We start from the raw sequence: 133,877 nt of genomic DNA, 5'->3' as shown, positions 1-133,877 counted from the left end.
CACACATGGCTTCAAACAATGGCAGATCCTCTGACCTCAGCAAATGAGAGTAACTGGATTAAATAAAGCTCTCTGAACACTTTGGAAATACATTTATTTTTACTGACAGTTTCAAGGCACATCAGTGGGGTGACATATAGATAAGGCCTCCATAAGAAAAAAATTGTATTTAAAATAGATGAGAAAAAATATAGCCTATAATACAACATTTGGTACTATAGCTATTCATGTCTGCTTCAGAACAATACTGAGAAGGGGGTCTGAAAGCCTCTTGACGTTTATCAAGATCTAATATACCAAGATTATGGGTTCATGGTTTGTGGCAGGACAGATCCGAGAGCCCTTGCTAACAAAATTATATGCTCTAGATAAGAGATGCTTTGAGTTTGGTCATCAATTAAAGGACGGTTTAAGGTGCAGTATGGTCCCAGGAAGTCTTGGGTCCTGAAGGTGATCAAAACTCTTTAAACAGAGTAAAACTTGCCAACATACTGTTTCTGAAGAATTCTTTCATCACCTTTAACTCAGCTCCATGCCACCTCACAAAATTAGGATATTCTTGCACAGGGAGAATCCTGGGAGGCCAGAAGCAGCAAGCAGTAGGTATACTACCAGAGCATACTGAGCTACGTGGTAGTTATTCTCCAAGCTCTCAACATGGTCATTTTAATTAAACTAATCAAATTCTTGTAGTAGATCTGAACCTTCTCCTAAAATTAGATCATTCTCAGTCCTTGGTGGTCAGACAGTTGTGAATTGTTCATCCTGTCTAAAAATATCTGTCTGTTCTATCAAGTGATGCCCAATGACTGAATAATGGTTTCTCTAATATAAGTAAAGGTTGTGGCTTAGTTGTGAGGAGCTGATCTAGTTGCTTTTGGACAGTGTTAGTTTCTTGGCTACAAAGGAAGATTATCTAGAGATAATCAAAACTGAAGCATTCTAATTTTTACTCAAGGTTTCATCTGTTCTAAGGATACTTGGTTCCTGGTTTGAATCCTATCGCAGATAGAAAAAAGCTGTTAAGGCTTCCCATATAATATTCATTACTGTCTCAAATTTTACATAAAACATTGGTGAATATATCCTGGAAGGTACTTTTGAAACTTTAGGTCTGCCAACAATAAGCAGGGAATCTCTGCCCAGAGATTCCTACATCCATCTCAAAGTAAGTAAAGACCACATGATAGTGCGTGTTCAGATACAGAAGTAACTCCTATTGGACGTGCCAAACTGCTAACTAATGATTTTGCCAGAATATAAATTCTACAACGAATTGACAACAGTCAAGCTGGAGAGGTTATGCACTTTATTAACCTCTCTACCCAAAAAGTGCTGAGATGTCATAAACAGCTCAGACAAAAACTTCAGTCTCATCCAGTGGAGTATGGACAGTCCAGACACTGCATTTGATCACATGTACAAATACCAAGAAGAATATATAACAGTGATTCGGGTCGGTTACTGGGGAAGAGGAAGCTTCTTGTGCACTAAGGCTGGAATTACCTTGAAGAGCAATGGTATAATTCTGCACAGATTGTCCCACCCGAACTCTTTTTAACCTGGCATGCTCAGCATAATCAAGCCATGTCTCTAATTAGACTACTCAGATACGTAAAGTTAATCATGTGCACATATGCAGGATTTGCCCTTTCATTCTGATGTCTCTCTAGAAAGGGACAGAGTTTTTTTGTTTGTTTTTTATTTGTACAGTTCTGGGAAACCCAATGGCATTTAACACACAACAGTCGCCTTTAAATTTAAAGGTTTCAGACGAAAGCTCATGCTCAAATAAATTGGTTAGTCTCTAAGGTGCCACAAGTACTCCTTTTTTTTTTTAAATTTAAAGTGCAGTCACTTTAATCATTTCATCAACTAGTTGCAAAAACAGTTATCCATAGAAACGTGATTGACTAAAATAAAAGAATTTAGATGATCTGATTAAAAAAATCATTGATTTAAAACTTCTATGAAAATAATGTGTATACCTACTTAATTATACAGAGATAATAAAGATGAGGTATTCAAAAAACGGACAGAGAGAGAATATGAAACTGTCTGATTTAACTTTCAGATAGAGAGAGATGTAATGATTTCACAAGAAAGCAATACATTTGCTTTGCTATTCATTACCATTCACTTTTCTGTTACTTTCTTTCAATAATCTTTAAAAAAATAAACCAGAAAAATTATTTAGACACACTTCACACAAACAGAGAGCGGACATGCTGACGCTTCTGAAAAGCAGCAGTTGGGACACAAACTAAATAATTGTTTATGTATCCAGAACATTTTATAATTCCAGTTTAATCTCGCTGTGATATTTTGCTCAAAATAAATTTTTTAATTGCTTTGCCTTTGCATTGAACCCCAGATGGAGCATGCAAAAAGTTATTTGTGCCCATGCAAGCCTTTGAAAATTGCATCATAAAAAAAGGAGTAATCCCTTATAAGCATAGGTTGAATACAGTTTGCAGGCTCTCTTTTAATTGCAATCACATTTTTTTAAACAGATGGAATCACAGAAACAGTATCTCCATCAATAGGGAGATTTTGATAGCATGAGTGACCACTGCCAAATCTACTCTGAGTAAGGTCTCCTGCACCCAAAAAGGAGTCATATCAAAAGGGAAAGGGCACAGTTTATGTAGACCTCAGGATTATCCTGTTGTTTCTCAGATTATCTTTTGCAATTAACAGATAGGAAAGGCCTTAACCAGCTTCCTCAGGAAGGCTAGATAAGTTTTCTAAGAGCTATTCAGATTTTTTTAAAGAGTGCTGGGGGGGAAGAACAGCTTCTAGACAAATAACTCAGATCCTTTGTATTAAGCTTACAGGTACATACTGTCTCATCCCCTACTAGGTCTCCCATAGAGAAAAGACATATTACTAAATTCAGAGGTTGACTCATCCATTGCCATTAAAAAACTTGCCTGTTTTACCTTAGTTGACCATTAAACGTTATCTTAGGTCTACAGTATTTGTGCTTTTCTGTACTTATAGAAAGAAATATATTGAATGCTGTAAATATTGATGTAAAATTTGTTACTTAAGAAGTTATAAATCAATTGGCAAATTTTTATGGGGGAAATATGGCATATTAGGCTATGAGATTAATTTGATGAAAGCCTTCAGCACTGACACAATTATTATTATAAAAAAAATAGGAAATTCTTGTTTTTTGCATTCAAGTTGTTTTCATCATGCCAACTAACTCCTTTTGCTTTAATGGAAATTATGGGAAGGGTTTAAAAATTATCTAAATTAGTTCTGAATACCACTTTTGTTATGACTGTGAAAATTAAGATGTTTTATTTATTTTCTTTAACCATCTAATATGTATCATGTTGTTGATGCATTTGAAGTATCAGAAAGAAGTTGGGCTTTATGAACTATGATAAAACATTTGAAAATCTTCTGAAATACCTTAGAGCAGAAGTACTCAAACTGTGGTCCGTGAACCACCAGTGGTCCACAAGCTCCATTCAGGTAGTCCGTGGATAGTTCCCTCTAAGGTGCGCACCTGGGCGGCCACACATGAGACAGTGAAGGGCAACCCACCTAATTAGTGGAGCCGCACAGGCATGGCTCTACCAATTAGATGCCTGGACCCTGGAGAAGACACACATGTAAGGTGAGGGGGTGGCCTTGTGGGGAATAGGGAGTAGGTGGGAGGGGGCAGTGGGGTCAGAAGAGAGAGTGGGGGGAATTTGGGATGTGCACAGCTGTGGAGGCCAGAGAAAGAGGCGACCTTTCCCAGCTCCAGGGCTGCGGCTGTTGGGAAGAGACCCCCTCCTTCCCAGCTCCAGCTCGGGGGTTGCCACGGCAGGGGAGAGAGGGCACATCCATCCCATTAGAAAGTAAGACTACTGATATTAAAATATGAGGTGTGCTTTTATTTGTAGAACAAAAAAAGTTAATTATTATTGAGGTGGTTTTTTTATATAGTGCTTTTATCCAAAGTGCTTTACAATAGTTAGCTAACAGTACAAACAACATTTGGAAAGATCACTATGTGGTCCATCGAGACCCTCAGCAATTTTCAATTGGTCCACGAAAAAAAACAGTTTAAGAACCACTGCCTTAGAGAAGACAATGACAGATGCTGATCTAGTAATATTCTATAAAGGTTACTGTCAATTTAAATACTGAAAGCATAAAATGATTTTTATCTTGATGTATTAACGTTAAATACATATTTCAAGACCCACTAGGATTTATATTTCATATAAAGTAAGGCGGGATTGTATAACCAACAGATGCTGAAAAAGAAACCAGATTTCCGGGGAAAAAACAGAGTAACATGCAACAGACAGGTAAAGAGGGATCAAAGAAATGGAATGGGGTTACAAAGGATATAGTAAAATATTTAAAGTTGCTCAATTTGAGTCATTAAACAAAATGAATATTTTCCTTAAGTCTGTTTTAATGCAAGCTTACACCACATAACAAAGGGCCCAATCCTGCAAAGTGCCGAGTATCCTTAACTCCCATTCATTTAAATGGGATTTAAGAGCTCTCAGTATCTTACAGGGTCAGAACCCACAATAACAGTATTTATGCTAATAAAAAACAAACAACAAAACAAGTGGTGAACCCATCTCTTTATGACTACCATAAGCTACAAAGAACTTAAGTTTCAAAATGATACCCTTCAGCTTTCTGGGACTTTCTTCTCTAGCCTTAAGGATAAGAACAGCCATATAGGGTCTCACCAATGGTCCATCTAGCCCCATATCCTATCTCTGACAGCAGACAGTACCAGAACTTCAGGGGGAGTGTATAAAACAGGGCAATTCTTTAGAGATCCACCCTGTCTTCCCCTTCTGGCTACTGGCAATCAGCAGTTTAGGCTGCCCCGAGTATGAGATTACATCCCTGACCATCTTGGCTAACAGCCCTTGATAGACTTATCCTCCATGAATTTAATCTAGTTCTTTTTCGAAACCAGTTATACCTTTGGCCTTCACAACATCCCATGGCAATGTGTTCCACATGTTAATATTGTGTTGTATGCAAGAAGTACTTGCTCTTGTTTGCATTAAACCTGCTGCCTATTAATTTCATTGGGTGACCCCTGATTTTTGTATTGTGGGAAAGGGTAAACACCACTTCTCCATTCACTTTCTCCATAACATTAATGATTTTATATAGAAATCTATCATATCTTCCTTAACTGAGTGTTTTCTAAGACAAATAGTCCTCATCTTTTTAGTCTGTCCTTGTATGGTAATTGTTCCATACCCTTGCTCATCTTTGTTGCCCTTCTATGAACTTTTTCCAGTTCCACTATATTTTTTTGAGGTAGAGCAACCCGAACTGGACACACTATTCAAGGTCTGGGCATACAATGGATTTATATAGTGGCATTATATTTTCTGGCCCCTTCTTAATAATGCCTAACATTCTTTAGCCTTGTTGACAGCTACTATGCATTGAGTGGAAGTTTTCAGAGAACTATCCATGACAACTCCAAGATCTCTTTCTTAAGCAATAACAGGTAATTTAGAACCCATCATTATAGCGGGGTGGGGGGGGGTGTTGAATTTCATCTGCCATTTTGTCGCCCTTTCACCCAGTTTTGTGAGAGCCCCCTCTAACTGTTTGAAGTCAGCTCTGTATTTAACTATCTTAAATAATTTTGTATCATCCACTTCACTGTTCACTCTCTTTCCCAGATCATTAATGAATATGTTGACCAGCACAGCTCCCAGTGCAGCTCCTTTGGGGATGGGGACCCCACTGTTTACGTCTCTCCATTGTGAAAATGGACAGCTGATAGCTTCCTCAAACAACTGAGTCCTATCTACTGTGTACTAAAACCAAACTGTAGTTTTAGTTGTAGTTCCAGACTAACAACTAAACAAGTTTGCTGCAACACTAAACCAAAGCCTTTTTTGTTTTGCTAGTTTTTTACTACATGACAGATTAGTCATATTTTTCCTTCATTACATATGTTACTATACACATGCCAAAAAATTTCAGAGCTCTGATAAATGTTTAAAAAGGAAGGCCTCAGTTGTCAAATATCCAAATTATTAGGAAGGTTAGATTTAAGAAGTTTTAAGAGAGAAGTCTAGCAAAGAAGACAGGTGAACTACCTTTTAAATTACAAAAGCATTGGAGACATACAGTGTAAAGACCTTTTACCGAGCACAATTACCAATCAGCAAATAAAGCAGGTGCTGTATGATTATGACCAAAAGACAATAGAAGGCTTATATTTAAAAAAAAATAATCTTCACTTTATAACCCCTAGGGATGGGATCCAATGAAGACTTTCCAGATGGAATTACACAAAATCTTGGATGTGAGACTCAAACAGAGATATCACGATGCTAATAGCTGGCTTCCTTTATAAGGGACATCTGTTGAAAAGTTGTTTACATTCCTACCAAAATGCAAAAGGCTATAACTCTTACCCCAGACAATGTTAGCTTCACTGGAGGATTAAAGTCACTTCCTGGTGCTATTATTTAATATTAGCCTGTTTGCTTAAATTCAGAGATCTACTGTAGATTTTTGTTTCTCTGCAATAACTAACAATTTATTAGGTAGTGATGTCATTTTATTTACTTCAGTTTTGAAATACTGAACACTTTCAGTCTGGAAAAACAATGAGCCAAGTTCTTCACTGACACTTACATAAATCACTGAGATTACACAGGATATAAATCTGCACAATAATCTGGTCCAATTACTTCAAAGTAAAATCATAAAATGTTACTGGAAATATAAATATTTTTCACTCTTAACAACCGCAGTAGCAATAGTTGAATTAACCAATCATTTGGACAAAACATTATTTTGCTGATTTGGCAGCACTATTTTAAACATTAACAAACAAACATGTGGATGTTGGGCATAAAGAGCACCCTGAAATTACCATTCACAGTCACAAGATGGAGTCTGATATGACTGTATGTCTTTCCGTAGAATTTACCATGGGCCCAATCCTGCTTCTATTCAAGAAAATGGGGGTGAGGGGAGTTGGGGGAAATAACTGACGTGAATGCAAGCAGAATCAGTCCTGTATTTGTATTTGACAGTAGTACTGAACCGGCTGCTCAATCAATAGATTTGTTTGGAAGAAAATGATTTTAAAATTGTACTTCTAACTTTTCTAAGACAAAGCTAAATGAAGAACACCAGTATTTCATGTTTGTAAGGTATTTCTGCAGATGTAGGATATGCTGCATACAAGTTGTGCTTAAGCTTTTCACCCTGCAGGCCAAACACAATATTAAAATAAGTCCCTGGGCAACAGTTAAAACTTTGGGGCAGATTCTCTGCCATGTTCTAGTCCTTTTCCGTGATCAGACAACACAAAGAAAGCAGAACCTACTCACAAAGCCCCTGCTGGGGATCATCCAAGAGAAGGGGAACCTCCAATGGATTTAAAGCTGGAGCACTGACTCCTATGCATCCCACCTTGCAGTCCATAGTATAAGGGATGAAGAGGGGTATATGATTAGACCATGCTTTAACCTGTGCTGCAGAAGAAAATCAAGGAGCCAATGCATGTTGTGGGTTCTCATCTGCGCTGCTGCTGGCGGCGGCACTGCCTTCAGAGCTGGGTGCCCAGCCAGCAGCTGCTGCTCTCTGCTCTGCCTTGAGAACTGAGCGGTGGCTGCTGGCCAGGCGCCCGGGGGAAGGGGGCGCGTAAACTACTAGACACAAAGAAGGGTGGCGCAATCAAATACGTTTGAGAACTACTGCCCTACAGCACCTGCTTTCAGCAGGCTGCAGCACAACAAGTGCACCTGCCTCAGTTTCCTCCAACTCCCCAGTAACTCTATGCCAGGTCCTCCAGTCCCCTGGTCTCCAGCAGCTCTCACCTGATTCTCACACAGGCAATTCTGCTTCATCAGGTCTCTCTCTCTCTGACTCCCTGATCCTTTATAGCCCCAAGTGGTGCCCTACCCTCTTAATTGGCCGAAGTGGGAACACTGGTTCTGGCACAAGGAAACTGGATCTATGTCATTTACTGGGGCCAGAAACCCTGTGACGTATCTATTTTAGTCACTCATCCTTTTATTGGCCATCACCATTGATGAGAGATCTGTTTTACTATCTGATGCTTGTTGTGTTGTAACAATGTTGTACCAGTCATAAATGTAACTTAGTTGATGTTCCTATTTAGCATGGCTCAGTGTAAAATTAATTTTAATTTTGTTTTTTGTTTTTTAATTTTCATTTCATTTGTGCCAAAACACTGAGTTTGATCTCACATTGGTGCAACTCAGAAATGATTCCACTGAAGTCAGTGGAGTTAGTTATGCTGGGTTAAAATTTAGTTGTTCAAAACCACATTTTTTATAATGTCACACTTAAGCACCGACTCCCAGCAGCGTACAGCTGGGACTTCATCACTGAAAACAAACACAAAATAAAGTAAGTAGAATTACCATAAGGAAGAATTCGCCCTATTCTATTAAATAGGTGGGGAAGAGTGAAGGTGGAGGTAGACACAAAGAAGCAGTCAGCATGGGATTGAAGAGAGGCGGGTTAGGGGGAGAGAAGCGCTGGAATAAAAACTGCCCCCTGCCCCCACAATGCCAAGCACCTATTTCAGTAGCACTTTGTTGACCTCCAGCCACTTTAATGCACTTTGGTTTCACATTGAAATTATTCAGTATTCTGTTTCTTTCAAAAGCGTTTTAAGAGCATTAGCTGTGCCTTTTATGTAACTAAATGGACAGCTGGACTTCTTGGGTAATCAGAAGAGGGACAGGCGGTCCAAATGCTACAGGTAAACAAGAGAAAAATGACTAGGAAAAAACAAATATTAAATGTATTCAAAATAGGAAAAGAAATGTATTTATAAACTATTCCCTGCTTCTGTATTTTCTATCTTTCTACTATAATTTTTAGAAAAAGGCCATACTGCCTCACCTAGTTCTACTACAGCCTTATTTTCCTTTTACTCCCACCAAAAATAGTTTTCTACAAAGGTTATTTCTCTTAAAACAACATTTAACAGGTTCATGCCTCACAAGGCACTAGAGGCATCACAAGGCTACCAATGTGCACCTTCTTGTAGCTTCTTCCCAGAGGTGAACTCTGTCCAAGAAGACTTTTGTAAGGGGACAGTTGCCTCCTTACTAACATTCAGTGTGGGTGTTTTGGTTGGCTAGCTCCCAGTACTAAAAGGGGAATGATCTATGGGAAATCAGGACCCTGAAACAGATAGTCCCCAGGAACAGTGGGGAGAGGCCAATGCTCCAGGTCAGCCTGAATGAGAGGGCAGGCAGGCTAATCAAGGAGTCAGGAGGCCAGGGAGGTCCCGTCCTCCCTGTGAGCTGGAATTACCTGGGTCAGACAGAGTGGGGCCAACCTAAGGAAAAAGCAGGGGCCCAAGCTGAGCTGGGGAGCAGAGCTGAACCAGATCCAGAGGGGCCAGAAAAGCAGCCCAGAGAGAGCAGACCCTGTCCTGGGAGCAGAGCTGCAGCCCCAAAGCCAGAGGCACAGCCCAGAGAGAGCAGACTTGCCCTGCGAGGAAAGCTACAGCAACCAGAGCCAGAGGGGCCAGAAAAGCAGCCCACAAAGCAGGTCAGTGCTGGGAGCAGAGTCACAGAAGCAGCCCACAGAGCAGACCTGTCCTGGGAGCAGAGCTGTAGCAACCAGAGGCAGAAGGGCCAAAGAAACAGCCCATGGAGCCGGAGGCAGAGCAGCAACAGCAGCAGTCATGAGACAGAGTGGTGGAGCTGGGGTTGGAGCAGTCCTGAGCTGGGTGCGGTGAGCAGCTAGGGAGAGCGAGGGGGACCCTGGGCAGCGGGCCCAGCACAGGGAGACGCCTCAGCCAAGAGGCTCTGCAGGCCAGGTTTGGATCGTAACCCCGACAGGGCGGGGGCGACACTGGGAAGAAGGGTCCTACCACTTAGAGTGTGAGAGCGTGTGGCCACCACCAGAGCAAGCGTCCAACCCACAGCATCTCTACAGCACAGCCAGGGCCTGAGAAGGCGGCCTGGGACTTACAAGGAACAGACTGTGAACTGCCTTGACATTCCAGAGACGCTGTTTGTGATGTTCCCTGCAACAGAGCGGGATGATGTGTTTCCTTTAACTTTCCCATTTTTCCTTATTCTTTTTAAAATTAATTGTTGATTAAATAACTTGCATTTGCTTTAAATTGTATGTAATGGTCAGTGGGTCAGAGAAGTGGCCAGTGCAGAGAGAATACCCCGGAGTGGGGACAGCCTAGCCCCTGTCCTAGGTGACCACAGCAGGGTTGGGGGTCAAGCCCCCCAGGAATCCTGGGCCCAGCCTTGTTGGGGTTACGAGGACTCTGCCAGACAGGAGAGTGGAAGGGGAGTCCTTAAGGGCAGGGAGGCCACTGGGTAAAGGAAGTGGGAGCGAGGACTCAGATCCTTTCGCTAGCCCACTTCACCGGGGTAATGCAGAAGCCAGGAAAGTTCCCCACAATAGTGGGACTATTCCCCCGTTTACACTGTCATAAAACAATCAAAATAGGGAGAATGACCCACATTCTGTGTCCCCCAGCATCCTAGCATGAAAGGCAAGGAATTTCTCATGTGACATTTGGTTGGATAGAGAATATTTTTAAAGGCCAAAGACTATGGCATCTCTGTGTGGCTGTGTTCAAGACTTCTGTTACGAATAAAAAGAGGGGGTCCACAGCGTGGAACATTAGAAAAACAAAAATCCCAACCCATCCTCCCCCCTTTTTTTTCTAAAGTTATGCACATGCTTAAATGTACACAAGATCAGTACCTAATTTTAGACATGCTGCAGTGAATTAGAGCAATAAACAAGGGAGAAGAGAGTAAGAGCAAGAAGCTACTCAGAGTTCATGTACATCCTGAAGGTTCCATTAACTTTTTTTTAATTTATAAATATTTATAAATATTTAGAGGATTGGGGGGCAGAGATTCCAAATTTACATTTCAGGCTATCACAATTGTTTTTGAAAAAATCTGACACTATACATTTAAAAATACATGCAATTAAATTGACAAGTGTTTTTACGCTTAGCACCACTTAGTAACAAAATCTCTTTCCCCCCCCCCCGCCCCCCCGCCCCTTTCCTACACAAATTAGAATTTGTAGAGGAAACTTTACTACTGGCACAGCACCTTGATTACAAAAGGCAATTACTAATTCTGAAGTACATTAAAAAGACATGACCTGATTAGGGCATGATGATTAAAATACAGATATAGATTAAGATTAGGATGCACCGATATGACCTACAAAATAAAATTAAAGCCACCTTTGGGAAAAACCAACAAGTTACAAAAGGTCTTATTCTTTGCATGGCTCTAGTTAAACAGGAATGCATTTTACTTTTATTCTATAACATTTAGTTTGGACCCTGCAAACATTTACATACATATTTAACTTTGCACACGAGTAGTCCCACTGAACTCAATGAGACTACTATGTGTACTTAAGCATGTGTGTGTTTACAGAACTAAGGCCCAAGTCACAGCTACCAAGCTGAACTCTAAAGACTATTTCACTTCCCCCATCCTAATTTCAAGACTTCTTTAACAGAGCCGTAAAAAGGGCTTACTGGGCATTCTCAGATATCGAGAAATGCACTATTGTTGGATTCTGGCTTCCTCTCTTATGAAGAACAGTTCCTTTCCATAATTTGAGACTCTGGAGCCCCGCCACAAAGAGCAGCTCTTCTAATATGTGACAGGGAACACCATCCTGGCATACAGAAGCTTTCTCACAGTTTGAAACATGAAAGCCCCTGTTGCAACCATAGCAGTAAAGTCTTGAAAACGTCAAAGAATGGTTTTCATTTTATTTTCGCCTTGATCCCAGGATATTGTAGTTCTTTCTCTTGAATTTTTATAAAATAACTTGTTCGCTCACCAGGCTCAGGTAAGAAATAGCTATCTGAATTGCCAAAAGTTTCCCACTTCACTCATAGTTTCCATTTTTCCTTTGGCCTTTGGGTAGGAAGCTTCGCTACTAAAACACTTTCCTAAATTCACCCTTGTGAACTCTTCCCTCTGTTTCACTTTGCACCAATTAAAAAAAAAAATCCTTTCAGTTTTACATAAGATGGGTCAGGTTCATGTTTTCAAGTTTCATCAGAGCCTTATTTTGTTTAACAGTAGCTTGACTATAACATAACGTTTTGCTGAAGTTCTGTTTCATCCCATTAACTTTGAAATGTTGTGCAACCATGACTACCACCCCTCCCTCTATGTGTTAAGATTACCTTCTGCCCCACCCCCAATCCAATCTTTTCCACCAGCAGTTCCCCCGCTAACTCCCCCACTCTCTCCATCCAATCTCTATTCCCTCTGCTGCCCCCCAAAACCACCAGCCTCCCCTATCCAGCCACCTGTACTACTGGGCTCCTCTTTTCCCACCCCTCAACCCAGCTTCCTTCCTCTGCTCTAACCTCAGGCTTCCCCACCTGATGGGCTGGTTCTGCGGCTTCTCCTCGGCTGCACAAACCCCAGTACAGAGGTAGGAACTGAGGTGGTCAGGTGGGGAGGGGGAGTAGGTGTGACGGACTGAGCACAAGGCTGCTGCTAAAGGGGGAGGAGTCAGGCTCAGTGAAGAGCTCCCTGCCCCCCTGTGAGGGGCCTCTGAAGTGGTGAATAAGCCTCCCAGGGACAGGGAAATAACCCCAAGTCCTGCCCCCCAAGGAGACAGAAATGAGCCTGGATTCGCTGTTCCAGCAAATCCTCCTCACGGAGCAGCAAGCGGAGGAGAAGCGGCGCCTCATGCACCAAGGTCAGCCACACAGCCGCCATCTCATGCCTGGTGCAGCAATGATGGCCTGTGGTCACATGACTCCCTGGCTCCCATAGAGCCCTGAAGGGCAGTGTGGTGGTTCCCCCATCTCGTGGTGGGGGTGGGGGTTTCAAGCAAGGCCAGTAAATCTTGGCTGAGCCTTTCCCCTGGAGTATATAGACTCCTAGATTATAAGGCCAGAAGGGACCTTCAGAGTCTCTAGTCTCACCTGTATAATACAGGCCAGAGTTACCCAGTCACTCCTGTATTGAGCCCAATAACTCGAGTTCCTGCCTCTCTCACCACCTCCTGTTTCAATAGTTATAGTGAACTCCATAGGGACTCAGGACAGCCCTGTGATAGACACATGTGGGCTTGCTTTGAAAGAGCCTACCTCCCTTCTCCTGTGTTTGAATACAGCAGGGTCAGGCTTGTATCATCCTCACGCACAGCCTTGCCAACATATAATTTTTTATCACGAGAGTCATGATATTTGTTGTTATTCCTAAAGCCCCAATTCCTGGAATCATGTTATTACAAGCAAATCTCAGTGCTCGCTCGTTTTTTTTTTTTTTTTGTTTGTTTTTTAAAGAGTACATTTCTACCCTCCTGATGATGGAGGAAAGATTAAAAACAAACCCAAAGGCTCAAAACCAGAAGGCGAATAAAAAGGACCTGCTATTTCTTTTAATCTCATGATTTTTAAGCTGACCTCATAATATTGCGGGGGGCTAAATCATGATTTTGTAAATGCTTGGGTCTGGCAATACTGCAGTCTAGACCTGTAGTTTGAACTCTACAAAATCTGCTTTCAGGAAATGTAATTGCTTGGAGTGCAGTGGGAACTTTAGGAAGTTTGTCCAAGATTCACATAAAACCACCAGCAGATTTAGAAATAGAACCCCTGTATCTTGTCTCCCTGCCTGTTGTTTTAATCAGTAGGTTATGGTGTAGCAGAGTATCAACAAGGTACTTTACTATACAGTAAAACAGGTAACCCTTAATTTAAATCAAATTTCCAAAGATAGCTATCTGAATTATCTATGCAAATGTCATGTTTGTCCATCCTAAAGTAGTAATTAGGCACTCGTTTGTTCGCAACTGAATGTCGATTTCCGCTTCTAGTAACTGATGACAGTGACAGTAGCTATTATAGGAAAACCGATGTGTTTAGAAGTCTAGCAATTATATGTCTCTACTGAAGTCATCTTTCTACACCACTCTATCTTGCAAGCAACAAATTGTTAAAAGAATCTCACTTTCACAAATTGATTTCATGTGTTTAAAGTTTCATTTTGTATTGCAGTTAAATTAGACATAAACAGAAGTCATGAAAAAATTAAGCAAACAACAGAAGAACTGAATGAAGCAAAAATAAAATTAGAAACTAAGGTAGAGTAGTAATACTTATAGTATGTTAATTATTGTTATTGGTAAATGAGCTGTAATTTTAATAAATTGTTCATGAACACTTTGAAGCACTACACTTCACGTAGTGTTAATATTATCATAGTGTTTGCTTTATGTATGTATTTGTAGGCATTTCTATAGTGCTCATCGCCATAGTATCTGAACACGTCACAAGAGCATCGGCCTGCCATTTTGATCCTAGTCCTATAAGACTCACCATTCAGACTGACCCCTGAGATTGCATGGAGCCCCAGGGGCCTCAGTAGGATTCCAGACGGGCTCAGGGGTCTAATCTGGTTCCTTTTACAAGCTTGGGGTCTTGATGTAGAAGGTAGAACACTCCTTCCTTCTCCTTTATTACCACTCTAAGATACATGGAGTTCGTTCACATACGCGCTTCACTGTCCACTTCCATTCAATGACGGCCGTATCTAGTGTGCACTGAAGTAAATTAAGAGAGTCCCAGAATTGACTTTAGTGAGCTTTGGATCAGGCCTTAAGAGTTTCCACCTCATCCACACATCAGCAATTCTATTTGTGTTACTCACCGTCTAGCATGTACAAAGAGTGCACTTATAGTTTGGCTAGTGCCATTGTAGACAGAACCACCTTTCTAGCCAGACCAGTTAGTATTCTACCACTCACTCTTTTACATTTTCTAATCCCTTTTTCCATATAGTAGATGTGGAGCCTTGTTTTGAGACATGTACTCCCTCTTTATACTCTCAGTTTTGTCAGTACTAATAATTGTGGGTGAAATTGATGTTCGACACCCACTTGTTTGTGCCTGTAAATGAGGTCTAAATGATGTCACCTGTGCTCTTAAATATCTGCACCTACAAAATTGTAGGTGCATAGTAAGGAGGCAGACAGAGGCTCCTTTTAGAGTCAGGCCTATGCTATCTCTAGTATTCTACCTATAAAATAACAGAAATACGTTAGAGATAAATCTTGCAATCTTCTGGATTGTGCTTTGTGCCCCTTTTGACTTTTACTACCAGACTCCTAATTTTACCAACACTTATTATACTACTAATTCATTTGGTGCGGTGAATTAATGGTTTGGTGGTAATACCTATCTCTTCAAAAATTTAGGCTGTTGTGTGGTTTGCCAGTGCATTTGTTCTACATATGCACTTCAATGCTACTGTGACAGGTGCTATAGAAACCCCTAAAATAGATTAAGGTATGTTAGAGGAGGGAAAAGAATCCACAGAATTGTTTAGAAATATTTAGTAGTTACAAATTTAGACCTTGATTCTGCAAACAGTTACACATATGCATGTCAACAGCCGCATTGACTTCAATGGGACTAATGTGCATAACGGTTTCAAAGATCAGAACCCAATATGGATCTACAATAGGAAGTGGTCTTTAATCAATATAAGGTTGGAATGTGTGATATTTGCTAGGTAACCAACCCCCTGTAGTCCTGCTTATAAAATTAATTTATGAGAATCACAATTTTATTTGTAAAAAGAAAAGGAGTACTTGTGGCACCTTAGAGACTAACAAATTTATTTGAGCATAAACTTTCGTGAGCTACAGCTCACTTCATCGGATGCATTCACTAATTTGTTACTGATTAATTCTGGTTTATAATTGTGGTTTGTATGGTAGGTATCAGAGGACTCAAAAGTAAAACAATTGCTGTACATGACTACTGGAGAAAGGTGAAGATGCAATCCTAATTGATTCCATTGTCTTTTATACATCAAAAATTAATTATATTCTTACCAATGTGTATAATAGTAGATTTTATTTGCTTGTTTAGTTTGAAATTAATTCATTTATCAAAAGGAAATGATGCAGGCAATAAAGGAAATGCCAAAATGCATTATTTCAATCAAATAATATTTCAATATAAAGATTATACATTGACTAGTGAGATTATTTACATTGTCAATTATTTTTCAATACCTAAAATTTAGTTTATTCTACAAATTCTCAATGTATCTACTGCAATTAATATAATCAAACTACTACTAAGAAATAATATAATACTGAAGTCCTCCTTCAAATAACTGTATGTCATTTCTTCCCTCTCCGCCGGCCGCATCCCAACCCAAGCCTAAATAAGTAGATGAGCCTTAGAGTTCAAAAATGTTTTGACATCTATTTCACAGAGACTGCTTGTGGTCAAGGGAATGCTCATAGGAAATATTAATTTTTTTCTGTTCTGTAAAACCAGGTAGCATGTAATTAGAACTTGATTTATAGCATTTTGCCTTTCATGGCTCAATGATTTCTTTAAAAAAATTTACTGCAAAGTAATAGATTATGAAGGCACTTTGGGGTTGGAGAAACTACAATATGCCTGGTTATATTCAGTAATATAAACACAGAAGCACAATATTAGTAACTTGCTTTGAATCAGTACGTAACAATAAATTATCCCAAAGCTCTTGATATTGGAGGAACAAGCTCCCTGACACCTTCACTAAAATATGGTTGGTATGTGAGGAGAAAATCTGGCCCATTGTTTTCTTTTCTAAATTCTCCTAATTTTGCCCGAGCTACATTACTGTTGACACTACCACCATTCTCTCTGTGATTCAGGCATATCATCTTGACTGTACCCTTTCTCAACCTGTTTATGTAGACAGTTTCTAAATCTTGTTACTTCTTCTTCCATAATATCTCTAATATTTGGCCTTTTCTTGCCATCCACACCACTGAAACTATCATATAGACTCTCACCGTATTTCCTCTTGACTACTGCAATCCCATACTCTGTGGGCTTCCTGACAGCCACTTTGCTCCCTTGTCAACCCCTCTCTTTGAGTCCCTTCATTGGCTCCCACTCACCATCACATCAGATACAAGCTTCTGGTGCTTGCCTTTAATATCCTTCAATAACTTAGTTGCTCCCTACTTATCTGCTCCTGTATCTTATTATATTCTGTCCCCCTATGCTTGCTTAGTTTTAAATTTCCAACCATGGTTGTGCTGCAAAATCTGGAAGAATTCTCCTTGAGTGGTATGCACAAATTAGTTGAGCAGCCTACTTCATCAGTTGAAGTACTGTTTAAAAAAATTAAATCCAAAAATACAAATGTGTGCAGAAGGAAGGTTTTTAGTTTATTTGGGGTTTTATAGTAGAACTGTCTTCAGCCCAAAGCTTGGTCCCTTCATTACTCTCCTCTGCCTGATAGTTCTCACAGTCAAACTGGGAAAATTTATGAGACCATTAATCCCTACTTCATCGTCAATAGTAGAAGAGGCACAGGGTAATAGCTAGCATAAATAGCTCTCTATGGCTAACCACAGACATTCAGAGAAGAGCACAATAACTTTGGGGTTTTGTCCCTTTGAAGTTAATCTATGCCTGACTTAATGATATCTGGTTAGATGGAGAAAAACTCACCCCTATGTTAAGCTATTTAAAAGATTGTATGCTCTGTTGAGTCTCTCTCCATTCCAAATGAAAAATTTTCTGGCTAAAAATGAGAGTTAAGGACTCCATTCTCTATATTGGGAACAGCACTGAGTTTAGCCTCTAAAGAGGAGAGACTGCTGTGAAGAATTGTGTTTAGATTGCAAGCTAAAGAGAAAAGGAGACCCATTAAGCTTCCATGGTCCAGCAGCTATGCAGACTTTTTTTTCTGGATAGGGCTCTTTATGTGCAAGTCCTATCCATCATGTGTACTTATTTTTATCACCAATAATCTTTTCTTCTCTTTGAAGGTTCAACAGCTGTCTGAAAAGCTCTTCTACTTACAACTTTTGAAGAAACGTGAAGACATCTTAGAGAAAAAGAAAGTTGAACTTATGAATCAAAGGAGTATTTTTCTCAAAATCTTTGTATGTTTCCAGTTATACTATTTAGGGGAGTTCAGTTTTACAAAATACTGTATGACTACAGTCAGATTTATATTTTGAAAAAAACTGGACACTAATTAAGTATGAAAATCTGAATGATTAAAATTTGTTTTGGTTCTAACAAATTAGAACACAAAAATTCAGACTCTCACTCCAAACTTTAATCCATGATTTTAGATAATCTACCTCCTGGATTACCTTTAAAAACTTTTCAGTTGTCTTTACAATTTAGTAGTATTACTGCAGTGTCTAGCATATTCCCCTTCTGACATATAGGACAGAATAGGAATACTGTAAATATTATAGTAATGCTACTTAGCTATAAAGGCAAAATTGCTATCCTCTGATGGAACGTGAATTTGATATCAGCTGTATCCAGTTAGATTTGATACATGGGTTATCTCTTCTTGTTTACAAGGGAATTCACTTTTTATTTAAATTAGTATTCAGATAAGAGCTTTGAATGGAATTTAATCTTGTAATTGACTATATGAATGTATTTTTCTATGAGTTAAAGTTTTCCTTGAAAAAGCAAATACTTTAAATTTGGGACCTACTTCTAAAAGGCACTGAGAAACTCCATATTCCAGACTCCCTAACAGAGTCAGCTCTCTTAGGCTATATTTTGGGATCTTAAATAGTGCAGTGGCCTTGTCCTGGACTTCTGCAAAGGGATGAATTTCACCCTTAATGAGCAATTTAAAGAACCAAAAATAATGGCCATTTTGTGCCATTGATTTTAAGCAGAACTCTCCATTGATTTCAACACATGCTTAAAAATTGATAGCATAATGTGGCCTCTAACACTAATGATACAGCACTATTATTATAGAACACACTCCTTTCATTTTGTCACAAGAGCAAAACAGTAAGATTAATGCAACAGAAGTAATGATGGAGAGCTAGACCATTTCCCTGTTTTTCCAGGTTACAAAATAGAATACATACTGATTTTACATAGTTATAAGGGGACAAAACTGTATTTCACCTCGATTATTTTAACAAGGATTCTATTTTTCTCTATGTATTTTTTTCCCACCTTTTTAGTCAGATACAAAGAGGAAAATGATTGAAGAAGAGGAGAATTTTATTAAGGAAATCACAGATTTTAACAATGAGTATGGACTAACATGTAACAGAGAGCTTTTGATTAGGAAAAAAGTCAAGACTGAAATATGTGACCTAGAAACTAAGGCAAATATTTTGAAAAACGGTATGTCTTATGTTAAACTATTTTATCTTGGATTGCTAGAGAATACAAATGACTAAAACATAACTGAGTAAAGCAATAGTTTTAAACCTATTGCCTTCCTAGCTGGATACTTCTCTTCGGGCTAGATTGTAAGACATGATCTGCCCTGAATAAGGGACAGTGTGTTGGTGTGGCTATATTGCCCAGTACACTCTCTCCCACTCATTTGTGCTATGCAGGGAAGTACAAGCTCTGCGATACCTGCATCTACTCCTGCACAGCTATCCAGGAGGTCATAGCCAACAGAGAAGTATAGGGGGGTGCACGTTGCATTACCATGTTAAATGGACCACATAAATCCTCAGTGATTATTGACCACCTAGCTCTGAATCCTACAAGCCCTCCTAAATTCGATGGGAGTTACATGCACAGGTGCCTCATGAGATTGGTCCTTTATAGTTATTGTCTCAAACAGGATCCTATGACCCTTTGAGCTCAAATACAGAATATAAGATCATAGCAGGTAGTCTAACCACGGCATTTCCTGTTCCTCTTCCTTGCTGACTGGGCAATCATTCTTTGTGCTAGCCACAGACCACACGAGTAACAAAGGCAATGGCTACTTGGACCGTTTCAGTTCCTATTTCTCCAGGTGAACCCAACTCACCCATCTGGCGATAAAGTCCAGAGTTCCAGCAACATGAATAGCCAACAGGGGTAAAAAATTTCTCTGCAGACAGTTTGACTTGACAGACTTAATTCATCATGCACCTGTTCCTTGTATTCCCTCTTTGTAGATACATATAATTCTAATAGAGTTGTCCATATGTAATTTCTTGTACACCAGGTTTTATAAGTCTAATTGTATTTTTAGCCTAATGTCCTTTTAGAATATCCAAAGACGGTTACAAGTAATTAAAGAGTATTTAAGATTATACCATCAAGATTAAAACTGTAATACATTTTAACTTAAAATATATTTCTTCTTAGAAATGGAGTCAATGGAACATGAAAATGTTCAGTTAAATGCACTCCAGCTGCAGAAGAATGAATTAAAGCAGGATTTATTTACTCTCCAGAGCAAACTCAAAGGTATTTAATGTGTTTGATAATCACTTATTATGATAATCATTTGTGATTTGACAAACATATTTGACAAATAGTTCCCCTCAGATATTTTTTCAGAAGTATGATTGTCCCAATGACTATTCATTGTCTTAATGAAAGATATGAACTGTTACTTAGAATGACAATGGATAGTCACGGGGACAGGGAAAGAGAGTTAGAATGGATGTATAGCTTGGTATTTAGGGACTCGCCTGTGGGGAGGGACACCCAAGTCCCTTCTCCAGTGATAATTTTTTAAAAGTAGAACACAGCTTCAAGAGAAGAGATTGAAAAAAAACGCATACTAGAATATCCATAGCCCAGTGATAGTAGTGCACTACTCTTCTGAAATGTGGGAGACCCCAACTAAAATCTCTTCTCCACATCAGGCAGTGGGAAGAATTGAACCTAGGTCTCCCACATCCCAGGTGAGTGCCCTTTTCACTGCGGTAAAACACATACATTTATAAAAATTTTCAAACTTAGATTCACCAAACAATTTTTTTAAATGTCGTTTTTGGTTTGACCGAAAACTTTTTCTTGAAAACCAAAAAAAGCCATTGTTCATCTAGCTTTAATGATAAGCTGTTTATCCTGCTAAACTTTTCAGATATAATACTGCATTGATTTAGAATGAGGACATGAGATATATATATGTGTGTGTAACTTGATTTATGAAAGAACCAACAAAAGGTGACAAAGTAAAAGTTTTTATCCGTGTGCCGGTGGTGCATATCTGAAATAAAATAAAGCAGGAGCATCGGATAACTCAGGATAATCTGGAGTCTGAACCTGCTCTCACGGAAGTCAAAACAGTAGGTGTTACCATTGTCTTCTGTGGAAGCAGGATAGGGGCCATAAAAGACAAATTTGAGGCTTATAAATTTGAACCAGTGGTGTCACTCTCTTCCAGACTATTTTTATCATTTATGGATAGATTGATAGTAATTTAGTTATCTACCCTTGCCCTCATTTCCTTTCGCTTTTTGTCTTCGTTATTCCTTTCTCCAACCTCACCTTCCTTTTCACCTCTTCTCTCTTTATAATACTGAAACAATCTTTCTCCAAAGTACTTTGGTGTTTGAAATACAGCTCTGATCCATGTATACTGTAACACCTCTTGATAGCCTGTCATCTAGATTATTATATACTAGGATCTAGTAATAAAATGGGTTTATTTGTGTGACATTTCAAATAGAGCAGAGTTCAGTGGATCCAACTTTTGTCCCATTTTGTTTAACACTGCAGTCCATTCACCATCATAATTATTTACTGTACTACGGTAGTGCCTAGGAGAGCTAGTCATAGACTAAACGAAAAGGAGTACTAGTTGCACCTTAGAGACTAACCAATTTATTTGAGCATAAACTTTTGTGAGCTACAGCTCACTTCATCGGATGCATTCAGTGGATGAAGTGAGCTGTAGCTCACGAAAGCTTATGCTCAAATAAATTGGTTAGTCTCTAAGGTGCCACTAGTACTCCTTTTCTTTTTGCAAATACAGACTAACACGGCTGCTACTCTGAAACCAGTCATAGACTAGGAGGCCACTGTGGTAAATGCTGTGCAAACTCAGAACAAAGAGATGATGTCTGTCCCAAAGAACTTACCACATAAGAGTATTTGTATTCTGCCATGGGGAGGTGTGATTGAAGCATATACAGACAGATATGAAATCAAAGCTAGCTTGAGTAACAGCAGCAGCACTGGTGTCTGCACAAGCTACTCCTGCCTTCCAGAACCCTGCATACATCCTCGAGCAGTCACCGACCGTGCGGCTGCAACTTCATTACTACTGTTGCTCAAGCTATCATTGATGAGTTTTAAGGAGGGTTTTGGAGGAAGATAATGATGTAGATTTCCCCCTCCCAACTGCGAGGAACTGCATGTAATAAGGAATGAAGGGCTTGTTTAAAAATTGTACAAGTTGGTGATGGCATCATGGGGCGACTGGAGGTGGGAGTCAACATCTCAATACCGACTGAGAGATAACTAGGGTGGAGATGGGCTATGAAGGGCCTTGAAAGTTAAGACAGGCACCTTATGTTTCATGTAATAGAGAAGGGGGAGCCAGAGGAGGGATGCAAAGACAGGAGTGATAGGGTCAAAGTGACGGGACAGAAAAATGATCTTGGCAGCAGCATTTGGAATGGAGACGAGCAGGGCAAGACTACATTTGTCGAGGCCAGAGAAAAATCTGAAAGAATCACCAAGATTTAGTCAGCCTGGACGTGAGGACCTACAAAGAGGGCCAAGTCAAAGATGATGCCCGTGACATAGGTCTGAGTGACAGGCAGGATGGCAATGTTGTCCACAATGATTGAGAAAAGAGGTATTGGGAAGGCTCGGAGGAATGGGCAGGAGATAAGAAGCTGAGTTTTAGACATGTTGATCTTAAGCTGATGACTACACATCGGTGAGCAGATGTCAGAGAGACAGGCCAAGATTTTAGATTGGACAAAGGGAGATGGGCCTGGAGCCAAAAGATAGATCTGTGAGTCATCAACATAGAGATGGTTGAATTTGTGTTTACAGATGAGATTACTGTGTAGGTGTAGGTGAAATAAGGTGTAGACAGAGAAGAGAAAAAGTGACCAAGGACAGAGCCCTGTGACACCCCCACTGAAAGTTGAAGGGGTGAGGAAGAGGATCCTCTGAAGGACCAGTTAGAGAGTAGGAGGAAAATCAGGAGAGAAAAAAGTCATGGAAAGAAAAGGAGGACAAGATTTCAAGAAAAAAAAAACAAACAGCTGACTATGTTAAAGGCAGCTGACATGTCAAGGAGGATGAGGATGAAGTACCGGTTCTGAGATTTGGCTAAAATAGTATAATAAAGCCAATCTTTTATTTTTATTAAATCTACAAAGCTTTCGGTATAAAATAGAAATAACCAGAATGTATGTGTATTGTTTACATAATGCATATGTAATAGTAGTTGAACTAGGGAAGAAATGCCATAAATGGTTCTTTCTGAGTTAAAATTTTAATGTACAGATATTATAAGCATCCTGCAGATTTTGCAATTGCTTGAAAGATTACAATTGTATGGTAACTACAACTGTAAAATATTTTAATTTCATGTACTGTGATCTAATATTTTCACCTTCATAGCAGTTTCCACAATAATTAGAATGTGTGAACTTATAAAATGCAGGCTATATGTGAATACAGATGATTAATATATATTAGTAAGGACATTGTTATTTTATTTTTAGATACTAAAGAACAACTACAGGAAGCTGAAGACATTACAAAATGTTTAGAAGCAGAAAAAGTCAAAGTTAGTGAAAAGCCTCAGACTGACATTGAATGTTTAAGGTAATGACCATCAGTTGTGTAGTTTAGTTTTCAAACTTAAACTTTGCCTTTACGATTTTGGATCATTCCTGTAGCATCATGGTAGCTACACTGGGCCTAATTTTAACTTTTTCTGTATACTATTCCCTTTGAAGTCTGAAAAAATAATTAGTGTGTGTTACAGAACAAATCCTGTTGCCCTTACTTATGACATCCAGTTAAGTCAAAGACTTTGCTCCTCGTTGTCTGGCTATACCAAAAAGAAGGACAGGAGACACTTGATATGGATTTAATCAGGCCACAACTTTATTATTAGATGTCTGGGACTACCCAGCAGATAAAAGTGTACAGTGCAGGCAACCACCTATTTATTCCGTAATTACCCAGGGGGCTTCCACCAGCTCCCCCTCTTTTTCCAGCCAGGTCCCTCAAGCACATCTTTTGCCAGAACCTTACCATAAACGCCCCCTCATAGACAGGTTAAGGTGGGCTATAAGAAAGGGGGGTTGGCTCCCTGCTGTTCCAACCATAGGAGCCCCAAACTCCCTGTCCCGTTCCATTCCTTTAACCAGCACTTCCTTTTTAAGTCCTTTACCAGGCCATTTATCTGGTCACTGGATGCCTTCCCTATCGAGTACCTGCACTGAACATCTGCCCCACACTTACAAAATAAGTTGTGACATATAGCCTACCACCTTTTCTGCTCACCATAATAGGCCTTCCCTGACACCCACTGTGGGGAAGGCGAAAACCCCCCCACTCCACTGAAGCCAATATGGTGGTGAGGGAAAAATTCCTTCCCAGCCCCGGTAAAAAGCAGCGACTAGCACAATGCCCACAGCAGGTTCAAACTCCACCTGACCATCTCACGTCAAGGGGAGGGAGGGTGGGTGCTGCCTTACCTGCTGTCATAAATATAAAGGGAAGGGTAAACCCCTTTGAAATCCCTCCTGGCCAGGGGAAAGCTCCTCTCACCTGTAAAGGGTTAAGAAGCTAAAGGTAACCTCGCTGGCACCTGACCAAAATGACCAATGAGGAGACAAGATACTTTCAAAAGCTGGGAGGAGGGAGAGAAACAAAGGGTCTGTGTCTGTCTGTATGCTGCTTTTGCCAGGGACAGAACAGGAATGGAGTCTTAGAACTTTTAGTAAGTAATCTAGCTAGGTATGTGCTAGATTATGATTTCTTTAAATGGCTGAGAAAAGAATTGTGCTGAATAGAATAACTATTTCTGTCTGTGTATCTTTTTTGTAACTTAAGATTTTGCCTAGAGGGGTTCTCTATGTTTTTGAATCTAATCACCCTGTAAGATATCTACCATCCTGATTTTACAGGGGGGATTTCTTTATCTCTATTTACTTCTATTTTCTATTAAAAGTCTTCTTGTAAAAAACTGAATGCTTTTTCATTGTTCTCAGATCCAAGGGTTTGGGTCTGTGGTCACCTATGCAAATTGGTGAGGCTTTTTATCCAACATTTCCCAGGAAAGGGGGGGTGCAAGTGTTGGGAGGATTGTTCATTGTTCTTAAGATCCAAGGGTCTGGGTCTGTAGTCACCTAGGCAAATTGGTGAGGCTTTTTACCAAACCTTGTCCAGGAAGTGGGGTGCAGGGTTTTGGGAAGTATTTTGGGGGGAAGGACGCGTCCAAACAGCTCTTCCCCAGTAACCAGTATTAGTTTGGTGGTGGTAGCGGCCATTCCAAGGACCACGGGTGGAATACTTTGTACCTTGGAGAAGTTTTGACCTAAGCTGGTAAAGATAAGCTTAGGAGGTTTTTCATGCAGGTCCCCACATCTGTACCCTGGAGTTCAGAGTGGGGGAGGAACCTTGACACCTGCTGTGCTGTTTCAGCCTACAGAATGGAATGGTGATCCTTGTTCCTCTGCACCAGTTGTGCAGTGGTCTGAGGACACTGGAGTCACAAAAATTTAAATTTGATCTACTTTCCCCGATCACTGCCACCCTCCCCAAGTGCGATTGTCTTCGAATGAAGCGACTGTGGAGTCACGCCTCTGGTGCATAAAAGGTGCATCAGCATCCCCGTATGGCTGGTTCTCTCATGGACTAAGTAAAATGGAGGACCATGTACTCATTTTCTGCTCTATGTGAGTACTTGATCTTCCATCTTACTCACTTTCTGGAAAAAAAAAAAAAAGGGACTTCCCGGTTCTGGAAATTGACATCTACCTTAGTTTGCCTAAATGTGACATTTACCCTTTTATGCAAATGTAAATTTTGCAATATCTTTCAAGGAGAAACCATGACTTTTCAATACAAAAATATTGAAGACATGTTAATATAATGTTTTCTGAGCTTGATGAAATTGTCCTTGGGCGTAAGAACCCTTTAACAAAGCAAAGAAAGGACTTCTTTGTAGCAGAGCTCATCTGAAGTTTTCTTTTCCCCATAGAAATTTATGATGAAAATGAAGTAACATTTGTCATCATCAAAATCTTCCATGGAAATTTGACTTTTCAGCTGAAAACTGAAAGATTGCAGCTATACTCTTTCAATTAAAAAAGTTTCCAGGAAAATTTTGCTTGTCAAAATCCCAATTTTCTGTTGAAAAACAGTTTTCATAGAAAATCAACCACCAACCCTATTTCCTAACCCTTTCAACCCTTGAGAATTAATTAATTTGGAAAGCTACATACAGGGGCAAAAGACTTTTGTACAACATGTACACACAAGACAGAATGTAAATAGTAATAGTATCTGCTGGTCCATAAGGGAATGTGTTAGACTTCATTCTTTTACATTATTAATTCCATGGTGATGCATTAGCTTTTCTGATGTATGGGGTTGTCATCTTCCTTCTAAATAATACACTTCTCAGAGTAATTTAGTGCTGTAACATCACTTAATATTCAACCTAGCATAATTAGTTTTCTTGGAAAATCTGTCTGTGTTGAAAGTCAGGAACCACCAAGAATTAGGATTATGGACTCACTGAAAGACATTGTGCAAATCATTTAACCTGTGCCTCAGTTTCCCCATTTGTAAATAAGGGTAATAAGCAAATGAGGGGTCTTCTGAGGTTCAATCAATGTTTGTAAAGTGTTTGTAAGAACTTTGGATGGAAGGCACTATAGAAGATAAAATATATTAAATAGTCATGAATACTAATCAATGAAGCATCCTAAAGAAATCAAATCAACAAGAAATATGATAAGATTTGCTAATTAATTGATCATAGATTTTTATTTTATGTTGCAATAAGTTTATATTAATTAGCTACTGGCTGCATAGTGTTTAGAAGATATATAAAGTACTACGACTACTAAAGTAGTAACCGTTTGCTTTTCTATGACTTAGGAAATCCTTTAAAAAACCTACTACAGTCACATAAAATCTGTTTTAGCATTTCACACTTAAACGCCGCTCTGCGCAAAGTGAGTCCAAAGTTGTTTAAGATAGTTTGGCTTACATCTTCATCTTGGCTCTTTAGCATGTAGTTGCAACAACTTGGACTCATACACGTTTACCAGTGTGTTTCTTACAACCCTGACATATTACAACTTAATTGGGCCAACTGAGCTAAGATAGAAAGGGAATCAAAGATGGTTTAATTTACATTCTATTAATATAAATATGGAGCCATAAGAGAGCAGTGTTGAAAGAAAAGCAACTAACAGGAGGGTGTTAAAGAGTAAATTACTTTAGCTTACGCTATTTTGGATTCCCCACTCACCTCTACATTTGGGCCTCTAAGAGGAAATACGGAAGGAGAAAAAAGAGTGGATGTTATAGCTCAAGTTATGAATTATTGGCTAAGTTGCTAATTATTAAGCTACCTTGATTACTTGCTTTCGATTCTATAGTTGCATGTTAAGAATGACTCTTTCTGGCTCTTCCTTCAAAATAAATAAGCTATTTTAGATTAACAACTCTCAACACTGAATGAAGGAAGCTTAATTTCAATACACCTGACACAAAGCTGACTCAGCAAGAAAATAAATGCACTTCCACATTAGTTGATGGGCTGACTAAAACCTGACATTTTGTTGTCATTGTTCAGTTTAGAAGAAAAATACTAATTAAAAACTTCTTGTCTTGGAAAAAATTTACTACAAAGGATTAGAAAAAGATTAACAAACTAAATGACTATTATATTTCTTAGTTCATTATTGAAATTTAACTTGTATATTCCTTCAAATGTTGATTTAGACAAAATCTGTTAAGTGTCATTCTGACACAGCTGTACTCTTTACAGGAGGTACACTATTTTTTTCCCCAAACACAGGCAGTCAAAAATTTCTGACCATTGATTCTGTATCATTTTCAAATGAAATATTTTATAAAGAGGTCATTGTCTTGATAAAGCCAATCCTACAAATTCTAGGCAGGCATGCCCTTGCACCTGCATGGAACCCTACTGAAGTCAAAAGCCCCAAAAGTGTGTTTTCAGGCATGTGAGTTCAGCCACGTGAGCTTAACATGACTGAAAAGCTCTGTTAAGATACTAATATTTCTGAAGCAGTGTTATTTGGCTTCAAACTTGCTAGTCCACATCTTAGAGATTTTCAGTAATGTTAAGCTAATGTGATTTAACTAACATGATTGGGAAAAAAAACCAAAAAAAAACCAAAACTTTTTTGGCCTTCAAGATAGGGCTTGAAAACAGGGTGCTGCCTATGCAGAATCCATTGTAGGAATGGAGTCTTTGTTTCTAAATAGTATTTAGAAACAATATTTAGTATACAAAGGATGATATTTTGACAAGAATCATGGGTAACATACATAGATTTGCCTACAAAATGAAAGAATCAAAACATTTTTGTTTACCTTTTACAGACAGTGAAACCACACTACTCTGTAAATGGTAAAAATACAGATGTTTTTAGTGCCTCATTAGAAAAGGGAAGAAAAGGAGACACAGACGGCATCAATAAACCTGATATATGTAGCTCCCAGACTGTCCTTTAAGTCTGTTATTGTATCACATACTTAGGCCCAGCTCAAAAATCAATATTAAAAGTAGCTGGCAAAGGAAGAATCTTCATTACAATTAAGTATATATCTTAAAGTATATTACATTTCAGCTGAAAAGTATAGCAAGGTAATTCAAATTACAGTGACTCATCTTGGAGCTCAGCAAAATGCTCTGTACCATGTTGATGGTTTAATAAAATCTCTCCAAAATCCCTCCAATTATCACACACGGTCAGGAAAAAAACCCACTCATTGGTGATTCAAACAGCTGATGGAGCTGCTGTAGATGAGCAGATGCTCCACAACATGCCCGAGATATAGGAACCAGCCACACGCAATTTAAATAAAAAGCACTGATGTGGTTATAGCAAAATAGTAGCTTCCAACACTTACAAGTTTTCCCAAAAAAGGCTGGAATTTCTCATGCTCAAAGATAAATTTTGGGAAAATTTGTTAAATTTTTGTTAAAATTTCTTTTGGCTTTTTCTGAGATATTAGGAACACTGAAACAAAATAGTGTTCTCCAAATGCAGTATTTTCATGGATCCTCACCCATGGGTATGTGCCTCAAAGGAATGCCTCTGACTCAGAATTCAAAAATCATCAATACACATTGGGGGCAAGAGGCACTCAACTTCCTGTTGATTAGATACAACTAGCAGAATTGCCAACAATAGTCTTTTCATTTTGCACGACCGATGGTAGCGGGTCTGTTGCCAGATGCTGCTGCTGCTACAGTCTGTTTACAGTTTATCTCCAATAAATAATATTTTTTCTGAGCCTTCAGAAACTGAAGCATGTATCATGTATGCGTTAAATTAGTTCCATCGTACACCTCAATCACCTCACCTGCACTCTGCCCATCAGTTAACCTCCACAGGAACTACTATGAACATTCAAAACCCTTCAGCAGCTTCTGGTGGACAAACAATTTACAGGCTTCAAGAAATGCCTTGAGTGTTGCTGGAAGATCTAGCTCACTGACTGGCAACACTCTTGGCCTAACATGCCTCAGAGTAAGAATTAACTGAAATTTTCCTGCTGAAAAACAATGTTTTATCAAAAATTAAGTTTTCTGTGGCAAAATATCTTTTGATTAAATATTTCATTTTTTCTATGTGAAATTTCAAAATGAAATTAAACAATTGTTTTTTCTTGAATTGAATTTTAGATTTGTTTAATTTTTTTCAAAATCTAATAATTTTCAGTATTTTCAATGATTGCTTTTCCCATTTTCTCTCCCTTTTTTGCTACTGGAGGCAACAGAATGAACAAGTTTAGGGTTTTGGTTTGCTTTGTTTTTCTTCCACAATTTTTTAAAAATGTATTCTTTTTCCATTCTAAACTTTCCAAAATGTCCTCCACTTTGGAAAATTACATGCAGCAAAAGGAAAAATGAAACATTTACTTTGCTATTTAGTAACTTTTTCAAAGTGGATGAAGTTTTGAAGAGTCCCAGAGTGGAAAAAGGAAAGTGAATGAGTGTGAGAAGACAAATCTGGACACTATTCCTAGTACTGCACTCAGTGGCAAAAAGAAGAAAAGGAGAAAAGAAAAGAAAAGAAAATTCAGACATTTTGAAAATTACAAAAAAAATTACAAAAAAATGCTGGTAAAGTGAAAAATTGTTCCATTTGAAAACTTTGCAATCAGAAACAACTTCAAAATTTGAAATGTTGGTAACTGGCTTTCCAGTGAGCCATGCCTCAGCTGGCTTCAAAGATCTTCTCCAGAATGTCATCCCAAATTGTTACCATTCTAGGGTGAATGCTTCACATGCCTGTCAGCTTCCCTGGAGTCTCTCAATGACTCTGATGCAAAATTGGCCTGATGGCCTTTAAGTAGACATCTTCATGACAAAAAGTCTAAAGTGACTGAAAATTGCTACAAACAATTTCAAAATGATTTTCATTCCAAGGGTTTTAAAAGAAAAACTTTAATTTTCTGGAAAAAAAAATTACCAAAAAATTTCAAAATGATTTTAAGTTTTTGGTTTTCATTTTAATTTTATTTATCCTCTTTCATTTTTATTTCCCGCCCCCATGTACACACTTTCTCCCCCTTTTCCCATTTTTCCACTGAAAAAAGGGAAAAGCAAAACAAAAGAGGGAAAAGCTAACAAAAATTGTTTTTATAAAAAAGACTGAAAATGTCAAAACAAGAATATTTTTATTTAAAAAACGATATATAACACTCCAATAACTTCCTGGTGTCACTCACAGATCATTACAACTAGTATGTTGCATGCCTCATAGAGTGACCACTATTCTGCTGGATATATCATCAGGTAAAAAAACAAGAGCATGCCTTTGCTCCTACCCCAAAATTACTTACAACTCATGCACAGAAGTCTCTCTCTTTCTCTCCGAAGTGCCTTCTCTGCTTCAAAGCAGCCTCAAAAAAATCAACAGTCTCAGTGAATTGGATGCATATTCAAGGCAACAGTTAGAGTAAAACTGAGCTTTTTCAAAGGGGAGTTGCCTTTAAATCATGAGATACCCATTTTAATCACCCATTCTAGGTATCTGCTACCTATAGTTTGCATTTAACTCTCAGATGCCAAATACTCTGCTCCTCTTGTTTCTCAAACATGAAATCCTAACTCAGAGTTAAGTAGAGAGGGGCCTCTAACTGGTACTAATACATTCTTGAGTTCAGGGTTTGCCTCTGTTATATTCTATTTAATTATTTACCATGGTTATTATTATTTAACTTGTTTTACACTTTTACTTTAGAACTGCGTGTTGCCACACATCAAACAGGCTAAAAGGATTTTTAATTAAAAGGTGATTCTGAGAAGGCTGGGGCAGTTTCTAATTGAAACCAGTCCATTATATAAGAGAATTTAGAGGATAAATTATGTCTTTGAAGCTTGAAATTCCATACTATTTAAGAAGCCTGGAAACAGAAACAAAATGCACAGTCAGTTTACATTATTTAATAGTTTGGGGCTTTGTTTACTTACCTAATTAGAAAAGAACTAGTACTGCTTCTTATGCTTCATATTACAGGAAAAGAAACCTCATTACTGAAACCATGAAGAAGCAAATGATGCCTTCTTTCACATAATTCATACAAGAAATATGTCCACTAGAGCTGAACAAATGCTTCATATTAATAGTGGATTGCCTAAGGCCTGATTCTGGTGGTTTTGAGAAAATATTTGCAATTAAATTTTATGTTAAATTTTATAAGCAGGAAATATCAATCTCTGGAGTAATATGTGATGCAAAATGGGTTTCTTTAATGAAAATCTGCTCATTGATTTCCGAACACTTTTTTATGGCACTGCCCAGTAAGGCTATTATAGTTAGAATTGTGTCATGGTTTCCATTATGAACCCCAATTTCTGGGGTTTATAATTCAGATATAAAATTTGCTATAGGGTAAATGTTGACATCTAAAGTCTGCTTGGGAGCAATTTTCTTTATGCAAGTAGAAACATAGGAAATTTGGATTGAAACAACCATTGGTTCATCTATGATTTCCTCTGCCTTTCAGCAGGTATAACCATAAATGCTATCAGTCCCCAGATACTTATCCATTTCAGCTTTGAAGTCTGAGGTTTGTAGCTTTAACCACTCCCTTGCCAGTCTCTTCCTTAAAAAGAGACCCCAATAGGAGTTATGAAGGATTATTTAGGTATTGGGAAGAAATGTGCCCCTCAGACAGGCAGCAACTTAACTGAAATTAAACATTTGTTAAATATTGTGTTAGTATGTGACAAACTCTTTCACCTAGCCCAGAGTTTAACCAATGGTATATTAAATTACATTAATAATCTTGATGTATTTATACTGTAATTCTTAAATCTGTGATTGTTTCTATTTGTGCAGTGCCTTAAATACATTGCCTGGGAGCTTTATAAATACTATGAGCCAAATCCTTGGTCGGTGTAATCTGTTATAGCTCCATTAAAGTCAACTACTCAACAAGCCTTGGAGAGGAAAAGCCCATCCCGCAAACTTCTCCTTAATTCATGTCCATGAGTTGGACTATTATCCTTCAATGAGAAAAGTTATGTTGTTTATGGTCAAATTCACCAACATGCCAAGGGCCAGCACAAAGCCAACATGTCATTTAAGACCCAGTTAAGACACTCAAATTACCTGGGATGTAAGTGGTGCTTAGGCCTTCTGCAGGCTCTGTGAACAGCGGTGAATTTCACCCTTGTCTGACCACTGAATATTTATCTTTCAAACACTATTTCCCTCATGTAATATTTCTTAAAATTTGTCATAGGGTATTCCAGTCATACCTAAATTACATTTTGTAACCATTCTCCAGACATTTTCTAAGAATTTAATATATTTTTAAAGATAACTGGATGGATACTGCTCACATATTCTGTCCTAATTAGTACTTTATATACAATGGAACCAGCACTTAGATTCTCAAGTGACAGGCACGTAACCTATCTAATCTGAGGTAAGGTATTTCTCTCTCTTTTGATTTACATCTTGAGTAGCCTTGCTGAAGTCAGTGTGGCTAGTCACTTAGGGTATCTCTACACTGCAACTGGGTGCGAGCCTCCAAACTCGGGTAGACAGCCTCGACCTAGCAGTGTAAACATTGTAGCTTGGGCTCTGAAGCCTAGGGGGACAGGTAAACATGAGAGCCCAACCTGCAGTGTCCACACTGCTATTTTTATTTGCTAGCTCAAGCCCCACTAGTATTAATTTGTCTTCCTGGTGATGGGAGGCTCACTCCTGGCAGTAGTGTATAGACATACTCTTAGGGCCTGATCCAACTCCCATTTACTCCAGTGGGCATTAGATTGGATCCTCAATAAGGTACCAATCAATGTGAGGAAAAGCCTGCAGAATCAGGTGCTCAGTGAGACTGAGTTGGTGATCGCTTTTTGATGATTTTCAGCATAAAATAAAACAACTGAATTGTTTTGTGTAGAGCTTACACAAATTCAGGTGAGTAAAGAAGGACATACTTGAAGGGGGATAATAGAATTTTATATAAATGTTGGCTTATTTGGAAAGTAAGTGGTTAACCTAATAATTCTCTGAATACTCATCCACATTATTGGAGCAAGAATCTTGTGGCCCAACTTTATATTTTATTTTCTTTGTTTTTAAAGAACTGTTGTCATTATGCTGGGGGAGGGGGAAAATGTCCTATTATGCCTTGTTCTGGTGAGAAGTACGCCTTACTTCTAAAAGTGACTGAGAATTATGTCAGGATAATATATTTCCATAGATTTGCACATCTAATTTGACAGTGAAAAGATTGGTATGAAGGTCCTTCTGATCTGATTACTAAAATGAGAAAGCTAAATCTACTTCCAGGTTAAGCATTATTTTGAATATTTCCATTGTCTCTGTATTCTTTCTGGTAAAACTTCATCATTTATTCACTAACTCAGGCGTCTCCACAGCATTGATTGTGTAGCCTATAACCTAACAGACATCTCCTGTTTTGTGAGTATAATATTCCTGGCACATACTGTAATTATTTAGTTTCTAAATAAGAAAGAAGGAAGACTTGAAAGCAGAATCAATTGATTAATGTAAAATTAACCTCTCCGTTTGAATGAGAATGACTTACCACTGCCCCCCAAACTCTGAGAAATGTAAATGTCTCCACCTGACTATTTAAAAGTTTTAGAAAAACTTTTAAAATAAAATGCATAAGTAATTATTTAATTAGTGCTTGACAGTTTTAAAGCACTTCACAGATAGCAATTAGTTAATTCTCATAATAGCTCCGAGAGGCAGATAAGCAAATATGAGTGAAATTATTGCTTGAGTCTCAGTTATTTTACCCTCAGTACTGGTGCCACAAAGCGAGTTGGGACTCCTCACATGAATCACAGCCATGGTATCATTTGTAGCTCAAGACCTGCACCCAGACTATCAGACACATCAATTTCACCTGACTCCAGAAGACAAGAATAGCAGTGTTCACTTCGAAAGCAATCAGTGCCTGCCTATTCCCATGTTAAACAAACTATGCTTTTGTTTTTATTAAACAAATTAGGCTTTTAATATCAAGCTAACAGAGGAAAATACAAAAAGTAATAAATTAGGAGCAAAGACAATGAAGTTACTCTCAGTGGTTTGAGCATTGGCCTGCTAAACCCAGGGTTGTGAGTTCAATCCTTGAGGAGGCCATTTGGGATCTGGGGCAAAAATTGGGGATTGGTCCTGCTTTGAGCAGGGGGTTGGACTAGATGACCTCCTGAGGTCCCTTCCAACCCTAATATGATTTTCTATGATTCTATGAGGAATAGCCTCAGTTAAATGGGCCAGAGTTGTAGACAAATCTTTAGGGGGGAGGGATAGCTCAGTGGTTTGAGAATTGGCCTGCTAAACCCCGGGGTTGTGAGTTCAATCCTTGAGGGGGCCATTGAGGGATCTGGGGCAAAAATTGGGGATTGGGGGTCCTGCTTTGAGCAGGGGGTTGGACTAGATGACCTCCTGAGGTCCCTTCCAACCCGGATATTCTATGAAATCAGTGTAACCAAGATCAGAATCTGAGGCTTAGACCTTTAAATGTACCACTTCTCCCTTCTAAAGGAGCTGTGAGCTATACATTAAATTTTATTACAGTGCAGTACATATTACCTCTTAGAGCAGTGCCTCCCAAACTCTGAACCTTGGCTCTCAAAAGGAGCCTTGAAGGATTCACGGGGAAGCCATAAGTATTTTTGGGAAAAAAAAAATAGTAGATATGCGCATTTTATTTTCTAATTAAGAGACTATTAAACTGAGTTTAAAAATTTCCTGTACCTTATCTATGGTTCTGTAGCGTATGCTGCTGCTCCCACTGAGGCTGGGAGCTTCTGTGCCCTCTGCTCCTTCAGGAGGCCTTCAGCAGAGAGACTTCCTCCTGGGGGAAGTGTTCAGCAGGAAGTCTCTGCTGAAGGCCTCTTGCTGGAGTGGTAGGCAAAGAGACTTCCAGTGCCTGCAGCAGCACCAGCACTACCAGATGGTGAAAGAGGGCTGAGGAAGAACCCAGCCAACTCCCAAGAGGAGGAGAAGGGTGGTAGTGGTCGGGGACTTCCTCCTAAGCGGGACAGAGTCATCCATCTGCCATCCAGACCGGGAATCCTGAGAAGCGTGCTGCTTGCCTGAAGCTAGAATTCAGGATGTGACTGAAAGTCTGCCAAGACTCATCAAGCACCGGGACCTCTACCCCTTCCTGCTTATGCAGATGGGCACCAACAATACTGCCAAGAATGACCTGGAGCAGATCAGTACAGACTATGTGGGCTCTGGGAAGAAGGATCAATGAATTTGGAGTGCAAGTTGTGTTCTCGTTCCTCCTCCATATTGAAAGAAAAGGCCCAGGCAAGGATCAACGAATCGTGGAAGTCAATGCTTGGCTACGCAGGTGGTGTTGGCAAGAGGGCTTTAGCTTCTTTGACAACAAGCTGATGTTCCAGGAAAGAGGATTACCGTGCTGGGATGGGCTCCATCTATCAAATACTGGGAAAAGCATCTTTGGATATTGTCTGGTTAACCTGATGAGAGCTTTAAACTAGGTCCTATCAGGGATGGTGACAAAAATCTGTCCGATGAGGATCTAGGCTCAAGTAACAAAGAAAAGGGGAAGGGGCTAATTTCTGGAGAAGAGACTAGAAATCACAACTGCGTTAAAAAGGCAAAAAGAAAAGCAACAGGGCAGTCTGCAAAATATCTTCGATGCCTATATACAAATACAAGGAGTATGGGGAACATGGTATATGAAGAAGATTATGACTTAATGGGCATTACAGACACTGTGGGGACAACTCCCATGATTAGAGTACCAGCACTGAGGGAGATAGCTTGTTCCTAAAGGATAGGTTTGGGAATAAAAGGAGTAGAGTGTTGAGCTGTACATCAAGAATGTATACACTTGCTCCAAGCCTCAAGGGGAAGTGAGAGACAGACCTACAAAGAGTCTCTGGGTGAAGATAACAAGGGAAAAGAACAGTAGCAATGTTATGGTGGGGGTCTATTATAGACCACAAAGTCAGGTGAATGAGTCATTCTACAAGCAGGTAACAAGATTAACTAACACGCATGAGTTAATATTAATGGGGGATTTTAACGTCCCTCAGATCTGCTGGAAGACTATTACAGCAAAACATTATATGTCCTGCAAATTCTTACCATGTGTAGAGGACAGTTTTCCGATTCAGAAAGTTGAGGAAACAACTAGGGGGTCAACCATTTTGGATCCGGTTTTGACAAACAGGAATGAATTAGTAGCGAATATGAAGGTGGTTGGGAACTTGGGAGGTACTGATCATGATCTGATAGAATTCAAGATCCTATGGAAAGGAGGACATGAGAACAGCAAAACAAAGACACTGGACTTCAGAAAGGCAGATTTCAACTGACTCAGAGAAATAGTAGGCAAGGTCCCATGGAAAGGCCAATTAGGAAGACAAGGAGTCAAAGGGGGCTGTCTCAACATCAAGCTATTCTGATGCAGAGGAAGGATAAAAAGAGCCACCGGCTGCACAAGGAGCTTTTCAGTTATCTAAAAATCAAAAGTGATACATACAGGAAATAGAAGGAGGGGCACGTCACCAAGGAAGTATACATGGGAATAGCGTGAGCACATAAGGACAAAATCAGGAAAGCCAAGGCAAAGAATGAGTCACAGCTGGCAAGAAATTCTAGAGACAACAACAAGAAGGGGCTCTCAAAATATACCAGGCAAAAAAGAAAGACCAAGGACAGTGTGGGTCCACTGCTTAGTGCGGAAGGTGAGCTGGTAATGGAAGATGATAGGAGGCATAGCTGCTCCGTGCCTACTTTGCTTCAGTCTTCTCACAAAAAATAACATATGACTGGATGACAAGTGAAGTTACTATAGACAAAGGGGAAGGGATGCAGATTGAGATAAGTAAAGAGATCTTCTGACCAATCTGAATTAATTCAAATCAGCGGGGCAGGATGCTATTCACCTGAGGGTACTGAAGGAATTAGCTGAAGAAATCTCAGAGCCACTGGCAATAATCTTTACAAACTCATGGATGACAGCAAAGGTCCTGGAAGAGTGAAGAAGGGCTAATGTAATGCCCCATCTTTAGAAAGGGGATAAAAGAGGAGCTGGGGAACTACAGACCAGGCAGTCTGACTTCAATACCTGGGAAGCTACTAGAGCAATCTATAAAACATTCAATTTGTGAATACGTGGAAGATGAAGCAGCAGCCAGCATGGATCAGCCAGGAATAAATCAGGCGAAACCAGGCTGATTTCCTTCTTTGACAGGCTAACTGATTTGGTGGGTGGGGAAAATGCAGTGGACATAATAGACCTGGACTTCAGCAAGGCTTTTTACAGAGTCCCACATGACATTCTGATAAGTAAGCTGGAGAAATGCAGGCTCGGTGGAACTACCATTAAATGAATACATAATTGGTTAAACAACCTCAAACAAAGAGTAACTATTACTGGAATTATGTCAGATTGGAGGAAGGTCTCAAGTGGGGTTCCACAGGGATCTGTTCTGGGTCCAGTGTTGTTTAACATCTTTATTAGTGACCTGGATGTAGGTAGAAAGAGCATACTTATCAAGTTTGCAGATGACACAAAACTAGAGGGGGTTGCCAATACTTTGAAGAATAGAGTTAAAATTCAGAGGGATCTTGATAAACTGGGCTATAGACAACAAAATGAAATTCAACAAAGACAAATGTAAAGTGCTACACATAGGGAAGAAAAAAACAAAATGGTGGAAAACTGGCTTGGTAGCAGCACTGCTGAGAAGGATCTGGGAGTTGTGGTGGATCACAACCTCACATGAGTCAGTAGTGTGATGCTGTTGCAAAAAAAGCAAATGTAAGTTTAGGTTGCATTAACAGAGGCATAGCATGCAAGTCACAGGAGGTGACAGTATCACTCTACTCGCTACTGGTTAGGCCTCAGCTCTGGTCACCAATATATGCAGAAAGGATGTAGAGAAACTGGAAAGAATCCAGAGGTGAGCAACAAAGATGATCAAAGAGAAGGAATGCAAGCCATATGAGCAAAGGCTGAAGGAACTGGGTATGTTTAGTTTGGAAAAGAAGAGACGTGGTGGGATAAGATAGTGGTCTTCAGATACTTGAAAAATTGCCATAAAATAGATTGAGAAAAGTTGTCGTGTTTTGCCATAGAGGGCAGGCCAAGAGGCAGTGGGTTCAATCTACAGCATAGCAAATTTAGATTAAATCTCAGGAAAAACTTCCTAACTGTAAGAACAGTAGGACAAAGGAACAGACTCCCTCACGAAGTTGTGGAAGCTTATTCACTGGAGATTTTCAAAGGAGGCTGGATAGCCATCTGTCTTGGTTGGTTTAGACACAACAAATCCTGCATTTTGGGAGGGGGTTAGACTAGATGACCTTTGCGGTCCTTTCTAACCCTATGGTTCTATAATTGAAGCGCATCTTATCTTTATAATGGAATGATTTTTATCGAGTATGAAGCCTACATGTAGCAAATGTTTGGCTGAAGATGATGATTACTTTAATAAATTTAAACTGAAAAAGGAAGAAAAGTAGATAATATGATGACAGTTACAGTATGTTTGGATTTTTGTGTCTTGATATTACTGTGGAAAGTCCACAGCCACAATGTGTAATTTGTTTTCAAGTGTTAATAAATGAAAATCTGAGGTCAGAGAAAATACAGAGACATTTAGAAAATAAATACCTGGAATTTGTACACAAGAGCCACAATTTTTTCTTTTGGAAACAAGAAGAATGAAAGTGTTTAAAAAAAAATTGTGCCTAAAGAAGCAATCATTCCTCAAAAAGCCTTAGAAGTATCTTACGTTGTAGCCAAGTGAATTGCAAAATGCAAAACAAGCACACACTGTTGGCAAGAGCCTTTTCCTTCCAGCAGCCACAGATGTGTAGAATTATGACTGGGGAACAAACAGCCATGGCATTGAAAACCATTCCGATGTCAAATAATTCTACCCCTTGGCACACTGATGATCGCACAGAAAACGGCCAAGACCAGTTGTAAGTACAAGTTAAGAATCCACAGACATAGCCAACATAGTTCAGCTTTTGCGTTATATGAAATTTGTCACAGCAGGTACAATAGTTGAACTTTCATTTTGCAAAAAAGCCCAACTCAAACAACAAGTGAGAAAATATGCAAGATCAGTGATAAATTCATAGTGGATGACGATCTTAAATCAGGCTGTGTGCGGAGGAGGCTGTGTGGGGAGGGGGCTGCAGCCATGACTGGAAAGAACAGGGATTTTGCAGCATGATTAAAGAAAGTGACACCAGCATCAATTTGGACATTCTGTATGATTCATCACCAAGCTTTGGCATTGAAGAATTTGCAGACTGAAGTATGTAAGGCTCTCAATATGGTTATTAAAATTGTTAATTTTATAAAATCCTGGGCAGTGATCACCAGGGATCCTAGACATCCGTCTGCCATGGAAAAACATAGAATTTGCATTTTTTGCAGAGAATCTTTAGTTTTTACATTTTGTGAAAAAATAAAAACATATACAGTAGTACCTCATTTAGCGGAGCCGCCATTATCCGGCTCTCCATATTAAACACCCTGGGGCTGATGGCGGGAGCCCTGCTATCCCGGGGCTCAGCTGTCAGCCCCAGCTTGGTTAATACGGAGAGCCAGATAATGGAGGCTCAGACAAACAGAGTTCTACTGTATCAATAACATTGTGTTCAACTGATACCTATATATATTGTGGCTAGGGAAACTGAAATTTAATATTTAATTTTAATCACAGAAAAAAACGTGGATTTTTATGTTTCTTATGGAGATTTTTTTTAAAAAATCACAGAAAACTAGAGTGTTTGGTGATCACACACTCTTTTAGTATGTTTTGTGAACAGATGGGCACTGACCACATTCAAGTTTTGTTTCATAGCAAAGTCAGGTGGTTTTGAATTGTGTGATGAAATCAGAATTTTCCTCCTTGGGGAAAACAGACCTTGCAGATTACATATGTAATTGGACTTTTTTATTACATTGGGTTAGCCAGTGGACATATTAGCAAATTGAATGCACTGAACCTAACACTTCAAGGTAGGCATGCAAATATACTAAATACGAAAGAGAAAATCTGGGGATTAATGAAGAAAGTTTGTCTTTGAAGATGCCACATTAAAAAGGGAGTTAGCGAGAGGTTTCCAATATTATCAGACTTTTAAAAAGAACAAAGTGAAAGTAATCGAAATGGAATTAACGACCCAATATTAACTCATTTGTCTGGACTGTATTCCCACTTTGATGAATATTTTCCTGAAGTTGAACACGACTCTCCAGATCGATTGCATTTGAAAGCCATTCTTGGTAACAGCTGACTCACTTCTAACCTTAGATATCTCAGCTCAAGAAAATCACTTAGAATTGTCAAGTGTTAAAAACTGTCGTCAAATTTTCAAATCTGACAAATCAGGAATTCTGGATTTCTGTTAGGGGAGAGTACAAAGAACTCAGTGATAAAGCTATGAAAGTGCTGCTTCCATTTGGTTTAAGTTATTTCTGTGTGTCTGCGTTTTCAGCAATTGTTTCCAGGAAAACTAAACACAGAAATCATTTAAACTTGGAAAACAACTAATACCTGGCACTATCAGAGATTCAACCAAGCATTGCGCAACTATGCAGTTCAGAACAGCCTGTTTTTTCCACTAAAATGTTAGGCTCTGTCCAAAGACACCAAGAAAAAAAACTTCCATAGTTTCAAATTATAGGTTTAAAAACCCAGATTAGATTAGATTATATAATTAAACAAACTGTGTATAGTTAAAGCCACAAACACCATCCAAACTCTAGAGTCCATATGAAGTGAGCTGTAGCTCACGAAAGCTCATGCTAAAATAAATTGGTTAGTCTCTAAGGTGCCACAAGTACTCCTTTTCTTTTTGCATCTTGATTCTATTATCCTGCGTCAGGAAAAAAAAAAAAAGAAAAACAAAAGGCACTTGATATAGGGAGCCACCAAATTTTAAAATATCTGTAAGGGAACTGCAGTACTAAAAAGTTTGTGGACCACAGCTGTAGACCATCTTTAAAACTCTCTTTTATATCTTCCTTTTCTGTCAGAACACATGTATGTATGCAGTTCGTTTCCAAAGAAATGCTTCTGTAAGCTTCTGTAACCCTTCTCTAAACAGAGAGACCTCACACATCATATACAGCTCAAATTTATCCCTTTCTGCAGTTTGCCTTTTTTGGTACCTTAATGGGGAAAAAATGAAACAAACTTCAGTCTCTGTTATTAAATCCATCCATTCTAACTCTGTGTCCCAAATAAGCTAATTCTATCAAATCAAGGTTACACTTTTTCTTTCACGGTTAGCAAAGCCATTTTTATGAGAAGCATCACTGCCGCATGTGGAAGAGATGCTCTGCCCATGTTAGGCTGGCTAAAGAAACATCATCTATATATACATACTAGGCTAATTCACCAATATCCTCTAACACCCAATATATGAAACACTTAAAGGTTATCAGTTTCTCTCTTTCAACATCAGCAGTGCGCAAGGCTACTGCTGTAAGGGACTAGCTGGCATATTTCACTAGCACCAGGATATACCTCTTGCCTTTTTGTCCGCCTATATAGTAGACTCAAAATATCCATCATGACCCTTTGATATTGTTCTTCTGTTATAGGAAGTGGACTTAACCAAACTTTCCAGTTCTCTTCTGTTTCTCTACCTGCTAGCACCCATAACAGGGCTTACAGTATAATTTTACGCTTCATGTACATCAGGCCACTAAAAGTTTGGGATTAGCTTATCTCTTGGTCCATTAAGTGTCTAACTAAGTAAATATAATGGGTGATGCACAGTAGTTTGGACTGGTACCTTTGACAGGACTAATTGCCTGCTTGTTTCCTAAACTTTAATATTCCCCATGGGAACCCACCCCCTTTAGAGAGGATTATTCACTTGTGAATAGCTCTCTTTGCTTCTGTGAGAGCTGCACAGACTCTAGTTATCTGATGAACAGTACATCTGTTGTTCTGGTCGTGGCCTCTTAGGCCACTCTGGAGACAGTATTAGGTAAGTCAAATCCCTCTCAATGGCTCCATCCAGTCTACAGGAATATTTGGAGCGGACATTTCCTCTGTCTCAGGATCAGCCACAATTCAGAACTTTGTTGACAAGAATCTGCTTTATTAACTGCTTCTGTGCCAGAGGTTAACTCAGTCACAGGTTCTGTGTTTGTAGGGGCTGCCTTTTGAGCTTGATGCTGAGTGACAATTAGACAGTTTTGTCCTTGTGACTGTCAATGTTCCTTCCCCACTCTGAACGCTAGGGTACAGATATGGGGACCTGCATGAAAAACCTCCTAAGCTTATCTTTACCATCTTAGGTCAAAACTTCCCCAAGGTACAAAATATTCCACCCTTTGTCCTTGGATTGGCCGCTACCACCACCAAACAAATACTGGTTACTGGGGAAGAGCTGTTCAGAAACATCTTTTCCCCCAAAATACTTCCCAAAACCTTGCACCCCACTTCCTGGACCAGGTTTGGTAAAAAGCCTCACCAATTTGCCTAGGTGATTACAGACCCAGACCCTTGGATCTTAAGAACAATGAACAATCCTCCCAACACTTGCACCCCCCCTTTCCTGGGAAATATTGGATAAAAAGCCTCACCAATTTGCATAGGTGACTACAGACCCAAACCCTTGGATCTGAGAACAATGAAAAAGCATTCAGTTTTCTTACAAGAAGACTTTTAATAGAAATAGAAGTAAAGAAATCACCTCTGTAAAATCAGGATGGTAGATACCTTACAGGGTAATTAGATTCAAAATATAGAGAATCCCTCTAGGCAAAACCTTAAGTTACAAAAAAGGATACACAGACAGAAATAGTTATTCTATTCAGCACAATTCTTTTCTCAGCCATTTAAAGAAATCATAATTAACACATACCTAGCTAGATTACTTACTAAAAGTTCTAAGACTCCATTCCTGGTCTATCCCCGGCAGAAACAGCATATAGAAGCCACACAGACCCCTTTGTTTCTCTCCCTCCTCCCAGCTTTTGAAAGTATCTTGTCTCCTCATTGGTCATTTTGGTCAGGTGCCAGCGAGGTTACCTTTAGCTTCTTAACCCTTTACAGGTGAGAGGAGCTTTCCCCTGGCCAGGAGGGATTTCAAAGGGGTTTACCCTTCCCTTTATAATTATGACAGTGACCAATTTCATTCTCCATAACATCCCTCCTGGAAACTCAATGTGAAGACCTAGGGCCCTTCAGTTTAAGAAAGTTTTAACACAGGGGTTCCCAGACTCTGAACCGTTGTTGGCTTGCAGAGCACTTTCTGGTGGTCCACACAGTGAGGTGGCTGGTCACAAGGTGCTGGCACCTCCTTATTTCCAGCTGCTAATGCATATCACAATCTAGCTACAAACACTTTTAAAAATTAAAGATACTTTTAATACTACTATTTTTCCAGGTAAGCAATTGCCGCAGTGGCCATAGGACTATCATGTGACATAGAATGGAAGGAGAAATGGGGCACAGCACAGTGAACAGGAGGGGAGGTATAATCAGAGAATCACTCTATTGAAATTGAGCCACACTGTGGAGGAGTTTGAGAACCCCTGACATATGTTATTGATATTGCAAAGGAGAGGACAGCATGGAACAAACATAACACAGAGGAGAGACAGCAGTGATAACTATGGAGGCAACAGAAGTGGGAACCTGTGGAGGGCCTGGATCAATGATTCAAATCCATGTATTAAAAGAAAGGCAAATTTTGAATTATGAGGTTATAATCCTCTCAGAGTTTATGATATCACCACACCCAGTAATAGACTTATAGCCCTATAATTCACATTTGTCTGTTACAGCACTTATTCTGGATATATTTTCTTCAAACCCAGAGATTGTCATTTTCTAAAGTTCTTCTCGTCACTACCACAACTGCCAGTGATGAATAATCTCCAGGAGTTATGCAGTGTTGAACATGCAGGTCTATCATAACTGCAAATCTAGCTCTTGATCACGCAATCAGATCTGTTGCAGGGAGGATAGGGTCTGCGAACGCTGAGCAGATTGCAGGCTTGGACCAAATTTGAATGAAACAGTAATACAATTGACTAGCCTTGGATATGACTTTTTTTTTTTAATTGAAACAGAATAAAAAAAGAACTGGAAATTTACAAAGAAGATGACTTGGAAAATGTTTGTGAAGCTCTTCAAACAGAAATTGAATTTCTGCAGATGGTATGCTATTTTTATTGAGCGCTCCTAATTTCCATTAATTTTAGGCCCACCATTTGCAAACTGCCAAGAGCCCCATTTTTCACTGAAAAGGGAAAGTCAGAAAAAAATTACCTGTTAAGACTGAGAAATTTTCAGCAAAAGATGCAGGGATTTAGTTGTAGGGCCACCATTAATATTAGCCTCTTGAATGCTGAACAGACCATGGAGGATGAGCTACATTGATCCTAGAGAGCAACCTTTATTTAAATAGACATGTTGCAATTGGGCCACAGAGGAGGACAACTCTCATGTACTTACTGAATGTTGTAAACTCATAGGGTTCTTTATGGAAACTGACTAGAGAAGACTGCATATTTTCTTCTAAATATCAACCTTTTCTTCAATTTTCATAACTGTTAGTTTGTGTTACATTAGCTTTATTTATTCAGCACTTGTGAATTTATGAATTTTACTACTCTTAATATTAGTTTTTTAAAAGTAGGGGACAAACACATTGCAGGTAAATACTTTAAGGGTCTCATTTTCAGGAGTGAAGGGGTTTTGGTTGATGTATTTTGGAGTCTGGTCTAGCTACTGTTTGATGATACAACTGCCACTAGGGGGAAAAAATGTGGCATCAGTGACAGGATATGGTTTATTTGGATGTATGTACATTGGTTTTAATGAACAGTAAAAATGTTTGTGCCAGAGTAGTTTATTGCATAACGCTTTATTTGGAAGGATGGTAACCTTGAACCTCATTCATTAACTTTATCATGAGCAAGTAAAACAAAGTTTTGTAAAATGCAAACTTCTACTTTTTTGATTTCTCAGAGGTCTAAAACAGATCTAAAATGTACACTCTCAAGCAAGGCCGGGAATAATAATGCTGGCAGATGCTCATATACTATGATGACAGGGGTCACATAAATACACAGAGTGAGATTAAACTCTCAAAATGAGATGCCTAACGGAAATGCTCAACTTTAAATATAGCAATGTAGCTATACTAATCTTAAAGCTGATTGAGGTGGTTTGGGAACGTTACATACTTCACTATGTATAGGATGTTGTATATGATGTGTAAACAAAATAAATTTCATTTGGTATCCTGGTACATTACATATGATACAAAGAAATTCAGTCTTCTTAAAATTCAAGGGCTAGATTTTGGCATTAGGCCACTGTGGGTATGTCTTCACTGAAGTTAAACATCCGTGGCTGTCCCGCATCAGCTGGCTACAGAGCTGTTTAATTACAGTGTATATGTTAGGCTTGGGTTGGAGCCTGGACTCTGGGACCCCATTAGGGGACATCCTTCTGGGACCCCATAGCCCAAGCCAGTTGACATAGGACAGCCACAGGTGTTTAATTGCTATGTAGACATACCCATGTGTTGGGGACAAGGGAGCAGGAGCTGTGCAAAGACAATAGTTCGCAAAAAGAAAAGGAGTACTTGTGGCACTTTAGAGACTAACCAATTTATTTGAGCATAAGCTTTTGTGAGCTACAGCTCACTTCATCGGATGCATCGAATGCTCAAATAAATTGTTTAGTCTCTAAGGTGCCACAAGTACTCCTTTTCTTTTTGCGAACACAGACTAACATGGCTGATACTCTGAAAATAGTTCCCAAAGGTATTGTACCCAAGACAGGCATGTTGTTTTTGACTCCTGTGAAAGAGTACACACAGCAACAATATCTAGTATACCTCTTTAAAGAGAGTGGTGAATACTCCTGGCCACATACTAGCCCAAGTCAGCTGACATATGGTGGAGGTTGTGACCATGTCCTTGCCCTTTTAAGTTATTTATAAAGAATAGTCTCACAATTAGAATTTGTTTCATATATTTCAAATTAACATGCATGTATCTTTCTTTTTTGCAGAAATTATCACAAAAGTCTTCAGGCAAATAAATAATTTACAGAAGATTGATTTAAATGTCACAGAAACCAGTCTTTGCAGTACTTTAGCTACACACATTTTAGTAAGCCTTTGTTGTTACGCTATCACCCTTCATATTTCTTGTTGGGAAAACAAAGATTCTCCTTTTGCTGTTTATTAATGTGGGCATTTGGTTACTTCAAAAATAATATTTTTCCTGTTTTGGCAGTGATCCCATTCTCATATTCAACAGGCATCCCTGCCTAGGCTGTTCCTTTACCATCTCTGAATATGGCACACAAGCCAGTACAGATACAGTAGAGTCCATAACTAACTCCATTCTGAGTGTACCATTTTCCCTGTGTATCCACTTTCATCATATTCCTCCTCTTACTAGGAAAGGTAATAGCCTGGGTCTCCTCTAAGACAGACACTTATGCTGCCAGCAGGAGAAATTTACATGCCATATGGTTATTTATACCTTAAAAGCTCAATTGTGCAAGCTTCATAAAGCAGGCCATAACCCAGAAGTACAAAGATGAAAGTACAAAATAACTTCTATAGAGTGGCAGCAATCACAAAGCCACTCTGCTAGTAGGTACATGTTTTCTAATCCACCCCCCCCCCATCACTATCTTAATTCTCATCAGTTAACATTACAGACTAAATCCTATTTTCATATATAAGTATAAGTAACTGTGCTGTTTGATGAGGATTTCCTTGGGGTTTAAGTTTAAGGAATCCTCCCCTACCCAATGCTGTATGATCCATGATTGCCACTTTAGCCTCAGGGCTGCAGGTCCATTGCCCAGGGTACTCCACAGATGTGGAGGAAGCCAGGGGAGTGATGGGGAGGGTGGATCTATTTGTCCACAGTGAAATACTGTATCCAAGCTCCACAACCCATATTTTCTTACAGTTTTTGGAAATTGACCCCCCCCCTTGTGTCTGAGATGGAGGGAAAGAGTTTGATAGCAGTTTTGTCCGTGTATGGATTGCAGAATTGGTCCCAAAACATATTCTAAAACCACTTAGTCATATAAAATAGGAATTATTACCATTACCAATAACTATTGCTGTTAAAGTTCATGATGACAGTTGACTTCATAATTAATATTAAAGTGTTTTTTCATGGGAATCCTTTTAGGCCTTGATTCAGCACAACACTTAAGTATAAGCTTAACTTTAAGCATATCAGTAGTCACAGTGACTTCAATAAAACTAGTTGCCTATTTAAAGTTACGCGAGTGCTCCAGTCCTTTGCTGAACTGAGTCAAATTAAGAGGTGTTGTATAAGGAGACATAAGTTATGTCAGAGAACCTCAAGGTGGCTAAAATGGTGTAATTTACATGGTATGGGACTGGAAGAAAGTGAAAATTACATAAATCTGGGCCTTCTCTGTACTGGGATTAGGATTTTCCTGCCTTGTTTATTCAGATAATGTCATTGTCATTGATTGTACTAGCCATGAGAATCAACTGACTAGGATTTGACTCCTAATCTGGTGAAAACCTGTTATTAATATTCAATCTCAGTATGCATGTGTTTAAATTGTTCATTTACAAGTGTTCCTTGTGTCTTTTTTCCGATGGTATTATTTACGGGTAGCTATTCAGCCCAAACATGTAAAGTATACATGTAATAGATGTTAAATAAAAAAAGTATTTGAATAGCGTATGAATAAAATTCAAATGAGTGATATGAGCAGTATTATCCAATTAAAAATATTTGCAAAAGTTGGATTTTTTGTCTACATGAACCTGAGGAGAACATGGTGAGGCCTTTAGTGCCAATGCTAACTAAAGAAAAGCTGGGGTGAGGATTTCCTAGTTTGACAGCAAGGTCTAACATGATAAATAATTTTGCTGTTAGTTCAGCTAAAGACAATTAGAGATACAGACAACTATTTTACAGCCTTTACTCAGGCAAAACACTTCAGGGTGTTTTCCCTTAGAAATGACTGTAGGATTACGCATTTAAAAGACATTTAGTATCCCCATTTCCCCCAGATGACAACGGAATAAACAAAAAAAATCACAGCCAAAAGAGAGAGTCAACAACAGAGGCTCCTAATCTTGTGTCCATTGAAGTAGATGGTGATACAGTAGTATAATTGACTACACTGAGTGCAGGATCAGGTAGGTCTAATCTAGGGGTTCTCAAACTGGGGGTCAGGACCCCTCAGGGTGGGTACGAGGTTATTATATGGGGAGGTCGCAAGCTGTCAGCCTCCACCCCAAACTCTGCTTTGCATCCAGTTATACATAATGGTGTTAAATATATTTAAAAGTGTTTTTAATTTATAAGGAGGGGGGTCATACTCACAGGCTTGCTATGTGAAAAGGGTCACCAGTACAAAAGTTAGAGAGCCACTGGTCTAATCATTCATGGCAAGTGTGAAGAGGTACACTCACCACGGGTAGCACCTCCTATCTCTACATTTGGAGATCAGCTTTTACCAACTCTGGCCTCCCCCTTCTGTCGGTTACTCATGCTGTGACTCCCCCCACAACTCGGAACGCTCCCTCTTCCTGACTCGGCCCTCTGGCCAGGCCACTGTGGATATGTCTACACAGTAATTACAAATCCGCAGCTGGCCCTGTAGACCTTTGGGCTTGGGCTGGAGCCTAGACTCTAGGACCCTGTGAGATGGTAGGGCCCCAGAGCTAGGGCTACAGCCTGAGCCCAAACATCTACTGTGCAATTAAACAACCCCACAGCCCAACCCCCATGAGCCTGAGTCAGCTGGCACAGGCCAGCTGCAGGTGTCTAATTGTAATGTAGACATACACTTAATAGTCCTCCCCTTCCACTGTAACAAAGTCCCTGTGGGCCAGCTGGTGTTTCCAACAATCCTGTGCCACTTCCCAATGGCTGGTAAGGGAACCCAGCCCATTCTCTACACTGGGTTCTAGCCTAGGGACCCTATAACATGCAGTTAAGTTCTGCTCAGTCCCACTCCTTGCTGCTGCTCCCCTGGGCTTCTTCCTACGCAGCACTCTCAGGCTTTCTTTCCCCCACAATTCTTCTAGGATTGACCCTTCTTCCAAGTCTCATTCTCCCTTTTGGATTTTCTGCTCACAGAAAGTGACTACAGACACTCTCCCTACAGCCTCCTGCTCTAAATTTCCTGGCTTTATAGGAAGGAGCCTGCTCCTACCTAGCTGGGCTTCATGTTCACTTAAGCCTGGTTCTCCCTCCAGGTGCAGCCTCTCAAGCCCACATTAACCCTTTCAGGGCCTGTGTGGGGTGCACACTCCCATCACAGCATGTTTGGCAATGATATAAATAGCAGTAGTTCTACTTTTTCTGATCAGCATGCTCTAGCATATTCTCAGTTAAAATACAAATGACAGCTGGTCAGCTAACCAAATTCCTATAAATCTCATCACATTAGCTGGGGATTTGTCAACCTCTTATTGATGGGATATTATACATTGTATTTTTGTTTGTTTTTTTCTAAATTGCTAATTTTCCGTTTTTATTTTAGATGTAAGGCCAAGGCAAATAGCCTTCTCTGTGGCAATATGTGCAATATACCATACACAGAAAAGCAATTAAGTTTAACACCATCTTCTGCTATCAAAAGATAACTGGTTACCGGGCCAGAAATAAAAATTCTAAGGCCCAAACAGTCAAAAGTAGCCACTTGGCACCCCAGTTTTGGAGTTGCTAACTTGAGATGCCTTGGGTCTGATTCTCAGAGACGCTGAACCACACATTTGCATCCATTGATTTCAGCTGGAATTATGGGTCTTTCTTTTACACATGATGTCATAAATATAAAGGGGAGGTAAACCCCTTTAAAATCCCTCCTGGCCAGAGGAAAAATCCTCTCACCTGTAAAGGGTTAAGAAGCTAAAGGTAACCTTGCTGGCACCTGACCAAAATGACCAATGAGGAGACAAGATACTTTCAAAAGCTGGGAGGAGGGAGAAAAACAAAGGGTCTGTGTTTGTATGATGCTTTGTTGGGGACAGAACAGGAATAGAGTCTTAAAACTTAGTAAGTAATCTAGCTAGGTATGTGTTAGATTATGATTCCTTTAAATGGCTGAGAAAATAGCTGTGCTGAATAGAATGAATATTCCTGTCTGTGTATCTCTTTTGTAATTTAAGGTTTTGCCTAGAGGGATTCTCTATGTTTTGAATCTAATTACCCTGTAAGGTATCTACCATTCTGATTTTACAGAGGTGATTCCTTTACTTCTATTAAAAGTCTTCTTGTAAGAAAACTGAATGCTTTTTCATTGCCCTAAGATCCAAGGGTTTGGGTCTGTGGTCACCTATGCAAATTGGTGAGGATTTTTACCAAACCTTGTCCAGGAAGTGGGGTGCAAGGATTGGGAGGATTTTGGGGGGAAAGATGTGTCCAAACTCTGTTTTTTCAGGAACCCAGATAAAGTTTGGTGGTGGCAGTGGAAATCCAAGGGCAAAGGGTAAAATTAATTTGTACCTTGGGGAAGTTTTAACCTAAGCTGGTAAAAGTAAGCTTAGGAGGTTTTCATGTAGGTCCTCACATCTGTACCCTAGAGTTCAGAGTAGGGGAGGAACCTTGACACATGAGCTAGCAATACTATTTTCATCGATTGTCAAAAACACTAAAATTATACTTACGTTCTTGTTAAAGGTACTAAATGCATCACATTTCATTCATTTTCATTTTTTTAAAATATCAAACAGGTTCAGAGGAATATTTACAACCCCCAACCACTTGTGATTTTTCATCCACTCCTGTAAATTGATTACCAGTTACCAGCAGTCTCTACTGTTGCTATAATCTCACCTACAGGGCAAACCTGTCGGTCACTCATGCTTCAAAAGTAGGCTGAGTTGTTCAAACTTTATTTAAAAACCTGATGTGGGAGCTACTTCATTTCTTCCAATTCATCGTTTTAAGTGTTTAAAGTCCTAAGCAACTTATTTGGAAAAGGGTGTCATGATAGTGCTCTATGTCTTTATGTATGTAAAAAATTCTAGAAGTTGATATTTAAGAATTTAGTTACTGGGTTTTGCAGAATCAATAAAACTTCTTGATGTTGGGCACTGCAAATGGGTTTCACTATGCAGCTCTTTACATCAGCTCTTAACAGAGGGCAAGAGGGCTGCAGGCTTTGCTTGCCTTTACAGTTCAAAAATGCTGTAATTTACTTAAATATTAGTGTAAAAAAAGAGAACAGGGTAGATAAAAGCACACTAATAAACTGTAGTGTGCTTCAGCAGTGCCCACACGAACAGTCAGTGGGTAGCAGAGTGGTACAGGATAGATTTACACCCCAATTTGCTGAAAACTAAATGTTTGTGTAAACAGGCCCAAAACTTCCAAGCAGGATGGAATGTATAAAGATATTTCAGACAAATCAAACTAAATACAGTAAACAGACACACTGAAAGTGAGGCTTGTTCTTGTTTGAGATCAGGATTTTACAGTCATTAAATTCTTCTTTCTATGGTTCATAAATTCTTGTTAGTATAGAGTAGAAAATTTGGGCAGTCCTGGTTATCATTCACAATAGGAGGTTTTGTAAAAGGAAAACTTTAGTGCCATCTGCTGGTCTGTACCCTACAAAACAACTTAAACAGGATATCAAACAGGTTTAATTTTTTATTACACTTTTTCATTTAATATAAAATGTTTTCTTTCTTGTACAATCATTTTTATTTCATTACTTTTAATCAGATACTTCATATTAAAACTTGTACATCTTTAATTTCCCTTTCTAAATCTTACAGGCACTGATATTAGATGTATTTCCGGGAATAACGTGAAACAGCATATAGTAGGTGTGTTCTAGCAACACTCTGTCCCTATGAAGAATGGGCATTCTTATTTTATAAGAAAATTATCAGAGCCTATATGAAGATCAAGTTTCATATCAACAACATTCCAAAATATCAGGTTTCAGAGTAACAGCCATGTTAGTCTGTATTCGCAAAAAGAAAAGGAGTACTTGTGGCACCTTAGAGACTAACCAATTTATTTGAGCATGAGCTTTCATGAGCTACAGCTCACTTCATCGGATGCATACCGTGGAAACTGCAGCAGACTTTATATATACACAGAGAATATGAAACAATACCTCCTCCCACCCCACTGTCCTGCTGGTAATAGCTTATCTAAAGTAATCATCAGGTTAGGCCATTTCCAGCACAAATCCAGGTTTTCTCACCCTCCACCCCCCCACACAAATTCACTCTCCTGCTGGTGATAGCCCATCCAAAGTGACAACTCTACACAATGTGCATGATAATCAAGTTAGGCCATTTCCTGCACAAATCCAGGTTCTCTCACTCCCTCACCCCCCTCCAAAAACCCACCCCCATACACACACAAACTCACTCTCCTGCTGGTAATAGCTCATCCAAACTGACCACTCTCCAAGTTTAAATCCAAGTTAAACCAGAACATCTGGGGGGGGGGGGTAGGAAAAAACAAGAGGAAATAGGCTACCTTGCATAATGACTTAGCCACTCCCAATCTCTATTTAAGCCTAAATTAATAGTATCCAATTTGCAAATGAATTCCAATTCAGCAGTTTCTCGCTGGAGTCTGGATTTGAAGTTTTTTTGTTTTAAGATAGCGACCTTCATGTCTGTGATTGCGTGACCAGAGAGATTGAAGTGTTCTCCGACTGGTTTATGAATGTTATAATTCTTGACATCTGATTTGTGTCCATTTATTCTTTTACGTAGAGACTGTCCAGTTTGACCAATGTACATGGCAGAGGGGCATTGCTGGCACATGATGGCATATATCACATTGGTGGATGTGCAGGTGAACGATATCACACTGCATTCATGAGTTTGCACTGTACAATGAAACAAAGCCAAGGGACATGTTGAATAGGGTATGGGCAGCCTAATGACATCTCTTGAGCTAATGGTTCCATTCCAGAGACCAGACAGGGCAATGAAGGGGCCTCATCAGGTTAAAAAAAAAAAGAAAAAGGAAAAAAAAAATCACCCTCCATATCTTCCCCCAAAACTAAACAAAGAGAGCCTCCTTCACCTAAATTGCAGTGGGTCCCGAGTAACTGCAGATGATCATCTGCATGCACACTCTGTAATTTTTTAAGCCAGTTCAGACTTTCCCATTCCCAGTTGAATACAGAGGAATGGGCATGATTCCAGTCTTTAATCCATAATAAGATCAGTGGCAGTGAATGAAGACTAGTCATGGCTAGAAATGTGAGGAATTCAGTTATAAGAACTTTCCTCCTCACTTCAAGTGGTTTTGAAGCTCTCTGGTGGAAAGAGTTAAGTTTCTTTTTTGTGACCTGCAGAAGGCTGGGTTTCCTCCTGAAAAATCTTACTGAGAAGCCTGGCCTTCATGGGCTTGTGATGCTCAGAAAGACAGACTGAGCTCTTCTGATTCATCAGCACAGTTTGATTTTTCCATTAGTGAAAAAAGCCTGTCTTTATGCACAGGAAGGAGTATTTCAAATAAATCTTTAAAAATCAGATCACAGTCATGAACACTTTAAAATTTTGCCCTTGTCAAAAAAAAAAGTATATTTTTCTTGAAATATTCATTTTCCTGTTAAGATTCTTCCCTTGATCAAGCCAATATGAGACCATTTTGACTCTGTATGTGATGAGAGAGATTACACAAACTATTTGCAATTTTTTTCCATTTACTGCTACATGACATTCACATGTTGAAAATATTCATTAATGGCCTGATCCTGCATTTCTTTCTTAGGCACAACTCTCATAGACTGTAATGAGGGTACTGAGTGAGTTAGAGCTGCAGGATCTGTCCTTCACTATGTCTGTACTGTATATAGAGTAATGTCTTTCTGAAATGAAACTGACAATACAATAAATATCAGCTAAGCCATAACTTTTTGCTGTCCATCTGCAGACTGCTACATTCATGTACTTGAAATCCACCATACTGCCATCACCATTTAATCAGTTAGGGCACATGTCACATATTTCAAGATAAACTGCAGCACAATGCTGTTTCTGTAATCTCCAGTTTAAAGGACAAATTCCTCACAACATGAAGATGTTAAGTGCACCTCAGCTCTAGTACTCCACAGTCACTTCACCTAATAGGAGGCTGTATTTGAAATGTGTATAGTGATGCGTTGCTCAGAACCCCTGATGGAAAATTCCAGGAATTGGATACTGACGTTTGTTGATAATAAGAGTTCCCTGTATCATAGCAGGTAACTGTACAGTTTGTCTGCTAACTCTCTGCAAGCTCAGTGAAATACATGGAATTACACAGTTTACACATCAGTAATGGACTTGGCCCTACATACCCCTCTGTTCCAAACCAGGAATATTTACAGGTTTTACTATCTTAGAGTTCTTCTCAGGTAGCATTCGCAAAGAGAGTTCATCTTTCTCCTACTTCCCCTGTTAAAGGTCTATGGGCTGGATCATCTTCTCTGCCTCCACAAGTCTGGTGGTTCTAATTGAGGGGTGTATAGGAAGGGCTAGGTCTGGGGGACTGTTGAACTCTTCCTAAAGTGCACTGCTGAGACTGAGCTCTCCCTAAGGTGAGCTCTCCAACAGTGGCCAATGCCAGATGCTTCAAAGAGAATGAACAGAACTTGGCAATTATTGAGTGATCCACTCCTGTTGTCCAGTCCCAGCATCTGGCAGTTAGAGGTTTAGGGACACCCAGAGCATGCATTCCTGACCATCTTGGCTAACAGCCACTGATGGAACTATCCTCCATGAACTTCTTATTCTTTTTTGAATCCAGTTATGCTTTTGGCCTTCGCAACATCCCCTGGCAACAACTTCCACAGGTTGACCGTCTGTTGTGTGAAGAATTACTTTCTTTTGCTTGTTTTTAAACCTCCTGCCTATCAATTTCATTGGGTGACCCTTGCTTCTTGTGAAGGGATAAATAACACTTTCTTCTTCACCTTCTCCCCACCATTCAAGATTTTATTGACCTTTAGCATATCCCCCTTGGTCGTCTCCTTTCCAAGCAGAACAGCCCCAGTCTTTTTAATCTCTCCTCATATGGAAGCTGTTCCATACCCTTAATCATTTTTGTTGCCCTTCTCTGTGCCTTTCCATTTCTAATATATCTTTTTTGAGATGGGGCCATCAGGACTACACACAGTATTCAAGCTGTGGGCATACCATGGATTTATATAGTGGTATTATGATATTTACTGTCTTATTATCTATCCCTTTCCTAAATGTCCCTAATATTCTGTTAGCTTTTTTGACTGCTGCTGCACAGAGAGGATTTTTCAGAGAACTATCCACAATGACACCAGGATCTCCTTCTTGAGTGGTAACAATTAATTTAGACCCCCCCCCCCATCATTGTGTATGTATAGTTGGGTTTACGTTTTCCAATGTGCATTACTTTGCATTTATCAACACTGAATTTCATCTGCCATTTTGTTGCCCAGTCACCCAGTTTTGTGAGATCCCTTTGTAACTCTTCGCAACCTGCTTTGGACTTAACTATCTTGAGTAATTTTATATCATCTGCAAACTCCTCACAGTTTACTCCTTTTACTAGATCATTTATGAATATGTTGAACAGAACTAGTCCCAATACAGATTCCTGGGGAATACTGCTATTTACCCTCTATGTTCTGAAAACTTATTATTTATTCCTACTTTTTGTTTCCTATCTTTTAACCAGTTACTGATTTATGAGAGGACCATCTCTCTTACCCCATTACTGCTTAGTTTGCTGAAGAGCCTTTTGTGAGGGAACCTTTTTCAAAGGACTTCTGAAAGCGCAAGTACATCATATCAGCTTGCTCACCCTTGTCCATGTTTGTTGACCCTCTCAAAGAATTCTAATAGATTGGTGACGCATGATTTCCCTTTACAAAAGCCACGTTGACTCTTCCTCAACCAATCATGTTCATCTATGCATCTGATAATTCTGTTCTTTACTATAGTTTCAAATAATTTGCTGGTACTGAAGTTAGGCTTACCAGCCTGTAACTGCCAGGATCACTTCTGGAGCCTTTTTTTAAAAAATTGGTGTCACACTTGGTACAGAAGCTGAGTTAAATGATAGGTTATATACCACACAGCTAGTAGTTCTGCAATTTTATATTGAGTTCCTTCAGAATTCGAACTCTTGGGTGAATACTATCTGGTCCTGGTGACTTATCACTATTTTATTTACGAATTTGAACCAAAACCTCCCCTACTGTCATCTCAATCTGAGACAGTTCCTCAGATTTGCCACCTAAAAAGAATGGCTCAGGTGTGGGACTCTCCCTCACGTCGCCTGCAGTGAAGACTAATGCAAAGAATTCATTTATCTGCTTTGCAATGGCCTTGTTTTCCCGTAGTGCTCCTTTCCCGTAGTGCTCCCCACAATTGTCCAGAGGCTCCACTGATCGTTTGGCAGGCTTCCTGCTTCTGATGTACTTAATTTTTTTTTATTTTTATTTTTTTTTGGTTTATATGAGTTTTTTGTTAATTGAATTTCTAATTATTTTTTGACCTGTACTTTTACACTTCACTTGCCAGAGTTTATGCTCCTTTCTATTTTACTCATTAGGATTTGAATTCCAATTTCTAAGGGATGCCATTTTACCCCTAGCTGCCCCCTTTTACTCTGTTTAGCCATGGTGGCACATTTCGGTCCTCTTACTTTGTTTTTTTATTATTATTATTATTGATTGGGGGTATACATTAAATTTGAGCATCTATTATGGTGTTTTTTAAAAGTTTCCATGCAGTTTGGTGAGCTCACAATGAGTTACGTGCGAGGTGGAATACAATGATATTTCTCCATTGTTGACATCAACTGTCAATTCACATGTCTACTGTGGCCATTGGGATGCATATACAGTACTTCTACTTGAAGCACATAGGCTAGAATCAAGACAAACAGATGCAAAGACAAATTAATACAAACATCATAAAAGAGTCTGTGGACCTCATGACAGTCATTTCAAGAAAACAAAAGTATAGGTCAATAGAAGCATACAAGCATATCAAAGTACGTAACTAAAATGCTGTCATGCACAATATCACTAAACTACTGAGCTCTAAATCAGTGACATCTGTCACATTCACAAGCTATTATGGCTTTCCCATGAACTACCAACCCATAGATTTATCCTGTAATAGGTGTAGTATAATGTCTCCATCTGGAGACTTATATAGTTTATAGTAGCATTAGGCAAGGGATATATTGGTTATATAGACAACCCATGAAATGTGTGAAAACCTGGGTAAATAAATGTTTCAGGTTTAGTGGTGTCTCATTAAATAACCTCTACTCCGAGTCAAGATTCCCCTGTTTATGCATCCAAGGATCACATTAGCCCTTTGGCCATATTGTCATGTCTGCGACCTCATGTTCAGCTGACTATCCACCACAAGCCCCAAATCTTTTTTAGACACACTGCTTCTCAGGAGAGTCCCCAGTATGGCCAATATTCTTTGTTTCTAGAAGTATACATTTACATTTAGCCATATTAAACACATACTGTTTGCTTGTGCTTATCAAAAGATCCAGCTCCCTCTGAATCAGGAACCCATCCTCTTCATTATGTACCACTCCCCCAACTTGTGTGTTGTCTGCAAACTTTATCAGTGATGATGTTATGTGTTTTTCCAGGTCACTGATAAATATTAAATACTGTAGGGCCAAAAAACATATCCCTGCAGGACCCCAGCAGACACACACCCTCTCAGTGAGGATTCTCCATTTACAATTTTATTTTGAAACCTATCAGCTAGCTAGGTTTTAATCCATTTAGTGCATGCCATGTAAATTTTGTATCATTCTAGGTTGTTGGTTTTTTAATCAAAATGTCATATGGTACCTTACAGATGTCCCAGTATATTACATTATTACCTTTATCAACTAAACATGTAATCTCATCAAAAAGAGATATCAAGTTAGTTTGACAGGATCTGTTTTCCATAAAACCACGTTGATTGGCATGAATTATATTCCACTCCTTTAAGTCTTCATCAATTGAGCCTGTATCAGCTGCTCCATTATCTTCACCAGGATCAATGTCAGACTGACAGACCTATAATTACCTGAGTCTTCCTGTTTTCTCTTTTTAAACACTGGCAAAACATAAGGTTTTTTCCAGTCTTCTCAAACTTCCCCAGACTTACTGAGGACCAAAATAAATGATCCAGTGAGCTCTTCATCCAGCAATGTTAAAACTCTTGCATAAAAAACTCATAAAAAACTCATAAAAAAAACCTCTTGCATACTGACCTGCTGATTTTAAAATGTCTAATTTAAGTAGCTGCTGTTTTAACATCCTCCTAGGAGGAGAGGATGTGGGGGACCAGAGATAGATGAAGGAGGTGAGGGAAACTCAAAAGGGAGCCAAAGAGAGAGGGGAGGGGAAAGTCAAGAGTGGGAAAATGGTGGATTTTAAAGGGAGGAGTAAGAAGCTTTATGACATATGCCTGCCTAGACTCTATGCAGTGAAGAAAATACAGCAGTCATGTGCAGTAGATCACTGAGTTTTCATAGTGACAAACATTCAGTGATTTCCAGAAAGCTTATGCCATTGTATGCACAAAATGCATTTGTGGTTGTACATCTAGTATATATTTGCAATTAGTGAGATTGTGTATGCAGATCAAGAACTGTATGTGCAAACAGTTATTTAGACACATTTTTATGCAGTTACTTGACTGTGAAAATTTAATGGCTGTGTGCAAGATATTTTGCATAAATAATTGTATGCCAACTTCATTGAAAACCTGACCTTCAGTCTGCTAGCCAGAATACAGTATTAGCAATCATATGCCAAATTACACTCTTTACAGAGGAAATTGATAACATTGACCTAATCCACATAGGCTGCCAATTTCCTCATCTCTGGCAGAAACACATACTGGATGATAGGAAGACGACCTATTTCTAATATGTTCACAGGCAAGGATATGGTGAATACTATTTCCAGACTGCTTCAACACGTGCCTGGACAGGTGGGTGGTTTGCGTAATTCTGCTGCACAGTAATTAGATTTTGAGTATTTAACAGGCAGAAGAGTTCTGGATTTTTTGCACATGAAGATTCAGTAGATGCCTTTGTCCCCAAAAGGTCCTGAAATTGCTCCTCTGATCTCATCCCCTTCCCTAAAACAGCAGACACTCAACTCCTAAGGGACAGACTGACAGTGCTGCTGGTATTACAATGGCTGAGTACATCTACTTCTACCTTGATGTCTGAGAGCTTAAAATAGTCCTATTATTTTATCTCTAGTCGGTAAAAGGGAGTAGATATCTCCAACTCTCACCCCGCAGACTGTAGAGTGAGAGAATCTGCAGGCAATGCTGGAAGACCGTAACAGGAGTATTCTTAGGGTCAGTGGAGAATGCGGCATATGGAGCAGCCTGTAGTTAAATACCTACAAATCATGGAACCATCAAACCATATTGACTTCTTTCCCCCAATGTTATTTTTAAAGGCATGGTGTCACAAAACTCAACTGTTCCAAAGTAACTTTACTTCCATTGTTGTCATGGGAAAGAGGTTTCTCATCACTGGGAAGAAGTGCTCACTTTGAAGGCCAGAGATTTTTACAGGATCTGCACCTCTTTAACCTTAATCAAACCTTGCCTGTAAATGCTAAACATTGCTTCTGGCAATAGTCAGAGTAATACACAGGTATCAACACTGGCAATAAGCATATCTGCTATAGTTCAGTCATTCAGAGGAAACCATTAGTAATACAGATTTTACATTTTTGTATAATCCTATCTGCAATGTAATTTATACAACGGTAGGTGGTGGTATAAACATGTACCTCATTGGAGGCATGACTATAACAGTGAAAATCAGACCTAACCAACAGTTCTGAAAAAGTCTTAAATGAGCTGTTTGGCCCCAACTCCCTTGCTCAGAGGACCTACACAACTGTGCCTAGCAGTTTGCCATGTATTGCTCATTGATCCCAACGTTCGGTAAGGATATTCTGTGAGTTGATATATCATCATCCAGCAGGCTTTCTGTATGGGCACACATCTTCTAACAGTGTCTAATAAATGCTTTTATAGGGGCCTATATGGATCTGTTTTATGACATACTAAGCAAAGCGTTGGGTCTATGTGCTGGGATGTAATTTAAAGGTAGGTATTTACATGTATCTATGGCTGGTATATGATTGTCTGTTCCTATAACATACTGCAAATACTGACATAATTTAACAGGTAGCACATGCTATATTGTTATTACCACATTTCCATATATAAAATTTTCTTGTCGCCTCGCCAGAGATGCTTGGTGGTATGACATCGGCATATCATGCCGAAATCAGGAAGTTTCATCTTCTTTGATTGTCCCTAGTCCCACATGGCATAATTGTGGCTCTTCCCGTTGTGAACCAGAGGGCCTACAGCAGGGGTGGGTAAACTTTTTGGCCTGAGGGCTACATCGGGGTTCCGAAACTGTATGGAGGGCCGGGCAGGGAAGGTTGTGCCTCCCAAAACAGCCTGGCCCCTGCCCCCTATCTGCCCCCTCCCACTTCCCGCCCCCGACTGCCCCCTTCAGAGCCCCTGACCCATCCAACCCCCCCTGCTCCTTGTCCCCTGACCTCCCCCGCCCCTAACCACCACCCCGGGACCCTACCCCCTATCCAATCCCCTGACTGCCCCAACCCCTATCCACAACCCTGCCCCCTGACAGGCCCCCCCAAACCTCTGCCTCATCCAACCACCCCCTGCTCCCTGTCCCCTGACCACCCTCTCCTGGGATCCCCTGCCCCTTATCCAACCCTCCTCCCCCCGCTCTCCACCCCCTTACCATGCCGCTCAGAGCACCAGAACTGGCAGCCGCAGCACCTGGCCTCAGCCAGCCATGCCACCGTGCAGTCTAGAGCACCGGGGCAGGCCGGCGGCTCTTGCAGTCACGCTGCCTGGCAGGAGCTTGCAGCCCCGCCACCCAGAACGCTGGCGGCACGGCGAGCTGAGGCTGCAGGGGAGCGGGGGCAGCAGGGGAGGAGCTGGGGGCTAGCCTCCCCGCCCAGGAGCTCAAGGGCCAGGCAGGAGGGTCCCACAGGCCAGATATGGCCCGCAGGCCGCAGTCTGCCCACCTCTGGCCTACACACTTCTACCACATTCTGTTCCGTTTTGGAAGGTGCCACGCTTTGCTGGCTGTTGAGTGGCATCCGTCTGCAATCCCGTCTCAGCCAAACACAATGCAGTATCCGTAGAATGACTACAAACTGCACGACAGTTGGCTCTCCAATATTTTTAGTAACAATAAATCACAAGAAATGTTGTGGCCAAGCACTCTTGGAGCAAGACCATTAAGTCAGTGGTTGCGGGGCAGTCAGCAGTCACGTGTGAAGGAAGCAAAATGTCATCAGGTAAATGCTGGAGGCTAGGTGTGCCCCTGTTACTGCAATGGAGTACTGAGGATGTGAGCGATGGAAACTGGCATTTCCTCTGTAATTATTTATATAAAGCCTCAAAGTCTATTAAGCACTGACCATACATGAAGAAATATCGCTGCCCCAAAATACTAAAAAGCTAAATAGACAATGGGATGCAGCCCAAGATTTTTTTTTCCCTTCAGCTCAGTTTTGAACCCTTTAAAACTATGCCTCCTTTTTTACTTCACCTATTTGTTTGATTAACCTTTGTCTTTTAGTTGTTTAATTCATCTGTCTAGGTACTCATGTGTCTCACTTCATCACAGTATCTCTGAGAGCCTCCCAAATGCTCCCAGTACCTGCTAAAGTTATTAGGACACTCATGCAACTCAGATTCCTCCATTTCTAATTTACCAACAAATTCAGTAGTCCATTGGCTTGTGGGAGTCTAGAGACTCAGTGAAATAGCACAGATTTGCCTCTCCCTGTTAACTACTTCCTCCATTCCGCAATCATTGGCTTGTCTGCAGTAGCCATGGATTCTGGCACTGCAGCAGAAGTGGGGGGAATCCTGAGTTGTGAGGTTACTATAAAGTTCAGCAGGAAGCATCCTCTTCATCTCCTCCAGTAGTTAAACCCATGACTTATTCTGTAAACATCTAGGCTATCAAGATTCATAGCTATGCTACTGAATGCTAGGTGTGATTGATAGAGCTGTGATTATTATTGTTAATTATTTGTATTATAGTAGTACCTATACTGAGTCACCTGTAAAAAGGATGACATGTGAACAAACTTGTCGGCTGCTGCTCTGTGATTTCCAAATGCTATGAAAACTCATCATAGTACTGGAAGTCTGCTGATAGGATGACGTGGGAACTGGTTCTTGTCAGGAATCATCACCACACTATGTTATGTATGCACCTTTCTACAATGCACATAGGTGGTACTAGGGTGTATCGCTACAATTCTAAAAGGGTGTGGTGAAATGAATCATACAGTTTAACAGCTTAATATGAAGCTGTACAACGAGGTTTTTTTAAATCCCTTTGCCTGTGTTACATTCCCTACTACTATACAAAAGACAATAGTATCTCATCAGAAAGCATCCTGGGGACATTCAGCTAATGAAGGAAGTCAAGATACATGTTGCTCACAAAGGATTTTACATTCACTTTCTTCAGGAGGATGCTTACCAGGAGATTTATCATCTGCATCAGTCTCATGGTCAGTATTAAGCACACCTGCTTGGGCTCCAGGTAACCATCAGGCAAATACTCTATACCAGGGGTTCTTAACCTTTTTCTTTACGCCCCACCCCCAACTATGCTATAAAAACTCCACTGCCCACCTGTGTCACAGTAACTGGTTTTCTGCATATAAAAGGCAGGGCCGGTGTTCGGGGGTAGCAAGCAGAGCAATTGCTGGGGCCTCATGCCACAGGGGCCCCCGCAAAGCTACATTTCTCAGGCTTCAGCTTCAGCCGCAGGTGACGACACTCAGGGGCCAGGCTTCAACCCCATGCAACAGGGCTTTGGCTTTTGACCCCAGCAAGTCTAATGCTGGCTCTGCTTGGCAACCTCCTTGAAACCTGCTTGCAGCTCCCCCGGGGGGCCTTGGACCCCTGGTTGAGATCCACTTCTCTATACCACCCCACACACATGTGAAGGGAGGGCAACTAATCTTGTTATCCAATGTGCAGCAAACAAGCAATACAAGGCTGGTAAACATAGCAATACTCCCCATATAAAAAAATCTGTAAATCAAGGTTATTAATGTTATTCAGCAGCACTCAAAAGTGAGCTAGTGCCTCACAGGACATATAAAATGACCTACCTGCTTTAAAGAGTTTACAGTCTAATTTCAGGCCACCAAGGGAGGCAAGTACACTGCAGGGTGGGAATGAAGGAGGAAGGACAAGAGTAACAGCAGTAAGAATACATGGTTCCTCAGAGAAGGCACAGAGTGGTGGCACTTAAAATACAAATTAAAATCGAAAAATGTTTTGCGGGTGTCATGATAGAAATGGGTAAAGTCATGGATCCCCTTAGGACGGTGCTTAGGAATGATGTGGGAGAAGGCACAGAGACAGCTGGGGAAGGAAGTGCGTGAACAGGTCAAGGCTACTATCATTAGCTCAGCAGTGGCTAGAACACTATGAGCCTCGTCAGAAAAGTACGCAGGGCCGGAGCAGAGTTATGCTAATCTGTTCCCCGTTTATTTAACAGGTCAGAAAGAAAACTATGAGCATGAAGATCTTGGAGATTCTCACTGAAAGATATTCATGAATATCCACTGTCATTTATCTCTCTCATGCCCGAAAGTTAACCCTTAAAAAGTACATCATATCACTGCCAGATAAAGCCACTGAGAACAAATACTTTTCAACATGCAGATATTCTCATTTAGCATTTATGCTGTTACCAAACAAAACAGCACATTTACAATAGATTTGACTGCAGTAGGAACAGTCATAGAATATCAGGGTTGGAAGGGACCTCAGGAGGTCATCTAGTCCAACCCTCTGCTCAAAGCAGGTCCAATCCCTAATTTTTGCCCTGATCACTAAATGGCCCCCTCAAGGATTGAACTCACAACCCTGGGTTTAGCAGGCCAATGCTCAAACTGCTGAGCTATCCCTCCCCCCAGTCAGCTTCCAGGGAAACTGCCTTAACCAACAGAGATTAGTCTAAATCCTTTTAATACCCAATTGTCTTCAACTGCCTCTCCAGTACAAATATTTAAACCCAATATTCCATGCATGTCTTTTTCTGAAAATATTCAATTTTAGCTGGAAAAATAAAAATATAAAATGAGATATATTTAAAGATCACATCACATGGGGCCAGATTTAGCCCTGGTGAATTGAATGCACACTGGTAGAGATTTTCAAAGCAGTCTAGGGGATTCAGACATATATCTTCCATTAATTGTAATCTTCCACTTTAATGGACAATACATGTCTAGATCGCTACACTGCTTTGAAAATCTCAACAATTAAGTTTACTTATATTATAGTTATCCATGAGCTTACAGTCCTGGCCCTTTAAAACATCATTCTCCCATGGAAGATGTTCTCTACCACAAAGTGAATTCATATAAGTCAGTGGCTCTCAAGCTTTTTTTTTCCGCGGACCACTTGAAAATTGCTGAGGGTCTCAGCGGACTGCTTAATGATCTCACCAAATGCTTTTGTACCGTTAGCTAACTATTGTAAAGTGCTTTGGCTAAAAGTGCTATATAAAAAAAGTTAATAAAAATTAAGGTTTTTTTGTTCTAGAAATAAAAGCACACAACTCACATTTTAATATCAGTAGTCTTACCTTTCTAATGCGATGGATGTGCCCTCTCTCCCCCGCCGCAGCAGCCCCCAAGCTGGAGCTGGGAAAGAGGGCCGGTCTTTCCCTCTGTCCCTTTCCGTGGCAACCCCCGAGTTGGAGCTTGGAAGAAGGGGGGTTTCCCCCTCTGTGGCAGCCCACAAGCTGGGGTTGGGAAGGAGGGGGGTCTCTCCCCAGCAGCCGCAGCCCTGGAGGTGGGGAAAGTCGCCTCTTTCTCTGGCCACCACAGCTCTGCACATCCCAAATTCCCCCCACCCTCTATTCTTACCCCACTGCCCCCTGCCACCTACTCCCTATTTCCCCCCAAGGCTACCACCTCACCTTACATGTGCGTCTTCTCCAGGGTCCAGGCACCTAATTAATGGAGCCATGCCTGCGTGGCTCCACTAATTAGGTGGGTGGCCCTTCATTCTCTCGTGCGTGGCCGCCCAGGCATGCGCCTTAGAGGGAACTATCTATAGACCACCTGAATGGAGCTCACAGATCACAGTTTGAGAACCTCTGCTCTATTAAAAATAAATCACACACATGCATCAGGAATTATAATGGCTAAGCTCTGTGGGGCAGAGATCTGTAATCCGTTGAAGTGTCAGGCATGCCCATGGCGCTGTATAAGTAATTTAAATTTTTTTTGATCTTCAAGGTGTTTTTTCAACTTAGTAAGAAAAAAAATCTCTTTGAGAGAGTCCAATCAAATTTCACCACAATGCAAAAACTGTTGCAGAGACCATTTATAAGGAGGGGCGGGGGGGATGTAAGAGTGTAATTTGCACAAACTCAAAACTTCATGGTGGTGAAGCCATTGTACTTACTACAGCAGCAGCAATATGCAAAACAGGCACTTAACTTGTTTGCCAGCTTTATTTTCTGCTGCAAACAGCAGATTAGGAAAAATGCCACTTTACCTGCTTGATAGGTTTAGTGCACATTGAAAATTATTACTCTAAGAAGCAATGGTGGCCGGCAAAAATAATTCCTTTGAACTCAATTTTGCAGTAGGGTAAAAAGGAATTTTTTCAAAGAGATAAATGAGTATTACTAACATACCAGCAACAAGAGCCCCTTTGAATTCCTTGGCCACATACTACATGTCTTCTAGGGCCAGACCCAACTCACACTGGAATCAACTGGAATATCTGGATCAAATATCTAGTGGCAAGGAATGGGGGAATAGATTATATAGGCTCTACCTGTAATCTCTCAGCAAAGCAGATCTGGGGCAGGCTCAGACTCCTGCTGATGTCACTAATACAGTGGTCGCCAAACTTTTCAGAGTCATTCCTCCCCTCTACCCCATCCCTGCTACCCCTGTCCCCTGAAGCCAGGGCCAGGAGTGGGGATGCAGACTGGAGTAAGGGGGCGGAGGCTCAGACCGCATCTGGGGGAAAAAGCCAGGGGCAGAGCCACGGCCAGGGACAAGGCTGGGGGCCGAGGCTGAGCAAGGAGCAGAGCCGCGGGGTCAAGCCAGAGCAGAACTGGGAGCGGAGCAGGGCTGGATGGCACTCCCTCCCCGCCCCCTGTGGGGGCTCACCTAGGACCATCTGCAGACCCCTGAACATTCCTCCACATGCCCCACAGTTTGCAGACTGCTGCACTAATGGCTCAGGGGATTCTGCAGGCCTGCCTCGCTGACCATGTGTCCTTGCCCTACACTGGTTCTCTATGCTTGATAGACGGTCACTAATCACTCCCCAATTAGGTGGTCTATTCTGCCTATGGAGAATACAGAGCTTTGTAGTTGTTTTCCTGGAAAGTTGCCTCAGCAGTGACATATTGTCAAAAGCAGTGGGGAGGAGGAGTAGATCGGTCCCGTGATGTCAGCGGTATTACTGGCGCAGAGATATCCAGGTGCAGCATGAGGGAAATAGGCCACACACCTGTGGTGCTTCCTCTCAATTACTACGGGCTTATCTCATCTGCAGACCTGCTTCACGCAGCATTTTGCCTTTCCTGTACGGTTACCCCAAGTAATCCCAGTTCAATTTAAGTGTCAGGATCCTAACAAGGGCAGTTGGACCAAAGGTCAAGGCAGGGTCAAACCTGAGATTGGGATTAGTGGAGCTGTTCAGAGGCAGATTCCAGACCAGGGTCAATACCAAGGGTCAGAATCCGAGTCAGGTTTTAGGGTCTGGGCCACAAGGCAAAGTACAAATCAAGCTGAGGTCAAAGCCAGGACTTCCAGAAAAGGAAGCAGAAGTGGTCACTGCATATACAGGAAACCTGCACTGTTGCCTGGACATGTCCTGGAACGCTTCTTGCATTTATATAGGGCAGGCAGCCAATCAGGAACCACGAGACTAGTGCCTATCATACCCCTTGAGGGGGGACTTCCCATAGTCTGTGACCCCAGCGGATCAATGGCAGTAGGACACAAGTTGGCTACAGCTGGATAGCAGCCAGAAGATGCTAGCTGCCTTGCAGCTCTACAGGCCTGGATTCTAGGCCTGTGGGACCTTACATGAAATGTTGGACTTTACCAATCTTTACATCACCACCAGAGACTTAGTTTGAATAGTAATAAGGTGAAAGAGCCAGACCATTCAATTGCTGTATACAAAACTTTTCCCTGATATAGTTTGTTTTCCATATAATACTTACAAGACATATTAAGAATCACAGTCACCTGCACAAATGCATCTCCATGGACTCCAAGTGTCTTACACAGGGTTTACGTTAGGCCAGAATTCAGCCCTATAAACTTAAATCTCCTCCGTTCAGCATACAGTTCATCTAGCGAGCAGTGTAGGAGATCAATGAGATAAGGTTTAGATTTGCTATAGTGCTATTCTGAAATATTTTGGCAATAATGTCAATGACATTTAATTTATAAATGTTTATTAGCCAGGCTCGTGTGTGTATATTTTTGTTTTGTTTTATTTTTTGTGTGTGTATTTCAAATGTTCTGAATTGAACTGACAGCAAAATATATTCTAAAAGGTATTTCCTTTTGGACAAAAAAATGGAAAGCTACTGCATCAGGATAAAAAGAACAGGAGTACTTGTGGCACCTTAGAGACTAACAAATTTATTAGAGCATAAGCTTTCGTGGGCTACAGCCCACTTAATCAGATGCATAGAATGGAACATATAGTAAGATTGTATATATATACACACACACACATACAGGTAAGTTGGAAGTTACCATACAAATTGTGAGAGGATAATTAGTTAAGATGAGCTATTATCAGCAGGAGAAAAAAAATTTTGTAGTGATAATCAAGATGGCCCATTTAGACAGTTGCCAAGAAGGTGTGAGGATATTTAATTTAAGGAAATAGATTCAATATGTGTAATGACCCAGCCACGCCCAGTCTCTATTCAAACCCAAGTTAATGGTATCTAGTTTGCATATTAATTCAAGTTCAGCAGTTTCTCGTTGGAGTCTGTTTTTGAAGCTTTTCTGTTGCAAAATTGCTACCCTTAAATCTTTTACTGAGTGGCCAGAGAGGCTGAAGTGTTCTCCTACCGGTTTTTGAATGTTATGATTCCTGATGTCAGATTTGTGTCCATTTATTCTTTTGCGTAGAGACTGTCCAGTTTGGCCAATGTACATGGCAGAGGGGCATTGCTGGCACATGATGGCATATATCACATTGGTAGATGTGCAGGTGAACGAGTCCCTGAGGGCGTGCATGCATATTTTTCTAAGTCTGGTCCGATACACAGGCTTTTAGAGATAGGAAGGAATATTGCATTCGCCTTTGAATAATGAATTTATTTTCCAGTCACCTCCACACCCCTCAAATTTGCACAAGTAAATCAGATGTTAGTCAATATAGAAATACAGTGCTACATCCTGTTCTACTTGAAGTCAATGGCAAAATTCCCACTTGGCTTCAAGAGGAGCAGCATAGGACTCATATTACACAAGTATGCAGTTATACTTTGTAGATATCATCAGTATTGTAATTCTTTCCACTGCTTGCTAGGCTGATTGCAACATTCCATGCCCACCTGGTTTAGATTTCAAACAGCGTTGTGCTTTCTGATCCTGTCATTATAATTCTGCTAAGTTTAAAATAACTCCTTTGTTTCAGTGTTGTATTTAAAGAATTTTCACCTGGTTCTTCATAGACCCTTCCTTCCTAATCGCAAATATGGCAGTATTAGTGAATTCAAAAATGTTTAAACCCGAAGGCATTCATTTTAAATTGCAATGCTTGGTTTGACAGAAGTAAAATCATAACCTGGAGTTGTTCCAGACACGACTGAGCTGGTCTGCAAAATAAATTTATGGTGTTCTGGAGCTGATACAAGCTTCATTTACAGGAAGATGTTACAAATTACATTCATTTCTCAATACAGAGTGTTGTAAAGCTAACGGTCTCTGGGATCTTCTGTCAGCATTAACTGTCTCCTGTGTCTGACCCTGTTGATGTCCCAGATCGCATTTATTTAATAGACTTTCCAGAAATGTCCAGGGCCTGGCACTTTCAGGGATAGTAAAAGCATAGGCACTGGAGTGGCAGTTCTACCACCCTTAGTTAGGCTATAGCGGGCTCCACTGGCCAGCATCAGCCAATTGTGCTCTGCTCTCAACCTGTCACTCTGGGGAAGCCAGGGCTGCTAATAGCATTAATGTGGAATAGTCCATATGTTTGGGGAGCACGAAGGCTGTGCTTGTGTCTGGTCCCTATGCAGGCATATGCGGGAAAAGCTCGTTGAACCCTGTCTCCCCTTGTGCATAGGGCCAGACACTATCTAGTCCTTAACCACCATAAAAGTTAAGAGTATAAAAAACCACACACACATACAAGTATACTAGTGTAAATCAGAAGTCACTCACCTGAAGTTAATGGAATTATACCAGTGCAAAATTGGTGTCATCAAAAGGAGAAACAGACCCACCCAATCCAAATGCACCTAACTATATGAAAGTATCAAAAACTCCTAGTTAAGTAGGTAAGAGTCTCAGCTGGTGTAAATCAGCATAGATCCATTGACTTCACCATGTCTATTTACACCAGCTAAGGAACTGGCCCAAGTATTGTTGTCCCCATTTTAAGGATAGGGAGACAGAGAGAGGGAGAGATTAAGTGGGTTTGTTAATGTCACACAGGAAATCTGTGAAGAGCCAAGAATAGAACTTAGATCTTCTGACTCCTGGTCTTAAGACTATTCTTTTCCAAATACATCATATATACAGTTGGATAAAAACTTTAATCAGGATGTAAAAAAGAGATGATACAGCCATCTTATTCAACTAATGTTACACAAGTAACATAACATGACTACTCTTGTTTGAAAGAACCTAAGTAATTAAAATATATACACAATCCCTTCCTAAAGGCATGACAACTTATTATGTCATGATATGGACTGATCCAAATTTTTTTTAAAATTAGCAACAAGCTCAACAAACCAAGTCAATAGGTCACACACATTATATCCAAGGTCTGCAGGCAGAACCTCCATTTTCATCTCATAAAGTCATTCTAAGACCACATAATAAAATCTGTCATTCATGATTACAATTCATTTGCCTCATATCATCAGTCTTCCATGAGGTCTTCTAAAATGAGTGTGATTAGAATCTCTATCCTCACCCTGAAATAGCCTTATCCTTGCCCACTGATCTGCGAAATGCATCTCATACAATATTTCATAATCTATTCTCAAAATTGTTTATAACTAGCTATCGAAAATTATAGGCTAAACAATTATACAAGAGCTGACCCTTGAGAAAAGTAAAAACAGTCATAAATCAACTGGGAAAAAACATTATTACTGTAACCATTTCTTTCATTCCCTTAGAGAAGGCAGAATTCAGAGTAAAGATCCAGGGTGAAATCCTGGTACCACTGAAGCAAATGGGAGTTTTGCCATTGACATCAATGGGATCAGGACTTCACCCCAATGGGTGGTTCAAAAATGTATCTCATCTCCCTTTTGCCGTCTAGATACAACCACCTATACCTTGAAATTTGGATTAAGATAACAAGTGTCCCTCATCCTTAAAATATTTCTCCAGAGGTGATTTAAAATCTCCTCTGCATGTGACACTCTTCAGTTCCCTAATCTGTATTTCTAACTTTCATATTGTCTCTCGTCCTCGTCGTCAGTTATTCCTCGATACGAGGATGATATCTGCCAGGGGGAAAAGAGTCACTAATGAGACTTAAGATGGCGGAGGAGTTCAATCCGTGCTCTACAGATTTTTCCATCTATGTGACAGGTGGTTGCTTGGAGACAGCACAACTCCTGGCTGGGATGCTGTACACTTTCCTTCCACCTCTACCATTTCTCCACCTCTTGAGCAAGGCGATTCTCTTCAAAATGGACTGAGGCTTGATGTATGATGTGATGCCATTGCAGTCTATTGCCAGCCAACTCCCAGTTCATGGGGTCTCTTCCCAATTCATGGGGTCTCTCTTCTTAAGATATACTTTCAGGGTGTCTTTGTAGTGTTTCCTCTGTCCCCCCAAAATCTTCTTACCATGAAGCAACTTTCCAAAAGATGCACTGGCACAACAGATCTTATGTTTGATCTCCAAGCTTTGACCAGCTGTAGGGGTTAATGGAAAACACACCAGAGGTGGAGCTGTTAAAATCAGCAGGTTGGCTGGGGAGGCAGGAATCCTGTTTTATCTCACACAGTAATCCTGGCTATGGTTTTCAATCCATTATGAACCAGATATAGCAAAATCTAAAAGGGATCCTTTGTTTTTGGAAGACATCCAAATTATTAGAGAAACAACTGTAGAACTTGGAAGCGGGAATAAGAATGAAAGACTGTGATGAGAGAACAGAAAACCAGGGGTTAATACTGTAAGCAGACAAATTCTATTGGCTTCTGTGGAGCAAGCTTTCCTGGCATTAATAAACTACTATGGAGAATTCATTTCATGCTTGTCAGCTCTAGTAAATCCTCTGACTGAATTGTTAATAAATGAAGATGCTCCGGCTGGCCACCGCTTTACCTGTAATCTTGGCTTGTGATGCTTTCTGTGGTGAAGTGGGAACTGTGGAATCATACTGACTGCCACCCAGCAGTAAGGGACTCACTGAAAATTCATCTCATATACTTTTAGAAAAGCCGACAGGAGTTAAGCTCCCTGCAATGAGGCTTGAGGTGTAATATCTCGAGTAATGAATTAGAGGAATAACTGTACAGTATAAACCTTTGCTTTAGATCTTGGACACAAGATTGTGATATTGTCATTATAGGTAAAATTTTCAAAGGCACTTAAGTGTCTTAAGAGCCTAAGCCTCCATTGCAAAGTGTCTAAGTTACTTAGGAGCATAAGAAGAGCTGAATTTTGAAGTGCTCTAAAATCCATATGAAATTCTGAAAGAGGGCCAAATTAAAGCTGCATGGGCAACCCTGAGCTGTGCATTTTCTGGTTTTCAGAAGTTTGAGTTTTGCTCAATGCAATGTTCTTCAAGGAGACGATATACCACCAAGCAACCTGCCATTGACTCTATTTGTACAGTGGGGCTCCTACCACACTTCTGGGTTCTTTAAAAATAATTAATTACTATTCACTAGGGTTTACATGAGTGGTGCCCCACAAAAGCTGGTCTGAACCAGTTCTAGTTGTCTTAAATAGAACACTCCCAAAATAATGAGATTTGGGTTGGCACTAGCCCATGGAATCGCACACACAGTTGGGAAACCAAAAGAAGGGTAACAACTGCAGAGTTAGTCTCAATCTGATTCATGGCTAGGGGTGGAGGATGTGCTGTGGCCCTATTTTGCTTCAGACACCTGAAGAGGCTACATTCTATGCCAAGATGGTGGACCTAAAATACATAGCTTCAGCCTGTCCATTGGTAAACTGCAGTAGTGTATGGGTGCTAGGCAGTGATGAGCTGCCAAAATCTTAACAACCGGTTCCCTATAAAAAGTTCTGATTTAAGGGATGTGCCCCAGTATGTATTTTTTGTACCAACAGGGTTACCATACGTCCGTATTTTCCCGAACGGCGATTTAAGAACCAAAAAGCCTGACCTGTCCGGGAAAATACGGATGTATGTTTACCCTGCCTAAAGTTTTTTTTTAAAAAGATGGGCCTGAACTAGAAATGAGCTCCGTTTCACATGTGTGGATCCCCGCCACTCCCTGGGGGTTTGCTAGGGTGACCAGATGTCCCAATTTTATAGGGACAGTCCTGATTTTGGGGTCTTTTTCTTATATAGGCTCCTATAACCCCCCCACCCCCATCCTGATTTTTCACACTTGCTGTCTGGTCACCCTAGGGTGTGCACATGTGTGGGTCCCAGCTGCTCCCTGCCCCCCTCATTGAAGCAGGTGTGCAGGGTTACTGCCCTGGGAACTGCAGGGCACCAGTGGATATGGGGCCAGCTGCAGACAGGGGTGTGGGGCAGGGCTAGCTGGGAGAGGCAGGGGGTGCAGGGCTGGCTGGGGGAAGAGCAGGGGGTGCGGGGCTTGCTGGAGACAGGGCAGGGGCTGGCTGGAGGCACGGGGTGCGGCACGGGCTGGCTGCAGGGCAGGGCATGCGGGGGTGGCTGGAGACGGGGGGTGGCTGCAGGCAGGGCAGGGGTGCGGCAGGGGCTGGTTGCGGGCAGAGGGTGCAGGGGTGGCTGGAGACAGGGGCTGGTGCGGGCAGGGGGTGCCGGGGGTGCGGCAGGGGCTGGCTGTGGGCAGGGTGGTGGGTACTCACGGGGAGAGCAGGATGCCGCAGCCCAGACCCACCAAGCAGCATTGGGAGCCCCAGGGCCAGGGGAGCAGCAGCAGCAACAGGGCTCATGCCCAGGGCCAGGCAGCAGCCCACATGGCTCCCGCAGCGCAGCGCCCCTGGTGGCCGGAGGAGGAATTACATCACTTCCCAGCCGGAGCCCGTCAAAGCCTCAGCGTCCCCTGCAGGGAAGAGGGTTAACAACTTCAAAATTTAACAACCGGTTCGCATGAACCGGTGCGAACCGGCTCCAGCTCACCACTAGTGTTAGGGATACTTAAGGACATACGGTCAGGTATGAACGATTAAGGGAGTAGGAAACATGCCTTATGGTGACAGACTCAAGAAGCTCAATCTAATTATCTTAACAAAGAGAAGGTTACGAGGTACCTGATTACCGTCTATAAGTACCTATCATGGGGAACAAATATTTAATAATGGGCTCTTCAACCTAGCATAAAGATATAACACAATCCAATGGTTGGAAGTTGAAGCTAGACAAATACAGACAAGGATGTAAGGTGTAAATTTTTTATGGTGAGAGCAATTAACCATTGGAACAATTTACCTAGGGTTGTGATGGATTCTCCATCACTGACAATTTTTAAATCAAGATTGGAAATTTTTCTAAAAACCTTGCTCTAGGAATTATTTTGGGGAAGGTCTGTGGTTTGTGTTATACAGGAGGTCAGACTAGATGATCACAATGGTCCCTTCTGGCCTTGAAATCCATGAAACTATAATGTGGGCCATGACAACGCCTTGGTTATTTCGTGTCAGGGGAGGGGCATAAGGGAGGACACGTTTAGGCTCTGAACCTGCAATGAGCTCCATATGGATTGTCCCTTGGCCCCCATCAGAGCTCCACTGTCTTCACTGGAATTCTGTGGGGATGCTGGGATCAGCCTGCCCAGCAGCCATTGCAGGATTGGGACCTGATATTGGAATTTGACAAGCACCATCTGTCTGCTCCTTTTCCCTCCATTACAGCTTCTTTAATAGAGTAAATGTCTCTCTCCTACTCCTGGTATGCTATTTAGCAATGTCACTAATGCTAAATTCCAGGCTAATTTGTGTGGTGCTTAATAGCCTGGCCTTAATCCATAATCCTGTTTGATCTAGCCTTTTTGAGTTATGGTGTATGGCCCATTAATGACATTTGATTGACTTTTCATCTAGGCCAATAGGCAGAGTGGCCATCTATGGTTATCTATATTTACTCCTGTTACGCTGGAATTTAATGCAAAGCAGGTTTTGTGGCTCAGTAAAGGAGGTAGGTCAATTTTTTTTTAAAGTGTGCACACAGTTTTGTGCAAACCCGCATTGCTCCTGCAAAATGGTTGATGCAGGAATATAAACCAGACATTTACCTTAAATATTTGGGTCATAGTTTTCTTCAGTAAGTAATCCTGACATACCAAAGAGTACACGCAGGTGTGAATCTTTGTTAATAAAGCATTCTGAGCTATATAAGCACTACATTTTACAAGTATCTAAGGGCATGATCAAAAAGCTCATTGAAGTCAATGGAATGACTCCTTTGAATATCACTAAACAATGTCAGGTCTCAACATACACCCTATTTACATTTCAATATTCAAATTTCATTCTTATCCCAAATGTGTTTCTAGAGCATACAATCTACTATACCAGCCACTTGTCAAGAGTTCTGAACAACATACAAGTCATAGTTGCCACAATTAAAAATTCATTATTTAACCTTGGTTATCATAGTTTCCAATCATTTGTATTATTTTCCTCTAGTTAGAACAGTTGGAGGATTGCAGGTACAGCGATAAGTGTTGGTAAATGGTGACTTTTAAATGGCAACTCCCACATACGGTCATTGTATTGCTACTATATTAAAACAACTATAGAAATGAAAAGACTACAACTTTTTTTATTTTATTTTATTTTTTTTTAGGAGTTCACCACTTCCCCAGGCTGTGCATTGCTTTGGGCACTAGTACATTCACTTCACGCCTTTTGGCTAATAAAAGCAGATATTTGATTTAAGATGTGGGCCAATCAGATTCTAAACCCTTCCCAGTCAGGTCGTTGGAACATAGGAGCTGCCATACTGGATCATACCCAAAGCCCATTAAGTCCAGTATCCTGTCTCTGACAGTAGCCACTACTAGCTGCTTCAAAGAAAGATACAAGAAACCTTGCACTAAGCAGTTCTGGGATAACTAGCTTGCAGGGGAGGTTTCTTCCTAACTCTCATGAGTTAAAAGTTGATTTATTCTCGGAAGTATGTAAGTTTATATCCCTTCCAAACTCTCTTTAAATTCCTCACTAATATGACTCTGGATATTCTTGTTATTCACATAAATTTCCTACTAAGGTCTTGGCCTCAACAGTAAACTTGTAACTATGAGTTCCATAGGCTACATGTATTTCCCATTTGGCTTCTCTTCCTCTTAGACCAAAGACCCAAACCTTAGTCATCTCTAAAGAAATAACATCTAAAAATGTGGAAGGTAGAGCTCCACCAGGTTACAGTCTCTTGAGGAGTGTTCAAACCTAATTCTTGTGTACACTGACAGCACTTGAAGACCATTTCTAAATAGCTCACTAGCTTTTAGCAGACAGTAAACCAAGTTCCCCAGAAATACCAGTTCTAGTAACATGCCCTACATCGGGATGAGCAAACTACGGCCTGCAGGCTGGATCCGGCCCGTCTGGGCTTTGGATCCAGCCACAGGCCCCACGCTGCCCTCAGAAGCAGCGGCACCACGTCCCTGGGGCCCGGGGAGGGGGGGCGGGGCAGAGGGCTCCGTGCGTTGCCCTTGCCTTCAGGCACCGCCCCCCGCGGCTCCCATTGGCCGGGACCGGGGAACCGCGGCCAATGGGAGCTTCGGAAGAGGTACCTGGAGGCGTGGCAAGGGCCGTGCAGGGACATGGTTCCGGCCGCTTCCCAGAGCGGCGCGGCCTGGGGCCAGGGCAGGCATGCAGGGAGCCTGCCCTGGCCCCGGTGCGCACCACTGCCACCCCGGAGCTGCTTTAGGTAAGCGGCGCCTGGCCAGAGCCCGAACCCCTCCTGCACCCAAACCCCCTGCCCTGAGCTCCCTTCCGCAGTCCGCGCCCCTGCCCTGAGCCCCCTCCTGCACTCTGCACCCCTCCTGCACCCCAACCCCCTTCCCTGAGCTCCCTCCCGCAGTCCGCACCCCTGCCCTGAGCCCCCTCCTGCACTCCGCACCCCTCCTGCACCCCAACCCCCTTCCCTGAGGCCCCTCATACACCCCGCACCCCTCCCCTGCCCCAATCCCTTGCCCTGAGCCCGTTCCTGCACACCGCACCCCAACCCCCTGCCCCAGCCCTGCATACAATTTCCCCACCTAGACGTGGCCCTCAGCCCAAAAAGTTTGCCCACCCCTACCCTAGATACAGAGCTGCAGGCACCATTTGCTAAGATGTACAAATTGGTTAATTAAAAGTAGGCTTTGAAGAAGTTTATTGTTATAGTGTTGTCATCTTTAGTGATCTGCCATGTATCAGGAATATCTAGAAATGGCTAAGTGGATGTCAAGAGTTTGCTGCATCAAAGTAACAAAGCTATTCTTCTTAGGAGCGCCTTGTTTAGTCAGTGCACTGTTAACACCAGAAAAAGATATGGGCTTGTTCTGTGTCAACATGTCTGCAATAAAGGGCAACTCCTGCCTCGCCTATAGGGGAACAGAGGAACCAGTGCAATCCCCGTGCTGTGCACTCTGCATGGCAGAGATTCTCAGGTCCTTCCCCTTTCCTCCCAGATGTGGCGAGTGTGAGTGATAGAGCCGTGAAGTCTGCTCTATCTATTACTCTTATTTTTCTTAGGAACACCACTGGAGCAATTCGGAATGCTTTGGGACCCAGTCTTACTCCCAGTGCAATCGCTGTGGGGACTTCAGTGTGGTTGCTAAGAGTATTCAACAGAAAACTGAACCCCTTCTCTCTAGAAATGGACTCATGTACCATTTCAAATCTGATTTAGCTCTTCTCAGCTCCCCGATCTAAAGAGAAGCAAATCTCTCTAATCGACTTCTTTTAAAGTGGTGGTGACTTTGGAGGTGACTTTGGCTCCTCCTGTGCAGGGTCAGCTGGGCAGGGAAAGTATGAGTAGGCTGTGTCTCTAGAGCCTGCTCAGATAGATAGTGAGAGGTGGCTGGGCCAGCTTTCTGGAACCACATGCAGTGGGAAAGGGAAGGAGGCAACAGAGGCAACTACAGTGACAGGAGACCAGGCATGATCAGAGGAAGTAATGGAGCGGAAGACAGGAGGAAGCAGAAAGGGACAGCTGGAAGAGGTTTGCTGCACTGGCAGGGAGAGAGAGAAAGTGAGGAGTCCTCATTGGGAGGGTAGAAAGGAGATGGAGGATGTCTCAGTCCCATCAATTATTTTAAGAACCAGCCAGCACTGGGTGAAGTTTGTATCCAAATTCGCATCTGACCTTCTCAAGACGTTGCAGGTGTTTGGGTTGAGGGCTCTGGCTTGGGCCCATCTGCAGCACAGTGTGTACTTGCGATGCATTTGCTGGACCGGAGACTACGTTGGTGGCAGAAGAAAAATGACTCACCAAAGAAAGCCAATCCTAATTGTGTTAAAGAGAAATTGAAATTCAAGTAATTTAATGGTTACCTGGCAATGGAAAAAAATAGTGAGGTGGGTGTCTTTTTTATTGTTTTTTTATGATGAATAAAAAGGCTCAAGAGATTTTTATTAGTGTTAGTTTTTAAAAAGTGGGATTTTTAAAGTTTTATTTTTCCTGGTTGTGTGTCACCTTAAAAACCCTTCAGGATTACCAGGTCTGGTTTTCCCTGGAGGACTTGGTGAGGGTCTCAGATACATCCTCTGACTTCTCTTAACTCCTCGCTGAAGGCATGGAAGTGTTGAGTACTTCAAGTCATCTTTTTTCACAACTGTTTATAGAAGTATTCGAGTTTAATCAGCCTTAACAAGCTACAATTAAAAAAAAATTAATTAAAATATTGCTTCCCCTCTCAACTAATCAAATGATACCCAGGGTCTCTGATGTGATAACTGGCAGTTTTCCAGTTGTCTAGAGAGTCTTTAAGATAAAAAAGAAATAGAGTTAGAAAGTCAGGTCCCCCCTCGTCTCTCTGATTTTTCCTAAAAAAACAAAACAAAACAAAAAGTGGGGGAAACAGGTGCCTGTCAGTCTATCAGCTTGAAGGTATTTCCTTTGATAATACCTAGTTCTGATATGGCAGTATATCTCAAAACTAAGGGGAAACTAAGGGTATGTCTACACTACACGTGCTGCAGCTACCCCACTCTACCGTAGACACTGTACTGACGGAAAGTGTTTTTCTGTTACTGCAGGAAATCCACTCTCTCCAGAGGCAGTAGCTAGGTTAATGGAAGAATTTTTCTGTTGACTTAGCTGCGTTTACAGTAGGCACTAAGTTGACCTACCTATGTCACACACAGAATGCAATTTTTCACAGCCCTGAACGACGTAGCTAACTTTTATGCATAGACCTAAGGAACAGAGAGAGGAAGTGACTTGCCCAAGGTCCCCCAGCAGTCCAGTGGCAGAGCTGGAAATAGAACCCCAACTCTCCTGAGTCCCAGTCCCATGCTCTACTCACTAGGCCACACTGCCTCCACATAAAAATACATGCCACAGTAAGATATACAGATCTTTTTCTTTTTCCTTTTCTTTCTTAATACAGGAAATTTCAGCTACGAATCCCTCAACTATCAAAGCTTCAAATTTCTGAACACATAGGAAAATTCCTTTCATGATACATGGATATACCATCAGTTAGACTACCTCTAGATAATAGATACATGCAGGGTATAATACGAATATTATCTCATAGTCATACCATTTCAACTTGAAATTTCAGCTTTCCTTTTCTAAAATATTTGGTATGTATTTTCTAGCTAAAATGTACGGACTTCAAAACATGGTCAGCTCTGTTTTCTCATTAAGCTCTTTATACGCTACTCCTGGGGGAATTCTGCACTAAAAATTTAAAAATTCTGCACATTTTATTTGTCAAAATAACGCAATATAGTCACGCCAGTTTCAATTACATTAGTAATTTATTTAAACTACAATACAGAAAAAAGTCAAGAATTATTTAGCATTTCCTATACATAAGAAAGTTAAGTTACAAATACTTGGTAACCAATACTCTGCGTTCCAGTTACAATCCTGGCTGGCTACCTTGGAAAGTGCTTAGTTCTGCCTGTCCTGATGTTTTATTGACTGTTTGATAAACATTTGATTTGCCCTCAAAGTCTATTTTTAAATGGGTCAGTAAAATAGATCCTGAGCTGTAATTTAACCCCATTGTGCCATTCTGGCACAGGAAAAAAGCGAGAAAGCACATCGATCTTCCTAGCTGAGGATTCACTTACTGTCATTTACAGCAAGACTCCTTTACACCACTCTCACAATGTAAAAGAGCCTTAAAACTTTTACACCTGTTTTACGCTCCTTGGGGAATTCACTAAGAACGGGAACAATTAACTAACAACAATAGGAAAAACTATGCAGGCAGGTTGCTACATTTTCTGCTCTGCCTGAGGGGACAGAGCCTGCCTCATGCCTACCTCCAAAAAACCTGGAGTCCTACCCCTCCATGCTGGGTGCACCACAATTTTGCATGTATGCTCCTCAGAGTCTTTCATATATTCATCCTCGCAACATACCTGTGAGAAGGGAAGTACTATTTGTGACGTTGCACTCTACATGATTTTATGAAAATATGCTAATGAGTGTGAATATAACGTAACTGGAATATGCTTCATGCAAAAGGTCTCTTGTAAGGTATCTTACAAAATTTAGAATCTACTGAAAGTGGACATCCTATTTGCATGTATGTATAATTCTTGTATCTGAAACTAGAAATATGAAATATAACTCTGAGGCCCTATTGTAGTTATGCAAAGTGCGGGCCATTAATGGTGGTTTGGAATCTTGATGGCTCCCACTAACCAGGACAATTGACTGTAGATGGCTCTGTTTGCTTGCAGGCCTTCTTGTGAGTCAGTCTGGCAGGAGTGAAGGCTTGGGGTATCACGGGATATGTGACCATGTCACCTGGTACTGAAATCCATCTTAAACCTGGTGCTTTTCCATTTAGAAGGTGGGGTGGGAACCCAGATATGGACAAAAAATTTCCGCCTTGTGCAAAAGATATATAAGGAGGTGGAACAGAATAAAGGGAGGCAATCATGAGAAATCCCCTAGCTACCACCTGAGCTGGAACAAGGGCTGTACCAAGGGAAAGAATTGTGCCCAGACTAGGAAGGGGTCCAGTCTGTGATAGAAGCTTATTGAAACATCTCTGAGGGTGAGATTTTATCTGTATTCAGCTCTCTTGCTGTATTAGGCATAGACTTGCGTGTTTTATTTTATTTTGTTTGGCAATTCACTTTGTTCTGTCTTATTACTTGGAACCACTTAAATCCTACTTTTTGTATTTAATAAAATCACTTTTTACTTATTAATATATACTCGGGGTTATTTAATCCCTGGGGCTGGGGGGGCAAACAGCTGTGCATATCTCTCTATCAGTGTTTTAGAGGGCGGACAATTTATGAGTTTATCCTGTATAAGCTTTATACAGAGTAAAACGGATTTATTTGGGGTTTGGACCCCATTGGGAGCTGGGCATCTGAGTGTTAGAAACAGGAACGCTTCTTAAGCTGCTTTCAGTTAAGCCTGCAGTTTGCGGGACGTGGTTCAGACCTGGGTCTGTGTTTGTAGCCAGCAAGCGTGTCTGGCACAACCAGCCAGGGTTCTGGAGTCCGAAGCTCGCAGGGAAGGCAGGGGCAGAAGTAGTCTTGGCACATCAGTTGGCAGCCTCAAGGGGGTTTCTGTGATCCAACCTGTCACACTATTATCCTCAGCGGGGGAAGGGCAACGGAGGCACAGAGAGGCTAAGTGACTTGCTCAGAGTCAAACAGGAAGTCAGTGGTGCTGCAGCTATTTCAGCCTAGGTCTCCCAAGTCCAAGTGTCATGCCCTAACTACTGGACCATCCTGCCTCACTGTTTTGTGATGTGTTCACTCCACTAACAGGAGTAAAAAAGTACTCAAAGTTTATCTTCATTAGTCAAGTAAGCTGATGAGGCAGTTGTGTCATTATTATACTGCCACTTTTCTAAATAGAAACACACAAAGATTTGAGCTTCTGAGGGGCTATTAGAAACATATAGGATAAAAAATAATGTTGAAAAACAATCTTAGCTGAGTTGCTTTATAATTATGTGGAAAATTTTTGCATATATAACCGGGGGCCAAATTCTGCTCACCTTACTCACATACTCATTCTGTCCCCCTTACCAGTGGTATGTATATTTTACTCTGTGTGTAGCCCACTGATCAATAGAATTACTTGCAAAATGAGAGGTTTCAGAGTAACAGCCATGCTAGTCTGTATTCGCAAAAAGAAAAGGAGTACTTGTGGCACCTTAGAAACTAACCAATTTATTTGAGCATAAGCTTTCGTGAGCTACAGCTCACGAAAGCTTCCGATGAAGTGAGCTGTAGCTCACGAAAGCTTATGCTCAAATAAATTGGTTAGTCTCTAAGGTGCCACAAGTACTCCTTTTCTTTTTGCAAAATGAGGTACTCTTCAGTGGAAAAGTTGCAGTACAGTGCCCACGAGTTGGACCAGGGATTTCAATATGATTGGTCACATTAGTAACGTGAGCAGAATTTGAGGCCAATGGGGCTTTTTGCACAAGCATATGCTAATTTCATAAATAATAGCTGTAGAATCCAGCCCTCGGTGCTTGAGACGAGACCCTCTGCCGTAGCACAATATAATTCAATCATTACTTATTTAGTTCTAATATCCTGAATCCTGACTTTTAACTCATGCTGATTTCCTTCCATCCTCTTTTTTTCATATCCACAGTTCACGTATCAAGTGGAAGACATGAACTGCATTATTGTAGACTAGAGAGATGGCTCAAATGCCTTGTAAACTGAAGCAGCAAACAATATCCGTGTTGTGGGGGCTGAACTGATCTATTTTGTGGACCTTCTTGAGGTAAAAATATCTTATTTAGCCACCATTCAAGGCTGTGTGGAGCTGACCCACTGACATACAGTCCATGTGGTGGAGTTTACATCAGGTTTTATTTTCTTTACAGACCCTAAAGCTTTTTCACATGATGGGTCTAAGAAAATACCAATGGTGTCCTTAGATCAGACTTGGCACAGTCAGAAAGAGGGGGAATGCTGAATGCAGTAGCTGATAACCACATAAACGTGGCTACCTCGCACAGGCCCCAATCCTACAAATAGATAAAATACAGGCTTTACTTTAAGTGCCTGAGAGTCCCATTAAAGTTAAGCATGTGTTTGCCAAATCTGGGTCACACCACCACAAAACATGCAGCATACACCCTAAGGGCAAACTATGAAAAAGGCGGACAATTAACCCAAAAAGCCACTAGGTGGCAGTGTTTCCTCACACAAATGAAGCTGACAGGCCCTTCACTAGGAGTGAGAGGTATGGAACATGACTCACACACTATTTTTTTAACTGCTTTTAAATTACATGGTGTTACTTAGTGTGCATATGAACAGAGCTGGTGGAAGGGCTCAGACTGACATCCCTGTACAATAAAGGCCTATTTTATTCACAGGCTGGGTACAGCGCAAACTTCCTCACCAGGCCTCATAGCCCTGACCTGAAGAATGGAGATGGGACTTGGGGGAAGAGGGGCTTGGGGAGGGCAACCAGGGTCATTCTGCTGTCCCTGCACAGACTCCAGGAGTGGGAAGCAGGCTAGCCAGTGCCTTAGAGACGATGGTAGCGTGCTTGTGCAGGGGAGGGTGAAGACATGGAAGTACTGGGGGGGGTCATGATATAGCATGAGTTGGGGGTAAATTGGTCATAACAAAGTCCATAATGGGGGAAGGCATACATCACCTCACAGGATTGGGCCCTGAGCATCAGGCCATTGTACTAGGCTTGTATCTCTAATTTACAGGTCCCACATATATTCTAACATTTTCACACACTGCACATTTGTGGCACAGACATGACAGACATTTGCCGGGAGCTGGGTCAGAAGATCTAGCTCCCAACGCAGTCCTCTCCCTGGCACTCTCTTGGCCCAGCACAAACATATTTATGCTCTTTTTTCATTTTCATACATCAACCAAACAAACGTGAATACTGTCCTGCCAATGTCCATTTCATTGGCCGCAGTCTTGGAACACATGCTGAGGGGGAAGCAAGGAGAAGGGAAAGAGGCATCGGAAGAACAACAGGTACCATAGGCTACTTCATCAGATGGGACGTGGCACATTTTTTCAGCAAGAGGGAAGAACCTAACAAAGCACAGGAACTACTGCTATCTTATGAATCCACAATACCGACCACACGCGATAGTATTAAGCCTATGTGATCATGTGATCATAGACAAAGAGGGCCTCTCTCCCTGCACACAGGCTGGGATTTAACTTGTACAATATGATATGCTGATGCCACTATGCCTAATGTATATTCAGTAACGGTTTCTCCCTTCTTCCTTATTTATGTTTCCTCACCCTACTAATATTGGGGTGCCCTTCTCCTATAGGTTAGGATATTAATGATCTCAACTTATCATCATTATGTCAGTTCGTTGCCATTACACTCTTGAAATCAGACATCTGCAGATGTTCCTATTCTAAAATATCCAAAAACCGGTTTTAGCTCATATTTCTGTGGTTGCCTGATCTCTGTATGTACAAACTTCCCCTTGAAATACTATTCCAAGTTTCCCAAAACTCAGAAGTGACTGCTGGGCCATTTATGTGTGCCAAAATTCACAGGCCTCAAGCCTTATGCTAACTGCTGAAGCCAATGTCTGTAGGTTCCTTGCATTACTGCTAAATAAAACAAATCTTAAAGCTAGCTTTATGGGCTACACATCTCTACTCTTTTTTTCAACCAAATGTGGCTTTTTAACAAAATGGAAGCTTTTAGACAAAAATGTATATTTTAATCAAAATTTGGGAGGAAACTGGTGCTTTACAGAGAAATCGAAGACAATCATAGAGTCATAGGACTGGAAAGGACCCCAAGAGCTCATCTAGTCCAGTCCCCTGCACTCATGGCAGGACTAAGTATTATCTAGACCAGTGGTGGGCAACCTGCGGCCCACATGCAGCCCATCAGGGTAATGTGATTGCGGGCCGCGAGACATTTTGCTGACGTTGACCATCCACAGGCACGGCCCCTTGCCACTGTTCCCTCTAAGCTCTGTGTGTGTGCACACGCACACAGATCCTAAGCCCCACGCACATGGTGAAATACCACGCACACAAAAAATGAAATACTACATCGGAGCCAGGCCGAAATATCATTTACAGGCGACTTTTGACATAGTTCGCCCGCCATCTATCAACACAGCCAGATTCTACTAGCTGGCGGGGCGGGGGAAAGGAGGGCAATGAATCGTACCTCTCCCCGCCAGCATTTCGAACGTGGAACGCTGATCATGTCGGGACAGTCGGGACCCACACATCTCCTTGTAGTCTGTTCATTTGGCTGTGTACAAACTCAAGTACGTGCGAATAAGTCAAAATGCCTGGCCATAGTTGCTAAGGAACTGCAAAGATTTCCCAGAAATGAACAAAGGTGAGTGTTGTTTTCGTGATTGAAATCTTTCAAAGGCATTGGACTTCATACATTTACTCATGATGTTTTACCATTTCCCTGCATTTTTTTGCCGTAGATGCATGGACATGATCGGAGCTATGCACAAACTTCCGGTATCCTGATCTGAATGATCTCCCATTTGCCCTTTTGTCGAGTCACGCTGTTAAGCGCATTGAAATAGTAGCCATATAGTAAAAGTATTAATTTTAAATAAACCAATCTGGTAAAAAATCAATCCCAAAATGTCACTGTCTAGAGGTCTAAAGCGTAAAAAGAACAGAGACTTCATTTAAATCTGGATGGCTGTATGAGACTATAGAGATTGTTACACCGAAGTCACATAGTGTAATGCTTGTCAAACTTTGTGAAATATTCACATATGATGAGGACAATGGAGTGGTTTGTGTATATTGTCGAGATGCCAGAGCTTAGGGAGAATTTTCAACAGGAAGAATGTGGAACAACGTATGGAAGTTGGATTTCTTAAAGCATCATCTTTCAAGTAAGTCTCATATAGATGGTGTAACAAGACTTAGAAACGAAAACCCTTCCTTACAGAGCGGATTGCTTAGCATGATTCTTGAAAGTCCAGCTGAAAAGCAGGGGAGGCAAATTAATCTTGAATGCAAGCACTCAAACCCAGAAGAAATCAAGGTACTTATTGACAGTGTGTTGTTGGCTATTAAAATGAACAGCTCAATGTTTTCTGTTCAGGATATTAATGACCATATGGGAAAGTATGTGCGCATACCAGCAAGCTGGAGAAGTAAAAATTATGCTTTTTAATTTTCCAAAATGACCTCATGCATGAAATAGCATCGGCAATGTTTCATACTCTAGCTGTTGATGAAAGCACTGATATATCCATTAACAGATACTTGATACTCTACTTTAAATATAGATCCATAAATTCTGCAGACTATAAAACTTCGTTTGGTGGACTATTATGATTGCAAGAATATGATGCTGTTTCAATAGTGTCTGCAATCAAAGAGTTTATAAAAAAACACCAAGTTGATCTAATGAAAATGGTGATGTTCACATCTGATGTTGCCTCTGTGATGTTGGGCAAACTCAGTGGTGTGGCGGCTCAGCTGAAACGTGATATTCCACACTTAGTCCAGCAACATTGCATTGCACACCGGGAAGACTTGGGAATTTCTGATGTATGGAAAGAGGTCAAGCTGATAAGAGACATCGAAACCTTAATGAGAACTGTCCACACGGTGTTCTGTTGGTCATCTAGGAGAATATGCAAATTTCAGGAAATAGTGGATGCTTCTGAATGTGAGTCAGTGGCTATCAGGCCACGCAATGAAGTGAGCTGGTTATCTAGGCACTTTGCACTTAGAGCAATTATTCGCAACTATAATCCTCTTCTGGAATATTTTGAGCAAGACAAAGATACTGATCCAGTTTCTAAATACTGCCACAAAAAGCTGAATACCATGGAATACCGAACAACATTAGAAGTTATGAAAGATGTTTTGTCGGAGCTGGCTTCACTATCCACACTGCTCCAGAACGGGGCCTTACACCTCTTGAAGCATTTCACCTTGCATGAGGTAAACTGAACAAGATCAGAAGACAGTACCTTGGAGATTCAGTCTTATGGAGTGACAAAGTTAAGGCTCTCTTAGATATGAGCTCTCAAGAAAATAACGAAATTGATACCAGTTCCATAATAAAACTTTCATAAACAACTTGTGTGCACATTTGGCAGACAGGTTTCCAGAGGATGAAGTCCAGGAGTAGTCCGCTTTTGACTGTGCAGCAATAGTTAAGTGTGACTTCACTTTTGGAATTCATCAGGTCAAATCCCTATGTTCAAAATACAAAGACTTTCTTGCTGAAGAGATTGTTATAATCAGTCAGTACAATGACTTCAAGTTTGCAGTAGCCGAAAGAATCAAAAGCCAATTGGTTTTAAGTTTTCCGGATATGGTGACATTTGCTCACCAGAACGAACAGTTTCAGGATCTTGCAAAGTTGATGGATATTGGAGGAACATTCCTAGCATCAAGTACAGACTGTGAGCATGGCTTTAGCTTAATGAACACTCTAAAAAACAAACTATGGAATTGTTTACAAGTAGATCGTTTGGATATGCTGATGTGCATTAAGAGTTACCAGCTGGATGGAGGACTGATAGATCTGGACAGAGTTTATATTGAATGGGCAAATGAAAAGGATCGCAGGGAAAAACAGTAAGGTTAGTTTAGCCGTCTTTGACATTTTTACCAATAAAGAAATTAAAATGCATTTGTAATTACATATCTTATTCTTGGCTGATAATCATTTATTGATTTTTTTAGGAATATTTTAAATTTAAAACACAAACTCTTGTTTTTCTTTTTTTCCTTATGATGTCTGTATCTGAAAACCCATATAAATTGACATAATGGCATACTTATTAAATTGTCTTTATTATATGTTTATCAAAATCTTTTCGGACATGTGTATAGAATGAAAGGTGAAAGTGGACATCAATGGACAGAAGCCTATGGACTGATAATGATCATGATTAATATGTGCTTGATATATGCTTGTGATTGTCTATAAAAAGATCATAAAGCGTAATGCTTAAAACTAACTTCTGCTTCATGAAGAATGCTTAAATTTCCTTTTTCTAAGTATTTAAAAAAGACATTTATAAAATAACATGGTGTAAAACTATCACCACAAATTGCAAATTAAAACTTTTTAAAATGTATAAGCATTTTACTCGCTTGGGCGCATTTGCCTCATGGCGAACAAATTTGACCTCTGCTTCAAAAATTTGCACAGAAGAAATTTTTTGCACACACGGCCTGTCAAAAATTAGAGGGAACACTGCCCCCTGCAGCTCCCAGTGGCCGCGGTTCGCCATTCCCAGCCAATAGGAGCTGCAGGAAGCAGCAGACACAGAAGAAGATCCACATGAAGAGAGATTAAAAGAGTTAGTACTGTTTAAAGAGATGACTAAATAGAGGGAATAATAGGAGCATATAATATGATGAGAAAGAAAATCACGCACTCCTATTTTTACTCTCATATAAATACTGGAACAAGGGAACACTCAATTAAAAGGAAGTACACTTAAAACAGTTAAAAAGAAAATAATTGGATTTAAAATACGTAATTAACCAATGAAACTGTTATATTAATTTAGATGAGCTAATGATGTTAACATAACTGAGTCACTGTTCAACATTAAACAAGTGTAAAACAAAGTCCGATGCTTGGTATATAGAGACCTCAGCCTGTTTCGCACTATGGAAAAAGGAGAAATCCCCTGTTGGCAGTCTCTTAGATGGTATTAAAGATGGTAATAAGTATTCTTTTGGGGAAAAGAGAAGTTAGTTGAGATGGTCTGGAGATGTCGTTGCTGCTGTTGTTAAAGTCCAATTTCAGAAGGGAAAACTTCCCTTGTTTGATAGTCTTTTAGATGGTATCAAAGATGGCAATAACTGTCATCCCAGATGGTGTTTTGGATTCAGATGGAGCTGATAGGGATGGCGACATGATCTGGGTCCCTCTCTTTCTGGCCCATTCTAGCCAGGACATGTCTGAGGATCAGGATGAGGAAAGGCAGGGTCCCAGAAATGGTGGGGTGGCAGCCATGATTGTGAGGCTTGCTCCACAATAGCCTCTCTTCTTTCCATCTGTTCTTTTTGTTTTTTCATTCCCCATAAAATCTCTCTCTTTTGAGGTTCCAAAAAGGAGCAATGGGTGGAATAGCCCTGCCCCTTATTATTTTGTCCACCAATTAGGCTTAATATCCAGCATACCAATTTTAACTCATTAATTTCCAGCTCTACATCTCCTATTTTTAACAATCCTAATTTCAACACAGTTCTTGAATTATATCAGTAGGCCTTTTTGTTTAAAAACTAATTCAGTTATTCTATCTACTTTTCGTATCTTTTCCCATCAGCATTTGTTGTTATATGTTACTGTAACATCTTATGAACTTTTACATACTTTTTACAGTTGAGTTCATAATTCAGGTCAATTTGTAGGCCCAATGCTCACAACAGAACTCACGGTCAACAGGTATCAGTGAGGCAGGGCCTGAGTATGATTTTATATGTGATTAGATGTTTATATAAATGAAAGTACATCCACAGACGCACAGGATTGTATGAACATTTATGCAGGATATAAACACTCACGGTTCAGGGCCTAAAATAGTTGCTAAGTGCTGAAAACTAGGAAGTCAATGGGAACTGGTGATGTTCAGCACTTGGCAGGATTGGGTCGTTAATGAATGAACTCTGGTAATGCAATTGAGGGATAATTATATAGGGAATACAGCCTGTAATCCTTTCCCCCCATCTGTTCACAAAAGGAATGATTATCTCAGTGCTGATCAACAAGAAGCTTTATTGTTCCTTGAAGCAATATTATAGAATAACCTGGAAATTTGATATAATTCAGCATTAGAATAAAACCAGTGCTCTTTCCTACTCTATGCAATTTACTTCAGAGAGGAAAGTAATTCCATGAATGGCAGAATAAATAATAGAAATGATCACAATGCCCAATTTTGCCCTGTTATCATTCTAATGTCTAAATAGCTATTGCTGCAAGAACACTTTTCACAATAACTCATGAACAACAAAATTCTACTGTCTGAATGTGGTAAGTAATTTTTTTCCTCCTGAAATTAAATATAAATACTTAAAAACTAACTCAGCTTATGTGCACTCATCTTTTTTTATGGTTAGTAATGTCCTCATCAACATGGTCAGACCTCAGAGCCCCACTGGCTTAAAATGGACTCTACATAGACAGAAGGCCCACATGCATGCAGATCAGATATCAAGATTGGGGACCAAAACCAGTTTATTTCATCACTATTCTCTGTTGTAGTCTCTATCTAGGTACTTATGTGACCCTTCATCGCTGTAGTATCTAAGTGCCTCACAATTATTAATGGTTTTTAGCCTCACAACACTTCTAGGGGTAAGGAATTACTATCCCCATTTTATAGGCAGGGAACTGAGGCACAGGGTAGATTAAACGATTTGCCCAATGTCACCCAAGAAGCCCATGGCAGCTCAAGGAATTAAACTCAGGTCTCCAGAGTTCTTGTCCAGTGACTTAACCAGACCATCCTGTCTCACGGGTCAACTACATCCATAAATAATAGGGAAATTATTTGATCTCAGAAGCAAGCACTTCTGCCTCTTCTGATTTTTAAAGAGCACCTCTAAACTGGGATTAAGTACTGAACCAAGGTATCCTGACTCCAAATATTATAGAAGTTGAGATGAAAAGAAAATAATACTTATTAGTAGATGTTCTTATTTCAAAAAAGGGATCCTTCTTCCCATGTCCCAAAGAAGGTTGCCCAGTGATGCATTACTATGCTGATAAATTTTCTTTTCACTATGTTGAAGAACATGGAGTATCACTTTCCTTGCATATTTTTTCCTTTAGCAACACTTATGCAAACTACATTGATACAGAAATTCAGGGGAACATTTCAAAAGTCGAGTTTTTCTGAGAAAAGCATCCCCTGTGTATCTGCAGGGGAACTATGGGAGCAGAAAACATTACAGTCATATCTGGAAAAGATGGGCAAGTGTAAGTACACGTACCAGCTGTATTTCTGTAGTTTCTTCTGCAGTGAAAATGATGGTTCAAGTAACAAATTTTACATCCATTGTGATTTTCTCATGACAACAAATAGGCTGCATCCATGAAATTAAGACTCAGATGCAAATTTTACCCATTCAGAGGTATGTTTGGTCCAGGTGTAACCCACACACCTCCTGGGTGTAGTACTCTGTCCCATCTATTGGACCAAGACCATTTAGAGAGAGATTAATGAGTCTGCTCCACAGCCTTAGCTAAGGCTATGTGGCTTTTAGCTCTCGCAACAGAGGCTCATGCATTTAGCTCCAGAGATCCCAGGTTCAATCCTGCCTGCTGATGACTGGGGTCTGTCGGTGTTGCAGAGGCGGATTAAGATTTATTGGGGTTCTGAGCACAAAGAACATTGGGCCTCCCACACCCCAGGGGAGCCACGGTGGTCATGCCTACGCATTTTTTAACATGGGCATAGTAGCCTCATGCCAGCATGGAGCAGCAGGGGCTGTGCTTTGCAGCAGGAAATCAGTTCCCCCACCACAAAGTGCAGCCCCGCTAGTGGTGCCATACCCAGTGGAGTATGCTGAGGTGGAGTATGCTGAGGCCATACCCAGTGGAGGGCTGAGGTGGGCCTTAGCCCCACTCTCGCTATGGGGCCCTTCTCCTACTATTCCCCCCAAGGCCCTGCCCCCTAGCCAGGCCAGAAGCCGGAGCTGGGCCGTGGTAAGAGCTGCCCAGGGAGAACAGGCTACTGTGGGGAGCTATGGACTCTCCACCTGCCCTGGGCAACGCGCCTCAAAGGGCGGGGACACAGGCCGGGGGCTGTTCTCAGGCCCCCCATCCCTCCGTCCAGGGAGGTGGAGGGTCCAGAGCTCCCCAGAAGGCTCTTGCCATGGCCTGGCTCTGGCTTCTGGCCTAGCCAGCAGGCAGGGCCCCGGGGGGAAGAGGAGGAACAAGGGGCGGGGCCAGAGTTCCAGCACCAGTGACCCCCCCACATCTACACAGGTTCCAGAACTCCAGCAAAGGCCCCAAATTGGCTGGGGCCCCTAGGCACGGCGTCATGGGCCTGTGTGTTAATCCTCCACGGGGTACAGGGTTTTGATTCTGACCATTTTGGATCTCACAGCCAACCATGAATTGTATCCAGATTTACCCCAGATACAGGAGAATTCAGATCTGCAATTTTGGTTTAGGCATATGGGAAAGTTATGTTTCCCTCTTGGGCTGAAATTTTCCATGTTTGGGCTGACCTGAGGGTGAATATATTTTGGAATAGTTTAGTTAAATCCTACCTGGTGACTCTTAAAATATTTATTCTGATCATTTAAAAAACAATGTATTTTTAGAAAAAGCAAATATTTTGAGGCAGAATAACCAGTACGTTGACACGACATTAAAAAAGTGAATAGACTCCATGTTTAGTAACTGCGGCCATTGCTTTGAAAATTTCCAGTTGTACTGAAATACATTTATTTATATTTTTCTTTTGTTCACAGATCTATGTTTTGTAGCAAAGTCATTGTGCAGCTTAGAGTTTGGCAAACTCTTACACCTTGCTAACATATAGATGGAAATTTTGCGTTTGTAGTTCCTGCGACCAAAGTACACGGAACCACAGAATCTTCTTTCATTTGTTCAGTGGCAAACTGATTTCGAACAAGGTTCCTTCAATAAATACTAGAGCTTTATTTACTTGGCTCTCTGCAAAAGCACTAACATTGTGTTTTCAAAATCATTCATTGTCCCTATCCACTCCTTCACAGGGGAGCTAAACTCCTGTCAAGCTCAGCTAATGACGATAGAACGTAACAGATATTTTACCAATGCTATAACTGAATGGTTTTGTTCCATTTTTGTATCAACGTGAAAACAAATACTAAAATGGAAAAAGACTGTCTTTAAACCTTTACCCTTCCGAACGTACTTTGTAAGCATAGGAGCTTCAAATATGCCAACTCATGCTGAGAGTGACTGCTGCACCATCTCTTCTTAATCCCCTTTTCCCGGGCAACTAAACATGCCCAGAAAATTCCCATGGTTGTCCTGGGAACATCTGCTTCTACACCAGAATTCTGAATAGTGTCTACTGAAAATAAAAGCCTCCGAAGTTGGACTAGAATTATCTGAGATCTGACCTTTCTTCCTGAAGCACATGTTTAAAGCTACTTTTTGGCAATATCTTCAAAAGCCTGTTGAGAATTGGCAGGACGGTGTATCCAGATATGTAGTCAGATATGTACATGGAAATAAAACCTGGTCATTGCTGGGAACGATGACGTATCAGGCCAGCCTAATGCAATGCATGGCACTTGATTTTTCTCATTTTCCTCTAGAACAAATTTGCTGTTGCCACCTTGTTCTTGCTGTGGTCGGCTTCATCCATCTCTGCTGGATTTCGTGGACAACCAGGATCTTTTCCCAACCCTTTGTATTCACAGAGCATGGCTCATCTCATTAGCCAGAACAACACTGAAGTATTCAGATATGTTAAACATCCCTGGTGTCTTCCAAAATATGATCGTGTGTCTTTTAGCAATCAAGCTGAATTTTCTATACAAACAACTGATGTGGCTTACTAACTCTGGAAAGACCATTAAGATCACCTGTCACAGAAATTCTACAGCTACAGGCTTAATCAGTTCTTAGGATCACGTTTATTTTCCTCCCACAAAGAACACAAAAGGAGGGGAATGTGAGAACATGTCCCATAAATCTCTATCCTCCTCATCAGAATTTCAGCATCTGTTCATATTAGAGGTAGACTTGAGCTGCATAGTTTGGATTTTTCCCAAAGTTTGAAGGTATTCAGATTCTGCCTATCTATAAGATGAACTAACAGAGAATGTTGAAAAGGCAGACACTGTTTCTGTTATAAACCAAATTTTGATTCCTATCTAAAATCCCCCATAGAAGTCCTTTCAGCTTTGAACTTGGTGTATGTGGTCTGTGGCAAGCCTTTTTTTTTTTTAACCTGGTGTGAGACCATTTCAAGAAGCCATTTTTAAAATATGGGACATAGAAATAATAAGTATTAATCATTATGTGACAATTCTTGCATCTACTTTACTACCGGATCCTGACTACTGGCTTGTCTGGAATACTTCAAACAAGATTTATTGGCAAGATCTTAATGAGATCTAGTCTGCAAGGCCAAACCTGAGAGTCAGAAAAAGCATATCTAGAAATGTCTAAATCCAGCCACTTCTTATGAGGTTTGCCAGAGGAACGGAAGCAGCTTAGGAAGCCGGCAGCAGTGCTGACCAGATCAGCAGACTTCATGCTCAGATACAGTAAATCAGTGCATCCACTAACCAGACATAGAGACCTGCACAACCAAGGAACCTACTCCGGTCCAACTTAGGAAATCTACTTGGGCAGGACCCCATTCGTGTGAATCTTTGGAAATTCCTAATATGAGGAGTCCTCTCCTGTAGATCTTTTGAGATACACTAGAGTGGGAGGAGTTCGGACGCATTGGGAATGCTTCCTGTTGTTTTTTTACTATTTGTACTACAGTAGCACCTAGAAGACCAGATGGGGAACTGAGGTATAGAGAGGGTAAGTATCTTCCCCAAGTAGATCAAAAGTAGATTTATTACATTCCTTATTGCAATATGAGATTATGACAATGGTGTAATAATTACTTGGGTGAAAGTACTGATCTTTCCTGCTAGTACCTGTGAACTTATCACAGGTACTTTTAATAAAGAATTGACAGTTACCAGCTATTGCTGTATCACAGTCTTCTCTTTCCACCTCCCTCTTTTGAAATTTTAAAATTGTAACTTGGTTTCACATTTGTGTGGTGCTGTCATTTTAAATTTTTGGAACTAGTCTGAGGCTATAAAGGCCTGATCTAATCACAGGAAGATTTGCCTTGGAAAAAGATAACCAGTCAAGAAGTTCATACCTTGTAAATGGCAAAATAAAGTAAGCCTACATTTTATAATGAATTAAATCTTATCTATAATTTATAATTTCATGGTGTGCTACGTGATGCATTTTGCTGCCATGTTGAAAAAGACAATTACTCTTTGAACAGCTGTGCTCTAAGTATGTTTTTTGAGGGCATATTCCTCTACTGTGCAATTTCCATTCTCTTTGTTACCCCATAAAATGCTAACTTTAGAGGCAGCTTTTGTCATTGGATTCAACAACTTCAGTTATTACTATTGATTTTTCTTTATTTTTAACATTGTATTGGCTTTTTGGAACTACAATAGAAAAATATTTTATTAAAATTAAAAACAAAACAAAAACCTTCGTCCAAAGTTCTTCCTTGGTGCAAAGAATAAGCTGAGGATACTCTCAAAAATTACTAACACAATTATTTCTGAAAATTCAGCTTTCAGTGTGTGGGGAGGTTATTATTATATGCATGACATTTCTTCTGTTACTGTGGGAGGTGAAAAAACATGAGATCCTTGAACTTTATATGTTCCTTTTAGTTCCATGGAAGAAGTGAACAGCAATAGTAAATAAATAATCCAGAATATTAAATTACTGTACCAAAAATCTAATAATATTTTAGAGCCACTTATCCTACTGCCTTCAATTTGTGTGCGTCTCCATTGGGACAATGTTAAAGGAGAGAATCCATTTTGCAGATAACGATGCATAAAAATGAGCTACTTTGATAGCAAGAACCCTGAACATCAGGATTCTCTATTAACAGGAAATAAAATGTTTAACTGCATGCCACAACCCCGCCAGAGTCCCATTACCATTACACCTAGAACTCCCCAACAAGCCCCTGTGCATCCAGATCCCCCACAAACCCAGATACCCTACTGAGCCGCCCACAGCCAGTTTGCCCTACACAGAACCCTCTCAACCCACACCTGGATCACCCCACACTAAGCCCCTCCATACTTGGATCCTGCCTTGCTGAGCCTGCCTCTCCACACTTGGTGCACCTGGCACAGAGGGGCAGGGCCCTGGGATGTTTCTGGGGCAGGCCCGGTCCTTGTGCTATGTCAGGGTTGGATGCAGCCTCACCACTGAGTCCATGTCCCAGAGGGGAGCTGCACAGTTATCTCCCATCTCTGTGCAGCCAGTAGCCTGTACTTCCCACTGCTATGTTGGAGCCTCCATATTTATTTGACAAATAAAATTTGCAGAATTTTAAAATATTGTGCGCAGAATTTTTATATTTTTGGTGCAGAATTTTTAAATTTTTTTGCACAGAATGCCCTCAGGAGTAAATAATACTCCCTTCACAATTTTGTCCCAGGACTTTGGAATTGAGAGAAAATAGTGAGGTTGCAAAGGGAGTGAGGTTAGATCGTGAGGGTGATGCTTATGGCTTGGAAGAGGCAATTTGGAGCCAAAGATGCTTTTTGCCATTTTCAGCCAAAATCAATGCAAACCACAGCTGTGGGACATCAATTATGCACAGGAGCGGGAGCAAGAGCTCTCTCCCTCTTAGCATCCGCTTGTGGGAGCTTGGCTCTTCCCTCCTCCATGAGTAGTACAATTGAATATTTCTGTGATTACCTTTACCATCTTTCCTCCCACCCCCCTATAAATCATTAACTTCCTCTAATAGGAGGTTCCTCTACCCAATCCCCAGCCTGAATGAGGAAAACGTGATTACTGCTCCTCAGCACAGGACCTTTTTCAGTTTGCCAAGACTCCGACCCCTCCTGGCCAGATTTAATATCCTAAATCTCTCAGTGTCACATGTTGCCTTCCCATTGTCCTGGAACAAGCAAGAAAGAACCAGTGTGGCACTCAGTGCACTTGTTATTTAAGTTACTTTCCCTTCGCTGCTCCACAGCTTTTTAGGCAAAGCCATTTGAGCCTGTTAGTTGCTTCTGGAGTAGGACACCATGTTCACCTACCTAGTGTCTTGTTCCCTATATAGGGCTCCATACACAATACACACCCTCTTGTCTTTGCTAAGGGCAAGTCTACACTACTGCTTTAGTCAATTTAACTTAAGCCACTCCAGGATGTGAAAAAGACACCCCTCTGAGCAACACAAGTTACAGTGACCTAAGCTCTGTCCACACCAGTGCTGTGTCGGTGAGAGACGCTCTCTTGCCAGCAGAGCTTCTGCCACTCACGGAGGTGGGGTAATTATGCTGACAGGACAGTGTCTCCTGTCGGCACAGAGCGTCTTCACCAGAGATGCTACAGCGACAAGGCTGCATCAGTGCAGCTGTACCTACATAGTACTTCTAGTGTAGACCTGCCCTAAATTGCTTCCTTTGTGCCCCCGTAATGTTGGGGGAAGCTGGGGGTTGCTTCATCCCTGGAGATGGTAAGAAAAAAGGCAAGACAGGAAAGGGTGGAACAAGGATACTCTCATTGTATGATCATCACAAAGATTCACACTCCCCCGCACTAAATACATAATTAGGCACTTTATGGTTAGGTCCACACCCAAGAAGAGGATAGTCTGAGGAAAGAGAGCAGGAACCAGCGTTCCAGAGGGAGTGATCTGAACAGAGATTACAAAGCAAGAGTATATGCTGGATTTAGAGTGGTAAGTGACTAAAAATAAGAAGGGTAGTGTGAGATGTTTGATTGTTTCCATGTAGGGGCCAGGGGACAGTGAAATCCATTACTGCTAACCAAAGGATGTATCTGAGACAGGGATGGCAGAGTGACTCAGCCAACATGTGAGAAGCAAACAAACGAGTTCTGAGGGCTACCCGTGGAAGCTCTGAAAGGAAGAGGTTTCAGGGTCTAAACACTGACATATCCCAACAAGTGATGAGTCTCCTTTGGAGAGATAATGTAACGTAACTGGGATTCAGAGGGGGGGATGCTGTCCCAATTTGAAAGAAGACCAGAAAAGCTATATCTGTAATCTGGATCCTTTTCAGAGTCAAATATATAGGGGCACAAGTAGAACTGGTTGGGAATTTTTTGATGAAACATGTTTTCATCAGAATATAACTGATTTGTCAAAACCAAAGCTTTTCATGGGAAAGGCTCACAGTCAACAAAACTTTCATCATAAGGTTTCTCGTGTCTAGGATTAAAGTGTGTGCCTCTGACCATCAGACTCCTGGTTAGCACATCACCTGGCAAATGGGAGACACAGGTTCAAATCCCTGCTCTAGGGCAAGGACTTGAACCCTGGTTTTTCACATCAGTGACTAAACTACTGTGCTATAGTCAGTCTTGCTTGTACTCTAGCCCAATGATGAATTAATTATTTATACAGAGTGGAATAGCTCCAACAGGAGATTCTGGGAAAGATCCACTACCACCAGCCTAGTCATTGGAGCACTTACCCGGGACGTGAGCGCGCCTTGTTTAAGTCCTGGCGGTGTTGGATTTGGAGCATCAGGCTATTAGCTATTCTGTGTCTGTCTCTCTGTTTGTGAAAAATGCCGGAAGGTCTTAGTTTCATCCCAATGCAAAACAGGAACATATTTGAAATCTCAAAAAATGTTTTGGGAGAACTATTTCACACTCAGCTCTAGCGATGAGTAATATTTGAAGTCACTGAGGAAGCAAAATTAGATAAAGCATGAAGTAAAGTACTGTCAGAGTTAAAGAATGGATGGGATTGTTTTGGAGATACTAATTGGAAGAATGTGGCAACTAGAAACAATTCTATTACGCAATCATCTATGGAGACATTCAGATTCAGGTTGGTTGCCACTAAAAGGTATCCTGCATCTAAGGATGGCTAGTTGACAAGCAGACTGAGAATAGGCCAGAGATTAACAGTAACCTAACTACTGACCAAGAAGAAAGGAGAGAAAGAGCCACTAGAAAGAAAGAAGAGGCAAGAAATCTTAGTCAATGACTATAAACTAGTGGAAGAATCCACAGGTAGCACAAACATCTCCCAAACTCTTCTATGGCCTGTGCTATGCAGAGGTCAAGAATAGATTATCATAATAGTCCTTTTCGGCCTTAAAAATCCATGAATCCCAGTGCAAGGAAGTGGTTGAATCCTCCTTACTTAGGACATTAAACTAGACTAGACAAAATGCTGAATGGAACAATCTTACATTGGCAAGATGAAAAATTGGATAACTGAATGAGTTTTTTTCATCACTACATTATCTGAGTCCATTCGACTGTGATCCATGCCCAAGCAAGTAGCTGTGGATTAATATCCCCTTTTCCTCTGTCCTATGTTACCATCATATTAATTGTATCTGATTCTTCATCAGGTTATAACATTAATTTCTTAAAATCCCAACCCCTGGCACATGGTCTCCAACAGTAAGCAAATGCCTATACACTTTGTACCCTCATCCCCCACATCAAATACCTCAGAAAAACATCCCCTAGCACCTATTCTGGGTCACTGCTTTAATCCAGAGACTCCAACATAATTTAGGAGATCGGCAGATATTTGAAAGCCTCCCTTCTTACCTACACTGGACAAAGTGATATGTATGAATGCTCTACCCTGACCTAATTATTGCTTTTACTCTGTCCGCTGATTTGGAGGAGGAGAGTCTCAAAGAAGTTCCAAAGCACTCTGCTCCATGGGATGGCTGGTTTGCCTAATTTTAAATTTATGTCATCTTGAGCCTTTATTTAAGGTAAGTTACCTCCTGGAGAACTTCCCCATACAACTCCTAGTGGGTAGACAGGAAGAGGAGATTGGCCAAAGTCAAGATGCTCTCTTCTCTGTTATATTTTGCATTGTAGTAATCCTAATAGCAATTATGGATCACTGTGCTAAGCACTGTACAATCACATGGAAGGAGTAGGCAGCATTTACAGATGGGATGAAGTCCTCCACTTCCTGTACAGATTACTTCACTCTTCATGTCACCAGCAAACCATGCAATTCTCTGTGCACCAGTTTTCAGTGTCTGGAAGAGTCTGGGCAGCTATTTGGGATCCTACTGTGCTATCTCCAACCTGAGCTACAGAGGCTGGATGTGCCTAGAGAAGAGGCTATTCTCAGATTCCTTTTAAGGAGTGGGCCGGTGTGTTTCCAAGTAGTCATTTTCTAGAGGTGAACTGGGTATTCACACAGGTAAGAGAGGACATGTGGTATGCAGAGAACTTTGTACTGTCAGGTATTTCCATTATCAAGGGTTTTGTTTTGAGTTTTCAAAGACATTAACTGCAATCATCTGGCATGTTTTTATTTACCTCTTTCCTTCTAATGAATCTGATCCTTAGCCTTAAACTGAAGTATAAAAGACAACAGGTGAACACTTAGACACATTGTATTGATCTGATGAATGCAGCACTTTAAAGAGACGTCTTTTCGGCTTTGGAAAATTTATAATATGATCTGTGCAGAAAGAGCAGAAAACAGCACAACAGCTGCTGGCATAAACCATTCCAGGACAGCAGCCAAAGAGAGGAACAACAATATAGCAAGGGAAAGAGGTAGTTCTATGTCTCTTAGGTACTTATATGGCCCCCATTACTGCAGTATCCGAGCACCTCACAATCTTTTATGCATTTACCCTGACAACACTACTAAACCCATTATACAGATGAGAAAGAGAGACTAAGTGACTGCCCAAGGCCACACAGGAAGTTTGTGGCAGAGCAGGGAATTAAACTTGGGTCTCCAGTAGGTGCACTACCCCTAAGACCCTCCTTCCTCTCCATTTTGAATGTAATAATTGCAGTGCAAGAGTGGATGCCCCTGTTGCACTTCACTTATTAAGTAAATGGTAGGCAAAACGGTGGGGGGGGGGGGTGAAGTGCAGCAAGGATATAAAAAGAGGTTTGAAAGACAAAAGGGAGAATGCTTAAAAGACTGCAGCTAGGAGGGTGTTTTAAGTCTGAGGCACTGTAAGAGGAGACAAAGGGATTTGGCTTATGCAGTGCCTCACGGGTGTGAATAAAAGAAGAGATGATAGCAGAATTATAAACACGGGCAGAATTGAGAAAGGTTCTGATGCAGTAAGGAGCTTAAAATACATACGGGACTGGGTCAGTCTGCATATGCATTTGAGAGGGGTGTGATGTGACGGAATTGGCAGGAGAGGATTTGTGATTTTTACTGCCACTTTTAGGGCAGCCTACACAGGGAAATTCACTGGCATTGCTGTTCTCCAGTAGCTATTCCATGTGGACTGGAGGGGGGTGGGACTGAAGTAGAAGGCCAAAGAAAGGAGCTTATAATTGTTTATATCATATCCTTAGGCATACCCTCAGCTGGTATAAATTGTTGTAGCTTCAAAGGCCATGTTGCTTAGCGGATATACACCAACTGAGGATTTGGTCCTGTGTATTAATCCTAAAGCATACTGAGCTAAATCTGGCATGAATAAAGGGTTGGGGGGTTGCAAAGAGTCCCTGAAATAGAGGAGGTTGGGAGGCCACATCAGGAGCTTGTATGGGAATGGAAGAATGCAAGGAACATAAGAACATAAGAACAGCCATACTGGGTCAAACCAATGGGCCATCTAGCCCAGGATCCTTTCTTCTGACAGTGGCCAATGACAAGAACAAGGCAATTACTGAGTGATCCATTCCTGTCATCCAGTCCCAGCACCTGGCAGTCAGAGGTTTTAGAACACCCAGAGCATGAAGTTGCATCCCTGACCATCCTGGCTAATAGCCATTGATGGACCTATCCTCCATGAACTTCTCTTTTTTTTTAATCCAGTTATGCTTTTGGCCTTCGCAACATCCCCGGCAACAACTTCCACAGCTTGACTGTGCTAGGGTGACCAGACAGCAAATGTGAAAAATCAGGATGGGGGTGGGAGGGGTAAGAGGAGCCTATATAAGAAAAAGACCCAAAATAGGGACTGTCCCTATAAAATCGGGACATCTAGTCACCCTAGACTATACGTTGTGTAAAGAAATTTGTTTTTAAACCTGCTGCCTATTAATTTCATTGGATGACCCCTGGTTCTTGGGTGATGTGATGGGGTAAATAACACTAGGAGCCCCTGGTGTGAGCCCAGCGTTCAGCCCACAGAAGAAACAAAAAGTGTGTGACCCTCTAATAAGTTTTGCATGTCACTGTCTTTTGTTCCCCTCCGGACTTTACCCAGCTCCTCGGAGATGATGGAATAATCAAAAGCCTTCAAATTAGAGCTGGCCAAAACAAGGTGTTTCCAAAATGGTCCCATGACTCAGCAGCTGCTGAGTCAGTTTCAGTGCTGCTATTCAGTGGTTGGCAGAAGATGAATCTTCTCAGTTTGTGTCATTTTCACTCAGCAGCTGACAAAGCTTATAGGGTCTGCAGCTCTGGGGCAGCCGGGGTTTCTCGACTGCTCAGGCCAGGGACCCCTGCTGGCTCCCTAGGCTTCCTGACTCTTGGGGCAACTGGCTCACCAGGCTGCGGAAGTTGGGCAGCCCGGGAGCCAGCTGACTTGGGACCCTGGAAGCCCCTAGAGGCCTGGCGCAAACCTGGGTTCTCAGGGCTTCCAGGTTCTCTGGCATGGAGTCAGGAGCTGAGCCCAGGGCTTCCAAACACCTTGTATGCAAAACCATGTGGGTGGGGAGGGAGAAGAGGATTTGAAGAGAGATTTGAAAGGCAAAGTGGAGGATTGTTGGAAGACTGCAACTGGGAGGGTGCTAAGTTTGTGGCACAGTGTCAGAGGAGATAAAGGGAGTAGGCTTGCGTAGTTTCTTGGGAGTGGGAATAGAGATGAAAGCAGAATCACAAGGAGGGGCAGAGCTCAAACGCTGTTTTGTCGGAACATTTCCAAGATCTACTTGAGACAGAATTTATTCCCTCACGAAGTTAGAGCCTGCATTTCTCGCACACACAAAATTCTCCAGGGACGGTAATGGGAGTTGGGGGGGATGCATAGAATGCACTATCAGGCTAAGTGTAAGACATAAATTGGAATTTTTAATCTAAGAAAAAACGACATTGCAGAAAGCAGAAAAAATAACTGGTGAACTAAAAAGGGGCATCTGCTGACGAGGAGACATCAAGAAAACAGAGCTTTACACTAATGCTTGGCTACATGAGCACTTAGGTTGCAGCAAGCTGGGGTGTAAATCTACCCTGCAGTAGCCTGCCATGCTGTAAGTGTCCATGTAGACCTTGCTGCCATGCCTAGGGTGACCAGGTGTCCCGATTTTATAGGGACAGTACCGATTTTGGGTCTTTTTCTAATATAGGCTCCTTTTACCCTCCACCCCCTGTCCCAATTTTTCACATTTGCTGTCTGGTCACCCTAGCCATGCCCTAAATGTTCTGTTGTGCATTTTGATCTACCCTGCTTTGAAACAGGAGTAGATTAAAGGGCACATTTAAGGACATGCTACCTTTACTTTGCAGGACATAAAGGAATGAATGCATAGAAATTCATGCTAGATTGAGTGCTATATTGGTCGCTGGGAAAATACTGTTGTATTATACACTTTTTACAAGATGAATAAATCTAAATCAATTAGTATCCAAATAAAATGCTTTACCTGAACTTCACATGTATATTTAATTTACTTTAGATGATTGGAATTTGGATTGCTGCATTTTATCTGCTGGACCCAACAGCAGGTGAGATACCATATTTATAAATAACTACACCAAACATGGTGAATTTAGTCATGTTCAAATGGAAATAAAAAATGAATGTAGGTACAACGGAAATTCATTTTCCTCTGCACTCAATTTATTCTATATGACTTATGATGCAGTTCACTTGGTGCCGAGAACTAGCAAAAGGCCTGTGAACCACTTAAGTTCTATTATAAGAGCTCACGCGATGCATAGACCCCCCTTGTTCACCTTTAGACCTTGATTCTGCAAAGTCCTATGGACATACTTATTTTACACGTGTGCACCGTTTCCCAGGAACAGCGCAGTAGGAGTGCTCAGTGTCATGAACAGTGTTTGCGATGAACAGAAAAGTCAAAGGAAATAATAAGTGCTCAGGATTCAAAGATTGTAATCCCTTGATATTGTATCAATTTTATAAATGTTGCATGTATCTTCATGGGATGGCTAGGTTGGGTGGCTCAACAGGTGAACTAAAAGGTGCATCCTGCAGGAGCTGAACTCAGTAGGGAGTAATTAATGCAATTCCCAATGCTGAAAAATTGCAGGTAACCAGACTTTTGAAGTTTGGGCCCTGGGGAAATAGCATATGCTAGTTCAACCTGGTCCAAGAAGCCTCATACAAAATGACTTGAAACTGTATCAAGTGACAGCCCTGATCAGAGGGGAGGGTCACTCACAGTCAGTCCAAGAACTGACATGAGACTGCGAGCATGAGAGACAGGTGCTAGGAAAGTGCCCGAAGTACTTTAGCCCTATCAGGGTCTCTGTGTGGAAGATGGGTGACATCTGGTAAGCGAGGCATGCATAGAAGCTGTTTGTTTTTATGTTTTCTCTTAAATGCTTTTGCTCTGAATAAATAGTAATGTGCTCCATGAGAGCTGGCTGCTCACCCTGGCATTGCACCTGAGAGACCAGGTGCTGATGGGAAGGCCGTTCTGCTGAGGTGATCACAGAGAACTGCAGGAGTCTGCAGGCTACTTTCCTGGTCCAGAGGGAGCAGATCACAGGATCCCAGTCCAAGAAAGGTGACGGCTAGAGCCTGAGACCTAAGTGGGGTGCCCTCACGAAGACCAGGGAGGGTCAGGGATGCAGTTAACCTGGGAACTGTGACATACACACTTGTTCTTTTGAGTTAGGAGCTGGCAGTAGTAACACCAGCACACAGTTTTTAAAGTCTCTTCTTTTACTTTTGTATGAGGATTCTACAACCCTAAGGGAAAAAAGCTGCCACAAAAGTATCCTGGTCTTTCATTGTGTTTGATGAGTCACTAAGATCTATACTCTATTATCTGCATTAGCTAATACCGACAGAAAGAATTTGGACTTCAAAATGAATCATAAAACCAAAGCCCAGTGTCTGCTTCTTTCAAAGTTGTTGCAGCTTCCAATGCACCATCTAACTGTAATGGATTACAAAATACTAATGATTTGCTTTGTATGCTACAGGCGAAAAAGTTTGCTATCAACGACTTGGCTGCTTTTCAGATAAACCGCCATGGGCTGGAATACCAGGGAGATATCTGGGAGGTTTACCCGACTCTCCAGAGAGTATGAACATCAGCTTCACTCTTTACACTAAAGAAACTAGAAATAACTCTCAAGTGAGAACCTACCTCTATTTTAATATTAAAAATTAATTACACCTGCCAATGTTCACTAGCTCCGTAGGAAGAGCACGTCACTCACCATGAGAAACTGAGTCAGGGAATAAAGAGTCAGCTTGTTGTTAGATGCAGTAACTAACAGAGGTTAAAGTCACTGGGGTAAAAACTGAAATATTTTCATGCACAAACTGAAAAATGAACCAAACAAATGAAACCTTTTTCTGGCACTTTTCCTGTGCAAGGAACTAGGAATGCTGCAGACTACTACTGTTTGTAACACATTTAATTCTCTGAGGAAAACCGGGAGACACGTTTTAATAGTCAGTAGCATTTATGCAGTGCTCTAGGTGCTTAATCACCCCTGACAGATAGGAGAGCTAACATCACCATTTTACTGATGGGGAAACTGAGGCAGGGATGATATGATTTGCCAAAAACCACATAGAAAGTCCAGAGCAGAACCAGGATTAGGCTCCTCCCCCCCATGCTGCCTTTTAAAGCCAACGTAATTTTAAACTCAAATATGCAGCCAGTAAGGGAAGATGAGTGAAGAAGTGGAATTGAGGGGAAAAGAATGGCTTGGGGAAATTGCAAGGGGAAAATACCTGTAGCCACTGCAGCCAAGTTCAGCTTCAAATGAAGATTCTTCCTCTGTGGTGGCCTATGTGAAGTCTGTGGTCTCAGTCCATTTCCCCAGAACATAGCTGCCTTCATCATACAAACCACCACCCTAATGGGTGCCCTTGTTGGCAATTTCAGCAGAAGCCAAAACCTGAACGGGCATGGAGCATGAACGGCCATCTCATCCTGCAGGTCAGGGGGAGGCAGTGGAGCAGCGTGAGGAAGCCAGCGCTTCTGCCGCTACCCCAGAGACACTGTAGTACTAGTGCCATCCCACTGAGCCAGAGCTATATCACTTTGGGGGTGGAAGTGAGACGTGCCCAGGGGGTCACCTTTTCAAAATACACTTCAGTGACTTAGAAAAATGACTTAGGCTCCTAAGTCTCACTGAAAGTCAATGGGACTTAGGCTCCTAAGTGCCTAAGACTCTTCTAAAAATGGGACTTAGGAACTTCTGAACATTTTGCCTTTTGTGTTATGCATGAACAGAAAAAGTGCAACCTTCACAAGCTGTGACGGTGTAAATGTGACAGCCACCCATCTTGGCCAACACAACAGGGACCCAACTGGGCACCTCAAAAGGTAAAGACAGGAGCTATTAAAGCTCCCTAGCCAGGGCTACGAGAGGGCACATGAGGACATGTAACATACCCTCACCAGTGGGTTACACAAAACATTACTGCTATCCAGTACATTAAATCAGGTAGCATGTACCTTGTATTATTGCCCAGCAGCTCAACCTGCACTGAATACAAATGACTCAAACTAAGCTTGTAGGGGCATTGTCCTGGAATGCTTCAGAGTCCCACTCTCTCCACACACCCAGAACATAGACCTAGCATTAGTTTAAAAAGCCAAACTGAGGGTTAGAGATCATTTTGGCAGCAGAAGAAAGGGCCATACTAAATTAATGTACAACAGGCCTCCACTACTGCACCTAGCATGGAGCTGTACCAGCATATTTGGAGAGGAGAGCGACCTCAATGATTCCATCGCCTGTGACTTCCCAAAGCCACTCTTCAGTTGCACTGCAGAATTGGGGAGTCAGGAATTAGGTCAGTAAGGGGGCAGGCAGGAGCTGGGAGGAGGATACTCAGTGGGATACTGCTCACTGTGATTATCTTATACTGGTTGGCTCTGTATAAAGAGCTCTTTGTACACAGAGAGGAGTAGTGTGGAGCACCCGGGACAGTACAGGAACTATGCTGTGACTGAGGTTAGAGAGGCAGGGAGCTGTGGGGAGCCAATGAGACCCAGGGGTTTCCAGGAGTGAAGATAGCATCCTATATAAGGGACGATCTGGACCATATTTTGTTTTTATTTCCTAGCTAAGAAGAGTTGGAAGATGACAAAACAGAGGATGATATTTATTACTGTTGTTTTTGCTCAAAACAGGTGATCTCTGCAATACATCCCTCAACTATCAAAGACTCACATTTCTGCTCACATAGGAAAACTCGCTTCATTGTTCATGGATTCATGAGCACCGGAAAACGTGGCTGGGTGGTAAAGATGTGCTTGGTATGAGAGAATATCCTATAATTTCCAACTTAACTGCAGCCACATTCAATCGCTGTTTCTTAAACGCTAATATTAAGCTTGCATTTTGACAACCACTTGATGTTACTAATGGGCAAGGGGTGCTAAACCATATGTAACAACTTTAATAATCACCTCGCCCTTTTCACGAACGTGGGTGTGGGAGTGAATTGGACTGTACATTCCATATGGCTTTCACAGGAAATGAGAATGCAGGGCTGGGTTCAAGGATGTGCATATGTTTTTGTAGTAGTCCAGCTTTGGAAGAAAAAGCTATACTTCTTGTGGCGTCCACTCCTTCCTGGGTGGTTGGGGGAGGTAACAATACTAACACCTAGCTCTTATATAGTTCCTTTTATCCAACGATGTCAAAGTGTTTTACAAAGGCAGCCAGTGTCATTATCCCCATTTAACAGATGGGGAAAACGAGGCACACAGATGTAAAATGACTTACCCATAGTCACCCAGCAGACTGGTGGCAGAGCCTGGACTAGAACCCTAGTCATCTGAATTCCTGGGCAGTGTGCTATCAACTCAGCTATGCCACCTCTCAGCTGGAGGGGACTATCCCTCTGACATCACCACTCACAAGCCAGCCCGAAAATTTAGCCCCAGTCTTGCAGAATTATTATGGCTCCTTATGTCCATCAGTCTAACGGAGTAAATTCTACTTTGGACAAATGAATGGAAAGCAATGATATATGCACATATATACAGAGAAAAAGAAATTTCTTCCCAAAGTAGGACTTCTACACAGCAAAATAAAAAGAGGAAAGTCTGAGCCTCAACAAACAGCAATCTGCAAAAGCAGAGAGAGCCTATGGCACAAGGCTCCAGGGGAAATCAGTTTATACTCAGGATCAAGCTAACTGTTGCGTAACTGGAAAGTAGATAATACCTTAGGCCCTGACATTATGAAGGCCTGCACACCTGCTTAACTTTACACACTGCGAGTAATGGGCCCACTCAGAGAGAGTAAAATGAAGCAAATGTGTAAGTCTTTGTAGTATTGGCATCTTAGCAAATTGGCCTGAGAAGTTGGATTTTTATTCTAATTGAGATGGTGTTTAATTTTATTTTGATCTCATGCCAAGCCTACAATGTTCCAAACTTTCTGATATTGAAACTTAGGCAGTGTCTACACTACAGACCTTACAGCAGCACAGCTGCGCCACTATAAGGACTCCCATGTAGCCGCTCTGTGCTGACAGGAGAGAGCTCTTTCCAGCCGACATAGCACGGTCCACACCAGCGCTTTTGTGGTTGAAACTTATGTCAATCACGGGTGTTTTTTTCACACCCCTGACCGACAAAAATTTTATCCACACAAGTGATAGTGTAGACATAGCCTTAATAACTTTTTTGCTCCTTGCGGTTTGGTTAACTGTGCTGAAGCTAACAGATGGTCTTGTTACTTTCTACACCCTATGCAGAAGAGAGGACAAACTTTAAAACTAGAGAGAGAGAGAGAGAGAGAGAGAGAGAGAGAGAGTATACAGACACACACATTTCTTGAACTCAACAATGCTTGTTTGCAAAACTGAAAATTTAAATTTAAAAGTTAAAAAAAAATTTTATCCAAAAGTTAGTTTGCTTTTGAGTAGATCCTTCTGAAAGAATAAAGCACATGAAGGCTAGAATCTACAGTAATACCAATATGCTGGCCTGATTTAGTACACAATTCATACCCAGAACTCTCAGTTAAGGCAAGTCGAAAATTTACCATCAAAACTATTTTTCAATGGAAAATTGGACTTTTGACAAAATGACTGTGAAAAATATCAGTTTTCTAAGGGATATTTTGAGTTTTCAGAAAATAGAACTTTTCTGAATTAAAATGGTCAGTTTTTCAGTGTAAATTTGAAATTTTCTAGAGGAAAATATTTTCCAAAGAGCTCTACTTGCAATTACTGGAATCATCTTAGACATTTCAGAAAAATAAACAACCCACAACCAAAAATATCTTGAAAAGTCAATACACAGCAGAGAAGTGAAACTAAATATTTCGATGTCCTCTCAGTGGAGGCTGTTTTATACTGTCTCTTGATGCAAAATACTAACCTTAAAATGGAAAAAATAAGAGATCGCCATACAGTGTCTCTCGCTGTCTCATGTTATACCGGATAATATGACCCAAATTTACCTTCATCCATTGAATAGAAAAAAGGCCAGGCTACAATGTGGTCCATGTACCTGCTCAGGGGAATGAGAGCGGTAAGAACCCCACAAACCCCTGCATCTCCTCCCCAAACCTTGGGTCTAGGCATAAAGTGGCAAACCGACACTCTATGTGCTTCCACCCCCAACCCACCCCAGAGCAGGAAGTTGAGCCTTCGCTCCTCTAAGCAGAGCAGCTGAACTGTTTGTAGTAATCCACCAGCATCTAATTACTGGTCCTGTGGCACAAAATAGGAAGCAGGGAAGGAATCCTCTCTCTAAGGCATGATTCCTTCTCTGCACTGTTCATGGGTCAGCACAGACATACTGGCTTGCGAAGAGGACAGACTATAGAAGCACAGTGCAAACCTTCATGTTTGCATTCTTATTATAGTAAATGCTGAGTTATGATGGGCAATTAGAGAGTAATATCCCTGACGTTTGTAAGCCTCCAGTGTGAAAGTCACCAGGCTTTTAACTTTACGAGCTGCTGTAGAAGCCTCCCACTCAGATCTAAGCCCCTCACTGTCAGTTGCCTATTTCAGAATTGGAGAGCTTTAAAAATTAATGGTTTCATTAAACTGTTTACAGAAGAGACAAAACAAAACAGCCAGAAATTGTATACTGCAATAAATCAGTTTATAGTTCTGATCTGAAATAAGTGTTTATGGTGACAAAAATTGAAAAAATATTTTGAGTGTGCTCTTTTAAAGTTCAGGCATCTGTTTGTATGAATGTCAAAGTTTTCATCACATTGTGCTTCATGAGAAGACCCAGGTTAATGTGTGTAAGTGCCGCAGTAAAATGTTGTCCTTTGTAAACAACAAGCAACCCAAATGCTCAATTTACTAAACGATTCATTTAGGTTTAAGTTGAATCCGTATTTTACTGTATGCTTTCGTACATTCTTTGTTTTCTGTTTACACACTAGCTGCTAGTGGAAGTGGAAGATGTGAACTGCATTGCCGTGGACTGGGCAGAAGGTGCAAAAGGCATATACATCAGTGCAGTGAACAACATCCGTGTTGTTGGGGCGGAGATTGCTTATTTCATAAATACTCTTATGGTAAAAAAAATATTGTGAATTTTAAGTTACTTTTTAAAGCTAAGAGTCACTTGAGCATAATGGGTTTATGTAACTGGTGTCTTTGTGCTCTGATCCTATTTTCTTGTGGCCAGAAAAGTATGATTCAAAAAGTTAATGTTTGGGAAGTGAAGAACACAGCAGATAGTTGAGAACCATCAAAATGGGGATACCTCACACAGCCACACATGGTACTAAGATATGTCCTAAAGATAGTGCATTAATATGATAGAAGTGACAAAATAACTTAAAAGACCAGCAGGTGGCAACATTTCTTTGTATCGGGGGTAGCCATGTTAATCTGTATCCACAAAAACAAGCATCCGATGAAGTGAGCTGTAGCTCACGAAAGCTTATGCTCAAATAAATTGGTTAGTCTCTAAGGTGCCACAAGTACTCCTTTTCTAAAAACAAGGAGGAGTCCGGTAGCACCTTAAAGACTAACAGATTTATTTGCACCAGACTCCTTGTAATATTTCTTTGCTTTCTCAACTGTATTTGTATATTCACTGTATATGGGTGTATTTGACCCAAGGAGTTGCAACTTTTGTGACAATGAAAGTGACAGTGACTCGTTGCCTGGAGTCCACAACCTAACTTGTTTCAGAGTAGCAGCCGTTTTAGTCTGTATTCGCAAAAAGAAAAGGAGTACTAGTGGCACCTTAGAGACTAACCAATTTATTTGAGCGTAAGCTTTCGTGAGCTTCAGCTCACTTCCACTGAATGCATCCGATGAAGTGAGCTGTAGCTCACGAAAGCTTACGCTCAAATAAATTGGTTAGCCTCTAAGGAACCTAACTTGCTTATGCATGTACCAGAATAAGTGCATCCAGCCATATTTGCTTGTCTTCCTTGATAGAGGAACAGAAAAAACTTTGACTACAGTATTTTAAAATGCTTTTACCTTTAAATGAAAGAATCCCAGGCTTCCAATTTACAGTGTTACTCACTTTCCTTATAACTTTTGCCAATGCTTTTAGTAGGTACCCAGTCAGGCCGGGCGCTGCAGCTGCGCTGCCCCAGAAGCTCACAGCCCTGCCGCCCAGAGCATTGCGCCGGCGGCGGAGCGAGTGAGCTGAGGCTGCGGGGCAGGGGGGGACAGCAGGGGAGGGGCCGGGGGCTAGCCTCCCAGTCCAGGAGCTCAGGGGCTGGGCAAGACGGTCTCGCGGGCCAGATGTGGCCCGCAGGCCGTAGTTTGCCCACCTCTGGGCTAGAACATGAAGCTAGACAAATTCATACTAGAAGTAAGGTGCCCACTTTTAGCAGCGAAGGTAATTAACCACTGGACCAACTAACCAAAGGTTGTGATGAATTCTCCATCACTGGAAATCTTTAAATCAAGATGGGATTTATTTTAAAATGTTCTAGTTCAAACAAGAATTAATACAGAGAAGTCCTATGACTAGTGTTATGCAGGAGGTCAGACTACATTATCACAATGGTCCCTTTTGGCTGTAAAAATCTATGAAAATAAGGCATCCTCTGTGTTTGACATTTAAATACATATGTTCCATTTTCTTTTTTTCAAAAACTCATCAGAAAATGTTTCGATACTGCCCTTCTCATATCCATATCATCGGCCATAGTCTGGGTGCACATGTTGCAGGAGATGCAGGAAGAAGAATACGAGGCATCAAAAGAATAACCGGTAGGCTAGGCACTAAGATGGAACATTACAGGGTATGTTCTTTAAGAGGAAAGAAGTTTGCAAAGCTGGACCTACTGAGCCAAACAGGCGTAAGTGGATGTATCTTCACCAACTTCAATGAGTTGTGCTTGCTTATGCCACAGCGGAATTTAGCCCGTTCTGTGTGTTGTTCCTATAGACGTCACTATGCATTCTTTACGGTCTTAACATGAGTAAGCAAAATATTTAAATAAAAAAACTAGTCCATCGCACACTGGTAGATATTCAACATTTATCGTTGTGTTTGTTAACTGAAAATGCAATGTTATCCGTATTGGTTTAGTAATAGTATTAAAATAGCAACAATAAGGATTCTTATGCAGATCTGTATTTTTAGTATTCTCAAGCAAATGATGACCTGAGATACGACTGGCAAGTTTCTCTCCACACACACTTTTCCATGCCTTCCAATCCATTTGCAAAGTAAAACTTAAGTTTCTGCTTAACGTACTTTCAGTGGAAGTGGGAATTGGGATGGGACTTATTAACAAGACAGATACACTCTGCCTCCAAGAAGAAAAGGAGTACTTGTGGCATCTTAGAGACTAACCAATTTATTTGAGCATAAGCTTTCGTGAGCTACAGCTCACTTCATCGGAGTCTCATCCAAGGAGTCTCCCAATGGCCACTGTTGAGACATATGTCTTGCTCTGAATGGGTTTAAGAGGTGGGGCGGGAACACGGGCTACAATCCCACTAAATGACCTTTTCCCAGGCCTTTGAGAGGAAATAACCACACAAGTCCCCTGAAGACTTTTCTGTGCTTTCTCTTGGTTTTCCCCACCCCTACATGCACCTGCACAGCAGCAGAGCGCGACAGCAATCCCTGCACTCCCATGAGGACAAGCACTGCTCCAGCAGAGTATAGAAAGGGGGTAGTCACAGCCTCACCTCTCTCCGACACCAAACTAGCTCTGCCTAAGGCAGGAAGAGCCTGTAGCACAGATCCAGTGTTCTCTTACAGCAAGGGGCTCCTGCTAGAGTGGAGCACCATTCCACCACATGCTCTTGTTTTAAACCACGATGGAGGTCTAAGCATTGGGAGGAGGTGGTTCTCCCTGGACAGCTGTTGGACCCTGCTAAGGATTTGTGGGCACAACCAGACAAGTCAGACAGGCTATAACTGCATTCCTGTGTTGTATTTTGGTTTTTTTGCCACACTTGCCCAGATTCATTTGTAGAAGTTACTGCTGCTAGTGACAGGAGATTGGTGATTAAGGCACTGGACTAGGATGGATCTGGCTCTATGAAAGGCTTCTTGTGTGCCCTTGAGCAAGTCACAAGCTCTGTGCTTCAGTCCTTCATCTGTAAAAGGGGGATAATGATGATAATGCTTCTTTTCTCTAATTAGATTGCAAGCTCCTTTGTGCAAGGACGGTCTCTCACTTTGCGTTTGTAATGCGCCTATTACAGTTGGGCCCAATGGGTGCTACTAAAATACAAATAAATAACTGATCAAAAACTCTTTAGTCCCTCCATTCCACACCAGCAGAAAATGTAGGAAACTGGATCACTGTGTTAAAATCCCTCCTTATCCTTGGCAATATGACACCATTATACACTAACTGATAGCACTTTGCTTGTGCTGGGATAAGTTTGCAGAAAGGCTGCCTTCTGGAAATTGAGACTCACTTCTAGATCACTTGGGAAAAACAGTAGACAACCAAGAGAAACGAGACTTCATTCTCCTTGTAGTGACTACATTTTATGAAGTATTCTGATTTTTGTAAGTGTTTTGACACTGTGCAAATGTTTATTACATTAAAATGTTCAGTGCACTGGCCTGGGGTTCTAACCCATGTTTACATTACTCCTCACCATGCATTATATACTTCATTTGAAACTGATGCTCTGCATACGTACAATTTTTTTCCAATCAAACAGTGAATAATTTGTTTCTCTTTAGGCTTGGACCCCGCTGGGCCCCTTTTTGAAGGCACTCCGCCAAAAGTCAGATTGGACCCTACGGATGCAAGATTTGTTGACGTTATTCATAGTAATGCTGCTCAATTTCCTACTGTAGGTAAGGTCCCACATACAAGCAAACATTTGCAGCAACAGTCCTGACACTGAATTATCTGAGGCACTCACCATGTCATGTATGTGTTTCAGGAGCTGGAATAGTTAATACCTCTGGCCACCTTGACTTTTACCCAAATGGAGGAAGTATTATGCCTGGATGCGATGATGTAATTATTCCATCTAAAAAAGGTAAATCTTCGCTGAAGATAAATCTACTTCAAACATCTGCAGCATTAACTCACAGTGTCTGTTCATTTTATAGTTCTGACCATGACAAATGGAGCTTTTTTGAGGGTTTTATTTTAAAAATAATGTTTTTGCATATTTGATGATGGGTGGGGAAAAAAAGCATGAAACAATGAGGGCCAGATGACAGCCATGATGGCCTGAAGGTAGCGTGAGGGGAGAAATGGGCATACAGAAGATGTGGGATCAGCCTTAATTTCCATAATTTGACTGCAGATTTGGGGCAGAGCTCAGTTAGTGCTTCAGCTGTAATGGGAAGTGTCTGGCCAGGGTGAGGACAAGCTCATGACTGTACCTATGGTGGGGCAGCGGTAGCTCCCACTTTGGAACAGAGGCTGCAAGTGACACCTCTCACCACGCTGCATCCAGCACCCACAAGGCATTGAGCAAAGGCACAGAGCCTGAGTGCATCTCCCCTCCTTCTAGCAACTTGAGCCAAAGAGTGGGCTGAACGTCTCCAAGGAGAAGGGGGAAAGAATCCCCTTTCCACATGGCTTGGAATGGTGGGCACAAAGCTTGTGTATCCCTTATACTCTATTCAGTTTATCTGAATTGCATCTTTACGGCAGGGGTTCTCAAATTTCATTGCATCGCGACCCCCTTTTGACAATGAAAATTACTACATGACCCCAGGAGGGGGACTGAAGCCTGAGCCAGCCCGAGCCCCAGGTGGCAGGGGACAAAGCCGAAGCCCTAGGTCTTAGTCCCAGGCAGGGGTCTGTAATCTGAGTCCTGACGCCCAGGGCTAAAGCCCTCGGACTTCGGCCCCGGGCGGTGATGCTTCAGCTTCAGCCCCAGGAAGTCTAAGCCAGCCCTGCCTACCCCATTAACATGGGGTTGCGACCCAGTTTTGGGTCCCAACCCACAGTTTGAGAACTGCTGCTTTATGGCATGCTGCAACACAAAAACGATACTGTGTTGCGTAGCTGTCTTCTAAGATGGATCAATATCCACAAGAGATCTTAGGCAGGGGTGAACCCAGTTTTCTAGCTATGAGAAGTCAGTGCATGGGTCAATTGAAGCAGCAAGCTTCTCGTATGCTATTGACAACCAGAAACCCATAAGATTCTCCTTAAGAAATGCTACAGGACCATGCTATCCTTCCAGCCAGCATTTTTATTATTGTTATAAAGGAGAAAAAACCACCCTTGCTCTACATGGCCAAATGTAATAGAAGATGGTTTCACAGACACTCAGAATTTTGTTTCAACAGAGGCCCATTACCTTTTATGCCATCATTCACGCAGCCATCAGTTTTATTTTCAAAGTATCCTCCATCCCAATGGATTTCTCGGATATCCCTGCAGGACATACGCGTTCTTCCAGTCGGTAAGCAGAACAGCCCAAGAATGGGTGAGCTGCAAAAATGAACAACTCTACTTTCACGTGCACACATCACACACAGAGTCAGGTGCTAGGGAGTCTCTGCTCTCCCAGTGCCTGACTGGGATCAGGACTTGGGGAGAACAAAGCTCCAACAGCAATAAAGCAATGCCAGCTGGTGGAGAGCAGGCATGTGGCAGGATAGATATAGATAGAGCCTGGCTCCCACGCTGCACCAATGGTGAAATCCTGGGTATCCGATGATTCCACTGGTAGAAGTGAAACCGCCAGCGTCTCCTATGCTACACTTTCCAGTGGGGGGTTACGGCTCGCATAAGTTTTGCGCAAATCTCAGGTTGAAAAAAAGGCAGTGTTTGAAATGGAAGAGTTCAGACCATCACCACCTGGAAGTTAAGTGCACCCTTCATTGTTATGGGTAAAGAGTTAGTTTGTTTCATCCTCTGATGGTTAAGCATAAATAATCAGAAAATAAACTGATATCAGAAACAGGACACTGAAACGCAGTGGGGTTCAATAGCGTGGTAAGAGAATGGTCAAGGCTTTTGCAGCCTCAGGGCCACCTCTTCAGCCTTAGTCTTGCAAGAGTTAGGATGAAAAGAAAAATATTCCACATTACCCAGACGCTCTTATTTTACCCTAGGGAATCTGCTTCCCATGTCCCAGAGAAGGCTGCCCAATGATGGGTCACTATGCTGATCAATATCCAGCTAAACTGGAGAAAATAAACCAAAAATATTTTTTAAACACAGGAGCACACCCACCCTTTACTAGTAAGTGTAGAAGGGTAATTATTTAGCCAAATGGATGGGGAGGGGGGAGAAGAGGTGGGGGTTTGAAATGAGATGATCTAAAGCTGTAATTCTCTGTGCTGTTATAAACCTTTGATAAGCTGAATGGTGGTGGTTTTCCATGTCTCTCTACTATCATAGAATTATAGAATATCAGAGTTGGAAGGGACCTCTGACAACCAAGGAAAAACACTAAACTGTTTACCAAAGTCCATTCTTGCTGAGACTCTTGAGCTGCCTGTTCTTCAAATGAGAACAGTAAAAGTACACTTAAAAAGAGAACTGTCACTGTTTGCAGTCTGTAAGGAACCTAAACAATGCCAGCAATCTACTTTTATTTGGCTTTTGTTATGTAGGTTGGAGCCACAAAATATCTATCAAGCTGTCTGGCACGAAGAAAGTGAGGGGGGAACTAAACATAGTTTTCCATGGCACAGACAGGTTCACAAAGCAGTACCAAATTATCTGGTAAGTTCAATGGCACAAGACTAGGCTTTGTAGTGTGTCTATATTTCATTCACACCTCTGTTTGCAAGTAGGATGAAAAGATAGCAAGAAAAATGGGGACGGGGATGGGGGGTAATAGGTGCTTATATAAGAAAAAGCCCCCAAAATTGGGACTGTCCTTATAAAATGGGGACATCTGGTCACTCTACCGGTGCCCCCGGCAACTGCCCTGCTTACTACCCTCTAACAGCAGCCCCGGCTTTTATATGCAGAAAACCAGTTGTGGCACAGCTGGGCTGTGAAGTTTTTAGAACATGGGAGGGGGCTCAGAAAGAAAACGGTTGAGAACCCCTGCCCCTGACCATATCAGATAGTGTCCTCTCCTCTCCTATTTGCAGTGGACTCCTTCATCAAGGTAACATTTATACAAAGTACGTCGATGTTGAAATTAACCCTAGAAATATTACGAAGATTGAATTTCTCTGGAATAAGAATATATTTACTCTGCTTTGGGCCCAACTGGGAGCAGAAATGGTCCACATAATCAATGAAGAAGATGGACATGTGTAAGTACACTTGTCTTACACTACATTTTATTCATTTATAAAAAGAGCCAAATTTGACATTACAGTTTGCTCCTAAAGGGTGATATCCTCCCCTACGCAAAGAACTAGCATACAAGGGCAAGGCCCACTTCAGTCCCATTTAAACCCTCCAAACAGAGCTTAAATGGGAGTTCAAGGGTGCCCAGGCATTAGGCTGGCTTTCTGCATGGAGATAGATTTCATCCAAAAAGCAATTTTAACTCCATGCAGTGAAGTACAGTAGCTCTGGAGACTGTGTGTGGGGTTGATTGATTTCAGTCATTCGTCATTGCTGTGTATTCAAGTTGATCAGGGGGAGTGATGATTCTGTTTGATCTAGTGTATTTTTAGACTGGGAGGGTGCAGACTTTGTAGCTTTTGTAAACTGAGCTGATTGCACACACCAGGGGCTTCTTGCATCCCTCCATTCTCCCCCACAAGCTCCGATCTCCCTCCATTTCATTTACTCAGTGCAGCTCCTCCCTACCACTTGCCCCATGCCAGGGGCTGGGTAGCTCACATTCCCCTCTCTGCCACATACCAGTGTCTCTTTGCATCCCCGCTCATTTCCCCGCATTCCAGGGTCTCTGTGCACCCCCCATCCCTGGGTCCTGCATCTCCTCCCTCCATGCCAGGATCTCTGTGCACCCCCTTTCTCCTCCCACCCCAAGCCCTCCCTGTAAGGCTCTCTTATTTCTTTTGGAGCCCAGGCTAGATGAAGTGAGCTGTAGCTCAAGAAAGCTTAAGCTCAAATAAATTGGTTAGTCTCTAAGGTGCCACTAGTACTCTTGTTCTTTTTGTAAGTTAAGCTTTTGCCTCTGATATATCCAGGCAGCAGCAGCAGAGGGTGGCAGTGAGATTCTTCTGCATGAAGCACCAGGCAGTCTTGGAGCCCTGATTTTCCATTGAATCAGGCTTTTCTGGTGCTCGTATTTGCAGCAAAATCAACAGAGTTGTGCCTACTGATGCCTGGAACACTCCCTGAATTTTTGGACTTTGTCAGACATGGGGTTTCAGTGAGATCATGTTACAGGCAGACAGGAAAATGCCAGAAAGCTGAGTGTTAGATTTCACCTGGCTTGGCCAAAAAAATGGACAAGGGCACCCAGAGCATTAAAGGATATTCCTTTATTACACTCTGTATAAATACTTGTTAAATAATTTTTATTTTATTTTTAAAAAGAACCCTGAGGTTACCATTTCTATGACATGACTTTCCACAAGTACCACCCTACAGGCAGCATTTCAAGTGTCCGTCAGCCAGTTAGTGCAGATCACGCCCAAAGGTGTCATTTTCTCGGAAGGTATTTCCAGGAGTCACATCAGGGAAACAAACTTGTACCATGTTTTTTGTTCAAAGAAATAAGTCAGAACATCAACATAGACTTATTCGTGGGTATATACAGGCTCCCCCGTGTTTGGAAGTACTCAGATAAATCCATTTCTAACAAGATCATCATACAATGTGGCTCTGAATATGCAAAGCCTGTGTTCAACAAAAGTGAAGATAGCACTGCACACTGATGGAAATATATAGTGTTCCATCAGTTCTTGTCACCCCTTTATACTAGTTGGCTGAATTATTGTTATGTAAGTGGAGTACTCCCTCCTCCCAGAAGAGTAGGATCTTGGCTGGCAGCATCAGATGAGCCAATAAATGTAATCAATGTTCCTACACACCTTTGGAAAAAACATTTGTAGTGAAATATTGACTCAAGTTGTTTCTTTCCCCCCAGGTCTACATATTGTGGCAATGGAAACGTGAAATATGGAATTCCACAATTACTTACACCTTGCTAAATTAAATCCCTTCAACTATAGCTGCTGTGTTATCTGTCCTCTCTCTGAGGTTGTTTTCACACACAGCTATTGATAGAAAATAATTCTTAAATAGGTAGTTTTCTTTGTTTTCTCAACTCTGTGCAAACACATTAATGGGTTTTTCAAGCAAGAAGTCATTGTTTTAAGTTTATCCTAGTCCATCTCCCTTGTAAGAGACAGGAGCCACGGGACTACATATGTAGGTGCACTGATAAACATTGTAATATTGACACAATCTTTTCAAACAGAATCTCACAGACAAATACAAATGTTTTCCACTGTGTTGCGTTTGCAAGATTCTCTCTCTTTAATGTGTTTAGGTGGCAAAAAATCTCAAAATAGCCCTAAACATATGCCGGGAGTACATGCAGAAAACCCCTATGCAGTTTACCTTGCTGTTTGAATGCATTAAAATACATCATTACACTTAACATACAAAACATGTATAAGGTAAGAATAGACCCACACAAAAACAAGTCACCATTTCAGTGAAAGTCAGAACTACGCATTATACACTGCAATCTCACAGGTTTCAGAGTAGCAGCCGTGTTAGTCTGTATTCACAAAAAGAAAAGGAGTACTAGTGGCAACTTACAGACTAATGAATTTATTTGAGCATAAATTGGTTAGTCTCTAAGGTGCCACTAGTACTCCTTTTCTTTTTGCAATCTCACACAAATACTTCGCAAAGTAAAATATTCCCCACTTATGGAGAAACGACGGAACTAAGCTGTAGCATTAAGCCGCAGCTCTACAATAAGGGTAGTACAGAGATGCACCAGCCTCATAGAAGTTTCTGGAGACACTCTGGTCTCTGCCAAGTTCCTGATGGCACAGCCACTGCGCTGCTCTTAAATGGCCTGGCTAGCCCAGCTAGCGATTGTGGAGAAGAAGCAGGGCCATGACCCTGACTCCTCCCCACTCCATTTGCAGAGGCTTATACCACGGTGGCACTAACCCTGTGAAGTCCTGATGGCAAAACCTGCCACCACACCAAGCTTCTACACAATGAAGCAGGTTGGGTGTGCAAGAGGAGGAGAACTCTATGTGTGCGCTCTTCATCCCTTGCACACCAGAGCAAGGGCCCAGAATTCTGCCCCTGATTTGCATTTAAATAAGAATAATTCTTTTAGCCACGTGCCTCCAAAAAAGCTGATGAGATACTGCCAAACTTGTCTAACTGTGACAGACGTGGCAATTATTGCAAATCCTGGACAACCCTCACTGAATTAAATTAAACCCTACCGAAGAAAGTTTAAGTGTCTTAGGAGTTCATTATATTAAAAATGCAAAGGTTTCTCTATTATGGTGGGATTGTATGTAACAGGTTTTCCTGTAGTTGTTCATGAGCATTTGGGGCCACACCAGTACTGTGAGAATACAACCCTCAGAAGACAGACAGACAGCAATTTGAATGAAGGAGGGACACATGACTAATTTAAACCCTATAAGAGCTTCAAATGGCTATTTTAAAATAATGGGCCGGATGAGAAGGAACTTTTGGGATAAACAAAGTTAAGGAGGTTCACTAGGAAATACCTGGGCAGGGGGAATGCAAATTCCACACCTCCAGACCCAACCTTTGAAACTTCCCCCTCAGGAGGGAACCTGCTCATCACCTCGTACATCAAGATAAGATTAGAGGCCCAACTGTATAAATGAAGGACTCACAGGTCTGAGCCAACGCGGTTACGAACCCTGTAACCATAGAAAAAACCCCTTGGTGGGGTTTGTTCACTGGCCAGAACCCTAGTTGGAGCTGGGGTGATCTCTGATTGGCTTATTAGCAAGCACATAGGTTCTGTTGTTACTTTTAATAAGTTTTCTCCGTAAGGATAAATGCACTTGCTGAGAAAGAGTTTTGCGATTACTTAACTGTGGGCAATGACACTGTTTGCAGCCTCTGAGGAAAGGCAAAGCAGGCCTGCTGAGGCAATCTGATTTGCCATTCCCAGTGTAGGCAGGGAACTGTACAGCCTGGGAACTGCTCAGTCAGGAGGGGGAGAGATGTGTGTGTCTCTGCCCAAGAAAAGTGATGGCGGCGGAGCCCGAAGCCTAAGAGTGCGGTCAGCCCTTGCTGGCCCATAAAGGACGAATACAAGTGCAGTTGCCCCAAACTGTGACAGTTACTACATTACCCTTATCCCCTATTCCTGGGTAACCAAGCACTAGAGGGGGGCTCCAGGGTTATCCTGTGGTTGTTCATGAGCATTTGGGGCCACACCAGGACCCTGAAAATATAACACTTTGAAAAAAAAAACAGAGACAGAAATGTGAATGAAACCCTAGTACACCAAGAATTTGTGCTAGAACAATCTACCCGAGAAGCTACGAAAGCCTAGGGCAAAGGACTCTCAAAGGGGCAACCCCAAAGGGCGCTCTAAATACATCACAACCTTTCCATCAAAGCTACTACGGAACCCCAAGGTACAATCAGTGCAGGACAGGTGCATACGGCACACCGGCTCCCCCACCACCCTCCTGCCTGCCACAGTACAGAACCAGAGACCGAGGCACCCTCTTACCTTGGGCCATGTGTCCCTGCTGCTCAGTATCTCCGAAGGATCCAGGGGGCACAGCACAAGCCAGCAGCATCTGCCTCCTGCTGGGGGACACCATTTTGGAATGATGGGAGCATAGGCTTGGCCAGTGGTGCAGATTTATAGCCTCACACAGCACCACACGGTGGCAGGAATGCAGTACTACAGCATCCCCCTGCCATGGGCAGGAAGTTTCAAATACAGGCTGATGGGGGTTGAGTTTCTCTATTTCTGCCTTTTTTTCTTGCCATGTATCTTCATGGGTGGATGGTGTTAGTATTCCCTGGCTTGCTGCTAGGCAGTGGGGGCTGAAGCACTCACTCTCTCTCTCACACACACACATACAGCTATTAAAACATGTGAAAGTGGAGGAAACTGACAGGCTATAGCCATAAGGAGGTGGAACCAGGAGCCCACAAAGTGGGTCTCCAGGACCTAAGGAAGGCAGCAGAAGCAGCTAAGCAAAAACTGGGTGTCTCGCAAGGGGTTATTATTACCTGAGCTTGCAAATGGGGGATGGTGCAGTTTAGTCAATCCGCTTTAACTGGTACTTTATTAAAAACATACCTTTAAAATATCAAAAATAGCAATTTGAGCTTTTTTTCAAGCAGCAACCATCTGGTCTGTAGCAGGAATGTTTCCTAGGTCTTTGGTGCAGGGAGTCTGCATTGTGTCAGAATTGCCATGACCTGTGATCCTTAGGATAGCCACAGCATAGTAATAATATAAGTAATTCCTAATACCTGCCATGTTCACCTTATGTCCCATGCAGCCTTCTATGTGTGCCTCCTGGCTGCAGACACCCTCAGGCCTGTATTGGAGTGTTGATGCCATGCATGCCTTAGAATATACACAGCCATAGGCAACAAGATTGCAAATTTCTCTATTTGAATCCACTGCTGTGTTGTGCTTGGTTACCAGACTGTTACTTATTTTGTTCAGACCATATCAGTAAGGCACAGATATCCATCTGAACACAAACACCATTTTAGAACCCAGAATCAACAATAAGTGTCACAGGTGTTCCTGCAAAATTCATTTTAAAATGTAAAGAAATTGCCAGGAAAAGCATCTGGTTAAGCTGAGGTCAAAGTTGTGACCACTCATATTTTCCAGGAAGCGCAGAAACACTGACCTATACAGATGGCCCTCTCTCAGTATTGCCAATACTTGTGATTTTATGATATTTGTTGACTTTCTTAGAACTCAGCTGCTAAAATCCAGTTATTACTTGAGAATCAAACCTCTCATTTTTTCTTTAAAAGTAAATTTCTAGACATCATGATTGCAGAGAAAAGTTTGAAAATATGAAGGCTAAACATTCCAATACTAAAAAGCAAATAAAAAACCCAAGATTCATTTTAAATATTTATTATTTAATTTTCAGATTTTCTACCTCTTGATATTTAAGCCAATCGGATGGGCCTGATTCGTTAACTCTTCAGGTTGGCAATACCGCTCGGTAGCCCAATGTTACATGAAAAACTACACAACATTCTAACTTCCTAATCGCACAAAACTGAACACCCTTGCCCCACCCCTTCTCCAAGGCCCCACCCTGCTCACTCCATACCTCCTCCCCTGTCATTCGCTCTCCCCCATCCTCACTCCTTCGCTCATTTTCACCAGGCTGGGGGGAGGGGTGGTTCCTTTTCGACCAGGTGTTCGACTGGTTGAAAACAGGACACCTGGCAATCCTATGGCTCAGGGCCTTGTGGTGCACCCCCCTTATTTAAGACTGTTTTTTAGGCCCCAGTCCTTCAAACACTTGTTCATGTGCTTAACTTTACAAACATCAGTTCTCCCATTGAAAAAATGTGACTAGTCCTGTCTCTCTAATGACTAAACTATCAAGCCATCCAGCTATTTCTATGGCCTGCATCACTATATAACATCTGAGCTCCCATGCGTAAAGTAGTGTGCATAAAGGTTTGCAGGACCATGGTCTCAGTACTGCAACACCAGGGGTTGAGACACTTCATGGGAATGTTTATTTCCTAGGTGCCTGGGGTACATTAGATCATCTAGTTTGAACTCCTGTATAACACAGACCTTATACTTTCACCCCGTTACTGCTGAACTGATCCCAAAAACTTAAATCTTCCAGAAAGGCATCCAACTTTGGAAAAATATTTATAATAGCCGTAACTAGTATTTTAAAAACAAACAAACTTGGACAAATTGCTATTGGGCATAGGCTTTTAAAAACGTGTTTGTACACGTTTTAAATTAACACGGTTTCTTTAAGATTGTCACAAGAGTGATCAGCTTGTAGCGGTTAGAGTTCAAGTCAGTGGAGCTTTTTTAAGCGAAGTCAATAACCTGCTAAAATACACAGTATAAATCCCAAACATATTAATCCTTTACTTGCTCCCATCATTTTCTTACCCCTGGTAAATGACCTGCAAGCATTTAGTTATTTACAGCTAATGTCTATTAGATAGCAATCAAAATGATGCATTTCAAACCTTTTGGAATTGATGGGAGTAAAAATGTAAGTAAAGTGCTTTTAAAAAAAAATAAACCCAGTACCCCTAAACTAAAGTCCATTAACAAAGGCCGTACAAAATCACCACACTGTTAGACCAGCCCTCAGTCTCAAGGCCCACATTCAGGAGTGCTATAAATCAGAGTTGAACAGGAGTGCAAAGGAAAGCATAACAATGCAGACGTAGTTCCTGTGGTAGGTGCTAAAGCGTGGAACCCTCTCACATCCATTTCAGTTCACCGTGGCCCTCCCCCACACAATCTTTCCCACTTTTGAACAACGTGAACAGCATCGTTAGAACATATCTTCCTTTTTAAATTCTGATTCTGGCTGGTCCTGCATTTGTTCCCTTCTTCCTCAAAAATTTCCCGTAGTTCCCTACTGCTATTTTTAGGTCTCCTCGACATTGATTCGATTTCTCTGACTTTTTTTAGAGGATGATGGTCTTTTTTTTTTTTTTTTTTTATGTTTCTTGAATTGTCGTTCTACTCTGGAAATCCACTCTGTCACCACAGTTCCTTCTACTCCCTGAGTATATGAAAAATCAGATCCGCTGACAATAATGACAAAAATATACTTTTACAACTTTTTTTATTCCTGTTAGCTCTGCAGAACTACAAGGTGATGGGAGTGTGAGCTGGAGTCTGTTCTGGCTCATGCATCAGTAGCAGACTGGTTAGCTAAGACTTTTTACACTAAGAGTGCTTTGCCAGTATAGCTATGGTGGTGTACTGTACTGGAAAAGCACTCCTAGTATGGACACAGTTTATACCAATAAAACTTCCCTACCAAGAAAAATAAGCTATAATGACAAAAGTGCAGCATTGAGGGTATAACTGTGTCTACACTAGATTCACAACACTAGGATCTTCACACCTCTCACAGACATAGTTATGTTGGCAAAACACTGGAGTGTAGACCTGGCCTTAGACAATCACACCTCTTAACTTTACACACAGGAATAGTCCTAGTGAAGTCAAGGGAACTGCTCACACGCTTAAATGTAAGCATATATAAGTCTTTGCAGATCAGAATAAGTTTCAAGACAGGGGGACTGAAAAGGAGTAACAGAGGGCAGAATCTGAAGGCAATGAGATTGCTCAGGTGTTAAGAGCAAAATTTAAAAACAAAATGTGGTTATACAGGTAAAAACAAAAGGCAGAATTTGGCCTGAAGAATCTGTATTACTGATGATGAGGTAAGAAAAACTGTAGCATGGCTCAGAGCCCAGAGTGGGCTTCTCGAGCTCTTGGTTAGGAGTAGTACCAGAGTTTAACTTGTTCTTTGAGGTTGCAGACCACCCCAAGTGCCTGGGCAGATGTTTATGAGCTATGTAAATAAAATTATTTTTTCTCATTGTTATTTTCATGAGCACTAAGTTCTCCCCAAGATTATTCTACAAGCAGAACATTAAAATAAACTTGTAGTGACCCATAGTGTCTTGACGAGAATGAACTGAGACTACTGCTGCATCTAAACACATTAGCCCAAATCCTCAGCCAAGCCACACTTATATTCAAACCAGTTTGGGGTAAGGGAGGCAGGATAAGAAGAGTCTAAAGCTACCTTTACCCTGTCTCAAGAACCAAAACAGTTCCCAATGTAACTTAGAGCCACCTCGGAGCTGTTTTAATTTGAGCCAGCTAAAGTGGTCTCATAGGGACAACTCCTCCAACCAAAGCTCATCCAGATTCCATTGTATTCCAGCCCTCAAAACACCTCCTGCATGGAGGGTGGATGATCAGCTTGAACCTGCCTGAACACGGGCCAACTAGATTAGGCCAGTAACTCCATTTGCTAATGAGTATTTTTATGATTATTCAGAATCATAGAATCATAGAATCATAGAATCATAGAATATCAGGGTTGGAAGGGACCCCTGAAGGTCATCTAGTCCAACCCCCTGCTTGAAGCAGGACCAATTCCCAGTTAAATCATCCCAGCCAGGGCTTTGTCAAGCCTGACCTTAAAAACTTCCAAGGAAGGAGATTCCACCACCTCCCTAGGCAACGCATTCCAGTGTTTCACCACCCTCTTAGTGAAAAAGTTTTTCCTAATATCCAATCTAAACCTCCCCCACTGCAACTTGAGACCATTACTCCTCGTTCTGTCATCTGCTACCATTGAGAACAGTCTAGAGCCATCCTCTTTGGAACCCCCTTTCAGGTAGTTGAAAGCAGCTATCAAATCCCCCCTCATTCTTCTCTTCTGCAGGCTAAACAATCCCAGCTCCCTCAGCCTCTCCTCATAAGTCATGTGTTCTAGACCCCTAATCATTTTTGTTGCCCTTCGCTGGACTCTCTCCAATTTATCCACATCCTTCTTGTAGTGTGGGGCCCAAAACTGGACACAGTACTCCAGATGAGGCCTCACCAATGTCGAATAGAGGGGGACGATCACGTCCCTCGATCTGCTCGCTATGCCCCTACGTATACATCCCAAAATGCCATTGGCCTTCTTGGCAACAAGGGAATGGGAGAATCAAATCAATTAAAATAAGAATCAAGCCGCATGTTCTCTCACTGATTCATAAAATGGATGGGAGGGGCTATCGCTCTCTCTTATCATTCATGTGACCATTTAATAGGGACTTGCACAAGTCCCAACAGCTCTCCTCATCTGAAACCTCTCCCTTACCACCCATATGCTCCTACTTACAGGGTGTGGTATTAGTCAGAGTTAGACTGCCAGAATCAAACCTTGAATGAAGTCCAAATGTCATTAAAAAACCCACCTCTCGCTTCTGTGGTTGTTGTCAGCTTGATACGTATGTGCACAGCTGGTGTCCTTTCATTCCTTCTCACAGGTAGAGACTGGGGGATATCAGCTCCTGGAAGGACAGATAGCTCTAAGAATACACCTCATGGGCATAAAGAGGCCGGTAAACCCTTCTTGCCCAATTCAACCTGCTCCAGAGGACCAGCACAAGATCTACGCACTTCTTGAGCCCACTTCAGACTCTCCTGTTGTAACACAGAGAGCTAGTTTAACAATATTTTATTTATCAGGAATGCAAGAAACCTACAGGTCTACACCCTGTAAGATATTAGCTTACATAATTAGCATGAGGCTGTGGGGTCTCTGAGCCTTAGCATGCCTGGCTAGCTCAGTCAGTAGAGCATGGAGTGTGAGTATTGTGGGTTGGGTTTCCCAACCAGACATTGAACTTCATGACCGGAAATGATAACAGGTAACCACAGGCAATCAAACTTCTACCAGCCTAGGATATTTAAAGATAGGAACATCTGAGCAATACTATAAGATGTGAGTGAGACTCAAGTGGTGCAGAAGCCTCGTGCTGGCACTTTGCACAAGTGTGAATGTCACTTCCTGAAACGTATGTCCTTTACAGACAGAACTGTAAATTCCTCAGCAATGATACAAACCCTCCAGATCACAACAGCTGCAAGGCAATACAAGGAGAGGGATTTATTTTTAATAACAATGACACCAAAATTAGCAGTTAAACATGCTGTGTGCTATTTATCATGGCTATATACCAACTGAATGGAGCAGGGTATTATTTGATTTAACCAGAGCTAAATCTCAATTCTGGTGTATGCAGCCAGACCACTAGAGATGAGCAAGCGAAGACAGATGGAGTTAAAAGTTTTAATTTGCATTCAAGGATGAAGCAGGCATAGGCTTATGTGGTATTATTATTAATACTATTACCATGGCTCAGCTAGTATGTAAAATACCAGCATTCTAAGGGCATATCTACACTAGAAAGTTTGGCAAACAGAACTTTTGTCAGTTTACAGTTCCTGCACACCATCTGGGGCTCAGTGCCTTGTGGATCTTTTCCCCCATTGCATTGTGGGATGCCAGGAATGAGTTTGGGGAATTATGGGAGTTTGGGGTCGTATTCCCACAATCTCCTTTCCAATATCCCACATGTTTTTGCCATCCCATAAATGTTGTGCCATTTTTAAAAATTCACAAGTTCTTCACTCCACTTTTTCTCTCTGCCACTTCACTGTCAGAAACATGGATCCTGCATAGATCAGAGTCCTCGTGTCTGTTTTAGAGATAGGTCACACAATTTTTCTGTATTTCCATAACTTCAGCGACTACTTCTACAGCAGCAGCTGGAGGTGCGATAAGGATGAGATGGGGCATGTTGAGGAGGATGAATGGGTGATGCAGACATTGCCTAAAAACCTCAGGGTTCTACAGCATTCATTGACCAGCTGCATGAGGTCTCTCCATTAATGAAGCAAACCACAATATAGGCCTGATCTGGTAATCCATTCTAAAGTCCCTTCAATAGGTGTTTTGGGTGTAAATGGCAAATAGGATCAGGAAACTTATAGGTAAGTAACTATATCTAAAATTATTAACATCCTTTGAATTACAAAATATGTCAAACACGAAAACTACTTCTGACACATTCAAATCTGTATTTTTAATATTTTAAAGTTCACCATCAAAAGAAATGACATATACTAACAGTTTAGGGCAGTGGTTCTCAACCAGGTTTATAAGTACCTCTGGGGGCATGCAGAGGTCTTCCAGGGGGTACGTTGACTCATTTAGATATTTGCTTAGTTTTAGAACAGGCTACATACAAAGCACTAGCAAACTCAGTACAAACTAAAATTTCATACAGACAATGACTTGTTTTACTGCTCTATATATTAGATGATAATGTAAAATGTGTATACACACTGTTCTACACATGAGTTTGATGTCATTTACTGATGTGTACAAGCACATTAATGACGTTGAAGTTGCCACGGTATGTATGTAGTTGTGATGTAAAAATGGATAGATTTTTAAAACTAGGAACTGGAAGCAGCGGTAATGACAACAGTGAAAATTGTAAGAAATTGAAAATAACTGAAAAAAAAACCCATAGTCAGTTCTGAGAGGAATATATTGCTTTTGGATTCCCATCTACAAATAAAGAAAAGGAGGACTTGTGGCACCTTAGAGACTAACCAATTTATCTGAGCATAAGCTGGAAATGGCCCACCTTGATTATCACTACAAAAGGTTTCTCCAATTTCCTCCCCTCCCGCCCAGCTCTCCTGCTGGTAATAGCTCATCTTAAGTGATCACTCTCCTTACAATGTGTATGGTAAACATCCATTTTTGCATGGTCTGTGTGTATATAAAGCTCCTCAATGTATTTTCCACTTTATGCATCCGATGAAGTGAGCTGTAGCTCACGAAAGCTTATGCTCAGATAAATTGGTTAGTCTCTAAGGTGCCACAAGTACTCCTTTTCTTTTTGCGAATACAGACTAACACGGCTTCTACGCTGAAACCAAACATCTACAAATAACGATCCAACTCAAATGTTATGTTTCCTTTGCAGAGAAACTCTATCAGATAACACTATGAAGCTGGTGCATTTGCAACATTTGAAGACAAAAACACTCTGTGCATGTGGGTAAGCCAGTAGAAGTTTTTTCAAAGAAAGCTTTCTGAGTTCCAGACGTCCCAGCTTAAAATGAAAAAACTTCAACTACTTCTACAAAAGCACTTGACACCTCATATGTAGATCATTTGGCCCACTTGACATCTGAGTTCAAGTCATATTTCCCCAACATTCAACACAACTCATCTCAACTTGACTGGGTATGAAACCCATTCATTTTGTCAGATGTTAGCAGCAACAACCTCTCTGCCACTTAGCATGAAAATCTTGAGCTGTCCTCAGACCGTGGACTGCAAATGAAGTTTAATGACTCCACACTAACGTAGTTCTGGTGTTCAGTACAGAAAGCATACACTGACCTTGGGAACCATGCTTTGGATATCTGTTACCTTTTGGGTCAACATTTCTTTGTGAAGTCTCATTTTTTGCTATGACTGCTATCAAGACAAAGAGCAGAAAGAGACTCAATGTTGCTGTCACTTCACTGCCTCTCAGAATGACAAGGCTCACAAGTACAACAAGAAGTCCGGTGGCACCTTAAAGACTAACAGATTTATTTGAGCATAAGCTTTCGTGGGTAAAAACCTCACTTCTTCAGATGCATGGAGTGAAAGTTACAGATGCAGACATAAATATACTGATACATGAAGAGAAGGGACTGATCTCACAAGTGGAGAACCAGTGCTGACAGGGCCAATTCGATCAGGGTGGATGTAGTCCACTCCCAACAATAGATGAGGAGGTGTCAATTCCAGGAGAGGCAAAGCTGCTTCTGTAATGAGCCAGCCACTCCCAGTCCCTATTCAAGCCCAAATTAATGGTGTTCAATTTGCAAATGAATTTTAGTTCTGCTGTTTCTCTTTGAAGTCTGTTTCTGAAGTTTTTTTGTTCAAGTATAGCTACTTTCAAATCTGTTATAGAATGTCCAGGAAGATTGAAGTGTTCTCCCTCTGGCTTTTGTGTGTCACCAATCCTGATGTCCGATTTGTGTCCATTTATTCTTTTACATAGGGACTGTCCGGTTTGGCCAATGGAGTGGAAATCCAACAACCTCAACAAAAAACTGCACAGATACAGAGAGACATCATCTTCCTCTCCAAGTGCAAACAGATGGACATCATACCAAATGGACTGAAGGTAAAAAATCCATTGCAATCGACATACTACACTGACTATCGTGAGAGACTGTGCCACACACTCTCAAAGAAACTGAGGAACCACCTGATCAGTATCCTGTACAGCAGACAGGAGAAGATCAAGAATGAGCTCTCAAAACTGGAGACTCTCATACAAAACCAACCTTCCACACAAACTTCCACGTGGCTGGACTTTACAAAAACAAGACAAGCCATTTACAACAGACACTTCACTTCTCTACAGAGGAAAAAGGACAGTAAACTATCCAAACTCCTACATGCCACAGTGGGCTATAACAGTGGTACCCTCAACTCACCTAACAATATTGTTAATCTATCCAACCACACACTTAGCCCGGTGGAAGAGTCTGTCCTATCTCAGGGACTCTCTTTCTATCTCACCATCCCCACAAACATGATACAGTTCTGCAGTGACCTGGAAGATCTACTTTCGTCGCCTACAACTTAAGGAATATTTTCAACACACCACTGAACAATGCACTGACCCACAGGAACCTTCCTACCAACACTACAGGAAGAAGAATTCTGTGTGGACTCCTCCTAACGGTCAAAATGACAGACTGGACTTCTACATAGAGTGCTTCTGCACACTTGCACAGGCTGAAATTGTGAACAAACAGCATCACTTGCCCCATAACCTCAGCTGTACAGAATGCAACGCCATCCACAGCCTCAGAAACAACTCTGACATTATAATCAAAGGAGCTGACAAAGGAAGTCATAATGAACAGGTTGGATTATGAACAGGAGGCTGCCAGACAACTCTCCAACATCACATTCTACAGGCCACTATCCTCTGACCCCACTGAGGAGTACCAGAAGAAACTACACCATCTGCTCAAGAAACTTCCTGCTATAGCACGGGAACAAATCTACATGGACACACCCCCAGAGCCCCGACCAGGGGTATTCTATCTGCTATCCAAGATCCATAAACCTGGAAACCCTGGACATCTCATCATCTCAGGCATCGGCACTCTTACAGCAGGATTATCTGGCTATTTGGACTCTCTCCTCTAACCCTACGCTACCAGCACTCCTAGCTCTTTGAAATACACCGACTTTCTGAGGAAACTACAATGCATTGGTGATCTTCCTGAAAACACCATCCTGGCCACTATGGATATAGATGCTCTTTACACCAGTATTCCACATGAGGATGGACTACAAGCTGTCAAGAACAGTATCCCTGATGAGGCCATGGCACACCTAGTGGCTGAGCTTTGTGACTTTGTCCTCACCCACAACCATTTCAGATTTGGGGACAACTTATACCTTCAAGTCAGTGGCACTGCTATGGGTACCCACAAGGCCCCAGAGTATGCCAACATCTTTATGGCTGACTTAGAGCAACGCTTCCTCAGCTCTCGTCCCCTAGCACCTCTCCTCTATTTGCACTACATTGATGACATCTTCATCATATGGACCCATGGGAAGGAGGCCCCTGAAGAATTCTACCTGGATTTCAACAATTTCCACCCCACCATCAACCTCAGCCAAGACCAGTCCACACAAGAGATCCACTTCCTGGACACTACAGTGCAAATAAGTGATGGTCACATAAACACCGCCCTATGCCAGAAACCTACTGACTGCTATACTTACCTACATGCCTCCAGCTTCCATCCAGGACACATCACACGATCCACTGGCTAGAGCCAAGCTCTAAGATACAACCAAATTTGCTCCAATCCCTCAAACAGAGACAAACACCTACAAGATCTTTATCAAGCATTCTTACAACTACAATACCCACCTGCTGAAGTGAGGAAACAGACTGACAGAGCGAGACGGGTACCCAGACATCACCTACTACAGGACAGGCCCCACAAGGAAAATAAAAGAATGCAACTGGCCATCACGTACAGCCCCCAGCTAAAACCTCTCCAGCACATTATCAGTGATCTACAATCTATTTTGGAAAACAATCCCTCACGCTCACAGATCTTGGGAGGCAGGCCAGTCCTCGCTTACAGACAGCCCCCAACCTGAAGCAAATACTCACCAGCAACCACACACCACACCACAGAAACACTAACCCAGGACCCAATCCCTGTAGCAAACCTCGTTGCCTACTCTGTCCCCATATCTACTCTTAGTGACACCATCAGAGCACCCAACCACATCAGCCACACCATCAGAGGCTCATTCACCTGCAAGTCTACTAATGTTATATATGCCATCATGTGCCAGCAATGCCCCTCTGCCATGTACATTGGCAAAACCTGATCGAATTGGCCCTGTCAACACTGGTTCTCCACTTGTGAGGTCAGTCCCTTCTCTTCATGTATCAGTATATTTATGTCTGCATCTGTAACTTTCACTCCATGCATCTGAAGAAGTGAGGTTTTTACTCACGAAAGCTTATGCTCAAATAAATCTGTTAGTCTTTAAGGTGCCACCGGACTCCTTGTTGTTTTTGTGGATACAGACTAACACAGCTACCCCCTGATACAAGGCTCACAAGTGAAAAACAAGCTCAAGTATCACACTGAAATGTAAGTACAGTATTTATATTCCAATTTATTTATTTTATATGGTAAAAATGAGAATGTAAGCAATGTTTCAGTAATAGTGTGCTGTGATTCTTTTGTATTTTTATGTCTGATTTTGTAAGCAAGTAGTTTTTAAGTCAGGTGAAACTTGGGGTACACAAGACAAATCAGACTCCTGAAAGGGGTACAGTAGTCTGGAAAGGTTAAGAACCACTGGTTTATTATATGGATCTTTTATGATTAAGGGTCTATGACCTTTACTCATACTAAGTACCTTACTCTGCACAAAGAAAAGGGGTACTTGTGGCACCTTAGAGACTAACCAATTTATTTGAGCATGAGCTTTCGTGAGCTACAGCTCACTTCATCGGATGCATACCGTGGAAACTGCAGCAGACTTTATATACACACAGAGAATATGAAACAATACCTCCTCCCACCCCACTGTC

The 133,877-nt window shown here is 41.4% G+C and overlaps 2 protein-coding genes across 2 annotated transcripts; both read left to right on the top strand.

The window, feature by feature from the left end:
* Positions 1 to 12,644: 12,644 nt before the first annotated feature.
* On the top strand, positions 12,645 to 77,802 carry CCDC172 (coiled-coil domain containing 172). Its single transcript, XM_077822868.1, has 10 exons — positions 12,645 to 12,723; positions 14,030 to 14,115; positions 17,821 to 17,937; positions 19,003 to 19,168; positions 20,138 to 20,239; positions 21,875 to 21,879; positions 23,037 to 23,051; positions 23,490 to 23,572; positions 44,573 to 44,660; positions 77,623 to 77,802. Exons 1-10 carry the CDS (start codon positions 12,645 to 12,647, stop codon positions 77,800 to 77,802), a joined length of 921 nt encoding a protein of 306 aa, XP_077678994.1.
* Positions 77,803 to 86,454: 8,652 nt separating this feature from the next.
* Positions 86,455 to 119,765, top strand: LOC144268218 (pancreatic triacylglycerol lipase-like). Its single transcript, XM_077822867.1, has 9 exons — positions 86,455 to 86,991; positions 103,367 to 103,415; positions 104,865 to 105,019; positions 107,039 to 107,164; positions 110,271 to 110,405; positions 111,963 to 112,071; positions 114,017 to 114,133; positions 114,223 to 114,321; positions 119,683 to 119,765. Exons 1-9 carry the CDS (start codon positions 86,455 to 86,457, stop codon positions 119,763 to 119,765), a joined length of 1,410 nt encoding a protein of 469 aa, XP_077678993.1.
* The last annotated feature ends 14,112 nt before the right edge of the window (positions 119,766 to 133,877 follow it).

Source organism: Eretmochelys imbricata, chromosome 7 (genome assembly GCF_965152235.1).
Source record: "Eretmochelys imbricata isolate rEreImb1 chromosome 7, rEreImb1.hap1, whole genome shotgun sequence".
In the NCBI taxonomy this organism is placed as follows: domain Eukaryota; kingdom Metazoa; phylum Chordata; order Testudines; family Cheloniidae; genus Eretmochelys; species Eretmochelys imbricata.
The sequence above is the reverse complement of the archived record's forward strand: the minus strand, read 5'-3'. Positions and strand labels throughout refer to the sequence as shown.

Excerpts from the sequence above, each read along its gene's own strand:
- LOC144268218 (XM_077822867.1), top strand. The coding sequence starts at position 86,455 with ATGGTGATGTTCACATCTGATGTTGCCTCTGTGATGTTGGGCAAACTC. Across the intron at positions 107,165-110,270 it reads GGGTGGTAAAGATGTGCTTG|CTGCTAGTGGAAGTGGAAGA; the intron begins GTATGAGAGAAT and ends TTTACACACTAG. Across the intron at positions 110,406-111,962 it reads ATTTCATAAATACTCTTATG|AAAATGTTTCGATACTGCCC; the intron begins GTAAAAAAAATA and ends AAAACTCATCAG.
- CCDC172 (XM_077822868.1), top strand. The coding sequence starts at position 12,645 with ATGAGCCTGGATTCGCTGTTCCAGCAAATCCTCCTCACGGAGCAGCAA. Across the intron at positions 19,169-20,137 it reads GGCAAATATTTTGAAAAACG|AAATGGAGTCAATGGAACAT; the intron begins GTATGTCTTATG and ends ATTTCTTCTTAG. Across the intron at positions 23,573-44,572 it reads ACTGACATTGAATGTTTAAG|AATAAAAAAAGAACTGGAAA; the intron begins GTAATGACCATC and ends TAATTGAAACAG.